Source organism: Terrapene carolina, unplaced genomic scaffold (assembly GCF_002925995.2).
Source record: "Terrapene carolina triunguis isolate 2854851 unplaced genomic scaffold, T_m_triunguis-2.0 Scaffold69, whole genome shotgun sequence".
Classification (NCBI taxonomy): Eukaryota; Metazoa; Chordata; order Testudines; family Emydidae; genus Terrapene; species Terrapene triunguis.
In genome coordinates this window covers 52,865,978-52,983,975 of record NW_020664420.1, presented here as the reverse complement: position 1 = coordinate 52,983,975, position 117,998 = coordinate 52,865,978, and the positions used below count along the sequence as shown (strand labels likewise).

The 117,998-nt window shown below is 40.4% G+C and overlaps 1 protein-coding gene across 1 annotated transcript; it reads left to right on the top strand.

Annotated features, from left to right (window-relative positions):
- The first annotated feature begins 51,007 nt into the window (after window positions 1-51,007).
- On the top strand, window positions 51,008-109,727 carry ELL2 (elongation factor for RNA polymerase II 2). The gene is made up of 12 exons (XM_024206750.3): window positions 51,008-51,178; window positions 64,010-64,057; window positions 75,257-75,378; window positions 78,193-78,356; window positions 85,400-85,659; window positions 89,405-89,529; window positions 89,682-89,775; window positions 92,405-92,975; window positions 97,914-97,980; window positions 104,347-104,518; window positions 105,993-106,037; window positions 106,193-109,727. The coding sequence occupies exons 1-12, from the start codon at window positions 51,047-51,049 to the stop codon at window positions 106,307-106,309; spliced, it is 1,917 nt and encodes a 638-aa protein (XP_024062518.1). The 5' UTR covers window positions 51,008-51,046; the 3' UTR covers window positions 106,310-109,727.
- Window positions 109,728-117,998: the final 8,271 nt, after the last annotated feature.

Here is a 117,998-nt window from a genome sequence, read left to right as displayed (position 1 = left end):
TCTACCTTTTCATGTTCTCTGTATGTATAAATATCTTCTGTCTGTGTGTTCCACTCTATGCATCTGAAGAAGTGAGCTGTAGCCCACGAAACCTTATGCTGAAATAAATTTTAGTCTCTAAGGTGCCACAAGTGCTCCTGTTCTTTTTGCTGATTATAAGAGTTACATCCAGCCAATCAGGCTGTCAACAAATACTGTAAGTAATAAGTGATACAACTGGAATTTTAAGTAGCAAACTATACCATTAATGGCTTTTTTAAAAAGTGTGGTGTTTTGAATACTACATAAATCCAAGAAAATTGCAATCTGTTTGTGGACATTCTACAAATAGAAAGAGGCAGAACTTATCAAGTATGTTAACCATAGATTGTTTGCTCAGCTCTACATCTAGTCCTGCCAGAACTGACCCCACCCTTCATCTTTCATTGGTAGATACAAAGTATTATGCAGTTTTTTTCTAGTGAGGTCATTTGAAATAGATCTTAAAAATTAAGTTGGCACAGCTATTAAAGTCCCATGGCACTTTTCATAGGAATAGGAGTTTGATCTACAGTCCTTGCCCAGATTCTCTTCTCTGGCCCCAACAGTGTTAAATATATCAGTGCCACACTCCACCCCAGCCGTAGGTGAAATTCAGTGATGTCAGGAGTAGTTGATAAAGCACTCTGGGGAAAATTCTCACCTGAGCAGAGCCCAGTACAAAGTTCTGTTTTAAGCACTCTGCAAGGGGAGAAATTCACTTTTGGTTTGAATGGTGCTATTTAAGACCTCAACCTTGCAATTCGCTGTGCCCATGCACACCACTGCACCTACATGGAATCCCTCAGAAGTCAATAAGCTGACACAGAATGAATTGCTGGATCAGGGCCTAAACTATTATGTTGTGTCAATATGACTGCCAGGCTTGATATAGATCATTACTGCAGAAAGGAATCTGGGGGTCATGGTGGATCACAAGCTAACGGAGTCAACAGTTTAACACTGTTGCAAAAAAAGCAAACATCATTCTGGGATGTATTAGCAGCAGTGTTGTAAGCAAGACACAAGAAGTAATTCTTCTGCTCTACTCCACACTGATTAGGCTCAACTGGAGTATTGTATCCAGTTCTGGGTGCCACATTTCAGGCCAGATATGGACAAATTGGGGAAAGTCCAGAGAAGAGCAACAAAAATGATTAAAGGTCTAGAAAACATGACCTATGAGGGAAGATTGAAAAAATTGGGTTTGTTTAGCTTGGAGAAGAGAAGAGTGAGAGAGGGCATGATGACAGTTTTCAAGTACATAAAAGGTTATATACATAAAAGGAGGAGGAGAAAAATTCTTCTCAACCTCTGAGGACAGGACAAGAAGCAATGGGCTTAAATTGCAGCAAGGGAGGTTTAGGTTAGACGTTAGGAAAAACTTCCTAACTGTCAGGGTGGTTAAGCACTGGAATAAATTGTCCACGGAGGTTGTGAAATCTCCATCATTGGAGTTTTTTAAGATCAGGTTAGACAAACACCTGTCAGGGATGGTCAAGATAATACTTAGTCCTGCCATGAGTGCAGGGGACTGGACTAGATGACCTCTCTCAGGAATGGTTAACCGCGGCCACTGGGAGCTGCAGGCAGTCGTGCAAATGTAAACAAACTCTCTGGCGGTCCTCCAGTGGATTACCCTGACTGGCTGCATGCAGCCTATGGGCCACAGGTTGCCCACCACTGCTTTAGAGGTTATTAACATGTCTCTAATAATAATCACCAAAGAAAAGTAACCCTTGTGTCAAAGGCTATATTAATTTTTGATCCAATGTGTTTTCAGCAAAGAACCCATTCATGAGGACACTGGAAATATTATTTTCAGTTAGCTATGGTTGGTTCTGTGCACTTAAACTAAATCTTCCTTGTTTCCTGTTCTTTCTATATTATTGGTGTTTTAGAGCTCTCTGGTCATAATCCAAAACCCAGTCTTCATAGCTTTGAATCAGAAAGCACTGGAATTTCCTGCCTCACTCAAATGTGGGTGATCTTTAGCCAGTACAGCAGCATTTAGTAATAGCAATACATATTAGCTAATACAATAAAGAGGCTACTTATTTGGGCTACAGCTACCATGCAGAAGGAGTAGGTGACAGTGGTGATATCCCTCTCTTAAGGGAATTGCTAGAGGTCTCAGTTGATAGCCCTTGTTATTCTTCTAGTTAGGAAATGGGAACAGCACAAAACTTCAAGGCAGAGCAGGGCCCAAGTGTGAATTTTAGATCCAGATCCAGTTCCAGACCCTGAACACTCCAGAATTTGGGGAGGTTTAGATATGAGCTCTGGTTTGACTCATATAACAGCAAGGGCCCCATCTGTGAAATTATTGTCACAGCTATCACCTTGCAAAGTTCAGTGGTGGTCAGATCAGGAGATTTGATTCCAGTCCAGCTCTTAAAAGAAAAAGAAAAAGAACAAATGAGAAAGCACTTGTATCTCAGAAGACCATGTATATTCAGAAACAACTAAGTGATAAGGAAAAACTGGGACAACAGCCAAGCCAGACAGAACTTCATGCAAGGCTGTAGGAGGGCCACAGCAACTAGCAACGACAAGGCAAGAGCTAGGAGTTAGTCTACTGAAGCCCAGGAAAAGCCATTGTGTCCTAAAGCTGTAGCATAGGTGGGTGTGAGCAGGTCAGTTTACATTGACCCTACATCTTAATGTTTGCACCTCAGTTTTCCCTTTTGGTAGCATAAAGTAAACATAAGTTGTAATTAACGTTTCCCCTTTTTTGTGATGTTTGGAACATAACCTAAAGGTATTCAATTCTACACCTTTGCAACAGGCTCCCCAGTACTCCTCAGTCCTTCCCAATTGCTTTATGTCAGGGTGTCACCAATCCTTTTGGCCCTTACACAGGGCTCCACAGCTACCCCTAATGGCAGGGCATTAGACACTGTCTCTTTCTCAGTTCCACTTGCAGGCTCAATCACCAATTCTCTCAGGCCAGGATACTTTCTGCTTGGAATGTCATGCTCTTCTCATGAGCCTCACTCCAGTTCCTTCTTGGGCTCCTGCTTCAGCTCCATCTGGACAAGGAGCTTTGCTGGTCCCGCTACCAACCTCTGGTCTCCTTTGACTGAGCAACAGTTCCTTTTATAGGAAGCATTAGCCCCATGCTGCTGTCATATGAGCCAGGCACGGAGCACAACTTGGACCCTAGCTCCTTTAGAAGCCCAGTTCACTCTGAGACAGTGGGCTATCTGAAGATCTTTGGGCCATGAGGGGAATTACTGTACCAGAACAGACAAATGACTTACCCGCCCAATATTGTGTCTTTGTGGCCAAAGCTGAATGCTCCAGAGCAAGAACTGAAGCTTCCCACTCATTCACATGAATGTGTGTCAATGTACCATGCGAGAAGCTTCTGCCTGACTCAAGATGTTGATTAGTTTATCTTCTAAAGCACAAAGATCCTGTTCCGTTATTTCTGCCACAACTTTCTAAATGATACATTAGCTAATAAAATCATATGAATTCAGATGAGTCACCTATTTCATGGAAAAGACTAATATGATATAAACACTTTTCTCCAAGGAATTCTATTAACAATGATTATACTTACAAAGCTTCCTCCTAACAGGGCCATAACCAGCTTGGGACAAGTAGGGCAGCTGCTGTGCAAAGCCCCAGGGGTGGAAAAAATGATGAAAAAGAAACAGTAGGGCTCGAAAATATGCTTGCTTGTCCAGGCGCTTTAAATGCCTAGTTACAGCTCTGCCTCCTGGCACTGGACAATTTAAAAAGAAGAGGGGAAACATCAGCTATTATGAAATAGTACATTCTATGGAGCCTTCTTCAAATGAAGAATGGCAGAATACCAAAATCTTTGGACCATGTGCTAATGTTTTTGCACAGAGACTACAGCCAAATACAGAACTCAGGTTATACAGAATTGGGCTACTGTCATGGGGTTCATTCACTGTTGGGTGCCTCCTGGTGGCCACCTCTAGGGATTAGCTCCATTCAGGTCTGACGCTCCCTCTTTCCAATGGATTGCTCACACTGCGTTCCTCCTTATGCCATTTGCTCCCAGACTCTGTTGCTATTTCCCTGGACTCCTTCCTACTTCCTTTCTCTATCTTCTGGTCCCTTCCTCTGGGTTTACCTGCCCGAACTCCTTCCTCACAGGGAATAACTGTAGATTACTAATTTTTTTAGCTTCTTGCCAGACTCTGTAGCCCCCAAACACACATCCCTTTTCCCAGGGAGTGACTGTAGACTGCTTTCCTGCAGCCCTCTTCTTTGGTTTCGTGGTGAAGCAGACTGATTTCCAGAGTGTCTGACCACCATGCACTGTACTTTGTGTTGGCCATTGTTGGCTGTGTATGTGTTCTCTCTGTGATAGCCTGTACAGAAGGGCTCAATTGAACTGCCCAAGAAGACCACAGACTTGGTTCAGTAGCGAAGGCGCTCGGCCAGGTTTAATGTTAACGAAGCACAGTCCTATATGTGCTACAGGTACACTAACACATGCATATCCATTACGATGGACTCGGGTCAGCAGCGTGACTCTCCGCTCCCCCATCGCCCAGACAAAGACTCCCCGTCTGGGACCCCTCTTTCTATACACTGATACAAACAAGTGATATATTGCCCCACTGACGTGGTTAGTTACCCCCCTTTACTTTGTACCCATTCGTTCAATCAAAACATCTCTATCCGTCACCCTGTTATTCTGATCTTATCTTTAGGAAGGGTCAGTGTATCCCTGTATCATATTTGGGGAGTGTGTTTATACCAAAACTTGATATCAAGGTGTTCTGGTACCACACGTCTGCAATGTGTTTATGTGAATATCTAGTGCAAAGGAGTTTGTGTTTTTGCAATGCCACCCTTCTTCTTGCCAAGTTCAGTGAATTTGTAAGTAGGCATGTTTTGTAACTGGGCCTGACTCTTGCTAACTTTGCTTTATATCAGCAGGGTCTGACTTTAGTTTGGGCTTTAGGCCTTACACCAAGTCCCATGTTTCAAGCTCTCTCTTTCTACTACACTTTTGTATTTTTTTTTTTTTTTTTTTACTTTGAGTCTTGTTTTTTTTTTTGTTTTTTTTTTTTTTTTTCCCTTTTTTTTTTTTTTTTTTTTTGTCATGACTTAGAGTCTTGTATCTTTGCTGGTATTCTTAAAGAACTGCAGAAAAGCTTTTTTTTATTGGGCCCCATTTTCCTTGCATTTTTTGGTAGATGTTGCAAGGAAAACTTTGTTACATTAAGGCCTCCAATTTTTCTATATAAACACCTCCTTTCACTTGTGTATGGTCTTTACAATTCCAAAGGATATGATCTGTTGTTTCCTGGACCTTACATGTTATGCATAATCCATCTTTGTGCATGTTAATTAGAAATAAATTATTATTTAATTCACAATGCCCTGTTAGAATTCTAAATAGCACCACTTCACTCTTTCTTGCAGGGTCTTGGATTATGTTTACATCGTCAACTGTTGGTAATACTTCTTGGAATTTTTTCTCCTTTGTTTTGTTTGCCCACAGTTCTTGCTGTTCCTTTCTTAGCTCATTTTTGATTAGGTGTTAAAATTCCAGTTTGCTTAAGGAGAGTCCTATGTCAGCCTCTGCATGATTAATAGCACTTTTTGCCTGTTTGCCAATTTGTTGCCTGCTACCCCTACATGTGCCAGGATCCATGCTATTACTATGGTTATATCCACTTGTATCAGTTCAGTTGCTAGCAGTAATATTTCATTAGGAATATCATTTTTGCTGTCAGACTTACCACTGTAATTTCCTTGCAGCCCTAATAAGGAGTCAGACAGGGAGGCCACGGCAACTGGCCGCACATCTAAAGCCCAATTTAGCACTAGCTTAATCCTTGTTAGCCCATCCATAAATATGGATACAAGTTAGTAGCCTTATGGCTTTCTTGAATCTGAGCCAGGGCACCCAGAAAGCTGTTCTCACTCTTCCTGTTCCTTCCTCTTTGGAGCCATCTGCACATATGTGGCAATTGTCTCCCCACTTCTCACAAATATAATTATTTATGATTTCTTGTAGATTTATCAGTCTTCTCCTTTTTTTCATAACTCCATGTCTATCTCAGGAGGATGGTTTCCAGTGATAGAGTATTTTCCTATAGCTATAGATTTTGGTCTCTTTCAATCCTTTCTTTTCATTAAGATCCTTTACTTCTATACCCTACTTACTTCTATACCCTACTCCAGGGATACAGTCGGAATTCTGATTTTTTTTCTTGTCCTATCTGGCCTCCTCATAATTCCCAACAATCATGATATATTAGCTTTGTGTTGTCCTCTTTGCTATTTCCTAGTACTTCGGCCCAAAAGAACATAAGAAGAGCCATACTAGGTCTTACCAAAGGTCCATCTAGCCCAGTATCCTGTCTTCCGACAGTGGCCAATGCCAGGTGCCCCAAGTAAGGGTAAGTCTAGGAGCTGTATTCTAAAAATGATTGGCCTTTCACTGACTGCTATCTGTAGTACACACAGAGACATAGGAATGAAGGCACCACATGTGATACGCAATGTCTGTGCTTGGATATAGTCTAATTTTCTCAGATTTGTGTTCACTGCTCATCCAAAGGCCTGGCATCCATATTCAATAACTGGTTGAATTAACACTCTGTCTAGCATTGCCATCATTTTCTTATCCATTCCCCAGGATGTTCCAGGGATACTTTTAAGTGCAAAGGTGGAATTAACGTACTTATCTTTAATATTTTCAAGATGGTCCCTCCAAGTGAGCTTGTTATCAAATAGCACATAAGAATTTGTGATTTATTTTCACTATATTTATCAGCCCTTTTCTGTTCTCAGTTTCCTGGCTTTATACAAACTTAGCCTGCCCCTGCCCAGCTGAACTTTATCATCAATTAGCCTTTCAGGCCCTGGCTCTCCCCCAGGTGCAGCCTAAAAACCTGATGTGCCTTATATGGGGTGAACACCCCATCACAGCTACCATTTTCAGGAGCTCAGATTAACTTGCATGGGGGAAAAAGAGAAAATGCTGGTACACGTTATTATGATTACTGCATAGGATAGATGAATGGAATGCTGTTCCACCAGTGTACATAGTTTGCTCTGGAGGAACATTTTCTTGTGATACAGCCAGGGATTAACTTGAGTGAGCATTACTATTGAAATCTAGCTCTGACTAGAAGCATTACTTCCCCATAGTTGTTTGGAAGGTAGTTGATTATCCATGATCATTAGGAAGAGGTGAACCTTGTGGAGTGCTAATAACTTCTAAATGTCCATATTTATTTCAGTGGTGTAGCCAGGTGGGTCCCAGGATATTAGAGAGACAAGGTGAGTGAGGTAATAACTTTTATTGGACCAACTTCTGTTGGTGAGAGACAAGCTTTCGAGCTGCACAGAGCTCTTCTTCAGGTCTGGGAAAGGTGCTCAGAGAAGAAGAGCTCTGTGTGAGCTCAAAAGCTTGTCATCTTCACCAACAGAAGTTGGTTCACTAAAAGATATTACCTCGCCCACCTTGTGTGTCTCATGTTTATTTCACTCAGTAGAAAACAGCCCCAAGTCAAGTGTAGTTTTATCTTGCTGGAGAGGAGTTAAATCAAACTGCCAGTTTCGGCCTTGGCAAACGTGTGGCCAGTTGCAAAATTATCTGAAAATGCATTTGTGACACTTCCCAGGGGTAGCCACGGTTGTGAGGCAACTCACTACTACTTGCCTTTAGCGGGACGGATCCTGGTCTATATCTGCTGGGGGTCAGCTCCCTGATAACCCTGGCCACAGGCAGCACAAGTACTCCCCTCACAGACCCTAGGGGCTCTGCTGTCCCTCTGCAGGCAAGTGATAGGCTCACACCAACTTCCAAGTGTACCTCTGGAGTGTCCAGGCCCCGTTCCACTGAACACTCTCACAGAACTCTGATTCTCTACTCCTCAAGGAATAATACACACCAGCTTACCAGTTTTACGTTAAGGTTACAACTCCGCTTAATACACAGCATTGAGATATAGTGAAAACAGGACCGTGTTTATTATCAAAGAGCAGAGATTCAAATGATAGTAAGAATATTGGAAATAAATGGTTACATGTAAAACAAAATCAGAACGTGCTTGCTAGAGCCTAAACTTAACTCACAGGACTCTCCTGCAGGATATCTTACCCAAGTCCTTTTCCCAGCATTTTCAGCCATGTTGGCTGAGACCATCCCCCTCCCCACTTCTGTAAAATCAAACCCACTGGCAACTTGTCCTCTCAGTTTGAAGGGGTTTGAACCTCAGGGTTCATCTGCACCCCCGATATGCCCAACCACACCTTTGATGTTCACCTGAAAATAGTGTTTCCCCACCTCCACCCCCGCTGTTTACCTCTTCCTGTTAATTTCCTTCTGAAGTCTCTGCAAGCTCTTCATTAGCATTTAACTCAATATGCTAATAGACTTCTAGTGTAAGATACTTCTCTCCCTGGTGGATCATTGTATATCTTCCACCTCCTGTCTGGAGAAGTTTGTCTCAAGATACGCTGCCTTTGAGTGATCTTTAACTACAAAGGCTCGAGAACATAATTTTCAGCATATATACATAACTCCTTCCATATTTTCCATACGTACATCTCTCAATGATTATGACAACCAGAGTGGCACAGGCTTTCAGTAGAGAACATACATAGCCCCTTTTGGTGAACCCAGAGGATCCCAGTACCCATATGTACTCCTATGCTCTCTGACAGTTGGCCTCAAGAAGTCCTTTGTTACATTTTCCATACACACATACTTTCTGTTTGTATTACATCTTTATGGGGGGAATTATTTATTCATTTTTTTACAGTCTTTGGATGGAAAATGGCTAACCATGATCTAGAACAAACACATGACTTGGGGACTCTCATAAAGGAAATGTGTAGTATGTCATTAAAATTGCATTGAAATTAAGGATAATTCATTACACTTTGTGAACAAAATCTAAACTGATAGTTGCATTTCAGGAGGGAAAGAGAAAGAAACAAGCCACTACATTACTTTTATATTAATTTTCATTTAGATGAAAGGAAATATAGAAGATAAACTGCAATCCTTCAGATTATGGCATTATAGAAGAATTCTGAAAATAGCATGGATAGATGGCATATCTAACAAAAAAGTACTGGAGATTATTAGAACTCGGCAATTTTTTTTTTTTTGACAGGAGTGCGGTCAAAGGGTCAAAAGAAGGGACACCGAGCAGAGAACCCCGGACAGCGCCCACTGCTCCTCAAAGGTGTCAAGGGAGCCAGTGGACGCCGCCCAGAGGAATTCTGCCCGGATACGTGAACAGACAGAGGATCGGAAACAGTCCCCACAGTCACAGGAGCCTCCACCGGCCAACCTCCTCTCCCTGGTTTTATAGATTGCTGTTTTAGCCAGGGCCAAGAGGAAGTTGACCAGGAGGTCCCGTGACTTTGTGGGGCCATGGATAGGGAGTGCGTAAATAAGAAAGTGAGGGGAAAAGTGCAGCCAGAAATGCAACATAATATTGGTGAGGAACCAGTATAGGGGCTGCAACCTGGCGCACTCCAAGTAAATGTGAGCCAGGGTCTCCCTCACGCCGCAGAAAGGACAGGTGTCTGGGACAGGGGTAAACCGCTCCAAGTACATGCCCGTGCTCACGGCCCCATGAAGGAGCCACCAGCAAATGCTAGGCAGAAATCTTATTAAAAGAGAGATTTGATTTGCAGGGCACATTTTAAAAGGTTCAGCGGCAGATGCAGGTTTACGGGCACTGGAAGGGAAAATTGATGGCAGAAGAACATGAGGCAGAAAAACAAGATCTTGGATGGATGATGTGGTATCCTGGTTGTTCAAAAGAACTATTCATTCACAAAGAGATTACCAGAGGATTGTACAGAATGGGCTACCCTGGTAGCAAACCTCCAGTAAGGGAGATGCCACATAAGAAGAAAAGGAAACAATGAGACAAAGAACAAAAGCAAAGTTTACATGAGTGCACAGTTATTGTCCCCTGTGATCATGCTGCATCAACGCTGTCTCACAATGGAAGTAGCCTTTGTCAACATAGCACTCTCCTCCCGCAACAGCTGCCAAAGGAATGGAGAAGACTCTTGACTAACTTTCATCACAACAACTGACAGGGAGAAGAGGGGAGAGAGCTAACAACTCTCCAGCAGCCAAGAAAGAAGAGGTGTGGCTCACTGTAAGAGATGTGATTAGATGACCATAGCTAGGACATGGGCTCCATTCTGTTTTTGACAGACTCAAAGGTGGCAGCTCTACTAGAACTAGACCAAGAAGCAGATGCTAATAGTAGGAATGGAAGAGTGTACTTGGCATATGGGGCCAAATTCATCGCTGCATTCTTCCAGTTTTATGACAGAGTAACCCCATCAATTTCAATAGACTGCTGCTCCAGGAGTATAAACAGTTGCATCTATGTAACATGGCAATAGCAGTGGTGAATCAGGCCCATGCTATTTTATTTGGGTGGGGGGAGGTTTTAGATAACTTGAGAACATAATTGAAAACCCCACTATGAAATATTCAACTTTACAAAGGAAGATATTGGGGGTGTAAAAAAATGGCTTGAGCCAAGAGAAGCATGTTATCCCCAAGTAAATCCATACTTCCTTCATCCTCGTGAGCTGCACTCCAGGAGAGACTGAAGCAATAAAAATAAAACGAATTAAACAGCAGCAGGATTGATCTCAACTGGTTTGACAGCTAACAAAATAAGTGCATGGCCAATTTTTTTTTTTTTTTTTGAAATGTGTACAGGAGGTAAGATTCAGCAGACCAAAACAGAATGGACTAGATTATACCCATGGGACTACATTACTTTCCTCCCTACCCACCTTGCTTTTCTTCAGCAGTGTGTTTTAATTTCTTAGAGCACAAAGTCGCTTATGCTCATGTTGGGTGCTCTTTAATGAGGCACAGGAAATGGAGAAAGTTACCCACTTCTTTAACATGTCCCAAGAAGGAGTTCATTCTTCCTCTTTATTCTTGCTCTGTTCCTCCCTTCCACCAGGCAAATGAAGCTGTTCCTTAAATGAGCACCCAAACACACCCTTCATTGATAGCATTCCCCCCTCCCCCCGCGAACCTCTTCTCAAATCCTAGCAACATAGTCAGTTCCGAAAGTGGAATTAGCCAGTATTAAGGGTTAATCTGGATTATCCAATACTCTAAAATCAGCAGTATTCCCAGGTCAACATACTGTTCTTTTGTTAGTGTATTACACTAATGTTGTTCTTGTATATTTCATTATAAAACTGTCACTAAGTGTTACTTATAAAAGATATTTCTTGTAAGCTCTTTGGACCATATTTTCATACGTGTTTGTACAGTATCTACTGCAACCGAGCTCCAATCTTGACTGGGGTCTCTGGATGCTGGTGTGACAGAAACATTAAATAATTTTGTGGGGAGACTCATTGCGACAGGAAAAGAACATTTCGCAACTCTGAGTGTGAAGTATGAATATTTTATTTCTGTTTGAACAGTGAATGACAGTCCCTGGAGTTGGTTCTGGAATCACTTGAATAAGATTTAATTTATTACAGCTGTGTATTTTCTTTTGGATCCTTAAATCTTGCTATATTTGCATGCCAGCTAACAGTCAGACAAAATCCCATTTGTAAATCTCTGCTAGGCATGTGTGATGCTAATAAATTGCAGACTTTTTTTTAATAGCAAAAGTCTGATGCATTTAAGTCACGTCGCACCCAGTTTGGTATTCCAAAATAAATAAATTTGGAAATTCACTGACAAAAATCTTTAAGACACCGATAAGATTGCCTGGTGATATCTCATGCCCTGCCAGAACATCAACTTCAGCAGAAATCAAACTCCTGAAAACCAGAAAATACGGAGTTAAGATGTACACCTACACAACCTTAACTCTGCCCCCCTGGATGTGGTAATAGCCACCTGGGATTTATCCACATGCACTCTAGCTGCATTCCACTGTATTAGGTATCATCATATTGAATGGTGGAAGGATTAGTTGGAACAACTAGGCAGAGCTGTGACTGTGATATGAGGATCCCCTCTCCCTGCTCCCCATGTGTGCTCAAAGGAAAGAGGTGCATCTGTACCCTGAGGGATCCAGTATGCCCCATTTCAGTACTGAGTTATGTAGGTTGTCAGTAGCAGGGCATAGGAGTCTTCTTCCCATGGGTATTGTCAGCTGTGAGGTGGGTTAGGAGAGCAGTCTGTGGGCTTGATGGATATGTGAAAGTATAGTGTTAAATGGTATCCTGTGAGTAAGGGTGAAGGGATTGTAAAAATGAGGTGAATGGGGTTGTAACATTTAGCAGATATGGCCTTGCTGTGGAGTAGGCTGAGTGTTTGAGTGTACATCAGGTGCAGATAGATCCTGTTCATTACAGTACAAAGGCAGAGTGTGATTATGTTTTATGGGCATACTGAGGCATCGCTCACAGAGGGCAAAGTTAAAATTTCATAGGCATATAGTTTTACTCTGTATTTCCTGTGTTTTCAGAAATTAGCAGTACCGTAACTCTTTGTTTCCTCACTTTCAGAAATTTGAGTTCTGCTGAACTTCTTGTTCTGGAAGGGCACAAGATACCTTAAATCCCCCTTTAAAAAAATTTCAGTGAATTTCCTCGATGTTTTCTAAAAAAGAAAGAAGGAGAAATGTTGTTGGTAGGAGTTAATAGGTGTTTAGGCAGTTGTAATTTTCATGTAAGTGTGCAATTGAGACACTACTATGGCTAGTAATGATAACAATACCTATTTCTTAAACAGTGATTATCCCCAATGTACAGATGGAGAAACGGAGGCACACAGAAGTGAAGCAACTTTGCCAGGGCCATCCAGTAGGCCAGTGGAAATCTGGGAACAGAGCCCAAGATTTGAATCCCAGTCCACTGTTTTCTCTGCATACAAATCACATGTGCCCTCTCCCATATTTTGTTCTCATTGAATAGGGATAAGGGTTGTGCTTTGAAATGTTTGCAGTGTGTGGTGAGAGGCCCGGTGAGAGATCTCAGACTACGGTCTATGTCCCAAAAACTTGAAAATTGTATGAGATGCCGGTTACAATAACTTCAAGCACTTGAGAGAACAGTAGTGTGAATCTCTCCTTCTCCACTCCCCTGCAACCTATCGCCCCATCATCACCCCTTCCAGCTCACCTTCCTTTTCCAGTGCCACTACGCCAGTAGCACTTTAGAAGCCAGGTCTGCACAAGAAAATGTTGGTAGAATCTGTGAACTTTAAGAAAAGATGGGGGGGAGGCTTTATCCTGAGAACCTCTTGCTCAAATGACCTCAAGTTTGGATCACTAGCCATCCCCTTTGCCCCATGAGGCATGCCAAATTTCAAGGCAATCTGAATAACTATACAGATTTTATAGCACTTAAAATAATCATCCTTTGAACAGAAAGGCATTCTTAACCTTAACTATAGCAGAGCTGGTGCCCTGCTGTAATATACTAATATGCAGGTCTGGCCACGTAAGAAGTTCTGTTTTGAAATGCTATTTAGTGAATACAATGGACAGTTTAAACATTTTTTTTAAAAGAAAGTATAATCGTGACAGGACTGTAATGCTAACACTAAATGCTAACTGGCATCACAGTCTTACCAGGCATGCTCTAGCCAGCTGGGCTCTGTCAAGGCTGATTCCCCACTCTGGCACTTCGAGTGCAGAAGGTGGGGGCCCGCAAGGATTTTAAAAATTAATACTGGCCACTCCAGGGCTGGCCTTAAACTCCCAAGGTCAGAGCTTCTCTCTGACCTTGGATGGGTAGATGCTGCCACCACCCAAGTGCAAAAAAAACCTCTTTGAACCCAGGAAGGAGCACTTGGGAATTCCTTCCTGTGGGGTACTCTCAAGCTCCTTCACCCCCACTCCGGGGAAGAGCTGAGAAAGAAAACAAAGAAAATCAGCTGTTGCCACCAGCTAATTAAAGAACATTTGCACAAACCTCGTAGGACACACAAACCCAATCCTGTTTTTTAAAAAAGGTAAATTTTATTAAAAACTAAAAGAAAGAAAATACATCTGAAACTTAGGCTATTGCTAGATTTTAAAAGAGCCAATATAATAATTAAGCATCAAGAATGGTTTTCTTGAGGTCTAGCATAATGGTTACAAGCAAAAGCAAAACAAAAGCATTTGGAGGTTAGCACAGAGAAGTCCACAAGCCATAAAGAAATATAAGAGATAAACCTAATCGCATCTTCCTAGACATTTCCTGATCTATTTACATATCTGGGATTTTAAATGAGTAGTTTCTAGGTATGATCTTATGATTTTTCATACCTGGCTTAAAGCTTCTTACAGAATTGCTGCTTTGTGTCTCCTCTCCGGGAGAACAACCACACACAGACAAAAGGGGAGTCTTGTTTCAATTTTAAAAAAGTTCTAGCCTTCCCATTGGCTCTTTTGGCCAGGTGCCCACACACTTCCTTTTACCTATGCATGCACTCAGACTTTTTAAACTTTTACAGGTAAAGCAAGTAGAGAAAGCTACCAAGAGGGATTCTGTAGCTGGCTGTGTCCATAAAAGGGAGCTACCCCCCCCCTTCATTTATCACAGGCTCCAATAGAGGAATAGGTAACAATAACTTCTATGGCACTAGGGAATAGTGACTGGTAGAGATATATTGTGTTGGTGAACGGAATTTGCTTTCTAACGGATATTCAATATAAAAGAAAAACTTACTCTTAACATTATTTTTTCCAAATGTCCAACTGGGGAACAGGAGTTTCTTTGTGGGGCAATGTCCTGAAACTTGATGCCAGTTGAGAGGCAAGGGCTCACATTGACACACTCTATGTGTGACAGCTGCCAAATTGGCCAGCACACCAGGGCCCAGAGCAAGAACTGCTACAGCCTGAGCCAAAGCTCTTGAGCTGGGCCTCTAATGGACTCATATATTCTGCAGATCAGACACAGAGAGAACCTGTCATAAACGTTTGCCTGTCGGTTACATCTGCACAGAGCAAGTCTGGGACTTGAGTGTTGAAACTGGATGAGGAACTTGCATATGAAACTTCTGAGGCCAGGAGACTTAAAAACTGACAATTCTTGCAGTTGCTGTAATGGTCTGGGAGATGGCCGGTAGGGGTTACTGATATTTATTATTTACCTTATTATAAAAAAAAGACTCAAAACCATCTAGATATACACATACTGTTATAGCTTCTTGTTGTGCCTTGTCTTCAATTAGGCCACAATCCTGCAATTGGCTCTTTGTGGGGGTCTGTCCAGGTACAATGAGTTGCAGGATTAAGGCCATAGATTTTAAGCTCTTCAGGGGGAAAAAAATCTTTCTTTATTTTTGCACAGAATTTAGCACAACCATTCCTGATTAGGACTTCTGGGTGCTACTGCAATAATGACTGGTGGATTTAAATACTTTTTTCATGGTTTTTGCTCCCATAAGCAGGATGTTTTTGTATATCCTGTTTCTTGTTGCTCTTCTTGAACAAATGATAACTTTCTTGTTTCCCAAGGCCGTTTGTTTATTGATTGGAAACAAATAAGCATAAAGAGCTCTTAGCATTTCATAATAGCCTCATCTTTCTTCACGTCAGATATGCACCTTTTTGGGGGGATACACCTACTTTTTAAACTGCATGGTTTAGATGTAGTGGGGAAACACATACTGTAGTTCTATTCTTTTAATGGTTAACAACATCATGTTTCCAATCTGTCTGTATGCCACTTGTTGGTATCATATCTGAGTACATTCTTGGCTCCCTAATTCCTACATAAACGCAAAGGACCTAATTCTCTACAGCTTTGTACCTTCTGTGGTCATTTTCACCTCTGCAGAGTGAGTTTAAAACACCCCCATTCTGACTTAGTAGCATTTGCTCTCCCTTTTGCATAGTGTAAATTATGGCAGAGGTGCAATGCAGTAGAGCATCAGGCCTGTAACTAATTATTTTTGAATAAGGAAAGAATAAGGCAGGAGCCCTTGGGATCTGCGGGTCTATAGTGTGTCTGAAAATTTTATTCCAAAGTAACATAGGATGTGAATCTAAAGCAAAAGTAGCTATTCAAGAATAAATCCACATGAGGAGAAAATCATTCCAGAATAAGCATACCTTCTTAAAGTTTCAAAGTGGATTAAGCTAATTTGGGAATAGGCACCCTTATTACAGAATAAAAGTGTCTGGAATAACTCTCATATAGACAAGCCTAAAACGGAGGAAGGATGTGAGATTCACTATGGGCCCATCATGGTGCCTCATACCATTTGATCCCAATGTGACCTGAGGGAAGGTGGAGGACAGGCAGTAGCTGTAAGTCATGTGAATGCTTCCCAGCTGTCCAGGGATGAAGGATATGTGTAGGGAAGGGGAAATGAGTGTGGATCCATTCCAATATAGTCTCAATACACCATGTTTTCATAGCAAATTGAGCACAGACTGAATAGGGTACTGAAAAGTTAATTTTACCACTGACATTTAAGGCAGACATAAACCAGAAAATAATATTTGGATACAGCAGTGGTTAGACAGGAAAATCAAGCCTGCTTTCTCTTTCTGTGTCAAAGTCGAGAGCCCTTATTTCAATTTGACTTGAGCAAACACCTCCTCCTTTTAGCCTATTTAAAATTGATATAGTTTAACTTCTGTTCTTACAGAGCTGCTAATCCCATAGGGAAACAGTACAGCGCTCAGAGCAAGTTGTGTTCATGGGAATTGTTTACATCCCTTCCCAACTAGAGACAAGAGGATCCATTTGTAACACTGACCCCTCTCCCAGCCTGTTTAGCAGCAATTAGGCATCCAGAGATAATTGTTTAAATGGAAGCTTCCCAATGGTAGAATCTTAGACAAAAAGCTCTCGCTCACCAACAGAAGTTGGTCCAGTAAAGATATGACCTCACCCACCTTGTGTCTCTGATATCCTGGGACCCATGTGGCTACTACTACACTGCATAGATAAAAAGCTGTCATTAAAAGAGAGCCCTTTTTTTAGCATAGCTGATCCCAAATAAGACCATCATGTCCCAAGTCTCCACAGTTTCAGTTCAAAAATTGATGGGGGATGGAATTCCCTGAAATTATGTCATGATTACCTTGGGAATAGATTGTTAAACTTTCTTAGCTTGTTGGGTCAAAGAATGGTTCTTTCTGCAGTCTTTTATGGTGACTACATTTAGCAAGAACATTTTAATAGATCCAAACAACACTACATGCAAACAGAACAGCCAGAATTTGTTTTGACTTATGTCAATATATTGTAGTGGGCTAAATTTTTCCCATAGGGCTCATCTTCACTTACAAAATTACAGGTCTGTGGAGTCATGTCAGTTAACACACCGTTGACCACGACTTTGCAAATAATTTTCAACATCATTTCAGCTGGCCTTGGGTAAACCCTGCAGAAGAGAATTTGTTACCTGTTGATCCAATAAAGGCCTGTAATCTATCTTTATAGTTACCAGCAAAGAGAGAGATAATCCAACCCCAAGAGTTGACTGCAGCTTTGTCTTCACTAGAGAGTTAACTTAGTGTGATCCATGAGTTTTTTGTTAACACGCTTCACATTCAGACATCAACTCTCTATAATCATGCCATAGTAGTGCCACACCACAAGGCAGCCACCACATTGTGAAGTACAGGACAAACCACAAGTTAGCTTGCTTCACTTTTTGCTATCTTGAGCTGTTTGCCGTGAAAACATACAGCCACTCACAACAATCAATAGATGATGGTCTGCCAAGTCTTACCCACAAGCACTCATGGCATACAAACCTGTGCTTATCTTGCCATTTGCCTGTGATCTGTCCCCTAACCAGATACCACCTGCCTTCAATATGGCTCTGCTCAGTGTTCTCAGTCCCACACTGCTTGCAGTAGCTACAGAAGGGCGATGAATGCCCATCAAGAAGACCAGGTATCAATATGTAGCCACCTTGCTGGAGGCTGATACCAAAGACTTGGTCAAACTTTGGGCTGAAGTGAGCCTAACCCACAGCTCTGGGACCCAGAAGAGGAATGTCCAGCAGTATGACAGCATAACTTGGAAATTGCAGCCAGCCCAATCATGAGATTAGTTGGACTGGACAACAGTGAGGGGGGGCAATGAAGAGATTCAAGGCAAGCTACCAGAGGACCAAGGACAACAGTTCCAAGTCTGATGCAGCCCCAGTGAGATGAGATGAATCATGTGCTAAGCAGTGCCCCTAGCACACATCCCCATTTCAACCTGGACTCAACTGTGGATCTGGGATGGGTGCAGATTTGGAGTTTGGATGTCTGCAAGGACACAGAACTTGCCACCTCAGCTGTGAGCAGCCAGCCCGGAGAAGACATCAGCCCCAAACTGCAGGATCTCTCCAGTGACCTGAGCCCCAGTGAGCACAGTGGAGTGGCTTCCGTGTACCCGCCGCCGAATTGCCACACGTTAAGATATTACATGTATATAAACATAAATTCACCGGTTTCTTCAATTTAGTTACCACAGAGTCATTATTCTGTTTAGTTTAATTTCAGTGCACCAGGGCCACTGTCTATTCTATGTTTCACCAATGTAACTGAGATCAGAATCTGGACCTTAAAACTGAACCACTATGTTGTTATTATTTTATTTGGTTCACAATATTTTTGCAAGCTCAAGCCACACAGTTACAGGAAATTAAATTTAAATGGCACAACAGAACACCAGCACTGTCTATGAGTCTGTCAAATTAGGAAGGAATCTTAAAATTGCATGAGCTAATTTCCTCCTTAGATTGACACACAGCATTGTTGGCATCAAGCAACCATGTCAAGATGTCTTGCACAGCTTCTGAAACACCAATAGAAAAATTAGTATACGTAGCAAGAGCAGGACGTGGAAGATGATTTTATTTGCTTTGGCTGAACACCCTCTCTGCTCTCTGGGGACATTGACGTGCGCTCATGTAATCGTTTTAGCTGTTTCACATAATAAGGCCTTTCTCTAACAATAGGAATGAGATATTCTGCATGAACAGCTGAACCGCAAAGTATATTGTTGTTGGCTTTTTTTAATGTCGAGGACCGGTAGACAAGCCCATTCTGGATAGTTAGCTGTTTATCGGTGACCTGAAAGGAGAGAAAATTGAGTTTGTGACCTTCCTTGCTTATAACGGGGATCTTTTCAAAATAAAAGTTGGTTGTTTTTTTTCCAGATTATTTAGCTTAGAAATATTGGTTCTTTAGATTAAAAAATTATCACAGCTGCCCCTTCAGATAAGAGCAGAGAAATCTCTCATTCCATGGGTCCTCTAGTAGAGTAAGACTTTGGCGTAAACCAGCGAAGACAACTCAATTCCTGTTCTTCCAACTGTTTCTCGGGTTTCTGCATTAAAAAGACATTTTCAAAGAGAATTTTTTCAGAGCTGAGGGCTGGCTTCCCCTTATGCAGCTGCAGTTTGCATCGTCAAAAACTGCACCCTCATTTGTATCTACAACCAGGTATTTAGAGGTGCAAGTATCCATATTTGTACCCAAAACTGAATTAAAGGTGTTACAATGTGGCTACAAATTTTGCAGGTGCAAAAGAGAAGCTTCCTCATTCTTGAAAAGTTGGACAAAGGGTGGATAAGAATCACTTCCCATCTCAAAGTCAGGTTCCATTCCTTGGTATGTATAATATCATAAACCTACCAGTTCCCTAGTCGTCTACATAGTCTTCCACAAAAAACAGGGCAGACGAGACCTGGATTTCTGTTATAAGAAATCAAGCAAGGAAAGTGCTAAAACTAACAAATACTTTCAGACCTTCTGTGAAATGATGAGTCATCCCTGAACTAGAGCCTGATTAAGCCACATGCAGTGATGAGTCGTTCCTGTGCTAGGTTCCAGACCAGCTCCTGGCTTGTGGATTGATTGGTGACTTTCAGAGCAGGTAGACAGCCTCATAGGAAAAACAGCAGCTCAGTCTGCCCAACATCACTTCATGGCTTGGATCTCTGCCCTGCCTGATAGTGGTGACACTAAGTGGCCTTAGCCTGCTCCAGTTCTTCTCCGGCTCTAGCTGGCCCTCACCCCAACCTAGCTTCTTGCCCTATGCTTGCCTATGCCCCAGCTCTTAACCCCTGATTCCTGTCTCGGTATCCAACAGTTTGGCCAGACTCACCTGTCAGACTCAGTGCCCAAGATGGATCGCCTATGCCCGCAGGTGCCCCCCTACAGTTGAAATGAAATCTATAGGCAGTCCCCCATTTGAGATGGCAGACCTAGTTCAAGGTCTTCAGAACCAAGTGGCCTAGCTACAATGGGAAAATGTCTTCCTGCACTTGCAGGTCCCAGCAGTATAGGGCCTCCCACACCATTAGCCATGATGGCACAAGATCTAGGCCCGAAGATCCCACTACCAGAAAGATTTGATGGGAACCGTCAGAAATTTTGGAAGTTTCTCAGTCAATGGTGCCTGCTATTTCTGTTGCACTGGGCAATGTACCTGAATGAACAAACCAAGGTAGTGGTTATTAACAGCTTATTGATGGGAGAAGCATTGGATTGGGCTCTGCCACTTGTGGTGTGGGCAGACTCAATTCTCCACAGCTCTGATTAATTCATTTATCTCTTTGCTCATGTTTGATGACCCAAACTATTCCTGTTCTGCCGAAGTTGCCCTGCAGTTACTCAATCAAGGCCCCCGACCCAGGCGGCCTACGCCACCCATTTTGAACACCTGCTTGCTGACACAGTTGAAACGATGTGGTGCAGATTTACCATTTCTACCTAGGCCACAGTGAATAAAAATGAACCTGCCTGGGTTAATCCCCCACACACTGCATTTTACCCTTGCATAAAGTGGTGTATTCAAATTTACAGCTGACCATTTGAACATTGTCAGGAAAGCCTAACCCTGCCCTATTCCCATTGCCGCTCTCCGCCCCCAGCAATTGCTGGAGTTGAACCCATGCAGGTAGACATAACACATAGGCACCTCAAATTGAGAGAAGGAATATCATCATCTGAATGGCTTCTGCCTGTACTGTGGGAAACAAGATGGCTTTGCCACCAGGTGCCCTCTCAAGTCCTGTTCTATGGCTAGTCTGGGAAGACAGGCAGGTTCATCCACATTAGGGGATGTGACAGGATAGCAGAATCAGGTTCTCCAGGCAGACCCCCTCTGCTACCCATGTGTATCCTAACCACAGTGGACAAAGGCCAATTCCACCTTCATATCAAACTCTGGCATAGGGCCCTACCTACACCCAAAGCAAGCTGCACCCAGCCTGCAGTGATAGACTCCAGAGCCTCTAGTTATTTCATGAACACTGGATTTGCTAAAGCAGCCACCTGCCGGGACAAAGGAAGCTCACCCCCGAGCTGGTGGAGGCAATTGATGGCAGATTGCTGTCCTCAGGCCCAGTTGTCTGAGACTGCACCCTGCCATGTTGTAATTCAAGACCACCAGGAAACCCTGCAATTTAACCTGATTGACTCACCCCACTTCCATGCTTGGTAACCCTGGCTCTCCTTCCAGGATCCAGGTAGTTCCTGGAGAGCATGAGAAGCGCAGTTCAAGTCTAATTATTGTCAGCACCAGTGTCTATTCCAGGGGCAGGCAAACATTTTGGCCTGAGGGCCACATCAGGTTTCCGAAATTGTATGGAGGGCCGGTTAGGGGAGGCTGTGCCTCCCCAAACAGCCAGGCATGGCCCGGACCCCCACCCCCTATCTGACTCCCCCTGCTTCTCACCCTCTGACGGCCCCCCCCGGGACTCCTGACCCATCCAACCTCCCCCCCATTCCCTGTCCCATGACAGCTCCCCTGGGACCCCTGCCCCATCCACCCCTCCCTGTCCCCTGACTGCCCCCCGCCACCACATCCAGCCCCCCCTCTCTCTGCCCCCCCGGGACCCTTGCCCCCATTCAACCCTCCCCCCATTTCCCATCCTTTGACCACCCCAACCCCTATCCACACCCCTGCCCCCTGACCACCACCCCGAACACCCCTGCCCTCTATCCAATCCCCTCCCCCCCCCCCCGTTCCCTACCCTCTTACTGCGCTGCCTGGAGTACTGTTGGCTGGCGGTGCTACAGCCATGCCACCCAGAACACCAGGACAGGCAGCCATGCTGCCTGGCAGGAGCCAGCCACGTCACGCACAGCACAGAGCACCGGGTCAGGCTGCAGCTCTGCAGCTGCGCTGCCCGGCAAGAGCTCACAGCCCAGTCGCCCAAAGCATTGCACTGGCAGCGCAGTGAGCTGAGGCTGAGGGGGAGGAGGAACAGCAAGGGAGGGGCCAGGGGCTAGCCTCCCAGGCCAGGAGCTCAGCGGCCGGGCAGGAGGGTCCCACAGGCTGGATGTGGCCCACACGCTGTAGTTTGCCCACCTCTGGTCTAGTCCAACCTGGTGTCAAGGACACTAGATGGAATCTGGGCAAGATCACCATTTTCTGCACAGGGCAGGTTCTGCGTGAGCATAATTCACCAATTACCGTGAAATACAAGGACTTTGCAGATGTATTCAGTATAAGAAATACCAATGCCCTGCCCCCACACAGGACTTATGACTGCCTCATAGATCTCCAGTCAGGGACTAAAACCCATTCAGCCAAACTTACCCTTTGTCAGAACCTGAACTTGTGGCCCTAAAGGAATACCTTTATGAAAATCTAGCAAAGAATTGTAACCATCCTTCTTGATCCCCTGCCAGGGCCCCAATCCTGTTTGTCAAGAAAAAGGAAAGTACCCTGAGCCATTGTGTAGATGAACAAGCTTTGAACACTATCACCATCAAGAATAAATATTCCTTGCTATTGCTGAATGAACTACTGGAGAGGATTAGCTCAGCAAAAATTTTCACTATGTGGCACTTATATCCTGGTCTGCATCCAACAGGGCAGTCAATGGAACAAACAACCTTTTGTACTCAGTATGGACATCTCATGCTTTATGGTCTCTGTAATGCCTCCAGTACTTGTATCCCATTTTTGGACAGAATTATTCAAAGTCCTGGAAGTCCCTTCTATCCCAGTTATAGCTTCCACCCCCAATTCCAGCCATCCATATCACCAATCTCCCACGACCCCATGGTCTTTAATTTGTTTCAACACATCTATCACATCCAAGAGGAATTAAAATCACACTTAAACTCAGCCAAGGAGAACTACAAACAATATGCTGACCTCCATCAACAGAAGTCTTCTTCCACATCAGTCAGAGACAAAATGTGGCTCTCAACTCAGCCCTTGGATTCCTTTCAGCCCTTAAGGAAACTAGATCACCATTAGCTTGGCCCATTCTGGATCAGCCAACAGATCAATCTGGTAGCCTTCAAGCTCCAGTTACCCCATACCATGAAAATACATCCAGCATTCCATGTTTCCTTGTTAAAGAAATATGTGGATAATACACAAACATCCCCCCATCATGGTTCAGGGGCAGGAAGAATACCTGGCAATTTCCTGCAGTATCCTTGAAAAACCTTATTTAATTAAGTTTAAGTATATTTGGATTCCACTGTATTAAATGCAAAGGTTGTGAGTCTGGATGATCAAGGGACTATATTGAACAATTTGGCAGATAAGAATGGTCTTTTGTGACCATACATGTGAAGATTTCCTGGGCAATATCTAGGGGAGATGAATGCAAATTCCCTACTCCCAGTTATGCAAAAACCCAACCTTTTGAAGCTACACCCTGAGGAGTGGGCCTTTGTCTGTTGATTACCTATTCCTGGAGTCCAAAGATCACATGATCAAGCTGTATAAAGAAAAGACTACCCCATTCATAGGGGTGTGAGTTCTCAAGTAAGGCTGTTATGAACTTGTAAGCATAGAAACACCCTTTTGTGTGATTGGAAGAACTGACTCCTATCAGAATCCTTGTTGAAGGTGGGGGTGATCTTTGGTAACTTATTAGCATGTGTGTACATTCTTTTATTGTTTTTAATATGTTTTTTTTCTGTAATGCTTTCACCTTAAGAATCAATGTGCTTGCTTAGAAAGTACTTGTGCGGTAACTTATACCTATGGACAATTACTTTGCTCATAGACTTCAAAGAGAAAGCAAAGCACAGATGCTGGCTGATTTAGGCAGTCTGGCTTGCTGGGGATCACACTGTAAGCAGGCTGGAAAAACCCCAATCATGAGGGGGAGAGAGATGCATGTCTACCCAAGAGAGCTGATGGCTGAAAAGCCAGGAGCCTAGCGTGGGTGCCCTTGGTGGACCACAGTGGGAGAATACACGTGCAGTTGCTCTGAACTGTGACACTATGGTCTCCCACCTTGATGAGGGGAAGCAGCAACCAAAACTCGCATGAGGTGCAGCAGCAGCAGCAGCATATCTGAATTGAAATATTTCAGTTTTCAGGTATTCAGATTTTTGATTAAAAATCAAAATTTTCCATGAAAAAAACAGTTTTGACAGAAAAATTTGACCAGCGCTAATCTGAGGGCACAATTTGTCCCAAGACATTTAGTTCTGGATGCAGATCCCCACTAAAGCCTAAGGTAAAGGGGACACATTGCATCACTTTGGAACATACCCTTCAGATGGTGATTAGAGCAGCACCAAGAGTCCTTGATGGATCAATCTGTAGCCTCCCTCAGCCAATGGGAGGGTCACTGTGAAACTTTTGAAGGTTGTGAGGAGCAAGTAGAGAAGGATGCTGACCCCAAGTTAGTAGTGAGTTCATGAATTGCCGCGCTTGTTTGTTTTTTTAAATGTCATAGAAGAAGAAATAGTGCTCGGTGTAGGATTTCCCCCAAACTACTAGAGAGTGGGGATCTCCGCATGATTTTGCTATTTTTATTTTAATGTTTTCTCCCTTTGCCATTTAACCCCATTTAAAATAATGGCAGGGTATATGTTCAAGCCACTTAATAGCGTTCCCCCCCAAAAAACAAACAGCGGTTGCAGATGGTTTTTTTGGATTTTTCTAATGGGGCACTTATAAGGAAGCCAGCTAGACTGAGATTAGAACTAAGGGGAAGGTACATAAGGCATAGCAAACTTCCTTGCTTCTTGGATACTGCTACACCTTCTGGAAGGGAGATTGGGGAGTGGACATGAGATGGGACTGGTGCTAAGCACTTCCAGTTTCAGAAACTGTAGCTTGGCTCAGTTCAAGTTCTAAAAATGGGCAAAGATTCATGAGGATTCTTTTTTTTTCTTAACCAGTTCCCTATTGATGACAACCCAATTAGGCCTGGCATGAAAAGTAAAAAAAAAAAAAAAAAAAAACAGAGAAAAGGGTGGTAAGAGTCTAGTTTTATTACACAATAACCACTATGCAACACATGACAGTGTATGTATGAAAGAGTGTATGGAAAAAGTGTAGTATACCTTTAAGGAACAGGCTGGGCCTAGACCTGGGAATAATTAAGGAGACCCTGCAGCATCCTGGGAGCTGAGCCATAGGAACAGGTAGCAGACTAGCAGAGAGAGGGAATAGAGACTGTAGTGGGTGTGGCAGTTGCTTTTTTAGGCACCAGGTGCCAAGGCCAACCTGACCCAGACATTTGGGTGTGAACAGTACGTTTGGGAGCCCTGAACCTGCAGCCTGATGACTGGGCTGTTTTGTTATAATGATGAGCTGTCCTGAACCCTTAGCATGTCCTCTTTTTAATATCTGGCTAATTATGTGTTGACTTCTCCTTGACTTGGGTTGTTAAAGTTAATCTAGTGCTGCTCCACTTAAGGAAATGAAGGTGGAGTACACCTGCAATACTACACCAGGCTGCAAAGGAGATGTGCAAAGGCTGCCTACACCTTTACAGTAAGCAATTAAACAGTACATGAAAGCTTGATTTTAATTCCAGTAGGATTACTACTGTTACTAGGATGCACTTGTTCCAGTAAATCTGTCTCAGCTGAGCACTTACTGAAGTATTGTTTTAAATCAATCCTGGCTGTAGAATAGTAAGAAGCAAATAATATTGTAAATGATAATTAAATGCCTAATCTTCCCAATTTGTGTATAGTATATAATTTTACCAACAATAGCATTCAAATACCCATAAATGAACCATAATGTGATGATAAATGAACTGAAAGCTTATCCTAATTGCTTGCTCAATGCTAGCTGTATAATCAAAGCACACAAAAACACATAAGTGGACAATAATTACTTTTAACTACTGCAAGTCCAGTTAAAAAGATTTAAAATACCATTAATTCCATCACAGGTCTTGCCACTTTCTGAATAACCCCACTATTCACTGTAACTAACCCCCAAACCCAGCACAGCCTGCTTGCCCAGTGAGGGCAAACATTTTGCCTCTAAAATGTCCTGGGCTGCACTAAATATCAGTGCACCTATGTCAATACGGGTGGTGGCTTGAGCTACCTGCCTGAGTACTATGCAGGCGTTGGGCGACACTATGCTGGCAGCTAGCCCAAGCTGCTGCCTGTGCCACTGTGGCCACACTGCTATTTTTAGTCACTAGCTCGAGCAGAGCTAGTGCATGTATGTCCACCCATACTGGGAATTACACCTCCCAGCTGCTGTGTAGACATACCCTAAAGCTTTAAGCTCCGTGCTATATGGAGCCCTCCCTCCTGTCTTCAGAGTATAGAATGTTATCCTCATAATAGCACTCCAAGTCAATCGTGTCTTGAACCCTGATCCAGCAAAACGTTTAAGCACATACGTGTAGTCAATGACATAGTCACTGAAGTCAACGAGACTGCTGCTCACCTGCTTTAAATGATGTATGTGTTTAAATGCTTAGCTGGATTGGGGCGCTGGTGTGGCTGTTGCCTGGCATCTTAAAAGTAAAGCCAGACGAAATGGAGTGTTTTGATCACCCCTGAGTCTGAAGTGCAATCACAGACCAGTCAGTGGCATCCCCTCCAATCTGCTATCGTTATCATTTATTCGTTTATTTAGATTTATAAGTCAAAACCAAGAAAAGGTGCTTATTCTAGTGTAGGCTCTAAGTACCCTTGACAACTAGTTAAATAAACAAGCTAACAATAAAGCCAGCAGCAGCTTCCAGCATATACAGCAGTAACAGGTTAGTCCTTGTAGAAAAGGAAAGTGAGGAAAATACTCTCTCCTCCCTAAATAACAAAATGGAACTTCAGGCCTTAAAAAAATGACTAGAAAAGCACCACACCACACTGGACAATCCAGGCCTTGAAATGTTATAGAAATTACTAGAATCGGTTAATCACTTCTTTCATGTGTTCTGCTATAATGGGAGAAATGGAACTACAGTGTCCAAATAACCTAAATGCTTTATGACAGCTGCACTAAACTGTTTCCATCAAAGCATACAATCCTCTAAGGCAGTGGTTCCCAAACTTGTTCCGCCGCTTGTGCAGGGAAAGCTCCTGGCAGGCCAGGCCGGTTTGTTTACCTGCCGTGTCCGCAGGTTCGGCCGGTTGCGGCTCCCACTGGCTGCGGTTCGCTGCTCCAGGCCAATGGGAGCTGTTGGAAGCAGCGGCCAGTATGTCCCTCGGCCCGCACTGCTTCCAGCAGCTCCCATTGGCCTGGAGCAGCAAACTGCGGCCACTGGGAGCCGCAACCGGCCGAACCTGCAGACGCGGCAGGTAAATAAACCGCCCAGCCCGCCAGGGGCTTTCCCTGCACAAGCGGCGGAACAAGTTTGGGAACCACTGCTCTAAGGGAATCTTGGAATGCAGAAACTTAGGATCTGATTCTTGGTTACTTTTTTCTTGTACCTGGAGCAGGGATGGGGGCAAAGATGGCTTCAAGCCACATTTGTACTCTCCTGTATTCTGAGGCTGTGTACCCTTGATGGCCCAATGTCAGTTAGAGGAGTCTCTAATTTACAACCTACATCCATGGCTCTCTAAGGACTCTCTGAGGCAATGCATTCCAGCCACATCCCCAACATGTCTCCAATCTCTCCCCTATGCTGGGGGCTCTCCGCATATGGAATATTCCCAGGGGGCTATTTCTGCCCACTGCTACACTGGCTACATAATACAAAAGGTCATTAGTATAGTTGAGAGTTAGGCTTCTTGTCTGGAAACTACTCTTCTGTCTTCCCCCAGGAACAGCACCCTCCTAGAACTACATATAACAGATTATTTTAAAGTAATATCTCCTTCAAGTCTGTCAATTAAAGTAGCTATTGGTAACATGTGACATAAAGGTCCTACCAGAGCACCTTTAGGTTTTTAGGTAGGACCAAAAAACACCATTTTTGAAGTGTTCATTTAGTTGTAGCTATTATTTCAGGCCTACTGCACGCTCAAGCAGACATCAGTTAGCCCTTAGCTAGATGGGAAAGTTTTACTAGTTATACTAGTAAAATTATACCAGCATCTCTCTAGCTCTCTTTCTCACACTTACATAACCCCGCCCGGTGTGAACACTTATTCCATTATGAGGGCTTTGTTGTTGTTTAGATTAAACTCCTCCCCAGGTAACATAAACTAAACTGAAAAAAAGGCAATTTTACACCAGAATACCAATGTCTGCATGGAGAATTATCCCAGTATAACTGTAGCACTTAAACTGACACCTTCGGCTACACTGAAAAAGCATTCCCATGTTGACAAGGTCTTACACTCTGTTCTGATTTTCAAACTTTTCTTCACAACCATGATGTCTAGAAGTTTTTGTTTGTTTGTTTTTATTTGAATTGATTTGGGTTTTTTTTATCATGAAAGCGAAGACTATGATCTCAAATATGATTCTAGGAGCAGGGGCCATAGGCACTGGCCTGTAGTGCCTATGTCAGGGGTCTCAAACACATGGCCTGCTGTTTGGTGGCGTTTAGGACTTTCCAGGAGGGAGGGGGGAGGAATGGGGATGCGGTGTGCTCAGGGGAGGAGGCGGAGAAGAGGCGGGGCTGGGGCGGGGATTTGAGGAAGGGATTGGAATAAGGGCAGGGAGGGGGCGGGGTAGGGGCGGGGCCTCATGGACTAGATGAGCAGTCTGAGGTATGAAGTTCAGCATGTATGATTCTTTGCTGTGAGTAGTTGGGAAGAATGTTTGTTAAAAGTGGCAACGTATTTTGTATGAATAGTTACTTTAAAAAGTTCCTGCCATTACAGCTATGTGGATAGACTGTTAGTGTGGATCATCATCAGTGTTACTGACCACATAAGCAATAGTTACAGGTGTTTATTAAAACCCCTCTTTGCATTACAGTTTTTAAAAAGTTAATACATTGACTTTTAATAGCATACTATATTACTCTTCATTTTTTACTATACTTTTGTATCGTTGTATGAAAAGGTTTCAGTGATGCGACCTCTGGCCAATGTTCTAGTCCTCATGTGGCCCTCGTGGTGATTTGAGTTTGAGATCCCTGGCCTTTGTCTTTATCTGGCTCCAGTCACATACATAAAAATATATGTTAAGCTTTCACTAAATCCATCAAAAATGTTTTGTTAGGGTCAGGTGAATGAACTTTTATTTTAAAGGAAAAATTGTCAAGAGTTAATAATATTGTATATAAAGGTGGTTTGGATTAGTTCACCAAACTGGGCTGCCTAGTTCTGCTTTTTTTCCTTTAACTAACTGTAGTACAGAATATCCTTTGCCAGAATTTTAGTACTAAGACTCTTGGAGAAAAGTGCTTGGAAAAGATAAATTTAATATATGGAATAAGCATAGAGAACTACCTTATGCCTTCTGTAGGTTTATTGTGTGAATCTACATAGTTGTGAAAACAGGAATAACACTGCGCAATAGTCCATATAAACTGGGACTTTCACTTTTGAATCAGTCCAACTCATGTTAAATTACCATATGATGATGGAATAATACCTATATGAATTATAGTTGTCTACTGACTCAGCTCATACAATGATCTTTGCAGTAGCCAATGAGTAAGAGCAGAGCCAGAGCCTAAGCCCTGTAATATCCTCACATTATTTTTCCAAATTAATTTTAGAATTACAGAAAACACCGTACAATTATGCATGTAATCTTTCATACCATATAAAGGTATTTTAATCCACTCACATTTCTGAGAGAGAGAATTTAGCACCTAGATATTTCAGCAATAGGCACTCTAAATACCATAGATACTGTAATAGATAGATAGATCTTAGTTGGATACCAAACTATTGGTCCTCTTTGTTGCAAATTCTTGGACTAGTAATAAAGAGTGGCCAAGTAGCACCAGTGTGTTGTGTTATTTCAGCTGGGAAAGCAGCAGTGTGAACTAATACCGGACACCTAACTCAAAACAAGTTAAATCACTTTATTCTATCAGCAGGGAGCCTGTTTTCTGGTCATTTAGGTATGGTGTGCTGTTACACTGTATAGCAAGCATAACATGCCCAACATGTCTAAAAAAATGAAGACTTGTATTGAATAGTCTATTTTCAGATCAGAAAGCAGTTGTGAACTCATCTAGCAACTCTCTGCAGTTGAAGTAATGTGAGGAAATGATACAAAGTGGGCATGAAGTGAAAGCAAGCACTAAGTGGTTCTATCTCCATAGACTCTGAATCACTGCACACACACAAAAATGGAATGCTTGGTTGTTTATGTTCTTGAGCATACATAATTGTAATACAGTTTTCATTCTGTAACTGTCTCACCTGAGCTGTTCCTGTATTCTGTCAAACAAGTGTTTGTAGGGATGGGGCAGGATGTATTGCTACCAAACAAAACAGAAGTTCCTAAATACCAAAAGCATCTTGAGACTGGAATAAGGAAACAACTAAGATCAAGTTTCTCTGCTGTAGCTGACATCTGCTCAGTACAGCAGGAAGGAATGGCCATAAGGGAGCCAGTTACAGCTCCCCAGTTCTTTGCACTGCTCTGCCCTACTTTGGCTGCACTAATCTAGGGCCTGCTCTAACTTAAGCAAGTTGGCAGCAGTTCCAAGGGACCATTCGCCAGCTGGAGATAGCTAGAGGGCCAAGCACTTTAGTTACACCCCATTTCTGCCTTCAGCACCCTCTGCAGAGAATGATACAAGAGGTGGCTATGCCAATTGCTGGGGGACTTCCCCATAGTAGAAGAGATACAGGTGATTTCCCCAGTGTTAGTGCCACCTGACCACAGGCATTGTGCAAAGGATGCTAGTGAGGAAAGCTGCCCTATGCACTCACAAAGGGGCCATGCACAGTCTAGTCCAAAGTTGGCATTTATATATTTAAAGGTCCCTGCCACAAAAATAAAAAAATTCACTGAGATAAAAATTTCCCTCAGACTCGCCAAATACTATTTTTAAAGATATAAAAATAGAAATAATTTACTTCAGGTTATATTCAGAGATGATTAGTTGCAATAAAATGCGCTCTGGTCTAATCATTCATCAGCCTACAATACAGCTGCTATTTATCCCTTGTGTATACTCTGAGGCAAACTGAAAGAGTACTTTTGAAGTGTTCATTTAGTTGTAGAAGCAGCTACATATACTGTGATCCAATATATCATAAACAGCTGGAATAAATCACAGTATGCTTCAAAAGTATGGTATGCAAAAGTGGTTGAAAGCAATACTAGCCTTTTAAAAAGCCAATAAAAACATTGGTATAGCAAGGAAGCTGTGCAAATTACTATTTTATATACCTTTCTAAGGAAATTAAATCACACTTATCATGAGAGATAAATCAATCAAAATCTTTAAAGTGACTAGCACAATGGAAATATTTACAAAAGTCTTACATTAAGTGCTGACAAGCCCAGAAGTCAGAAAATTCAAACCTGAATCTGAAATTCCATCTTTAGCCTTGCATATAGTTACTGCAGCATGTGGTATGTAAAATTGCCTATTGCTTAGAGACCACTGCAATCTCTAGGCCAAAAAAATGAGTTAATCTTAACTTCTAATTTCCTGGCTTTTGCTGATTTAAATTAATCCAGTATGTTATTTTAACACATTTAGTTTATATAATTTTTCTTTTAATTTTTTCTTTAATTTTGAAGAGCCCTCATCAACAAAGATTGCTAAAGAGTAAGTGCACTCTGCTATGCTGGAGTTAGCCCTGAAAAATCACTCTGATGCTGTACAACTAACTTTTGTATAACCCACTAAAAATTCTCCCTAAATCACTTTTAGTCTTAAAAATCCTTATTATATATTTTCTCCATACACTTTTCTAAATACAATAATGGGCTTTTTAGAAAGACATTTACTAATACAGCACCCAGTGATGCAAACTCTTACTCACAAATTCAATGGAAAACTATTCTTTCAGAATTTTTCACATGATTAAGGATTGTCAAGACTGGGTTTATAGTTCAGATGGGACTAGTCCACATTTTACAGACTAATGGCCTACAAAGTCACTTGTAAATTACAGGAGTGTGTAACTATAGCTGTAATGGTACAAGCCCTAATGTAGTTACAGCTATCCTGGTACAAAGGTGACTATACTACGGACTTATTCATAGATTCATAGATTCTAGGACTGGAAGGGACCTCGAGAGGTCATCGAGTCCAGTCCCCTGCCCACATGGCAGGACCAAATACTGTCTAGACCATCCCTGATAGACATTTATCTAACCTACTCTTAAATATCTCCAGAGATGGAGATTCCACAACCTCCCTAGGCAATTTATTCCAGTGTTTAACCACCCTGACAGTTAGGAACTTTTTCCTAATGTCCAACCTAGACCTCCCTTGCTGCAGTTTAAGCCCATTGCTTCTTGTTCTATCCTTAGAGGCTAAGGTAAACAAGTTTTCTCCCTCCTCCTTATGACACCCTTTTAGATACCTGAAAACTGCTATCATGTCCCCTTTCAGTCTTCTCTTTTCCAAACTAAACAAACCCAATTCTTTCAGCCTTCCTTCATAGGTCATGTTCTCAAGACCTTTAATCATTCTTGTTGCTCTTCTCTGGACCCTTTCCAATTTCTCCACATCTTTCTTGAAATGCGGTGCAAAAAGCCCATAGTGTAGACTTAGTTAAACAGGCAAAACTGGACTTTTACCAATATTGCTTGTTTTGCTTGGAGTGGGTGGAATAAGCTATACTGGCAAAAGCACACTTTTGCAGGTATAAGATGCATCCACATTAGGAGCACTTTGCCAGTATATAATATGCTGGTACAAACAGACAGTGCTCATGGACCTTGTCTTTACTGCAAAAACAAAAACTGGGATAACTAATGTGCATTAGCTACCGTGCTGTAAAATCCTAATGCAGACAAGACATTGTAGTTGTTACCATAAAGTGGCTAGGCAAGATCAACACTATATTCCTTTCTGTGGTTGACCTTGCCTAGTTTACCTCACAGTAAACCCACTCCCCAACCACTCTGAGGCAGGATCAAATATACCTAGACCATCCCTCACAGATGTTTGTCTAACCTGTTCTTAAAAGTCTTCAATGATGAGGATTCCGTAACTTCCTTGGTGTAACCTATTCCAGTACTTAATTATCCTTATAGTTAGAAAGATTTTCCTAATATCCAACCTAACTCTCCCTTTTTGCAAATTAAGCTCAATACTTCTTGTCCTACCTTCAGTGAACATGGAGGACAATTGATCATCCTCCTTTTTATAAAAGCCCTTAACATACTTGAAGGCGATTATCAGGTGCGTTCCCCCCACCGCCTCCCAATCTTCTTTTCACAAGATTAAACATGCCCAATTTTTTTAACTTTTTCTCATTGGTCAGGTTTTCTAAAATTTTAACATTTTTGTTGCTCTCCTCTGGATGCTTTCCAGTTTGTCCACATCTTTCTTAAAGCATGACACCCAAAACTGGACACAGTACTCCAACTGAGGTCCCACCATTGCCGAATAGAGCAGGAAAAATTCCTTCTGGTGCCTTACATACCACACTCCAGTTGCCCTAAACTGGGAGGTAAAAAGTAGGGGTGTGATAGGCAGGGCCTTTGTCAGGGCTCACACTCACGCAGCTTCAGAAACCTCCATCCCCATCTTCTCCTCTGTCACTTTCCCTTCTCTGAGGGGAGGGGCCACCTCCTCTCATTTTCTCACAGGGAGAGGCTACCTCCTCTCCATTGAAAAATTACAGTGCGTTCACCCTGATCACACCCTACATCATATATAACCATACAGAGCTGAGTCCCTTTACCATATTTACATTCTGATTGTATACTCACTAATTCAGCCATTTCAGATCTAATAGAACTGAAATAAACACCATTAAATTCTTGCTCTCTCAAGGTTCTCTCAAAAGCACTATTTTTAGGAGATGTTGAATGATGTCTAGGAAGGAAACCTTTATTGCTGAGGAGATTATTCTGGGGCTGGGAACAATAGGGGAGAGAGAAGAATGCTTCCAGAAAGAAAACCCTTTCCTTATGTAAAAAACAGCCATTCTGTATTGACTCTGAACTTCCTACCTCCTCTTAAGAATGAGCTGGAGAAAGAAGCGGGATGTGTTACCTGTCTGCTTGAACTGACTGGATGGTTGAGCAGCTTGTCCTAATTTATTAAAAGAATGGGAGCGGGGGGGGAACCTGAGTTTTGATGGTCTGTCCCTCACAGGGCACTTTACATTGACAAATTAGGCCACAAGTGCCCAAAGGAGCTACAGCAAGCTAGAGGGGGAATCCGCTAAGAGTATGGCTTTGTTTGCAAGGATTCCTTTAGAACAGAGACTAACAGCATTTATGTCCCCTAAATGTCAGGTGTCCTTGAAAGGTGGAGACATCAATTTTATCTTGTCACTGAAATCTTTGGACGAGGCAGAGCTACGGGGCCCTCCTGGTAACACCAAGGAGCTAATTAGATTTGCTTCCAACTTAATGAAATCCTGAGTAAAGTCATTAAGGGTTTAGATGGCAATAATTGACTTAGAAAGAAGCTAGTGAGATTCCATAGGGAACTACTTTATCTGACTATAGATGTGAGATTCATTCTATGGATGCTCTGGAAATGTAAAATTCATAAATGGTGGCTCCCAACTGAGAATCTGCAATCTTGACATTTCTGTACAAGACCTTTTCTGTATTATGGTCCCACACATCCCTAAGGGATACATTGGAGTCTAATGGGCCCACAGATGATTTGTTGCAGGGTGCTGAAGAAGGGGGAGCTAACAGACAGAACCCCTTGTTTGATTGTATTAACATTCTTAGCTAGTCACTTGGGCTGCCCACCAACTAGCTACTTTTGATGCCCTCTCGTTTGATTGTTGCAGTGACCATGACCAGTACTATAAGGCCTAGAGTCATATAAAGAAACTGTCCACCAATTAGCTACTTTTTCTTAATGAAAACCAACATACACTTTTCTTTCTTGGAATTTTTTGGGAATAAAGGAAACATTTATCATAATTTCTTAAATTTGGCTAAATTTACAAAGACCTAGTGATATAATTAAGTAGATCAGCTCTTGCTGAGAGACTGCAGAGGGCTGTGCCTCTAAGGCTCAGAACCACTTCTCCATACCCTAATTTCAACCATAACAAGGCAATAACCACTTTAAGCTGTGTGAAACCTAAAGTGTCACATGAAAATCTAGGTCCAGTACTGAAGATCCAGCCTCTCCCTGTGTAGTAAATTTCACTCATGAGCCATGTTGCCATAAGCTCCCTCTCCAAAGGCTGCATAGTCCCTCATGCTCACCCTCCCAGGTGGGAAAAGTTAAAGGAGAGGAGTTTTTACATCTAATAAACCCCAGAGTAGATTTCTAAATTCACTGGATTTCTAGCAATGAGACTACTCCCATAAATAAGTATTACTCATGTAAGAAAAGGTTTGCAGGATCAGTTTGAAATTTACTAATGTAATATAGTATAACATAAGTTCCAGACTGTTGTTCTCTTCAAGTTTGTCTCAGTACTATAGCTCTTTACATGGACATTTTTCACAGATAAGTGAATTCCATAATAAATAATATGTTTGTACTTATACAGCTCCTTTCATTACAGGATCTCAAAGCACCTTACAAAGGTGGGTAAGTAAGTCTCATCTCCATTTGTAGATGCAAAAATGAAGTGCAAAGAAGTTATGTCTCTTGCCCATGGTCAGTGGCAGAAGCATAAATAAGATACAGGTCTCTCTACTCAATCACATTATTAATTTATTTATTATTACTGTAGAGACTAGGAGCCCTAGTCATGGGCCAGGAATCCATTGTGCTAGGCACTGTGCAAACTCTGATTCCATATTCTACATTTCTATACCCCCTCCCTCATTCACCACCATACAATAACCTCATCCCTGATCCCAATGTTTTTCTGCATTGTCCTAGGGTAAAATCCTGGCCCCGTTAAAGTCAATGGCAAAATCCCATTGATTTCAATGGAGTCAGAATTTCACCCTTAGTACATTATGATATTACTATTCCTCATAAGACATAATTTTCTTTATAAAGGAATGGGTGGTTTTTTATTTGTTTTCTTTTCTTTTTCTTTGGTTGATAGTTGTTGGGTTATTTTTTAATTACACAGTAAAATATATTTATCTGTCTAACACAATGGCTCTCATTAAGTACCTGATTTTTCCACCAAAACTCACAAGTCTTCATTTCAAATGTATAGCACAAATCTAAAGCCTGGAAACTAATGTGGCAGGCAATCATTCCTAGTCATACTTGACTGTTGTGGATGAATGAATGAGCTTCATAGAGCAAACGTAAACCAAAACCAAATGAACATAAATAAGCTGTTTTCACCAGTTCCAGCCTAAATCTAAATTTAAACGTCCCTTCAACAAAATAAAAAGCTTACAACTGAAGAAAAGAGAGACATTTTATTATATAATATGGGTCAGCAAAATCAGATATCTTTAAAAATGCACGTGGGAAACAAGCTGGCAATTACTTTATCACAGAGTGGGATGCACAGTTCTAGTAGTCAGAAGTTATAACAACAGAGGTGGTATTCTGACAGAGCCATAGGAGTGAGTGGTGACTACAACTATTTATAGCAAATGGGATGAACAAACACTTTTACTATACAGCAAACAGGGCTATTTTGTAAAGAAAACACACTGAGGCATGTTCCTATTTAAGGAACGGTATCTAAACCTGTGGGACAATAAGAATGGTGCAGGAAAAGAGAAGAAACCCAAATGTCTGCTACATGTTAAATTACATATAAATTATAGGCTGGAGACTCAAAGAAATTATAGTGAGGAACAATATATTCTTCTAATTGGTTAAATGATTCTCCAGTATAACATAGGTTTATAAAACATATACTGCAAAAAGACTGAAATTCTATTTATGGGAAAATTATAATGAGAATGCAAAAAATCTGATTGTATTTTAACAAGGAATCGGTTTAACAAATAAACTCTACTACTGGGAAAGTATATCAAGGTTGACATGCTAAAGTGAAGTGGAATACATTATTTTTTTAAATAACCTATATAGTCATAATTTTTAAATATATATGCAAATAACAAATCTAAAACAATGAAATTATATACCAAATAATATGAAACAAGGCCAAGGTCAAGAAAAACATGTAACACAGCAAAGATGCCCTAAATACACAAGATACACAAAATTGCAGATAATCTTCTCCTACTCACACAGTTTAAAAAAAAAAGTCCTTCTATTTCTAGTTAACGTCTTATACTGCATCCTCACTGTCATGTTTTCCCAGAACTGGGAAACACAACAAATATAACCACTTCCTTCCTCCTCATTCAGAACACCATGTAGAAAGTTAAGCAATAATTATCACTATTGTCTTCTAATATGATTCTGACTTGTATAGTACTCTTCATGTAAAGTCAACAGGTTTAATTATATATATTTCAATCATATATAGGATACTGAGAATAATTAAGAATGCATATTCTTATTTTAAAGATGAACTGAAAAGTAAAAGTTTGGCTCTGTGCTCTTGACTGCTTCTTTTTGATGTAGAAAGATTGCGTCCAATTTTTGTATTTCTTTTTATTTGTATTTATTTATTTTAAGTTTCTCTACTAGTTTTTAATATTGGAAATATTGGGTCCTCATATGCCAGATCCAAAGACAACTAAAAAAGAAAATGCTCAATTTCTTCAATTGATCTTAATCATACCAATGAGAGTTTTCCAACATAGACAAAGCCTGAGAGGATAGGAGACGCCGAGTCTTATGCTATCTATGAATTAGCACCTCTACACTTTCATATACGTTGGAGAGGGACAACTACAACTCAGACTGCAGCTTCTTGAGACATCACTGTTCATCACTGCCTCCAAAAATCTTCCTGAGATCCTCCAGCAGAAAGTAGGAAGTGAGAAACTAACATTTCTACTATTTAAAAAGGAAAAGCAGAAATAAAGTTTGACCAGTCTTTATACATCATACAGAAGTATGAAAGGACAAAAACATTCTGCATTGCAGTTCACTTTTAATAACAACACAGACTCATACACCAGAAATCCCCTAGTTAAAAGCTAAAATAACATATAAATTCAGAGCCTCACCTTTAAACCACTTCTGCAATTCCCAGTGCTGGGCCAGCTGTGTGCCAGACAACTCCTTCAATGTAAATTAAAAGTAGTGTGAAGGCCAATGTAATTTATGCTGACTGTAAATCCCCCCAATGGGCCAATATAGCAACTGGGGATCAGCAAGATGTAGGGAAATCTTGGCCATATCTCTATTTCCCAACCACAACCTCTGTATCAGCCATAGGTGTGATGCAGGCACTCTCACACCATCTCTATACTATTAGTGTATATCCCACACGAGGGTTATATTCCCATGAACAACTGTACCAGCTTTAAGGTCACTTTGCATTTGGCGTGTGATGACCCAGGCCATAATCTTCAACCATGAGGAAAATATACCTGAACCAAGATATATAACAGACTTATTTTTAAACATTTCATCTCCTTTTCATTCATCTGCATTGAAGACTGTTTTAACAAGTGAAAAAAATCATTTCACCATCACTGCCAAGGTACATGAAAGACACATTTTGATATATAGGGAGAAATGTTAATGGTTTGCCTGCTCATCTTTATGACTAGATTAATTAAATCTAACTCTGAGGACAAGAAGCAAATATTTATTAATGTTTATGTTTTAGAAATATATGCCTTAAGTTTGCCTTTGTTAAAATAGGGCCCCCAATACTGCAGGCACTTATGCATGTACTTAACTTTTAGCACATAAGTAGTTCTAGTGTTTATAAAATCATGGCCTAAAATGTTAATAGGCAAAAACAAAAAGCTAAATACAAAAACACTATAAAAAAAATCTTTCTTTGAACTAGCCTTCCATTGTGTTCAGAACTTCCAACAGAAGCTTTAAGTGTAGTTATTTCAGTTTATCATTGACTTGATTATATTTTCATTCCACCCTGTTAAATAAATTACCCTCTCTTTTAATCCACTCTCCCTAGTTTAAATCTTTTAAGCAATACTTTAGTCACAGTTTCCTAGCTAATTTAATCCATGAGCTACAAGAATTTATGCCTACTGACAAAAAAATATTGCTAATTGTGATTAGACGTCTTGATTCCTAGAAGTCAAATTGTCATGACATGATTACATTGTATGTACTTGACTCCAAAAGTTGTAATGGTTATTTTCCAGATAAATTATTGATTGGTTTTTCCTACTTCTTAAATCCAAACCTTGGTTACCTTAGCAACTTTCCCATATCCACTGGGATTTAAAATGTTTCTGAGCAATAGGACTTCTGCTGAAAAAAAGAAGACACATCATGCTGTGCAAGGTCGGACTTTTCACATATATCGTGTCCATAGGTAATGTTGCTATTTTAAGACACAGCATTTAATAAATTGATTGTTATCTACAAAGGTCTAATTTCAATGACTACTGTTTTTAAGCAACATAAAGCAAAGGATTGTATTTAATGGTAGAGCAAATTGTATGAATAAAGAACAGTTTCATTTCATTTCATGTGCCATTTACCTTTTCTTCTACAATTTTGTTGAATCTCCTGAAAAAAAAATCCACCTAAGTGATGGCTATTATATTTACATAATCACAAAATAATTTCCAGCTATTGTTCTTTTCATCAATCTTTTTAAAAATAGGATCCCTATCTGTTTTGATATATACCTTCTGGGAATAAGCACTATACTCACAGGCTAAACTACAAATTAAATTTTAGGGGAACAGCCTAACACTGCATAAGATTAAATAAAACAATTCTACATTCTAAATAGTGCACTGTTCTTTTAATATGCCTCCTACTAGACTACATGTTCTTGGAGTTCTTTGCACTATTGTTGTACCCATCTGAGGCTGTTGGTCCCAGGATATGAGAGTGACAAGATGGGCTAGTGATATATTTTATTGGACCAACTGCTGTTGGTGAAAGAGACAAGTGAAGGAGAGCTCTGTGGAGCTCAAAAGCTTGTCTCTTTCACTAACAGAAGTTGGTCCAATAAAAGATATTAGCACACCCACCATCTCTCTCTTGGAGTTCTTGGAATTTAACAATGATATTACCTCTAATTTCACAAAGTCAATGACCAGTAGAGACACTAAATTACAAAATCCTAAATATATGCAAGCCCAAATCCAGCACTCTAGAGGGTATGTTGAGTTGGATACATGAGGGATAGATGACCACTATGCAGGTCTACAAGGAAACTGTATGCAGGTTCTATTGCTTGCTACAGCAATGAACAACTGTACAGGCCTATATGAATGGTGTTTGCAGAGCTGATTGCTTGTAAAACAAATACAAATTACACAGTATCTAATTCTGCATAGCTAGTATTCAAGGTGGTATTTCAATAAATTCATAGAATCATAGAACTGGAAGGGACCTTGAGAGGTCATCTAGTCCAGTCCCCAGCACTCATGGCAGGACTAAGTATCTAGACCATTCCTGACAAGTGTTTGTCTAACCTGCTCTTAAAAATCTCCAGTGATGGTGATTCCACAACCTCCCTGGACAATTTATTCCAGTGCTTAACCACCCTGACAGTTAGAAAATGTTTCCTAATGTCCAACCTAAACCTCCCTTGCTGCAATTTAAGCCCATTGCTTCTTGTCCTATCCTCAGAGGTTAAGAAAAACAATTTTTCTTCCTCCTCCTTGTAACAACCTTTTACATACTTGAAAACTGTTATCATGTCCCCTCTCAGTCTTCTCTTTTCCAGACTAAACAAACCCAATTTTTTCAATCTTCTCTCATAGGTCATGTTTTCTAGACCTTTAATCATTTTTGTTGCTCTTCTCTGGACTCTCTCCAATTTGTCCACATCTTTCCTGAAATGTGGCGCCCAGAACTGACACAATACTCCTGTTGAGGCCTAATCAGCACGGAGTAGAGCGGAAGAATTACTTCTCAGGTCTTGCTTACAACATTCCTGCTAATGCATCCCAGAATTATGTTTGCTTTTTTTGCAACAGCTTTACACTGTTGACTCATATTTAGCTTGCGGTCCACTATGACCCCCACTTCCCTTTCCGCAGTACTCCTTCCTAGGCAGTCATTTCCCATTTTGTATGTGTGCAACTGATTGTTTCTTCCTAAGTGGAGTACTTTGCATTTGTCCTTGTTGAATTTCATCCTATTTACTTCAGACCATTTCTCCGATTTGTCCAGATCATTTTGAATTTTAATCCTATACTCCAAACCACTTGCAAACCCCCTCCCCCCCCTCTTGGTATTGGCCACAAACTTTATAAGTGTACTCTCTATGCCATTATCTAAGTCTCTTATGAAGATATTGAACAGAACCGGATCCAGAACTGATCCCAGCGGGACCCCACTCGTTATGCCCTTCCAGCATAACTGTGAACCACTGATAACTACTCTCTGGGAATGGTTTTCCAACCAGTTTTGCACCCACCTTCTAGTAGCTCCATCTAGGTTGCATTTCCCTAGTTTATTTATGAGAAGGTCATGCGAGACAGTATCAAAAGCTTTACTAAAGTCAAGATATACCATGTCTACTGCTTCCCCCCATCCACAAGGCTTGTTACCCTGTCAAAGAAAGCTATCAGGTTGGTTTGACATGATTTGTTTTTGACAAATCCATGCTGACTGTTACTTATCACCTTATTATCTTCTAGATGTTTCCAAATTGATTGCTTAAATATTTGCTCCATTATCTTTCCAGGTACAGAAGTTAAGCTGACTGGTCTGTAATTCCCTGGGTTGTCCTTATTTCCCTTTTTATAGATGGGCACTATATTTGCCCTTTTCCAGTCTTCTGGAATCTCTTCTGTCTTCCATGACTTCTCAGAGATAATCACTAGTGGCTCAGTATCTCCTCAGTCAGCTCCTTGAGTATTCTAGGATGAATTTCATCAGGCCCTGGTGATTTGAAGAAATATAATTTCTCCAAGTAATTTTTAACTTGTTCTTTCCCTATTTTAGCCAATTGTATTGATACCTTATGAATGCAATACAAAAAGTGTACAAAAAGTTAAATTAATGTTATTACAGTAATCCACGGAAATTCTAAGTAGACATTTCCAAAAGTAGACGCTTTGAATAACTTTTTTTTACAAACTACCTTACTATTGAAAGATTATCAGTAGGATCAAATGTTTCATATGTACATTTAAAATAGTCAGTGATTCAGGCACTCTTATTTCAGAGACCTGTACCTGTGAAGTCATGTTTTTAACATGTTCAGACGAGAAAATGAATAATTTAGTTGACAGACCACAAAATGTGCCCACATCATTCACCACTCCACCAGCATCATGAATTACACCTGAAGCATCTGTTTACACCTAATCTACAAGGTTCTCACAGTGTACTAAACAGTGCACAAATGATAAAAGAACAGGAGTACTTGTGGCACCTTAGAGGAGATCTATATATGTGCCATTCTATGCATCTGAAGAAGTGGGCTGTAGCCCACGAAAGCTTATGCTCAAATAAATTTGTTAGTCTCTAAGGTGCCACAAGTACTCCTGTTCTTTTTGCGGATACAGACTAACACGGCTGCTACTCTGAAACCTGTCAAATGATAAAAGGGGGTGCTTTCTGGTAATACTCAGTTGTTCCTCCCACCCATACACTATTTCATAGCTTTCTCCCAACACAGACTACCTTACATTTAAAACAAACAAACAAAACCTTTACTGGTTAGATTAGGGGACAGCCATCTGGACCTCAGGGATTTTGTTCACCCAAGTGCATCTGAGATTTGGCATTCTATGGATTTTTAACTTGACAATTTAACTTAAATTAAAATATGAATGTAGACAAAACCCATGTGAGAAATGGACTGTGGCAAATCTTGGGGGGACAAAAGGTAGTGCTTAAAATGATTGTGCCCCTATTCCCCCTATCCCAGGTGACTGTGCCTATGATTATGCACAGTAACAAGTACTTGCAAGATTGGGCCCCGCTTCTGATTAAAGTGACAAAATTGTAGAACATTTTTTTTAAATGACCAGAGGTCCAGCTAACTAACCAGGGGCTGATCTGCTAGAATTAAAGTCTGTGGGAGTTTTGCCATTGACCTCAAAGGGAGAAGGATTGGACCAAAGGCTTTTCATTGTAAAAGCTCTTTTGTGGTTAATGTCTCCTATGTTATGGTCCCATCAATCTCTTGGAGCCCCTGATGTTGCACTCTCTTGCACCAATGGGACTTTAGCAATGTTCTCCTGCTGGGAACTCTCCCTCTCAGAACTAAAATACTTTAGGGGACCCCTTGCCACAAACAAAAGGCGTTTCCAAAGCAGGATTCTATCTCCTTTGTGCCATTCTGTACAATAAACAAAGTATCCTGATTTGTAGCCATGTGGCAATGACACTGCAGCAACTATAGCCTATTTCTTACTGACAGTAAAGTAAATCAAATACTGTAGGATAGTGAAAACTAAAAAAACACAAGTGCCTTGTGATTGTTGTTACTGCATGTTCATTATCTTTTTTTAAAATGAACTAAAATGTTTAAAACTTTTTGCTTATGTTAGTTTTGAATAAAATACAAAAATGAAAAAAGTTGGCATGAGAAATTTCCTTTTGTTTTTTTTTAATTTGCAATCTGTATAATCATGCATCTCTGATCACATCTGTTTTTTCCACATTCCCTCCCTCGTCCCTTCTGTATATGCACTAATCTATCATGCAGGCGAAGGCACTGGAGGAATGCCTCAGTAACCAAACTACTGACCGTTTTACTGAAAAGCTCCTTGCCCCACAGCATGCAGCTCTCCCTGGGCAAAACTGGCAACAGATGGGAGAAGGTATAGGAATGTCTCCTAACTTTTTCCCCTCCCTTCAACCATACTTCCCCCGCCCCCCTCCAAAAAAAAGCCTGAAATATCCTAAGAGATTTCCCTCTACTTATAAAAAAGAGCCTTTAGAAAGAAACAATTAAATATAGCTTTTTTTTTTAAACTGGAAGTGGATTTCTTAACTCTGGTGACTATATGATACCATCTCATGACAAAAATAATCAGTTACTAGAAAGGGAATAGAGAATACAAATTTTAGGGCTCATCTACCTATAGAAGTTGCACTTTAAACTTCTATGTGTCCACGCCAATGCTGCACCAATTTAACTAAATCAGTTTAAGATCACACCTTTATTTAAACTGGTACAACTTTGCATCCATCTACAAAGCAGCTGAGAGGTGTAATTCCCAGCTGGGGTAGACGTACGCAGACTAGCTCTGCTCAGGCTAGTGCCTCAAAATGGTGTGGCTGCAGTTGCACAGGAGGCAATTCGGGTAGCTGCCCGAGTGTGTACCCAAGGGGCTGGGTGGGATTGTACATGGGTGACTAGGCCAAACTGCCACCTGTGCTGCCACAGTCACATTGCTATTTTAGGCACTAGCTCAAGCAGAGTTAGTGCGTGTACATCTCCCCTGCTGGGAATTACACCTCCCAGAGGCTGTACAGACATAACCTTTGTGTGCAGACTACGCCTTTAGATTCTTTCTCTTAAAAAAAAAATCTTACTTAAAATAAATAGAACCTAGAAAGAAAAAAGAGAGTGGAAGGGCAGATATCAAATAAAACACATAAAAAACATAGCCCAGGCCATATGGCACTAATCTTGCTGCCTATAAACCATAGGCTCATCCTGCAATCAGATCCACAAACAAGAACCTTGACTCCCTTGCAGTGTCCCATTAGCTCTGTCCACACTAGGGAATTTTTGCAAAAGTTCCCCATCATTCAGTTAAAACAGTGAGAGCATTAGCTATACTGAAAGGGAAAGGCTGCCAATGACATTTTAAGCACTTTGTTTTAATGAAATGAATCGCTCTGAGCAGGGTTAGATGAAACGGTGATTAAAAATCAAGAAGCAGTGATAGCCATAAAATTATGGCTCCCAAACTTAGGAAAGTCTTAGATACATGGGGAAATTGACCAGAATAGCTTGTGGAAACTTATTCTCCAATATAAACAATGAGGAGTACTTGTGCTACCTTATAGACTAACAAATTTATTTGGGCATAAGCTTTCGTGGGCTGATGAAGTGGGTTTTAGCCCACGAAAGCTTATGCCCAAATAAATTTGTTAGTCTATAAGGTGCCACAAGTACTCCTCGTTTTAGCTGATACAGACTAACATGGCTACCACTCTGAAACCTATTCTCCAATAGCTATTCTGGTCTATTTCCTTGTGCAAACAAGCCCTAAGAAGACCTGGATCTGTGGTAGAAAGTAGACAAGACCATTTACTTCAGTGGAACTCTGTGCAGGATCCTCATATGTGGATCCATTTACAGGACCAGGCCCTTAGGTCTCACTTTACAAAACAAAATGCTTTGATACAATCATCAGCTTTCCCAGCTGTCCCCATCACCATTCATGAGACACACTTTGTTTGTGAGCTTTCGGGACCTGATCCAAAGTCCACTGAAATCAATGAGAGCTCATTGACTTTAAATAGGGTTTGGATCAGGCCCTAAGTGAATGAATGAATGACCTGAAACTTTACATTTCTGCTCAGGATTATTTACATCACTGCATCTCCTCAGATGGGGAAATTAACAAACAAACCAAAAACAGATTATATATGGAACATGCTTTCCTTTTGCAATTGCTAAAAATATGTTTGTTTTCATCAAAGATCACTGACTATCTAATCAAATCTCATTTTCTGCTCTATAGCACACACACAAGGCTTTTTTTTGTTGTTGTTGCTTTCCTTGGAGGAGGGGGTTGGACAGAACGTGTCTGTCTTATTGCCAGGGCTCCTGCAGTGAGTTGTTTGAGAGACCTAGAGGGAAAAGCAGCAGAAAAGTCTCGAAGTCATTAACTGAGGTAAATAGTTCCAAAATGTTGAGAAAATGATTATGCAAGCCACAGAAAAATGGAAAGAAGAGGAGGGGGAAAATACACTCAGTGCAAGGCTAAGTAATGTTTAAAGTAAGGGAACAGATGATTTAGAGAGGGGAATTCCCTGGCTTCTCCCAGGTAGGAAAAGCCCCATTGGCAATGTGTTTTTTCCCCTCTATCTCTTCCTCTATCTGTGGTCTGTATTATCATTACATAAATATATTATGACACAGTCCATGACTTCAAGACTTATATATGGAGTTGTTTATAGCAGTGGTTCTCAACCAGGGGTCCAGGGCCCCCTGGGGGGGCACAGGTATGTTTCAGTGGGTCTGCTAAGCATGGTCGGCATTAGACTCATTAGGGCCCTGGGCAGAAAGCCAAAGTCCCACCAAGCAGGACTGCAAGGAATATTGCAGGGCCTCGAGCCCTACCACCCGGGGCTGACATTGAAGCCTCAGCAACTTAGTTTTGTGGTGCCCCCTGTGGTGTGGGGTCCCGGGCAATTGACCTGCTTCTACCCCTTAACGCTGGCCCTGGCTTTTATATGCAGAAAAACAGTTGTTGTGGCACAGGTAGTCGTGGAGTTTTTATAGCATGTTGCGGGGGGGGGGGGCTCAGAAAGAAAAAGGTTGAGAACCCCTGGTTTATAAGACACCACTGGCTGTCTACTACCTATATCCTATTTGTCCCTGCATTTTTACTAAGTGACACAGTCCTGCTAAGATTTACATTCTTTCTAGGGAATCAGTCCTGCAAAGAGATGTGTATTGACAGACTTGATTTCAATGGGGCACTGCATGGAGGCATACCAACAAAAAGGTCTTTGGAGGATTGAGAGGGAGCCTTAATGAGATAAACACTTACACACAGAGAATTACACATTATACATTCAAGAGGTTATTTCTTTTATTTCTTTTCAGATATGTATTGTGTTAGTTCTATTTTTGTGTGTGTGTGTGTGTGTGTGTGTGTGTGTGTGTTATTCTAAAGTTTATTTTTACTAATTTGACCCAGGAGTGGGGTCTATCATTGGCAAGAGAAGCCAAAAGAAGTGTATATTGAGGAAGAATTTTGAGTAGGGAGATTGTATGACATGGAGGATCAGAAAGGACGGTCCAGAGATAGGGAGCAGCTTAGAAGAAAGTGCAGCCACTTCTGGAAGAAATGAACAAAGGGGGTGCAGAAGAAAGCAGAATTAGTAGTGTGCGGTGTCTGATCAGGACAGTGGTGAAAGTCAAGTTATGCAGGACCTTGATGAAGAGGACAAAGAGTTGAATTTGACGCGGAAGGAGATTCAGAGCTAACAAAAGGACACTAAGGGCCATCTACTCTAGGACAAAAGACATTTTAAAAACATGTTAGCTAACACATTTTAACTAACACGTTTTAAAACCCTAGTGCAGACAGGGTAAGTTGTATTTTATCACATCAGTTGGGGAGGGGGGGGTTGAACCTTAGGGCTGGGGTCAGAGTGGAGAAAAAAATAAGGTAGTGGTACTCCTCCAAGTTCTGCCCACAAAATATGCTTCACCAACATAAGCCACCAAAATCATATGCTGCTCAGTAGCCTGTGCATATATTCCAAATACGATTTGTGTTGCCTTTTGTGGGCTCATTAAACTTGGCTCGTTCTCCATGGGGCTTAAATATGCCTAGGTTCCTTGTGCTTGGCTCTTTCTTGATTTGGGTGACTTGGGTCACCTAAACAAGAAGTACAGATCTGTAACTCTCTATCTCCTTTTTTACAGGAGGAATTAAATAGATGACATTTAAATGATCAACTCTGGGCATCTGTGTTAATGGTTTCCAGGTTCACTGCAGACTTATACAGACAGCTGTGCGTCAGGCCAAGTCTACATTAGAAAAGTTATATTGGCATAACTATTTCAGTTAGAGGTGTGATTTTCTTACAAAAAAGTTATACCAGCGTAAACCCTAGTGTAGACATAGTTATCAGTTGCCTTCTATGGAAATAGTTTATTTTGCTTTCACTGGGGGGAGGATGCCATTTCAACTAAAACACTGTAAAGCAGCCTGAGTACTTACCCAGGGGGTCAAGTGGGTTTGTGCTCGGGTGGTTAGCATAGTTAGCAGAGATAGCACTTATCTGTCTACCTGGGCTGGGAAGCACCCTGCCAGCTCCTGTGCAAACATACCCATAGCATAGACAAGCCTCAGTTAGCCTCAAAAATGTGAATCGAGTGTTTCTCCAAAACCATAGCAGCTAGAGACTGACCTCTTTAAAAATACGAAAATTGACACCTGGCCAGTAATGCCACAATCCGCTAGATGCTACCCATGCTACCACCTGGTGAAGTAAAGAAGCAGATTGACAAAGCCAGAAGGGTACCCAGAAGTCACCTACTACAAGACAGGCCCAGCAAAGAAAGTCACAGAACGCCATTAGCCGTCACCTACAGCCCCCAACTAAAACCTCTCCAGCGCATCATCAAGGATCTACACCCTATCCTGAAGGACGATCCCTTGCTCTCACAGACCTTGGGAGACAGCCCAATCCTCGCTTACAGACAGCCCCCCAATCTGAAGCAAATACTCACCAGCAACTACACACCACACAACAAAAACACTAACTCAGGAACCAAACCCTGCAACAAACCCCGATGCCAACTATGTCCACATATCTATTCAAGGGACACCATCATAGGACCTAACCACATCAGCCACACCATCAGGGGTTCGTTCACCTGCACATCTACCAATGTGATATATGCCATCATGTGCCAGCAATGCCCCTCTGCCATGTACAATGGCCAAACCAGACAGTCTCTATGCCAAAGAATAAATTGACACAAATCTGACAGCAGGAATTATAACATTCAAAAACCAGTAGGAGAACACTTCAATCACCTTGGTCACTCAATAACAGACTTAAAAGTATCAGTTCTTCAACAAAAAAACCTTCAAAAACAGACTCCAACAAGAAACTGCAGAACTGGAATTAATTTGTAAACTGTACACCATCAAATTAGGCCTGAATAGAGACTGGGAGTGGATATGTCACTACAGAAACTAAATCAGTTTGTTAGTCTCTAAGGTGCCACAAGTACTCCTTGTTTTTACAAAAACTAATTTCCCCTTGCTAAATACTCACACTTTCTTGTCAACTGTTTCAAATGGGCCACCTTGTTTACATTGGTCTCATTAACACTACAGAAGTGATTTCCACTCCTTTTTGTCAACTGTTGAGAATTGCCTACTTCCAACTTAAATTGAATTGGCTCGTTAGCACTGACCCCCCACTTGGTAAAGCAACACCCATCTTTTCATATGCTGTGTATTTATACCTCCCTACTGTATGTTCCACTCCATGCATCTGATGAAGTGAGTTTTAGCCCACGAAAGCTTATGCCCAAATAAATTTGTTAGTCTCTAAAGTGCCACAAGGACTCCTCGTTGTTTTTTCATGTAAAGAAAGACAGCACCTGCCTCAAAGAACTCACAGTCTAAGGTTATGTCTACACTTAAAACACAACAGCTGCACGTCTGTGCCACTGTAGCACTTCAGCATAGACACATAGACTCCCATTGCTGTTATAAATCCACCTCCCCGAAAGGCAGTAGCTAGGCTTTTGATGGAAGAATTCTCCCATCAACCTAGTGCTGCCTACACCGGGGGTTGGTAGGGTTTAACTGTGTAGCTCGGGGGGTGGATTTTTCACACCCCTGAGCTACATAGTTGTACCAACCTAATTTCCTAATGTAGACCAGGCCTCAATATTTAGGTCAACCTAACTACATTAGTCAGGGGTGTGAAAAATCCACACCTCTGAACGAGATAGCTACATCAACCTAAGCCCTAGTGTAGATGCAGAGTGGTACTCAATTAACTCAAGTTAAATTACACATGTCTAGAGAAACCCAAGAGGATGATAAAAGTGATGGAGGCAGGAGAAGACAAATTAGGTGGTGAAGACTACAAAACCACTGATGTGGGTTGGGGTCTCGGGAGGAAGACATGGATTTTGTGATGTTGTAGATGTAGAGGAAGAAGCAGCAAAGAGTTGCAGCAGCATGGATGTGTGAGGCCAAGGAGGTTTACATTTCTCTATCACCCTTTCAGCCACACATGAAAAAACTACACCACCTTGGTTGGGTGGGAGAAGGTGGTGGGCCAATTGTATTCACAAATATGATTCAACACCGCAGCAGACAGCACAGGAGAGGAGAAGAAGGAGCATGAAAAGAGAGAGGGGCCAGATAATCAGATCGCATGTCACAGGGAGCCGGGGGAGTGCATGAGTTTTGATGGGGAGTCACAACATACACCGATAGTTTGGGCAGCGAAGAACGGCGCTGCTCCCCTATCTGCCTCCTGCTGCTGCAGCTCCCAGGCAGCTTTGCAAACGCTGGAGGAACAAGGGGTTTGTTTGGTCAGTCAGCAGTGGCGGCTGGAGCCCCCCCCCCCCCCGCCTGAGAGCTGGGAGATTCCCGTTTGTCCGCGCAGCCAGGGCAGGCGCGGGGAAGGTGAGTCACAGGAGCGCACTGATGGGGAAGGGCTGCTGTGGGGTGTCTGCGGAACGTGCGACCGGATCTGTGACTAACACCCCCGCACGGACACAGCCCCGGGGACAGCGGGGGAGGCCCAGTTGTGCTCCTCTGTCCCCCGTCCTCCCATGTCCGTGCCCCACCCCGGGGGCTCAGGGAAGGGGGGCAGAGCGCCTGCTGGGGGGGTGGACAGTAACGGGTCACGTGAGAGGCTCAATCCCGGTCGCTGGGAACGTCAATAATGACATCAAAGATGACTAAATAAGTCTCCGCTGACGTCAGCACCTCACACCTCCCCCCGCGCGGAGCTTGGCTCGTGTTGGCCCCCCCGGGCCGCTGGCTTGGCCGGCCGGGGCGGCTCCGCTCGTGCAGTGGGCGTGTCCCCCTGGGGCTCCGTGCGGCGCGATAGGCGGAGTGGGCGGGCCCGTTAGGCGTGTCCCCGCCGGAGAGGGCGGGGCATTGTGCTGAGTGGGCGGGGCGTGGCGGCGGCTGCGCGCTGGCGGGGATGGCTGGTACGTCAGCAGCAGGATGGCTGTAGCTGCGGCGGCGGTGGCAGTGGCGGCAGGCAGCGCAGCCCCGGCGGTGGCAGCAGCGGGGCGGGGGGCAGTGTAAGATGGCGGCGCTGCGGGAGGGGGGCAGGTACGGCGTGTCCTGCGGCAGGGTCACCCAGGACAACATCACGGTGCTGCACGTCAAGCTGACCGAGACCGCCTTCCGGGCTCTGGAGAGCTACCAGGGCAACAAGGTGAGGGGCGCTCCTGGGGCTGGCTCCCATCCCTGGCGGGGATGAACCGGGGGAGGGAGGCGGCGAGGGCTCGCCCTGCCCTTCCGTGCCCGGCGCTCGCCCTGTCCGCTCCCCCGGGAGGCGCTGCGAGAGGTGGCAGCTGGTGAGGAGTAAACGTCTCTCTGCGGGGCTGCCAGGCAGCGAAGGGGTCCGGCTGGGCTCCCCTCTGCCCCCGGGGGTTCCAGTCCCTGAAACCCCCACCGGTGGGGTCTTGCCCCAGTGAGACCGGCCCCTCTTCCCCCGTCGCCTGCTGCCGAGCCAGTGCCCGTGGCACGGGAACAACACAGCCCTTTCCTCCCTGTTGGTGCCAGCTGGTGTCCCTGGAGTCAGCGGTGACCGGAGCCAGCGGCTCCCAGATGGGGCAGATTTCGCTGAGCTGTCATGTCTGTGTTTGGCTCTGCCAGTCTCCTCCTCCTCCTTCCCCCCTTCAGACCTGACTCCTAGGGAAAGCGGGGGGTGGCTGACTGTGGGTCTGAAGTGACAATGCCATCCATGACAGTTTTATTACACATCTTTATAATGCTGCTAAGAAAACTTTCTTTTATGGCAGCTCTCCCCCACCCTCCTTCCCTGGGCCTCCCTGCAGCTAGGCGGCCCTGAGAGATTGATATGCCCCATGTCTCCAGTGGCAATGGCTGCTGCTCCCTCCAGGGGCTATTGTTCAACACAAGAGAGTTAAAGTTGCAATAGATCTGCTGCTAGTTGGGGTGACCTGTCTTTTTGGGGGTGAGGTTCTTGTCGTTTTTGCCTCTTTGTCCTTAAATCTCTTTCTAGAGGGGGAAATTGATCTTAGGTGTGTCTTGGTATAGTTAAACATTAAAAATTCTGGATGGGAAGTTTTGTAAAGTTTCAGGCAGCATTTTACATCTTGTGTTTAAAAAAAAAAACAACCCAAAAAATAAACAAACAAACAAAAAACCCCTTATTTAGAGACTTATGCAGCAGGGCAATGGTGCCCATAATCTTTTTTCCTGACTGTAGTTTTCCAGTTGAAACTTGAGACCTCAAGTTGCATTTAATGGAAGTTAAAAGTGGCTACGTGCTACAGTATGTCCCTGGGAGGAGGAGGAGGAGGATTAAGCTCTAATTAGACTGTCCTTTCATTGGATTTCAAGCTAAATATCTGTCTTTTCCTCTATCCCTTCACTTCATTATGTTTAAAAGAGAATTGGTGGGGCTTCTGTGTAATTTATTTTGTAGTGTGTAATGCAGGACTTGGGGAGGAGAAGGTACTGATTGAACCTTTCTCTTCTGAATATGCTTTCTTAAGTGCCAGCAGGCCTTCATCCAAAAGACCTCTTTCACTCATTGAATCAGCTTCTAGAAACTCTTCTTAAAAATATATATAAAGAGTTAAGTGGTCACACTAAAAGGAGAGATGAAATTGGGTGATGACTTGGCTGTCAGTAACAGGTTCTTGATTGACACCAGATGCTCTCCCAACCTGGGCTACTCTTTTCCTTTACAGCCTCCTTCACAGTAAAGGCTGACTCAGACCTGGATTTCCCAGAACTGACCCCCAAATTGAGCCTTTCCCTATGACTAATAGCTGCTTCTCCTTCCTCCATAATAAACAGCTTACTCTAAAAGGGTGTTCAAGTGTGCTGTGCTCTGTCTCCTCTGATGTGCTGGCATCTTATGTTTGTTTTAACATGTTTGGCAGCTTGCTTTCATGTTGCGCTCTTACCATTTAGCAATGTCTAGCCAGTTTGGGTTCCAGTGCTACATAATTATACCACAGCTTGTCTTTTTTTGCCTGTAAAACTGGCTTACTGTTGCCAAATCCAGAGCAGGAATCAAACTCTGAATTGCCACTTGTCCTATATATGATTGGGGAATTGCAGCTATTACTATGGCATGAATAGTTGGGGTTTCTTTTCGTCTGGTGGGGGACTTAATTACTGCAGCTCTATGTGTAAACCTTGCTTCCTTGGGTTTTAAGCATTATTCACAGCCCCAGAATGAGTTCTGTCTGGGCAGGGTTAAAATGGTCACTCATACTCTGTAAACTTTTAAAGGGATGGCTATCCTTGCGAACCAGTGGCTTAAGGACACTTCCAGATGTTAAATGGAGAACGTTAGAAATACTTATAATGCTCCATCTAGTGCCACTTGGTTAAGTAAGTTACAGCATTCTTCCTTATAACTGCTGACTAAATTGTTTGTTACCTATATAAACTGTTTCTGAGCTTGGAAAGTCACAGCAAGTTAAATAAGTATGTGGGAGGGCTGTAAAATCTATTGGCAATGTTATTAAAGGGTTTAAAGCAAACTTGCACAATGCACATGTGTACTTAAATGACTAAAATTTTTGTTGATATTTGAAGTTGCAACCATATTCCAAGTTGTTAAAATCATAAAGACAATTAAAGTAATTATTCAAGGTGTCTTGCTTGTGGTAGTGAAAGAAGGAAACATTCTTACTGGTCCATATATCAGGTGAAATGTGTACTTCTCAGATCAAGTTTGACTATAAGGAAAATATTTCAAATGTGGTTTTTAAGATCTATAACTTTTAAACAAGTTAATATTTTATATTCAAATTTAATTCTAAAAAGTAATTTTCATGTGTGTAAACTAAATATGTTGTATAATGTTGTAATCTGAAATTGACACTTGCATGTTAGAACAGATGACATTTTGGACACTCTGCTGATGGCAGTAAAACTGCTTTCCTCACTGCAAGTAAATGCTTCTTGAATGAGGTTTAATTGTCTGGGACTTAAAAATAAGGTTATAATTTACTATAATTGTTTTATAAGTGATAATCAGTTTCTCAATTCTTGTGGTCTCTCAAGAAATATACCTAGAAAAATATTTTTATCATTCTTCATTATTCTGCAGTTTAAAGGAAAATTGAAGTATTAACAAAACAATGAAAAATCTGAAGAAAAATTAAATGTCTTCATAAGTACATGTTGCTCTTTTATTATCTTCGTAACTGTGAGTGGGATTCTCTCTATGGAAACTGACTCTCTAGCTACAGTTTAATACAGCAGGAATTGAAAATGAGGGTGGGATCTGTCACCATTTGAACAGATGGCAAGTTAAAGAACTACAAAGCTGTTACATAATACTAATTTTGTTTGAATAAACAAATTTCAAGTTGGTTTAGTCAATTAAATTTGTAGTTTAAAGTTTAAAAAAACTGACCAGTTTAAATGATTAAATCAATTTAAATAATTTTATAACAACTCTTGACATTTTTCTACCCAAGCAGTCATCTACATCAGACTGTCACTGACTGCTTCCTGATCATTGAATTATATTTGACATGCCTTTCAGTGTTTTAGCAATTGATTAGAATATCTTTTTATATCACTACATTTTCTGGGTGGAGAAAAAAGGAGCCACTTTTCATAATCAACATCTAAATGGTCCCAATTATGTCTTGCAATTCACACGTTATTGAGATGGCTGGGGAATGAAGAGTTCTCACTCCAGCAGCTGCTATTTTTTTTAGCTGGTAATACCTGTCTGTTAGCCAAAACACTAGCTTAGTTTAGGAATGCACTTTTTGCAATAGGGAACTTTTTTATTGAAAATTTAGAATTTGTATTGCATAGAATTGAGGAATGCTGTAAAATTCTATTCACCTGTACCTGTAATTTCTCTGCTCTCCCTAATATTACCAATTCTTGTTTTGAAGGGTTTCTGTGTAATACACGAGCAACATTTCAGAGGAGGCAGTAGCCAAACTTGCAGAAGTATGAGGAGAGGTCAGGGTCAAGTCCCAGTGAACCCGTCACTGTAGTGTCTAGATACCATGTTAGTACGCTGCAAAGCTGTATTGCGCTTGTGTTTAATACTCAAATAGTTTACATAAAAAAGTGACTGAAAAGCACCCTACCTTGTCATAGCTATTAAACTAAAAGTTTGCCTCCTTGCACATAAACTGAATTCTTAATGCAAGGATTCTTTATATTTTGGTTTTTAAAAAAAAACAGTCCTATCTGCAACAAAACTGTTAACTGAATCTCTTCAGCATGGTTCATGTTGCAGGAAATCCTGATTCTTTACTTGGGATGAAAATGTAGGAGTTGGGGCCAGCAGTAATCTATGCCGGAAAGGTCCTAGAGCAGTGTTTCCCAAACTTGGGACACCGCTTGTGTAGGGAAAGCCCCTGGCGGGCCGGGCCGGTTTGTTTACCTGCCGCGTCCGCAGGTCCGGCCGATCGCGGCTCCCACTCGGCGCGGGCCGAAGGATGTACTGGCCGCCGCTTCCAGCAGCTCCCATTGGCCTGGAGCAGCGAACCGCGACCAGTGGGAGCCGTGATCGGCTGCAGACGCGGCAGGAAAACAAACCAGCCCAGCCCGCCAGGGGCTTTCCCTAAACAAGCGGCGTCCCAAGTTTAGGAAACCCTATCCTAGAGCATATGAAGTGCCCTTTTTAGCATTTTTATAAGGCCAAGTATATACACACTTTCTGGATAAAATCTTGCACTGTTGTACTACCACGTTTTGTAGCAATGGTGGGAGCACTAGTGTACGCAGGCTCAGGTGACTGCTGGCATTCTTATTGCTGTGTTAGGTAATCCTGCAACGTGATAGTGAAAATGGCTGAGCCCTGTTCACACTAGTATTCCATTCAAAGGTAGAGCTGAATGGAATACTAGTTTGCTTTCCCATGCAAAAATAGAGTGAATGCTGCAGATTATTCTGGGTGCCTTTTAATGGAAAATCCTTCAGTTTTCAAAATCTGAAATGTAGTTATCAAATGACAATGGCAATTGCTACTAGTCTTGACCAATGAGAGAATAGAGAACATGGATTCCAAAAATATACTACCTTAGATTGGTTTTACTCAAAAACTAAGTACATCTCTACCCTGATATAACACGAATTCGGATATAACATGGTAAAGCAGTGCTCCCGGGGGGTGGGGCTGCGCACTCCGGTGGATCAAAGCCAGTTCGATATAACGCGGTTTCACCTATAACGCGGTAAGATTTTTTGGCTCCTGAGGACAGCGTTATATCGGGGTAGAGGTGTATTATTTACACTTTAAGCTTATGGAACTCAAGCGGCTAATCCTTTAAAAAAAAAAATTCTTCTAGGCAGTGTTTTTGCCCACGTGAGGCTTTTGATTTCACTTGATTGGACAAATCTCTTGAAAATGTACATTAAGGAATAATCCTAGTTGGCAGGAACATGGACCAAAATACCTAATAGGTTGGTTGGATTGATGTGGTCCATGCTTCCTCAACTACCTTCATCTGGCTTTCTGCTCTTTAGTCTTCTCCAGTTTGACTATTTTCTTTTTAAAGACCTGTCAAAGTACAGAAGGTTTCATTATGCATCAAAATCTCTAATGTGCTTTTGTTCTATCTGTTGAGCCAACTTGGTAGAAAACTGGTGGTACATAATTAACCTTATTCAGGGAGTGGGAGATACCTGCGCATGAGACATGTGAGCAGACAAGATCTCTGCCCAAAGGATCTCTTGATAAACTAAACAGTAAACCTAGAAGAGGACAAGTTTGGTGGTGGTTTTGTTTTCCTCCCAAAACTAGACCTTGACTAATTGAGTGGAGCAGTTCCACTGCAGTTGTTTCTGTGACATTCTGCTACACAGGCTTGTATTCATTCTTTACCTCAAATGTATGTTTAGCTGGAAACTACTTTTTTTCCCCCCTGGGGTAAAATGTGACTGCAGCAATGTTTGAAAGACAAAAGCTGCATTGTATTGCTATTTGATTTAACTTTTACATTAAGGTGGTGATGCTCTGAATAAAGTACCTCATAGCAGTATGGGCATGAACAGTCCTGCCAGAGGGGTTCTCCCTGTGGTCACAAGCATGTCTGAGTTATACTCAGACTGCACTTAATACCTCAGTATTTTATTTGTGATCTTTCTGTCTTTCTTGTTGCTATTGGTCACTTACGTTTAGTGCAAAGAATGTATTGCTTCTTTGTTTGACCACACAAACTACTGGATCATTTTACTTGGCAAGGGTGCTGCAAAGCAATAAAGCCTGAACCCTACTTAGGCTTCCACTTAGCAGCTGCAAGTCCGCTAATTTAAGATTTGAACTTTGGGTCCTTCATGATCAGAAAGTCCTGGTGTCATATCAGAATTTGAGATTAACACTGGGTAAATTACTGCAGTGCAGAACTCTTTTGAAGGTTGGGATTGAGGGAAGAAAGCTTGCATTCTGAATGGTTATGTCCTTTTATTTAGATAACATGTTATGGTCTCATTTGCTTATTTTGGGTTGCTCTGCGATTAGAAACTTAAAGTTCTTATGTGGCATTTTCTCAGTTGAAATAGATAACCTAGTGTCTCAGACAGCATTCCTTTGCTGAATTGAAAACTGGCTTATATTTCAATCTGTGAGCTCGTCTAAGAGCATATGGCTATTGCGTTAGCCTACACAGTCACTACATTACTATCTGACTCAATGCTTTGTGAGGAACCTTGGTACATAACTTTTTACTTATTTCAGAGTAGCAGCCGTGTTAGTCTGTATCCGCAAAAAGAACAGGAGTACTTGTGGCACCTTAGAGACTAACAAATTTATTAGAGCATAAGTTTTCGTGGGCTACAGCCCACTTCTTCGGATGCATGTAGCCCACGAAAGCTTATGCTCTAATAAAGTTGTTAACTTTTTACTTAGAATATTAAACTAAATTTTACTCCAGAAAATGAAACTATGGATTGTTTCCTCTAAATTTTCTTTGTACTGAGCAGGCTATTAACTCCACTGAGCACTACATTTTTGTCCTTGGGCAAGTGTTAGCTTGTATTTGTCACCCCTCTCTCACACAAGTTGTGTGTGTGGAGGGGGGGATTGTATGAGGATGAGGGGTATGGTGTGGAGGGGGGAAAGATGTGGGTGGGGAGGTTGCTCCAAGGTGACTCCTCTCCAGTATATCACACTAGTCTCTGTCCCATTTGCAGCCTTAGGAATTCGGCCAGGAGTCAGTTTGGGGGGTGGTGTCAGACACACACACCCTCCAGCCAGGTTCTCCACTGCCTCTCAGTGGTAGCAGCAACTGCCACAACCCTGGAAATCAACTGCTGGGCGGGGGCGGGGTGCAGGATTTGGCCCATTCAGACCAGAGCCACTACTGACCTGGATTGGCAGTGGAGAGCCCAGGCAGCCCTCTCCCCTAAACTCCTGTGCATGGGGCATCCCAGAGCTGCTGCCTTCTCCCAGTTGTGCAAGCATGTCTGTGAGACCTCTGTCTTCCTGAAGTGCTTTCACTCCTCTCCTCTGCAGCGAGGAGGCAGGGCCTCATGCACCCTGTGGAGTGGAGGAAGGGGAGAAGCAGGTTCTTAAAGGGCCACACCACATTCCTGCCAGGGCCACCTAGGCATAAGCAACACTGGAAAAGATTGCCACATGGCCATGCAGTTTGCAGGGAGCATTACTACAGACCAACATTAGGAACTTTTACTACGTAGGACGAATTATATGTAAACTGTTCAGAGTACAGTGGATTATTTGAATTGTTGGATTCTTGATATGGACCCATAAATATATGCTGACTAGATATATTCATTCAAAAGTGCACCTGAAGAACACATTCAAATGGGCTGTGTTTTGAGTTCTGCAGGCTTCTGTGAATGGGAAATTTCAACAGAATGCCACTAATTTGAGGTTGATCTTGACTAGCTACATGAGTGTAAAAACTACCTGTGTCTAATCTCTGAGGATTTTATAGCAAGATAGCTAATTTCAGTTAGCTATCCTGTTGTAAAAGGACCTGTTCTTTTGCAGTGAAGCTATGGCCAAAGACAAAACAGTCTAATTTTAACACACACAAGTAGGTTGAGTTAATGACTAGGCTCCCCCAGAGTCTTTAATTTGACCTGTAACTTGTGTGAAAACTACAAATTGCCTTATCTTCACTAGGATTTTAACTGGAATTAAGAATATATCTCTTCCAATAAAACACAAAGTCGCAGACATCTTTGCATCAATTACATTCTGGTCATAGTTTTTGAGGGTTGTTTAAACAAGGTGGCTTGGAGTATCTCAAGTGTTCACAAGACACCCAGCCCCATAACGCTTGACAACAAACTTCGCAAGTTCCTTTGATACTATTTAACTCAGTGTGGAGGCAAGATCCTTGACCTTGGAAGCTTCACATAGTTCTGAATGAAGTCTTAAAATTAACTTTTATGTCAGCAAAACATTGCTTGGTGCATATGTTTAGCTACAAGGATGGAAATACAGCTAAGCAAAACTGGAACATGGTATAAGCAGTATTTCTATTAGCGTCATTCAAATTTTCTCTTGGTTTCATTCAAATTTTTTTTCTTGTTGCTTGTTTCAGAGTGGTCAAAACGAAGTTAGATGAACCAACTAAATTGTCTTCTGTATTAGGAAACTGGTAAATTTTAATTGTTTACCCTTGGTAGCTCTTTCTTGGCTTCCATAGTGAAACGTCAGGCCTATCAGACTAAGGGTATGTCTTCATTGCACAGTTAATCCAGACTCTTACCTGGGTTTTAGCCCAATCCCCTATACAATCCACACACAAAAACCTCTAACAGGTCTGGAGGTGTGTTAAGCTCAGGCTAATTTATGTGGCTGGGGTATAAATAGAACATGAGCTCCAGTCTAACTCAGACTGGAATTTGCCGACTTTGAAGTGAGGATGCAGACAATATCACTGCTGATATTCCTCCAATGCCCTTCCCATAATTCCTCCCAAAAGTCAGACAAGTTTTCCCACAATTAACTTGGAGAAGGAGCCCTATAGTGTCATCACAAAGAACCATGAGATATGCCCCCAGAGTCACAGGTGAGTGCAGAAATAGTAAGGCCATGGTAAAACGTATAGGGCTTAGCCTCGCCAAAGCAACCCCATAGCAAACCTAGATGATCAGATACCGGTGCCAATCACTAGGGTTAACAGTGTTGTGAAGACATACCCTTAATTTGATTACTTTAAAAAGAAATACTGTGTCTGAGAAGTTAGCTTAAACTGCAAATGGTGGACTGTTTCATTTTGTTGGGTAATAGGGAACACACTGTACTATTAGGAGCAGCATAAAAGTTCCATCAACATGAAGGGTTTTTTTTTTGACAGTGCTTTGGCTGTAGCAGTGTTGCTAGCATTCACAAAATCAGAGTGATATGATTTAGTCCTGCTGCAGGAACTCTCACGATAATATGAAGAGCTCCTGCTTTCCCACAATCTTTAGCCCTGTGCTTGTGGAAGCTCTCATCTTCCCTCCCTGCAGCCACTACTATCCAGTCTTTTCCTCTGCTCCTATCCTATCACCCCAAACCCCACTCTGCCACTATTCCTCTGTTTCTACTCTGCCCTTCCCTCCCATCAACTCCTGTCTGACACCTCTCATTCTCTGCACTTCTCAGCCTCTTTCCTCTCTCCTTCCCTCCCCCCCCCCCCCCCCCCCCCCCCCCCCCTGCCAACTTGAGTCAGGAAGCATGGAGGGGAAAGTTGTCTCTAAGTTCTTATGGCTAGCAGCCACTGAGGCAACAGAGAGAAGTTGTGCTCAGTCCCTTGCAGTCTGGGTTGGGGCACATCTCAGTTGTTTTGTAGTGATGACAGATGAGTGGTCTGCCAATATATTGGAGCTGTGTAGGGATGCGGTATGATCCTTGTGGATGGAATTTTCAGAAAATTTAGTTACCAGCCTCTAACAAACTTCTACTGAGCATATGTGAACTGCAGTTTTCAGAGACTTGTAACTTGGCCAAATTTGGACAGATTGTCAGTGATAGCAAAAGGTACATACCTGACACCAATGTGACCTCACCTACCAAATCTCAAATTCCTGCTACAAGACAAGGGGGCCCTAGAGGTTTCCAGTGAAATGGTTAAAAGGGTTTTTTTAATATGGGTAAAGAATCTTTTGTTACCCTAACCCTGTACTTGGAAACATCTGAAATATTTTGCCTGAAATTTCCCAAATTCTGTCTGAAACATACCTGGCATGGAATATTTCAGCCGAATGGCTAAAGTTTGGCAAATTTATAAGCAACTAGAAACAAGGCCTTATAGAAAGTATTGAATAGCCATAACTACAGGCAATGCTACCAGCTCTACCTATAAATATTTACTGACTGTATTATATTATGTATTGTTTGGAAGAAATAAATGTAATTATCATACAATCTGATAACTTTAGATGGAAAATGTATGCAATTTTCAATCTGATAATATCTCCTTGGAGGGAGAAGGGAGTTGAATCAGACCAGGAAATATTATTTTTATTTAAAAAAAAACCCTCATGATTTGCAGGGATCTGATTCAAGCTTTTTGATTTTTTGGTGTTGGCATTATTATGTAGAATGTTGAGCATTAGTTGGTATGCCTTACTGCATTTTTTTAGCACAAAAGCTACACTTTAACATTGTTGTCTAATTTTAAAATTAAAACTTAAATTTCAGTAACTTTAAAAATTACATGGGACTTCTCAACACAGATTTGAGTATATTTTTTGCCACTTAGTGTGTGCAAGACTGGCTACCTTTGTAGTACTTTTACAGTGAAGAGCTTATTTATTCTAGTTTACTGTATTTGGATCAATCCCAGAGTTTCCATTCATGTAGTGTTAGGATGCCTAGTGGTTTTTAGGTTCTCTATTATAGCTTTTTCTGATTAAAATGAACCATGCTGTGTAGGCAGTTAAAACAGGGTGCCATTGAGCATCCTTTAAAAATATTTAAAACGTTCTGAATCAGAGTTAATGATTACATGTATTACCATAACACACGCCTCTTTATTCTTTAACAGGCATCCAGAGCTATTATAAGACAAAATTATATTGCCTTAGTTGTCTTTCTGTGAAATTTTGCTGCTGCCCAACTATATTCAAGCACCTCCTCTCAATTTTTTAAGTTTGTTATATTCTGATCTAAGGAAACCAAGAAACTATAGACTTTTTATGATGCAATATGTAAATATAAACTTATGGAACACTTGAATGGGCCTTAAAATGAGTTTATAAAATGAGTTATTTTTGGCTGTTACTTTTACCTTTCACTTAATTATTGGAACTAAAAAGTCATGGAGAGAAACTTCAAACAAGAACTCTAGTTTTACAAATTAACAGACACTTCACTGCCCCACTCCTGGTCTCACAAAATGCTATCTAAGTTGTCTCTAACTACTCTTTCAGAACAAATCCTGAAACAGACTTTCTGTGTTCAGTACTTTTTTTGGAATTCTTTGTTTATGGTTTCAAGTAATGTGTTCCTAACACATTGTTGTAAACTTCAGTAAGTGTCAATTAAAAGAATGATGAAAGACTCTCCTTCCTTTTATGTTGGGTAACCTGCTTCTCTTTGGTTTTTGACATGCAAGAACAGCATGTTTCTACAGTCATATAGTCCCAGTCAGTTTAGTCCCCTCAGTACTCCATTGTTGAGCATGATTTGCAGTTAGATATTTAGCTAATATACAGTAAGAAGCTAGCAGGGAGTGACAGGCATTTAAAAAAAAACCCTCATTTTTCTTATTCTGGGTGAGGTTGCTATGTTGCTGAGTTGCAGTTAACCCTTTTAGATCATTTAATAATATATTTAGGGCCCTACCAAATTCACAGCCATGAAAAATGCATCACGGACCATAAAATCTGGTCTCCCCCTGTGAAATCTGGTCTTTTGTGTGCTTTTACCCTATACTATGCAGATTTATGGGGGAGACCAGCATTTCTCAAATTGGGGGTCTTGCCCCAAAAGGGAGTTACAGGGGGGTCGCGGTATTGCCACCCTTACTTCTGCGCTGCCTTCAGAGCTGGGCGGCCGGAGCGTGGCAGTTGCTTACTGAAGGCCCAGCTCTGCAGGCAGCAGCACAGAAGTAAGGGTGGCAATACCATATCATGCCATCCTTACTTCTGCGCTGCTGCTGGCGGCGGCTCTGCCTTCAGAGCTGGGCTCCCAGCCAGCTGCTGCTGCTCTCTAGTTGCCCAGCTCTGAAGGCAGTGCTGTCGCCAGCAGCAGCACAGAAGTAAGGGTAGCAGTACCACAACCCCCTCTACAATAACCTTGCGACCTCCCCCCACACACACTCCTTTTTGGACTCCTACAATTACAACACTGTGACATTTCAGATTTAAATAGCTGAAATCATGAAATTTACTATTTTTAAATTCCTATGACCCTGAAATTGACCAAAATGGACCATGAATTTGGTAGGGTCCTAAATATATGTAATCTTAGGAAATCCTCAGTTACAGTTGTACTCTGACTAAAATTAATATAATTTGAAGGATAATTCAATGCAACTATAACTTGGTTTTAAACCATGTAACCTTTGGTATCTGTGCAGTTCAGTGACCAACTCAACATATGGAAGAATGTTAGGTTACATCTGACAAAACAAATAGCTCTTAAGGGAAAAAAGTTGGATCCAGGCTGAAAATCTTGAAAAATTATTTAATGCATATTAAACCTTTTGTTTGGTTTCTAAATGGTATTATGGCATATATAGCTATTTACAGATTATTTACATCTTCATCAAGCTTGTATAAATTTAGAAATACACTAGGTTTGGAGAGCTAAACAAACTTGGTACAATATACAAGTATTTCTTTTACCTAAAGGTTCAGGTTTTCATTTTATTGATAACACTTCTATTTTCATTTAGGGATTGAAGTTCACAGTCAAATGTATTTACATTTCTTCAGATTATAAAACATTTATAAAAATGTAGCTTTTAGTGTATCTTTGTCTCTTGTTACTAAAAGGAATACAGCTTTGTAAATGTCTGTTTATATTATTTTGTAATGGCAAACCCCGTTCTGGGTTGGAATTGTGAAGTTTATTATAAGATTAATGAGTTTTTCACTTCTTTTTTTAATTTTTTTATAGAATCGTATTCCTTCTCGACCCTCAATCCAATTTCAAGGACTCCAAGGGGTAAGTTGTTGTTTTATTTTAATTTTAACTTGGCAGATAATGCAGTAAATAAAGCTTAGTTCTTACTTGCACGTCTGCCTTTTTTCTTCTAGAAGTGTTCATAATTAACAACTAATGCAATAAGTAACAACTAATGTATATCTCACAAATAGTTCAGAAAAGATTCAGTTACCGTCTCATTAAACTCCTTTTCCTTTAAATAGATTTAGATATTTGGCATGTGTTTTCCCTTAAACCCTAAACACGAAGGAGAGGAGTTAACTTGTATTGTAAATCAGCAGTTTAAATAGAATAATAGTGGAATCAGAAGAAATCACAAATGTAGTCTGCTTGAGAACAGTGTAGGCAGGTGAGTTCTTAAACTATTGTGTCTGAGCTATCAGTGATCTGAGCTCTTCTTGGAACTCTGTAAAATGAAATGTTTTTGGATCCAGCTGGTGAAGGGTTGAGCTGAGGATGGGAGTGTAAATGGGGTCTATGAAAGGATCCTTCTCTTATGAAGTGGGCCATTTAAATGAAACCGAGTGAGACTTAATGCAGGAGACAAACTTGAGTACAGGTTATGATTTCCAGAAATACGATCATGCAGTGAAAGCATTTTAGATGATTTTCTTAAGGTGGACAGTAACCAGCCTCTATGGAAATAGATTGTCTGTCTGTTAATAAAACAGACACACAATGGAAAAACATTTCATAAATTTGTAGTTCTACAACAGGCTGAGTTTTTTTTTTTGTTTTTTGTTTTTGTTTTTTTTTTTTTTTTTGGACTTCATGCCAATATAGTTAACGACTTATTAGTGTTTAAATTCTAAACTTAATTGCCTATTCTCTCCCTCAGCCCCCCCTTTCCATTGTCTGTTTTCATTTGTGCAGAAGCTAATGTGACAGATGTTTACTTGTTCTTATGCCCTACTGAGATTGTTCTTAAATAATTGCTGCAAAGAAGCAGTGGGAAGGTTTGAGGTTACTAAATTGGTGATACATTTAACGCTAACACTTAAAATCTGTATGGAGTGTTGTGGCCATGTTGGTCCCAGGATATTATAGAGAGAGAGAGAGAGAGAATCTTTTATTGGACCAACTTCTGTTGGTGGAAGACACATGAGCTTACACCAAGCTCTTCTTAAAATCTGGGTTTTTATCACAGTATGTCAGATACTGAATTTTTTATATAGGTGAAGTTCTTAACATGTGTAATTTGTGACTGATTCTAAGACAATTTTCCTACTTTACTGCCTAAACAGTTTTAATGCCAGAAGACATTAATGTATATTTTAGTTTTATTCATCAAGGACAGTGTTTTGGAGGCCTCTTCCCTTTCCCCTGCAGTACACTGGAGGAAAAATGTGTGTTCTGTATACTGAATGCTACTAAAATTCCAGAGTCATGTTAAATACATGTAGTACTTATTAGTATGACACCATTAATGCATGCTCTTCCACACGCAATAGAACAGTAAAATACACTTAGAGGAAAGGTAAAATGTTTACATAACTGTTCTAGTCCTTCAAGGTATCCTTTTCTTTAAATGAATGTAATTTGTGCTAGTATTTTCTATTCACGAGGATACACTACCTTGTGAGGCATTACTAATAAAGCATCAATTTTGTTTTAAGGATAGTCTGGTAGTTATTTCAAAATGTATCCTTTCAGCAAGTGTTTTTAAAGCTTCCCAATCCTCTACACCTCTTTTTGTTTTTTTAGAAGGGATTTAGCAGTGTTGTTCAGTATCCTGCAGCATTTGTTTTTGTCAAATTTCATTTTAAGTCAGCAAAAGCACTGATTGATTTGCAGTTGCTAGACTTCTAAAGTTGAACTGACACTTAAGTAAATATAAAAAAATATTAAATATTCAAAGATTGCTAATCTGTAATGCAGATGTAAACATTCTTAACAAATATTAACACTGTAGTTCAAAAATGGACTCATCTGTCACTTAATTGTTCTGTGACTGAATTCCATACTTGGGATTTTCTTTCCATTGACGGGGTTGATGCCAGAGCTAACATCTAAAACAGAATAAAGAATGCAGCTGCTAAAATACCTCAGCTGTTTGTTTTGGGAGAAATATGCACAAGACCCTGGGCTTGCTTCTCAAGAAAAAAGCACTTCAGGTGATCGTTATAAATGTATTTGTAATAAGTTCTTAATGTGTATTTTGTTATTGACTTAGGGTCTGGAAGTTTCCTATGTTTGCTTTAGCAAGCATTAAAAAGATGTTGCATGGAGATACTCTTATGAAAGGGGGATGGTATTTTAGTTTAGTATTACCGTTCATACAATAACAGAATAGAAATTGTAAAAATGGTCTTAGTTGTAGGTATCTACCCCTTTCCCCCCAAAACTAAATGCTTTAGACCAGATGGTGGCAAAACCGCAGCTTGTGAACCACGTGCTTCTCTTCTACAGTTAAAGTGCAGCTCGCAGAGCCCCTCATTCCCCACACCTATCAGACTGTTGGGGGTGGGGGAGAGCTCAGGGTTTTAGCCCCACAGGGATGGGGATGCTGGGGCTCAGGGCTTTAGCGCCTCCCGAGCCCTGATGTGCACCCCTCCACCCTCCCCGCCCTCCTATAGGACAGAAGCCTAAAGCCCCTAGCCCTACCAGCCCATCAGGTAGGCGGAGAATGGGGTAGGTGTGGGGGTCTCCAAGAAATACTTCAAGAGAAGTTAAGCCCTGGTGAACCCGATACTGTGAAAATGAGATATAACGAGCACGTGCAAGCTTTTCTTTCTATCAGGAAACTGCATCGTTCTGTATTCAGATGTTGTGCTGTGTGGTCCTCGTGTGCTTGCGATCTCCTTTAATTCCACAGAATACAGACTGCATTTACTGTTCATAAGTCACAGTTGAATAGTTTTAGATTGAAGTGTTAACTCTACGTTAATTTCATGGATGGCAATGACCTCTGCAAATTGTAAGAAGTGCAAGTATGAAGAAGAAAACTGAAGTTTAAACTAGAATGGGAGAAAGATTTTTGCATTCACTGTTAAAGATGGCAAACCCTTGTCTTATCTGCAATGCATCATTCACTCACTACAAAGCAAGCAATTTGAAATGTTACTATGAAATGTATCACAGTAACTTTTTTCATCTAAATACCTTCCTGAATCAGAATTAAGGAAAAACAAGCTAGCTGCATAAAAATTACACCTAAACAGTCAACAGACACTGTTTTGGGCATTCAGTAAGGAAGCTGACACAACGACCTGAGCTAGTTTTGTTATGTCGTTGGATATCACTCGTGCAAAATGTCCATATTGTGATGAAGAATTTGTTAAGAAAAATATTGCAGAAGGGGTTGCAATTTTACATCCAAGTAACACAAAACTTCAATGACTAATAAAGCGAATTCCAATTTCATGCCACACTGTAAAGAGGCATATCTCCCAGATCAGTGCTGATGTTGCAAGCAAGATGCAAAACAATCTAAAGAATTCTCTATCATTCAGCCTGACTGTCGAACAGTCCACAGATATACAAGATAAACCGCAACTAGCGATATTTGTTCACTGTTTCCACGGATGTAATTGTGAAAGGAAAAATGTTGGACTTAGTGGCGCTAAAAGAAACAGCTTATGGTGTTGACATAAAGAACGCTCTTGACAAAGCAGTGACAAATGTCGATGTACCGCAGGATAAACTTGTCCGTTTTGCGATGGATGGAGCACCTGCAATGGCGGGGGGAAAAGTAGGCCTTATCGGATTCTTGAAAAGTGATCCCAAATTTCCGGAGTTTATCCCTGTTAATTGCATCATCCAGTGTGAATATCTCACACAGATATTTCAAGTATGAAAATGTTATGAAAACGGTCCTAACAATTGTCAATTTCATCTGCTCAAATGGGAAAAACATTTCATCAAAGAGCTGGATCTTGAAGACAAACCTAACCATGTCTCTTTCTACTGTACTGTGAGGTGGTTATCAATCAGCAATGTGTTAAATAGGTTTGTAGAACTGTTGGAAGCTATCGGTGCTTTCCTTGAAGAAAAGGAAAAAGGGAAGTCCTATCCACAACTGGGGATGAGCAATGGATGCAGGATCAAATTTAAGGGAGAAAGTCATTGTAACTGATGATTTTCCTCAGATTACTTCCAGTTTAATTATAAACTGACTTGTTCACATTCTGGCCAGTGAAGGGAACCTTTCAGCTTGCTAGAAAGCTTATACATTTCTTTAATTATAAAGTTCATACAGTCACCTAGATGCCATGGCAATGAGTGTCTTCTAAGTACTTGTAATAGTAATAAGTGGGATATTATAAGGACGGTCATTTAGAAAACAGTTTACTTTTGAGGTAACATAGCATGACTGCCATGCTAATATCTTGCCATAATAGGCTGCACAATAACTAGCTAATTTTACATAAATGTAAAATACAGCATACTTTATAGGCACATCACAAATTTAGGAGCAGTCTGGAATATGATAAACATTACATAACCTTTGTCTAGCAGACAGAGGTTTAATCAGATCTAATGGCTGGAAGATGAAGCTAGACAAATTTGGACTAGAAATAAGGTACACATTTTTAACAGTGAGGGTAATTAACCATTGCAATAATTTACCAAGGTCTGTGGTGTATTCTTAATCATTGGCAATTTTTAAACCAAGATGGATGTTAGAAATGATATGCTCTAGTTCGAACAGGAATTCATTAGAGAAGTCCTATGTATTAGGGTCACAATGGTCCCTTCTGGCCTTAATCTAGGAACCAAAAAGAATAAGACCCACTCATTATATCACCTGCTTTCTTTCCTTCTTTCAAAAGGGTGCCCTAACACTAGAATCTGAGGGGATATACTTCTCTCCTTTGTGCAGCCATAGTCCCCTCCAAAATGTCAGCTCAAGAGCAGAACTTGATTGCACCGAGGGAGTCTAGAGCCCACAGTAATTGGAGAAAGTACAGCAACTTCTAGTCATTCTCCTAATACAAAACAACAATCAATGATATTAAAAGATGGCAAATTCAGAGCTGATAATGGGAAATCCTTTTTCATACACAACACAAAATTAGCCTGTAAATCTGATTGCCATAAGATATCATTGATGCTGAGAGTTTAGGAAGATTTGAAAAAGCATTGATCAGTAAATGGATAAGAATTTCTAGAGTTTGTATAGTAAATGTTAACATGTATATGCAAGAGTTTTGTCAGGGATATAAACATTCATGCATCGGGGTATGACCGACTCCTTATTAATAGAGATTAGGAGAAAACTTTCCTTGGAGGCAGGTTGTTTCCGAACTGCCAGATGCATGGTTTCTTGCACCTTCCTCTGGAGCAGCTGGTACTGACCACTGTCAAAGGATACTGGATTAGATGGACCACTGGGCTGATCTAGTACAGCAATTCTTACATACAGAGAAAGCAGCCACAAAGCACAAATGAAACAAAGACTATGTGGAAAGAAGTTGAGTTACTGTCCCAAGTTACAAAGACTAGCTGTACGCTTTTTAATAAGAAATATCAGTAAACTCACATCTCTTATGCCATTGTTGATCTAGACTTCTTAGAAGTTATGCTTCTTTTGATCTCCTATGATAGTGAGTACTCCTAACTATTGTCATTATTCTCCTTGTTACGGTATTGTGCAGTAAGATGACTAAAAGGAGGGTCTGCTCATTATCCACTATACCCTCCAATTTTGTCTACATTTTAAAACACTCCTACCTTTCCAAGATAAATCTCACTCTCACAGCCCTGCACTGCGCTAGGGGATCACACACTTTGTAGTTTCTGTAGGATGATCTTATGGCATACACCAGGGGCTCCTTGCATTCCTCTGTTCCACCACACAATCTCCTTGTGTGCCACCCTCCCATCCCTCTCTATTTCTAAAAGGACTTAAGTCATGCAGAGAAAATAGATTTGCTTCTTTAAACCAAGAAACTCACTCCTCCAATTCAGCACTTCCCGTAGGTGAGAGTAAATAGGGGATTAATTTAATTGGTGTGGTGAATCTCCATACAAACGCAGACTGAATCTTACTTTCCTTTCTCCTCTGCCTTGCCCAAATTGCAAGCTTTAGGAGTGGGTGGTACCAGAAACAGTTTCCTGCCACTGCTACCTAATTAAGTATGGACTTCTCCGTTTTTATGTTCAGTTTCATTTCACTTCCTATATAGATCCCGTCACCTCCAGAAAAATACAAACTTTTTCATATCCGGTAAACTATACAGATCCAAATTCAGCACTAATTAATGTTTAATACCCTGGAGTTGGCCACCTCTGCATACTCTTCTTCTGTTAATCCAAGTAATACAAAATTTTTGGTCTAAAATAGTTGTGATTCTAGTAATCCCTGAATGTTTAGACACACCTTCTTTAATCAGCCCAAGATTCTTTTACCTTCCACAGTTACTCCACTGGTTAACTAGGTGTTCGTTAAGAGGGATTTAGCTAAACAGAAAGACAAGGGGAAGGGAGACTCGGAGCAATGGGGAAAGAACAGGTGAGAAAAGAGAGGGAAGGAAGGCAGAAGAGAGGTGTGGAATGAGGCTAGGGTAAAGAGACTGAGGGCTTGTCCACACTTAAAAAGCTGATGTGGCATGTCAGTGAAGATACTACCTAGATAATCCACCTCCCTAAGAGGCGCTGTCTGCACTTGGAGTTAGGTTGGTATAACTGCATCGCTCAGGAGTGTGGATTTTCCACACACCTGAGCAACATAGGTTATACTAGCATAAGTTGCTAATGTAGACCAAGCCTGAGACAGGGTTAGAGGGGGTTGAAGCAAACAGCCAATCAGCACAGGGCAGAAAAAGTCCCGTCAAAATTTTAGAAAATATGTGTCCATTGGTCCCACCTGAAGGTGCCTCTGCAGCTGCTGTGCTGGCTTCAGTCTCTGGTTGGCTCTTCCATGTAGTCTTTCTGAAACACCATATAGCTAAGGGGAGGGGATGCACTAAATGGGGTCTGAGGTTAAAATGGGTGTCTCCCTTATATAGTTCTCAGTCCCAAAGTAGGGTAGGCCCAATTTTACCTTTTCTCACATACCCCAGTGCAGCAGTACCTGCTTAAGCTGCTTCTGTATTTACGTGCATTGTCTAAGAAAATTTCCTGGCTTTTCAGCATTTGGTGCTGTTGGGCACAGTTTAGCTGACAATGTAGTTACAAGAGATGAACTGAGAGAAGCACTTAGACCAGGTCTTGTCAAGTGGGCTTGGGCTGAATATGGAAGAGAAGCTGAGTTACTTGCCTGGAGGAGGAGGCAGCAGCAGCTGGAAACAAAAAGGCTGAATTTCCTGCTTCAAGTGTTAGAGATTGTACAAGGAGAGCAAAGGGTCATGAGAGCTCTCCTCTCGTACTTTGATGGAGGCACAATCTCTGTGAGGAGTAGCAGTTGCACATTGCATTGTACACTGTACACCATGGTAACTGAAGGAATTTTCCATGCTTTGGAATACATGTTTATTGAAAACAATGGGAAGGAAGATATATCCCACTTACAAGTTTGTGGGAATGAGAGGAAATGATGCGGGAGGAAAAAATAAAGGCTCTGGTCTCCCACACTAGTATTTATTTGCTGGAAAAGTGTCAGATTAAATAATTCTCCCTTGAAGAGACCGACCTGTTGAAGTATGAACTGGAGAGGACAGTAGTAGAGAGGTAGACCGTTAATTTCACTGTGCCCATATCTACACTATGGGGGAAAAGGTGTTAAAACATGTTAGCTAACTTGTATATAAATATTACTTATTTTCCTAGTCTAGACAAGACCTTGGTGATTGTGTGGAGTATACATCCAGAGACTTTGCAGAGCTTTCTAATCTTTTATTGCCTTTTTTGGGGACTGGGAACTAGTCAGGACAAAGTAGGCCTAATGAAGTATTGAGGCAAGGATTTCATTGTTTTCAGAAGGAGGTAAAGAGAATGTATTTTGCTGGTTGTACCACCTTGGATCTATGCTTTCCGACATATGGAGATACAGTACTTGCTGATTTGGAAATCTGTGGGAATGAGATGTAAGGGGAATATGACAACATTCTTTTAAAATGCATTGCATACTATCTACATGGATGCATTTTATTGTAAAAAAGATTAATCAGAGTTGGGTATATACAGTAGCCTTTCAATAGAACTTAAAACCAAAAAAACATATTGCTTCCTGATAGCCAGGAATAGAAAATGCAAGCTGTTCCTGCTAACACAAGTGTTGACTGAAGAATTCTTAAATTATGTCTCTCTGACCTTCTGCTAAGTGTACATCAAATAGGAAAAACAAACATTATAAATGTCCAAAAGTTTATCTTGAGTTGAAACATTGCACTTTCATTCTGATTACCCAGAAGTCCTTGACTTGTGCATGGAAGTTCTCTGAGGATTATTTAATTTTAGTTTAAAGAAAGCACGACTAATAAAAAAAAGTGTAGTAAAGTTTCTGTTTTATCTGAGGGTACAAAGGCAGAGAAGATTTTTGAAGTTGTAAAAAGATAAATATAACATTTGGGGTACCAGATCCCAGATAGGAGAGTCAGAAGGGAATTGGAAGTGAGGAAGGTGAGGTGGTACCCTCTAAAGAGCTTGGAGGTATGACAAAAGAGAGGCAGCTGGGAATGCTGCTTAGAGATATGGAAGTCAACTGCATGTTTAAGGGTGGAGTAGAAGGAACCAGAGTGACATTTCAGAGTCAAGTGGCACCTGAGCTAATCCAAAGGGTTGTCCTGGGCAACTGCTCTGCCTTATGGTGTCCCATTAGGCTTTATTCTCTCTCCCAGCTTTTCAATGGCTACATGAAGCCATTGGGAGAGCTAGTGAGACAACATGGATTGAAGTGTGAGCAGTACATGGATAACACCCAATTTTGTATAGTCTCTACGTCTGAAAATACTACTTCCAAGCTATTCTTGCTAAGATCATCATGTGGATGAAGAGAAGCTGGCTGACAGTTAATGTGGATGAGACTGAAGTAATGCTAGTGAGATGAGGAAAGCAACCTAATGAACAACTCCTGCATAACTGTCCTTTCTAGTAAATGCATCAACCTTCAAACTGTAATAGAAGGAATGGATAGATATGTCATCTTGGTATTGTCCTCTGTACTATCCACAGTAACTATTTTGGAATATTAAGTATGTAAATGCTTCTATGTAATGTGGTGCTTCCACCAGACATTTTTTTTTAAGACTGTCAATTAACATTAAGGTGTATACACTTTCAAAGTAAACTTGAAGCATATGTGGCTGCAATAATCTGCTTCAATCTATTTAATTGGTTTTGGGGAAATACTCTTGAAGTATAATTTTAAATGGAAGGAAGATACCCATCAATGGAGTGTTTAGAGAAAGCCAAAACAGTCTGCAAAGTACATGGAGCTGTGGGGAGGGGGAGGCTTACTCTTTAGTGGGTCAAAATCTCACAGAATTTCATACAGAATTATCTATCATGTAAGGGACACATACATGAAAATTAGTCAGTTGTATTTTTAAATATTTTCAGGTACCATGTCTGCATCTGAACTTTGCCAATTCTTGTGGGTTTACAATCAATCTTTAAAATATGAAAAAGACAATACAAATGGGAAATCATGAAACTGACTCAATACAATGCTGTCAGATACACACAGTAAACTTGGGGAAATATTTTTATTTCAATTATAGTAATTCGTGAACGATAGTAGGCTGAAAAAAATTCTGCATAGTAATATTTTTAGTGTTCTATAATAGCCTTGCAGACTCTTAAGATAAATCTCTGATACAGGATCAAAAATGGCCTCTACAATAGGTCTTTTTATAGCTGATGTTTTATTATTAATCTCCCAGTTGGGAAGATAAACTGTTATAACAGGTTCAGATACATAATCCAAGATTTGTATCTTCTAATTAAACTACTTCACTTAAATCCTTTCTCTTTACTGTATAGCGTTTTATTGAATGGGACAAATACACATGTTTTGAGTTTAAATAGCTGAGTGGTGTGCAGGTTTATTCCCTATCTTTCTCTCTGAAGGCCAGCAGTTGTCCCAAGCTGCTGATGTGCTCTGTCCAACATTGGTGATCAAACCATAAATGGCAGTGACTTTTTTCCTAGGCTTTCATTTCAAGGAAGAAAATCACACATTGTACTCGTTGTTTAAGTTAACACCAATCATGTCTATTTTATAAGCAAAATAAAAGGTGTGTACCAGAGGAGGATTCCAAAAAGGGCACTGTGAATGTTGCTTTTAAATAAACAAATGTTTTCCTTCAAAATAGGTTATTTAATGTGTTGAACCTTCAAATAGATTCCACAAGAATCTCTTAGATAAGAGTTTGTCTAACTGCAAAATAAGTTTAACTTAAAATATATAGTACTCAAAAACATCTGCTTTATTTTTGCTTTTGTAGAACGGCATGTTAGAGCATGCATCACATGGTTTTGCTATTCTATTGAGCATGTGAAACTGATACTTTTTAAATCTACAGAATACAGAACACGTTCTGTACTATGCACAAAGCATAGGATGAGTGTATTGAACCAGGAAAGCAAGTTTTATCATCTGACTTCTGATTTCTTGTACAAAAAGCTATGTGTATTTTGTATTTTTACAAGCAACTTGATTTAAAATAGATAAAAGTATTTGGGAGGCTTTTAGTCCAGGAGAGTTTAAACAAATCCATATAACTAAGCTATTTTAAGTCTTATTTTGGTTAATATTCTTGTTTTCTCTCCTCCCATCCTCCTCAAGGTTTGTGCCTTAATTTTTATTCTAGAAATCTAGTCCTGTCTAAATTCCACTAAGATTAACTGTCATTTAAAAGCCAGGAAACAAGGTACTGTAGGTTCTACTTATGATGTTCTGTGTTTGCTTGGTTGGCCAAACAGTAAGGCTTTTGCTTATTCAGTAATGCACCTAATCAATGCTTAACTTTCAGTACACTAATAGTCCTATTGGAGTCAGTTGGGCTCTACACATGACTAAAGTTAAACAAGTGCTTAAGTGCATGCTGAATTAGGGCTGTTTATTGTAGACCTGAGCAGGGTTCAACTTGTATAACTACAGATATAGTCTTGTATCCTGATAAGATTATTTTTGAGAGGAAAGTGTGCCAGCGTTAACTCATTTTATTATATGCTTCATAATTCGAGTGGCCGTCATATCACAAATATTAAGTACACTTTATCACTGCACTTGGATTTAAAGTAAAAAAAGAAAAAGTACTATACAAATCACATTGATGGGCACATGTAAAACTTCAGTTTATATTTATCTTTTAGCTTGTCAAAATTCCCAAAGCTGATCTCCCAAATGAAGTGCATAACTTTAACTTCTACTTGTCAAATGTTGGCAAAGATAATCCTCAGGGAAGCTTTGATTGTGTCCAGCAAACTGTCTCAAGGTAAGCAATACTTAAATTTGTCCTGAAAGAAAATACTACGTTGGTTGTGTGGTCTAGAACAGAAACAGTGAAAGGTTGTAAAACTTCTCATTTTTTTTTTTTTTAAACTACAGTAAAATATAACCTCTAGTTAAAATAGTATGGTCTCTTAAAAACTATAAATACCTGTTTTTACATATCACTGTTTTTGTTTTGCTTTCCAAAAACTAACCTCTGAATACTTTCTCACTTCACTGGTGCCATACTTGAAAAGTAGGCAGTATTGTCAATGCTTGGATCAGATCTGTGCTACTACTGTTTAAATATGGCTATACCTGGCAGCATTCTAGCATGGTTTCTCTGACCATGATGGATAAGGATTTTAAGAACTACTACACTAGTCAAAAATCTTATCCACAATTGTATGACTACCCTGTTCCAGGATCTGGTTGCAACACAGCAATTCCTTAACACTGTACAGTTGGGTTTGCAACAAGGCTTATACTGTTCACTTGCATCTATGCAGGCAAGATGGCTGTACCATGCTGGTGTAGAAACTTACAAGTGGGCAAAGGAAAATGGTGTTTCTGGTACTGTAGATGAATCATGTTTTATAGACCAACTCCCTGGCTAATTTACAATGTTAGAACATGTATCGCAGACAAACAGCTATGCATACTGATCAGGGAAATTGAGCTAAAACTGCAAATAAACATCCATGCTTATACATGGGCGTAGATGACATAGTTCTACTCTCAGTCTAGGCAGTGCTAAAAGTCTGAAGTTTTTAAACCTGTGTGGAGAAACTACTAGAATCAAAATACCAGTTTTTATGGTTTTAGAACAGTTGTGCAGAAACTTCTTGTTGAAATTTCACACAGTGTTTAATTTGTTCAGTTTTGAGAAGATCCTATGAATTATGATGGAAAATGCAACTGACACTTTTTAAAATAAACATTTCCTGAAGTTTCTTCACTGGAGTTGAGAAACTTAAACTTTAAACTGCAGTGGTTTGGAGTTGCCAACTGGTCAACCCAGGCTGCAGAATTACCCAGCAGTCCCTTTTCTTCTCTGGTCCCTTGTCTCCTTTACTTCTCTCTCCCACTCCAGTAGGCCACCCAAAATTATTAACCATTAGTGGCCATTTTGTAAGTGATAGCATGCCCTACTTATTTTTGTTTAAGACATAACTAACATGTTTATCAAGAGTCTCGAGAAATTCATTAACATGAACATTTTGGTGTTAAAATGCCAAAGGATAAACTGAATCTTACTTGGAAAAAAAAATACCGTGCCCAATTGAAGGCTGGAGACCGCATTCAAGGAGTCAAGCAAGGGGTGCAATTTGCTTTGGGTAATGGAATGGAAGGGATATTACCTTGGCTTTTCAATATCCTAGTGCATTCTTTGAGATGTAACAAACTAAAGAACTTGGAAGTTACACAGTATTATAAAATACAACTTAATTTTGTCCATAGTAGAAATGGCACCCTACTCCAGTGGGGCACTCTTGTAGCTGTGAAATCTTAAATGTATTCTGGGATGTTAAAGCTGAGCTTGACCTAGCTGGCATGACTTCAGGGGAGTTAAAAATAAAATGGTAAGTGAAGGAGAAATGATGTGCTGAATGTTCCTTACCCATTCTATTTGGAACATTAAGCAGAGAATTGTGGGGTTGCTTTCAAAAATGTTGCAGGTCAGCTAGAGTCACTGTCCTTTGTGGGATCAGAGCTACTCAAATACCACTGTAACTAGTATGCTTTTAACTAGGCATTTATGCTGTACTTGTCACAAAGTGTTAAAAACATAGTCATTGTTTTGCATTTGAATAGTCTTCCCTGCCCAGTATAGAACAGGAACTTTTATATTAAAACTCTTTGAGGAACAACTGTCTCTATAAATATTTACAGGTGTAGCACAGTTTTAATCCAGGTATGTAGGCTTCATTGTTGTTATAGTGTGCTTTAAGGCTTGAAGGGACACTGAACTACACATCTAGTCAGTGTTTTAATACACAAGTTACAAGACACTACACCTGCCCTTGAGTTTTTGTGGTTTTATTATCACACTTCACTGTTTTTCAAATGTTTGTCCCCTGTTGTTACATGTAAGACCCACACAAACAAATGTGGAAACTATGAAAATAGACTCTCTAGTGTGCAGTCAAGTGCAGAAAGTAAGCAAGTTGAGAAACAGAATTGTTTAACTGAAGGGTTAGAGAAATCTTAGGCTATGAGTAATGGTAAAATTGACACTGAGAATTAGGTTGATGGTTTTCCTTAAAAGGTTGAAGAGAGTTAATTAGAACTACATCAATGATTAAGGCCCTGTTACAACAGACAAAAAATATCACTTTTTCACTTACGTGAACTCAGTTGAGTGAGTTTAACATAATTTGAAAAGTCGTCTGAATGCTTAAGACACCAGCTAGGCATGCTTTATGTAGCGTTTTGGTACCATATAACTTTTGGTTAGAGGGGTGACTTTTTTTTTATTGAAATAGCTATACTGTTTTACCACCTCTAATAGCAGTATAAGGTTGTCTTAATCCAGCATCACTGTGTCCACTGGGGGAAGGACTGGGGGGGGGGAGGCGGTGTTCTACCATTTAACTGTACTTGTATAGTTAGTGGTATAACGTCTGTGTAGAGATGCCATAAAACACATATGAAGCTGTGTTAGATGACAGCTAGCTGTGGGATTGAAAAATACATCCTTTATGGCAAATCTTAATGGGCAAAAATACCTCTAATTTTTATTCTGTATTGATACATTTAAGTTCAGAATAAAGTACTTATTCTTTTGAAACTGTATTTTCTTTCAATACTTTCATAGTTCTGGAGTCTCGCAGCTCAATTGTCTGGGATTTATACAGGATAAAATTACAGTATGTGCAACAAACGACTCTTATCAGATGACAAGAGAACGTATGACCCAGGCAGAAGAAGAATCTCGCAACCGCAGTACAAAGGTCATAAAACCTGGTGGGCCATTTGTAGGTATGGTTGTATCTAACTTTTTAATCTAATAGACAATTAGAAGGTAGTAATTCTGACCGTCTTCAAGATCATAACTTTTTAGTCTACTGACACTGCTTACATCAGAGCATCTCAATTTTTTTGGTAGTACAGCTTCACATCATCTATTCACACTGCCCCATTCACCTCTTCTCCTTTTTCTCCCTTATTATGCTTCCTCCTTGTTCCCTAGCACATGCTGCCTGGATTTCCATTCTTTCCCAGAACCCTGTACATCCATTTCCGCAGTTCACTATTTCCTGTGCGCCTTGATTATTTCCTTCCCTCCTTAGACACTTAACTTGTAATGGTAGTTACAAACAATGAGAATATTATTTAAATATTACATTTGTTCATGGATTGACCTACAGTGTTTCAATTTATAAAGCTATCAATATTGCCTTAACCTGTAGTCTGGAAAAGTGACACAGTGAAGTTTTGGTATACAAGATCATAAACCTAGGAGCTACAGAAAAGTGAATTCTGTATGCAGTGTGATGAATGTATCTTGATTTTAAAATCCAAATAGTCTGATCTTATTATATAGAGATCCATGACAATAGAAACCATTCCATGCATGGTTGTTAGGCAGAGTCTATAGCCGGTTTGAAATAATACCAAGATCACAGAACCTAGAGATGTATAGCTGGAAGAAACCTCAAAAGGTCATCTTGTCTATCCCCTCCCCCCGTCCTCATGCTGAGGCAGGGTCAAATAAATCTTTCTTAAAAACCTCCAATGATGGGGATTCCACAACCTCCCTTGGTAACCTATTCCAGTACTTGGCTATACTTTATAGTTAGAGAACTTTTCCTAATATCTGACCTAAATCTCCCTTGCTGCAGACTAAGGTATTACTTCTCCCTTTTATCTTCATTGGATAAAGAGAACCATTGATCAGCATCCCCTTTTCAACAGCCTTTCACTATGTGAAGACTGTTATCAGGTCCCTCCCTCAGTCTTTTCTGAAGACTAAACATGTCCAGTTTTTTTTAACCTTTTCTTATGGGTCAGTTTTTCTAAACCTTTCATCACTTTTGTTGCTCTTCTGAGTCTCTCGAGGTTGTCCACATCTTTTCTAAAGTGTGGCACTCAAAACTGGACACAGTACTCCTGGCTAGAGCAGGACAGTTACTTCCTGTCTCTTACATGTGACAATCTTGTTAATGCACCCCGGAATACTAGCCTTTTTGTAACTGAATCACACTGTTTGCTCATATTCAGTCTGTGATCCACTGTAACCTCCAGATCCTTTTCTGCAGTACTAAGGTCTAGCCAACTCTTCCCCTTTTGTATTTGTGCATTTTATTTTTCCTTTGTAAGTGAAGTACTTTGCACTTCTCTTTATTGAATTTCATCTTGTTGATTGCAGACCAATTCTCCAATTGTCAGGGTCCTTTTGAATTCTAATCTTGTCCTCCAAGATGGTTGCAACTCCTCCCAGCTTGGTGACATCGGCAAATTTTATAAGCATACTCTTCATTCCATTATCCAGTTCATTAATTAAAATGTTGAATAGTACTGGAGCTAGGACAGACACCTGCAGGATCCCACTAGAAGATTCATCACCCCAATTTGACAGTAAACCATTTATAATTATTCTTTGAGTGTTTTTTTCCAATCAGTTGTACACCCATCTCATCTAGACCACATTTCCCTAATTTGCTTATGAAAATGTCATGTGGGACTGTGTCAAAAGTCTTGCTAAAATCGGGATCATGTCTACTGCTTCCCCCCATCCACTAGATCAGTAACTCTATCAAAGAAGGAAATTGCATTGTTTGGCATGACTTGCTCTTAACAAATCCATGTTGACCATTACTTACGACTTTATTATCCTTTAGGTGCTTACAAATTGATTGTTTAATAAGGTACGCCTGAAGTCCCTGCTCTCTTATTCGTATTAGTGATCCAGTCAACTGTAGTGACCCTCTGTAATAACAATATCTGGATGTGAATTTTGCCATATGGGAATGTAGAATTCCCTTAACACATATAGCGCAAATGACCTCAGGAAGCACTCACCATGCTGTGCTCCAGCTTACACACACTTCTTCCTCCTCCTTCATCCAGCAGTGACCTCTGAAAATCTGGAAAGAAAGAGCAAGATATTTAAATCTTACAACAGTACTTCTCTGCCTGCATTTAACATTCAAGTCCAGTTATACTGCAGTGCTGAGTTGGCCTACAGCAAGCCATCTTAAATAGGTACCTACCTGGCCTGTTGAAATGCAAAACTGAATATATGCTGTCTGTGAACTGTAGACTCCAGGAAGGCATATTTGCTTATACTGGAACTATATCTGCTGCTCCTCTGTACAGTGAGGATCAAAATTCCTTCTTCCTGTAGACTGCCTTCAAAGAACAGCCTTTTGTTGCTTTACTGACTGAGATGCCGGTGGGTTTTTTACTATTTTATTCCATTTTCAACATTCTGATGGGATATTCACTTTGGCTACATAAGCCTTCTAATTCATAGCAACAAGCTTTAAGATGAGAATGTGCTTACCACAAAGAAATAAAAAAGTAGGTTCTATAGCCCTATGTCAGTCTCTCAGGATGTATATCCCCAACTCCACTGAATTTTCAACCTCACATAGCTATTCCCTTCTTGAAGAAGCTGAGACAGGGATGGTTCTAATTCCTGTTAAGACAGGCCAAAAGTTTAGTATGGGTATGGAAGGATCTTAATACACTACAAATTTAAAACTAGGTTGCAATGAGGAATTTAACTGACTACAATTGTGTGAAACTAATCCAACTAAAATGACTCACTATTTAACACTGTTGTGCTAAAAATGCAAAGATTTATCTGTTCACATAGTTATGGTTATTTTTGAAACCAAAAGTGCAAGATCTAAGGCATTAATGTGATTCTAGGAATAGGTAAAAATGGTTGTTAGTCTACACTGCAAAATGGAAATTTTTTTACTATTCCAGGAGATGACAGCCAACATAGCTGATTTCATACCATAAATGGAGTGGTTTTATATGAAGTTTTGATGTCAAAGAAAGTATTTAAGAACCTGTTTTCTGGATTCCAGAGTGTCTAGCCTGTATTAAGGAAGAGGCCAGAGCCTCAGGAGTCTTAACACTCTCAGGTTTCTATTTTCCTACATAAGAATAGCCATACTAGGTCAAACCATTGGTCCCTCTAGCCCAGTATCCTGTCTTCTAACAGTGGCTGGTGCCTTATGTTTCAGAGGGAAGGGAAAGAACAGGACAGTTATCGAGTGATTCATCCCGTCATCTACTCACAGTTTCTGGCAGTCAAGGTTTGGGGATATCCAGAGCATGGGGTTGCGTCTCTGACCATCTTGGCTGATAGCCATTGATGTTTATAGCCATGAACAGTTCTAATTCTTTTTTAATCTAGGTTGTTTTTTATTTTGTTTTTTTGTTTTGCTTCACAACGTCCCTTGGTAATGAGTTCCACAGGTTGACTGAGTGTTGTGTGAAGAAATACTTCATTATGTTTGTTCGAATCTGCTGCTTATTAATGGCATTGGGTGATCCCTCTTTCATGTGTTGTCTGATAATTCTGTTCTTTGCTATAGTTTCAACCAGATTTCTGGTACTGAAGTTAAGCTTACCGGCCTGTACTTGCCAGAATCGCCTCTCTAGTCTTTTTTAAAAATCAGCTTTACGTTAGCCATCCTCCAGTCATTTGGTACAGAGGCTTATTTAAGCGATAGGTTACAGATCACAGTTAGTAGTGCTGCAGTTTCATACGAGTTCCTTCAGAACTCTTGGGTGAATACCATCAGAGCCTGGTGACTTATTACTGTAAAATTTATCAATTTACTCTATTGACACCTCATTCTTGGACAGTTCCTTAGATTTGTCACCATAAAAATAATGGGTCCCCTCACATCCTCTGCAGTGGAGACTGATGCAGAGAATTCATTTAGATTCTCCACAATGGTCTTGTCTTCCTTGAGTGCTCCTTTAGCACTTTGATCGTCCAGTGGCCCCACTGATTGTTTGGCAGGCTTCCTGCTTCTGAAGTACTTACAAAAACTAACAACAAATTTTTATCATCTTTTGCTAGTTACTCTTCAAATTCTTTTTTGGCCTGCCTAATTATTACTTGACTTCCCAGAGTTTATGCGCCTTTCTGCTTTCCTTAGTAGAATTTGATTTCCGCCCCCCAACCACTTCCTTTACTCTGTTTAGCCAAGGTGGCCTTTTTTGGTCCTCTTACTTTTTTTGTTTTGTTTTTGTTTGTTTGTTTTGTTTTAATTTGGGTATACATTTACTTTGAGCCTCTGGTCTGATGTGTTTAAATAGTTTCCATGCAGCTTGCAGGCATTTCACTCTTGTGACTGTTCCTTCTAATTTCTATTCAACTAGCTTTCTCATTATTATTCCCCTTTTGGAAGATAAAAGCTACTGGGTGTGTTTCTTTGGTTTCTTCCTCTCTACAAGGATGTTACATTTAATTACATTATGGTTGATAATTATTGATCAGTTCAGGTATGTTCACCTCTTGGACCTAGTCCTATGCTCTGCTTGGAACTAACTCAATAATTGCCTCTCCCCTCTTGGGTTCCAAGATTAACTGCTCCAAGAAGCAGTCATTAATGGTGTCTAGAAATTTTATCTCTGCATCCCATCCTGAGGTGATGTACTCCCAGTTAATATGGTGATAGTTGAAATGCCCCATTATTATTGGGGTTTCTGGTTTTGTAGACTGTCTAATTTCCCTGAGCATTGCACAATTACAGTCAGTCACCATCCTGGTCAGATGGTTGATAGTACATTCCTACTGATATACTCTTATTAGTCAAGCATGGAATTTCTATCCATAGAGATTCTATGGAAGTTTTGCTTCATTTAAGATTTTCAGTATATTCGACTCTATGCTTTCTTTCATATATAGTGTCACTCCCCCACCAGGGCAACCTGCTCTCATTCCTATATATTTGTACTCTGGTATTACTGTGTCCCATTGATTATCATCATTCCACCAAGTTTCTATGATGCCTATTGTTAGGATCAAGATCCTAATTTAATAACAGGCACTCAAGTTCACCCCCTTTGATATTTAGACTTACATTTTTATATAAGCACTTATAATATTTGTCAATATTTAGTTGTCTGCCTGTGTGATGTAATTGAACGAGACTTTTTTTTGTTTGTTTGTTTGTACCTTATCAACTTCTATACTCTCCTCTTTCCTAGGATATATAGTATCCCCTTTAATAAATCCTCCCCTAAGGGATGTCCATCTGAATCACATGCACCTTATGCCTGTCGGCTTTCCGCCAGCCCTTAGTTTAGAAACTCCTCTACAATCCTTTTAATTTTACATGCCAGAAATCTGGTTCCATTTTGGTTTAGATGGAGCACATCCTTCCTGAATAGGCTCCTCCTTTCCCAGAAGGTTCCCCAGTTCTTAATAAATTTAAAACCCTCCTCCCAATACCATTATCTCATCCACACATTGAGACCCTGCAGTTCTGTATGTCTAACTGGCCCTGCGTGTGGAACTGAAACCATTTCAGAGAACGCTATCAAGGAGGTCCTGGACTTTACTCTCTCACACAGCAGCCTAAATTTGGCTTTCAGGACCTCTTTTACCTTTCCTTATGTCATTGGCACCTATGTGTATCATGATCACTTGCTCCTCCCCAGCACTGCACATACATCCATCTAGATATGTCTAAAGGTTTGCAACCCAGCAGGCAATTCACCACGCGGTTTTCCCGATCATCATAAACCCAACTGTCTATATTTGTGATAATCGTATCCACCTTTACTATTGCCTGTCTCATTCTAATAGCCTTCTGGGGGAGGGGACTCCAGTTATCTTCAGTGTGAGAGGATACCATGACATCATCTGGAAGGAGGGTTCCAACTACGGGAGAGTTTCCCTCCGCTCCAGCTTGATGTTCTTTTCCCCCGAGATTTTCATTTTTCTCAACAGCACAGAAGCTGTCAGACTGGGGGTGGGACCACTCTATTGTGTCCCTGAAAGTCTCTATGTACCAAACTTATAAGGAATTGGGTTTGGAGGAAGTCTCAACTTTACTCCTTGATGGGAGCCAAAATAGTAAACCTATTACAGTAAAGTTCTTAGCATCAATAAATCTGAGTCCTGACTATAGTGGTAAATATTTAAGTGCTAAAAAAAGAATGCCTGGCCACTTTGCTTTGATTTTGGTGGGGAAGAGCTATTGCTACTAACCATTTATCTTTATGGAAAAATAGCCTGTTTGATTAAATAAGCTGTTGAACATGTTTACTTCATTATCTTTGGAGGGTGCCTTTACCAACATGCAGTATCACTTGAATTTATTGGGGAACAGTGTTTTCTAGGCATGTAAAACTTTTCATTAGAAAGAGCATTTTTGAAACTTCTATGGATTTGATCCTTGGAACAAAGGTGTTGCATTTGACAGGTTCTTTCTAGTGAGAAATGTCAGGTCAGTTACATGGATTGTTTGGGTAATGGAGGTAAAATAGTTTCATTTTTGAAATTGTGTGGCACCAATGATTGGCTCTGACACTCCATTAATCAATTCAGTACTTGGTGTTGAATGTAAGTTTTTTGTTTTTTTTCCCCCAATAAATTTCACAACCATATGGCTTGTACATTCACTTCCAAGTTATGGTGCTGTTAATATGTAGATTTGGGTTCCTTAGGCACCAATGGAGAACATGTTACTCACAGGAAGTACTTATTTTCATACGAGTTTTGTCCTCATTTAAAACATTAAAATATCCCATTAGTTTGATGTTTAACTTTTCTCAGCCTGTAAATTACTTAAGAAAATATTGAAGGCATGCATCTGTATAAACAGAGCAACATATCTTGTCCTCCTAGCAATATCATTTACATTTGGGTAACTTCATATCAAACTTTTTAAGTTCTTAAAATGATGCATTTTATGATACCCTCTTTGGACTAAACAGTACTTGTTCATATAACTCTCTGAATTAAACTTTGGGAAAAATCAGATGTTAATAAATCATACAAAAGCTATTAATTCCCCCCCCCCTTTTTTAAATTCTGGACTTAGGTAAAAGAGTACAGATTCGGAAAGCACCACAAAGTATTCCAGATGCAGTGCCTGAGAGGAAAAGGTCAACACCCATCAATCCTGCAAATACAATACGAAAGACCCACGTAAACAACAGTGTTTCTCAGCGACCATATAGAGACAGGGTGATTCACTTACTGGCACTGAAGACCTACAAGAAACCAGAGCTACTTGCTCGCTTGCAGAGAGATGGCGTTAATCAAAAAGACAAGAACTCCCTTGCAGCTATCCTTCAGCAGGTGAGAACATCTGGACAGGATGTCTTTCCTGCTCTTTCTGCTCCTTCTCCTGGTTGTTTCTTAATATAGTTCAGGACATTACTGCCATATTTCATCTAGAAAAGTGAGGGTTCACTTTGGTGAATGACGGACACATTCATTGATACTGGCTCTTTGACAGACTTCTTGAAAAGCTGCCCTGTTTTATGAGTACTTAAAACAAAACAAACTGGAAGTTTAATGAGTTATAGGGGAGGTTTGTACTATTGAAGACTTCTAAAGCTCTTCATGAGTGTTAGGGAACAATTGCTGGGTATATTTTTAGCTATCTTGTTCCTACTGCAGTTTTTTTCCCCAGGAGGCTTACTCTTGTTACTCCAAGCTGCTTAATTTGTGAACATAGTTTCTCTTAACTGTTCAGACTAATTCATTAAGGAACTTATTATGTTTCCATTGACAAGTTTACTAGCCCTTTTTATAAAGAGGAAAGCTGTTTTGGGGGTAATGATTATGCAGATTTTTTTCTCATTTAAACAAGTGTAGTGGCCTATAAGTTGGTGCCTAACCACATTGAGTTCTATTTCAATCCCAGGATAGCTAGTTAAATATTTTGTAACTCTTATTTAAATGTTACAGTAAACAAAAATATTGGTGTTCTGTCACAGAAAATTTCTTTAAATAGTTCGTTCTTCCCTAAGAAGATGAATGATATTTTAGAAGGAACTTCATATCTCTTTGCAAAAGAAAATATGGGGGGACCTGCTATTTATCTCTCTCCACTGTGAAAACTGACCATCTATTCTTTTGTTTCCTATCTTTCAACCAGTTACTGATCCTCTTATCCCATGGCTGCTTACTTTGCTAAAGAGCCTTTGGTATGGGACCTTGTCAAAGGCTTTCTGAAAGTCCAGATACACTATATCTGCTGGGTAATCCATGTCCATATATTGGTTGACGCCCTCCAAGAATTCTAATAGATTGGAGAGGCATGATTTCTCTTTACAAAAGCCATGTTGACTCTTCCCCAACATATTATGTTCATCTTTTGTTCTCTCCATGAACGTAACTTTTTTTGTAGTGGAGTTATAATTCTTTTGGAGAGGGTAGTGGATTTTTATCCTTCACCAAAATTATCCTTAAGTTTGCGATCTGTAATTTTAGGCATGCTCTTGGACTCCTGGACTCAGAGTTGAGTTCTCATTTCATGTCCCATTATAAACAGTTGTGAAAAAAAATGCTTTCTAGGATACCTTTTTAACACTCTGCTTTGCCTATCCCCATATTGGCTACCAGGAGGCTGTAAATTTAGTCTCACTTCATTTTTTTTATATCTAAAAAAAAAAAAAATTTGGTATGGCTTAAGCCACCACTTACAGTAAATATGTATGAAAAGAATTCTGTAACTTCCCTCTCCATAATGGTTAATTCATTGACTTTTAAACCAGGAATAAGTGTCTTGTGTCCATTTGTGAATTGAACAATAATAAATATGCTTAAATCAGTTTTTCAGACAGTAAGATTAAATTGATGTAAATTTTAAGTGTATGTAGACTGAAGTATTTTTATGCAACTGTTAGTGTGTTAGCAATTGTCATTTTCTGTAGCTTACTGTAATAGTTCTAAAAGATTAGGATGACAGATTCTGAAACTTCAGCCACGGTGTAGCTGCGTAGCAAAGGAATTGGACCTAGATGAAACATTGACACCTTTTTAACCTGGATCAAAGAAAGGGATCGCTAACAAACTTTGTACATCTGCCAGAACAATAAATTGAAAGTTTGAATAGTGCTTTTGTTAAAATGTTCGAGGTCAGATGTCAGTTAATTGCATAGTTTAGTCAGAAGCTGTACTTGTATCTTTTTTACTTAGGGTGACCAGACGTCCCGATATTTCAGGATATTTTCGAAGATTGGTTGGGACGCATTTTGTTCCGATATCCGCCGGCAGCACTGTTTTTGTTTGTTTGTTTTTGGTTTTTTTTTTTTGCTCAGCCGGCAGGACTTGGCCACCCCCCAACCCCATGTGTCCCGATATTTTCTTCCCCTCATCTGGTCACCCTATTTTTACTATGACACTGCAGTTCCCTTGTACAACCTACTGATGCTAATATAAAATTCTAAAGGCCAGGCCTGCATAAGTGCACAGTGGGGGGAGGGGGAGAAGGGTTCAATGATTTTTCTCCAATCCATCCGCCTCCATGACTGCGGTATGGAATATCTGTCTCAATGCCTGCTACCTCCCCAGCGCATGCACCTTTCAGAAAAGTATGCCATGCAAAGTGCTTGAATTACTATTTGGCCTTCAGAAGCCAGCAAGGATGGTTGCTGGTTCAGTATAATGCTAACTCATCTTATTTCTACACTACAAAGTTTTTATTTTTAGTTCAGTTCGCTATCATTTCATCAGCAAAGTTCTAATAGACCTTTTATTAGAAAGTGTTATACCATTTGGAGTGTTATACCTGATCCTCTCCCCATGTCCCAACCCTGTACCCAGCCCTGATCCCCCTCCTGCTCTCCAAACCCCTCGATCCCAGCCCGGCTCTTTAATATCTTGACTAGGAGTAACAGGCAAAGGGCCGGTTTCTGAACTTCAGAGGTCTGTTACAGATAGTACAGTTTGAAGGTCTAAAATGGGATTTGAAGAGGAAAAGTTGCCAAATTAATGCTTTGATGTGGCAGGCATCAGTGAGCACGGCCTTTTACCAACATGACTTTTTTCAGATACACAAGGAAAGGAAGGGGGACCTATCAGAAGCTGTCTTAGTGCTCTGCTTTAATAGGATGTATATGCTAATAAACAACAAGGCATTAACTAGTATGGAATTATGAGTACAACATTTTTTCCTGGCATTCATGGATATCTGTTTTGCATGTACGCTTGGGGCTTATCATAGATTTAGGTGTGGAACAGGGCATGTACATCTTTTCTCAGTTACATTTGTGCAAAATTTTACTTGTACCCTTATTGCATGACTAAAATGTATTGATGTACATGGCTGAAATTGTTTTACATCTTCATTAAACCAAAACTTTTTAGGTATACTTAAAAAATAAAAGTCAACTCATTAAACTTCCAACAGTTTTTGTCCCTTTTTCATTAAAGGGAAAATTTAGTGCCGGGTCAAGTGTTGTACTATTTTGACAATCTCCGGTGGAATGCTACAACTTCATGTGGTTTCTAGTGTGCATGTACTAAACTCCATGACCCAGTCTCTGGGAAACAAGAATGGCTACCTATTTTTGTCATAATCATTTGGCTAGATAAAACTGCGATTACTGGCACTGCAGCATGAGTTACCACTATTCTTAGTGCTGTGCCAATTTTCTTTTTTTTTGTGATCTAGCATCATTGATGTCAGCAGAACTGTGTTGGCTGCTATTCCATTAGAAATACAGGAAAAATAAACACTGGAATTATAATGTTCGAACTTGAATGCCTAAAGTTAGAATTCTGCATTTGTATTTAGTCACGTAAATATGAATAAGCCTGACTAATGCACATTGACCTTCAGATCTTTTGAAAAATCAGGCCATTCTTTTATAAGTACCTAAATTCACACACCCAAGATTGAAAATTTTGGCATACAAAAATTTTCACTATATGAAAGGTCTGTCCTTTATTGCCTTTAAAGCCGAAGGCTAGTAAATACAGAATACATTTTTCATAGTTATATTTTCAACCTATATTTAAACTGTCCAATCTACTCTAGTATTATAACTTGTAGATAGCGTTAATATTTGTATTTTTAAATATATGTTTGTAGGTAGCCAACTTGAATCCCAAGGACAACTCTTACACTCTGAAGGATTATGTATTTAAAGAGATCCAAAAAGATTGGCCTGGATACAATGAGATAGACAAACAGTCACTGGAGTTAGTACTTTCTAGGTAAGTTCAATCTTTTTCTTTAAAGGTAGCAATAAAAGAATACATTGTTTGAGAAGTAACAGGCTTCTTTCTTCCCAAATAATGGAAGATCTATTAGAGCATCTTTTTCTTGATTTTTTCCTTGTAACCTGGAATATGGGTGATCTTTACAGAAAACTAAATTCATCTCAGAATGCCACCAGCACCAGTCATTTGGAATCTCCTCTAAGTTCTTCTAAAGATGCTGCATCTGCTTCTCCTTCCCAGGTATTTAATTTGTGATTTTCTTTACATTGCAATATGATGCAGTCAGACTTAATACATACGAGTTTTATATTGGTGTGAAAGCTTTAATAATGTAATGAGAAGGCACCAATACCCCTTCTAATGTATGAAGAAGGTGAAGAAACTATTGCTATATAATTGGATGGTGGCATAGAATATAACTTAAAAAAAATAGTTGCACCATGGAAGACTGTGGAACTGATGTGTGGGGTTTTTGAAAAAAATTCTTGTCATGTAGTTCCTAAGAACCTCTAAACTTAATAACCCTTTGCAGTAACTCCTCACTTAACGTTGTAGTTATGTTCCTGAAAAATGCAACTTTAAGCAAAACGATGTTAAGCGAATCCAATTTCCCCATAAGAATTAATGTAAATAGTGGGGGTTAGGTTCCAGGGAAATTATTTTCACCAGACAAAAACTCTCTTGCTCTCTCAAGTTTTAAACAATTTAATACTGTACACAGCAATGATGATTGTGCAGGTTGGTTGAGGTGATGGAGTCAGAGAATGGAAGAGGGTGGGATATTTCCCAGGGAATGCCTTACTGCTAAATGATGAACTAGCACTCGCCTGAGCCCTCAAGGGTTAACACGTTGTTAATGTAGCCTCACACTCTACAAGGCAGCACAAATGGAGGGAGGGGAGACAGCATGGCAGACAGACAGAGACACACACCCTGTGTGTGTGTGTGAGAGAGAGAGAGAGAGAGAGATGTGCATTGCTCCTTTAAGCTGAACTGCCGGCTGTTGCACAGGGAACTTAGGGGAGCTGCCGGTCCACCCTGGTTCCAAGCCTCCACCTAGCTCCAACAGGCTGCTCTTTCTGCAAGCAGTGGACAAAGCAGGCGGCTGCCAAACAACATTATAAGGGAGCATTGCGCAACTTTAAACGAGCATGTTCTCTAATTGATCAGCAACATAACAACATTAACCGGGACAACTTTAAGTGAGGAGTTACTGTATTTGGAGAGCAGATAGCGTTGTAGTAAACCAGACTTCTACATAGATGGCTCATAAAATGTTTCTCAAACTGTGCCTATTGCTATGGTATCTGAACTCGTAAGTGACCATACAAAATGTAACTATTAATAGCATGCTGGCAAAAGCTGTGTCCTTACTCAGGGTTGAACTTGTCCTCAGAGGCTTAACTTTTTAGGTGTCAGTCACTTTCTGGTTGTTAAATACTTAGACAAAAAATATACCTCATATATTGCCAAACAATTTATCTTGGTGTGTCTTGGTATTTCAAATGAAGGCAAGGTATTTGTATTACTTAACTCTCGTACCCCATTGCATGCTGTGGGTGTTTGGTCCTTCTGTACTGTCATATTGTTTTGATATTTCTGGCATGCAGGCATTTTTATGCTGCAGCCTTTTAACCCTTAATTTAAATGCAGTATCTACCCTGGACAGGACAGAACTAAGATGTTTTAGGGCAGCAATATTCTGTTTCTGCAAAATATACTTGAATTTATTTTTGCTGTGGGTGTTATTGAGATATCAGTTATGATTAAGTGTAGTCCACTGGTTAAAGCATGGAACGGAGTTAGAAGATCTGGGTTCTAGATTCAGCCTGACTGCAGGTGTCAGAGACCTTGGATAAATCACTTATTTTTCTGTGCTTCCCTTGTTCATCTATAAAACTGAGATAATACCCACTTTAATAAAGCACTGGGAGACTTGTAGATGAAAACCACTATTTAAGATAAAGTATCAGTGATTGCAGTAAAAATATAAAATAGCACTATAAGATAGGCAGTAGAAGAGCATTCTAAAAATGATTGGGTGGTGCTTTCATTTGCTGTTTCAGGACAGGTGAAACTAAGTACTGAACATCCTGTACTGAGGCCATTAACATATTCAGGACGGGGAAATAAAAATACATACCTGTTTCTTGCCAACTTTGGCTACTATTTCTCATGGTAACAGTGAAATAGTATAAATTGTGTGGTTCTGTCTTCTCATCTGCTCCAACACACACATTGAATCTGGAAGTAATTCAGCTGTGTGGTACAGAGCTGTGCCTGGCACTTCTGGTCAGAGGCACTGCTTTGTACTGAAACGTAAGCAATATATGCTTGTTAAGCAAACTGACGTGAGTCAGATAGTATTTCAAAAGAACTCCAGTATTCTCTGAGGATAATTTAGACCCCAGGCTCCCTGTAGCAGAAACTAGATTTTTCCTTGCCACTTTTTGAGGTTTAGGATTTCTGATAAGCACACTGTTCCACGTTGGTTGGAACTGCTTGAATAAAACAGACTATATGGAGGCAGCAACTGTTTACTTACTGAATGTATCTGCACTGCACAAATATCTAGAGTACTGACTAACCTGCCATGTTCCAGCATGGACTGTGATACTTCCCCAGACAATATCTTATGTGGTTCCAAAGTCTTGGTCACAGATCTGAAGGGGATCGTCTCAGGATGACAATTTTTTTAAAGCTATCTAGATTTATTTTTTAAGCATGGAACAATGCACATGTAGCTGTCATGATCTTCATCTTATCTAAAATAAACTAGCAAGCATAAGAGACTAGGTTTTAATCAGTTTATTTTAGACATACCTTAGAATTGGACTAAATGGAAACTAATGGTCTTTTTTTATTGCAGAAACGGCTGTTGGATTCAGATTTTATTGATCCTTTAATGAATAAAAAACCAAGAATATCTCACCTTACCAATAGAGTTCAACCAACATTAAATGGTCACTTGACTGCTTCCAACGAGAGAACTGCTGCTGCACCACCACTTCCCCCTGCAGTCGCTGCCACCCCAGCTCCTCCAACGCTTCCTTCAACTCGCCTTCCTGTTTCAAATCCTCTTCAGCCTGTAAACTCTAACTCCAATTCCCCTAGCACTCCTGAAGGCCGGGGGACTCAAGACCTGCCTGTTGATAGTTTTAGTCAGAATGGCAGCAGCATCTTTGAGGACCAGCAAGAAAAATATACCTCTAGGACTCCTTTGGAAATGCCAGCACCCACTGTAGTTGAGTTAGCGTGTCCAAAGTCAACAGATGAGATACATTCAGTGTTGCACAAAAAATCCAAAAAGAAGTCAAAAAAACATAAGGAGAAGGACCAAAGCAAAAAACATAACATGGAGAGTATTGAAGAAAAGGAGAAAGACCTTAAGAAAGAAGAAATTGTCAAGCTGAAAAATTCCAGTTTGGATTCAAGTGAAGGTATTTAAAGTGCTGCTTTTTAAAATTACTTTATGGATAAGTGAGACTAATCTGGTGGGTAAAACAATGGACCAGAAATAAGACCTCAGTTCCACTCCTATCTGCTACTGACTTACTAAACTTTGAACAAGTTACTTAACCTCTCTCTGCTGCCTCCTTCCATAGCTTTAAAATGGGAATAATGATAGTTATCTGCCTTTACATATAACAATTTTCACCTGAACCAAAGTGCAAATTATTACCTTACCAAGGTTTAAGGCTATATAAAAACAAAGAGGAGGAATGACACATGTACACAAGTACAGCTATATTGGCACTCCAGACAAAATGTTCTTCAATTTTATTTTTGGCCAGATTGACTTCAGCTTTTGAATAACAGGAATAAGTCATATTTTTAAAAAATTATAAACAATTCATTGTTGGAAGGGATTGTTGGATAATCAAAAGGACAGAACAAAAAAGAATACTACTTTGGTTTTGTTTTATAAACTACAAGGTGTTCACATACCACTTTGAGTGCAGGGCAGTTCAATTATTAACTGTGTTGGGGCAAATCAATTTATCAATGGGCATCAGTACTGTTGATGTTTACCGCATTCTTCAGAGAACTGACTGTGACTTCATGGCTGTGAAATAACTTCTAAAGAAAAAGCAAACTAACTGAAATTTGACTGACCATACAGTAAACATTGTTATTGAGAACATTGTACTGTGTGATTCATTTCACAGTGGCTGGGAGACCAACCCACAGAAAATTAATGAATTTTGAAAATTAACAAGTAAAAGTACACACTAAAGGCTAGAGATAATGTTGCATAACATACACTTAACTACAATTTATTTTTAATTATTGTACAGTAGCAATTGTAATTTTGTGTGTTTTAAAAAAAAAAAAAAAATCCAGCATTGTGAATCTTTACTCCAGAGTATTCCAGATCTCTGAGAGTTGGGAAGAGACTATCAGTTTTCTCTTTACAAAAAACCTTGCAGTTTACTCAGATGGTACTAAAGTCTCGATTTGGAAACTTCTCTCCTTCCTCTTTCCTGCTCCAGAAATTATTCTTACAACTACTTTAAGCAGTAGTGGAGAAGAAATAAAAATCTTAAAATCCTGCTTGCAAAACCAAATAAAAGCTTACCTAATACATTTGCTTTCCTAATGCTTTTTTTTTTTTTTAAAAAAAAGGTTGTGGAATGTAGTTGTTAATTCAAAATCCATAAGATATCAGTTGGAGCTACAACGTTTTTTAATATTGACATTTAATAAACAAATATCAAGTGTGAGTAAGAGCAATTCCTTTAATCTTGCATTTCACGTTTTAAATAGGTTTTGTTAAATCAGAAGTCAGATTCAGCCCTCACATAGTCTAAAACTGTTGTTTCATCTCTGGAAACAGAGCTGATTGTATAGATTGGACTCTCTTTGAAGGCATCCCTGCTCTTGTAGACTGAAAATCTTTGTGCTCCGTACACCAGTATATGATAGCATTCAGGATACTGTCGGTCAGTTACGGAATTCTAAATGTCTAGTAAAATTCTATATTGTGCTTTAAATTGATATTTATATTGCTAGAGCACCCACAACCTGCTGGGCACATTCAGAGGAAGACCTGATTATAAAATATTTTTATTTAAAAAAAAATACTCCTTTTTAAAATTGAATTTTTGTTCAGAGTACTGAAATTTGGATAACATAGGTTTTATTTGTATAATAAAATTAATTTATTTTGTATATCTCACTGAATTGATAGTTACTATTAAACTTTACACTTCTCCTTTTATCATCTGTAGAAACTCCGCGCTGATTAGGCTTCAACTGGACTATTGTGTCCAGTTCTGGGGGCAACATTTCAGGAAAGATGTGAATAAATTGGAGAAAGTCCAGAGAAGAGCAACAAAAATGATTTAAAGGTCTAGAAAACATGACCTATGAGGGAAGATTGGAAAAAATGGGTTTGTTTAGTCTGGAAAAGAGAACTGAGAGGGGACATACCTTTTCAAGTACATAAAAGGTTGTTACAAGGAGGAGGGAGAAAAATTGTTGTTCTTAACCGCTGAGGATAGGACAAGAAGCCATGGGCTTAAATTGCAGTAACGGAATGGTTTAGGTTGGACATTAGGGAAAAACTTCCTAATTGTCCAGGTGGTTAAGTATTGGAATAAATTGCCTAGGGAGGTTATGGAATCTCCATCATTGAAGATTAAGAGCAGGTTAGACAAACAACTCTCGGGGTTGATCTACATAATGAGTGCAGGGACTGGACTAGATGACCTTTCGAGGTCTCTTCCAGTCCTATGATTCTATAGTACAAAGAATGCCACTTATAGGAAGAGTAATCACTTGGTATAAATATAATTGCTTTACTCAGATACTTCTGGTCTGAATCATATGTATATTCTTACAGATCTCTAACTGTTGGAGCCTGAGTGAGTGCTTTGGCCAGAATATTCTGTTGTTCAAAATAACTCAATGTTCTGCAGTACAAGGGTAACACTAACTTATCGTATGTGGGTTGGGATGTTCAAAAACTTGTTAACAAAACTAAATTTATAACTTTGTGTTTTGCCAGTAAGTTTTAAATACCCATCCCACATATGAAAATATACTTATTGAATAACATAAAAATGGCCATACTGGGTCAGACCAATGGTCAGTCTAGCCCAGTGTCCTGTCTTCTGACAGTGGCAAGTGCTAGGTGCTTCAGAGGGAATAAACAGAACAGGGCAATTTATCGAGTGGCCCATCCCATGTCATTTTTACTCCCAGCTTCTGATGGTCAGAAGTTTAGGGATATCCAGAGCATGGTGTTGCTTGCGTCCCTTACCATCGTGGCTAACAGCCATTGATGGGCCCATCTTCTGTGAACTTATCTAATTCTTTTTTGAACCCAGTTTATATTTTTGGCCTTCACAAAATCCCTTGGCAACAAATTCCACAGGTTGACTGTGTTGTGTGAAGAAGTACCGTATATACTCGTTCATTAGCCCGTTCGTTTATAAGCCGACCCCCCAAAATGGATAGGTAAAAATAGCAAAAACTGTAAGATCCTTTCATAAGCCAACCCTATATTTCAGGGGTTGGAAAACTTTGGCTCCCGACCTGTCAGAGTAAGCCACTGGCAGGTCGGGACGTTTTGTTTACCTGGAGCGTCTGCAGGCATGGAGCCCCTAAGCTCCCAGTGGCTGTGGTTTCCCGTTCCCAGCCAATGGGAACTGCGGGAAGTGGTGCGCCACTTCCCGCAGCTCCCATTGGTTGGGAACGGCGAACCGTGGCCACAGGGAGCTGAGGGGCTCCATGCCTGCAGATGCTCCAGGTAAACAAAACTACAATGTATTAGATCAGGGATCGGCAACCTTTGGCACACAGCCCGCCAGGGTAAGCACCCTGGCGGGCCGGGCCGGTTTGTTTACCTGCTGTGTCCCCAGGTTCGGCCGATCACGGCTCCCACTGGCTGCGGTTCGCTGCTCCAGGACAATGGGGGTGGCAGGAAGTGGTGGCCAGCACATCCCTCGGCCCGTGCCGCTTCCCACCGCCCCCGTTGGTCTGGAGCGGTGAACCGCGGCCAGTGGGAGCCGCGATCAGCCGAACCTGCGGACACGGCCGGTAAACAAACCGGCCCGGCCCCTGGCGGACCGCGTGCCAAAGGTTTTTGATCCCTGTATTAGATATTCAATTCAATGATTCCATAGAGTTTAAAATCATCAAATTTTGGTGTAGACCCGTTTATAAGCTGACCCCCGCTCTTTGTGTCATTTTTTTTACCAAAAATATTCGGCTTATGAACGAGTATATACGGTACTTGCTTTTGTTTGTGTTAAACCTGCTGCCTGCTAATTTCATCTGGTGACCCCTGGTTCTTGTGTTATGTGAAGGGGTAAATAACACTTCCTTATTCACTCTCTCCACACCATTCATGCTTTTATAGACCTCTCTTTTATCTTTTAATTGTTTCTTTTCTAAGCTGAACAGTCCGCGTCTTTTTAATCTCTTCTCGTATGGAAGCTGTTCCATCCTCCTAATTTTTGTTGCCCTTCCCTGTGCCTTTTCCAATTCTAATATATCATTTTTTACATGGGGCGAGCAGAACTGCATGCAGAATGCATGGGGTGGGTCTACTATGATTCTATATAGTGGCATTATGATATTTACTGTAGTCTTATCTATCCCTTTCCTAATGGTTCCTAACATTCTGTTAGGAATATGAGAAGAATTTAAAACATAGGCTCTTCCTAAAGTAGAGGAAATAGTCCCATTTTTATTGCTTGCAAACAGATGGATTATTTAGGGATTATATTACTTTCATAACACCTTCCTGAAGAGCAACATATTGTCTTGCTTTTTTTACTTGTAAAAACCAATGTCACCATATTAATGAGGAAATCTTCTTCTGTTCAAAATTAAAGCCTGAATGCTAATTAGATTTGCATAAAATGCTATAAGGACTTCTTTTGTATAGAAAGTGTTAAAATTAAATTATAAACTTGGCTTACCCATAGTTGGGGGAGGGTTGGGTAGGGAAACTTGCCCCGAGAAAAGCACTTTGGCTTTCCACCCTATTGTCCTTTAGTTTGGTCCTGTGAGAGTTGCATATTGATGTAAAACTTGTAGCTCCTATTGTGTGGCTACATCTGCCCCCTCAGATTTTGAATTGTTGTGCAAATGCCACAATTTATCTTGATAATACAAGGTTGACCTTGGGTTAAGATTGCATTATTTTGTTGTACAGATTCTACAGTAGCTAGTGCGCTTTAAACTCCTGGTATTGCCTATTGTAGAGTTGGTCATATGGCCCCTATTGTAAATATTCAGTTGTGCGCATGATTACATGGTGAGACAAAAATAGAATTCCTGGGAAGAAGCGTTCCAGACAGTTCAGATTTGGATCACATTCGGTATATTAGAATCTTGTTATATGTCAACCTTTTATTTCCATATAGGTGTTAAAGAAACTTGCACTGACTCTACAGATCCTTCATCAACAAGTGAACTACCAGACTACTTTGTGTAAGTAAAATTATGCCTAAGATTGACATAATCCATGCAGTGCACTAACAGGCAGTTCAAAAATCAACTGTGAAAGGTCTTATGTAATTAGAAAATGGAGTTACCAAAATGTAACTTTTTAAAGGGCCCTGTCAATGCTACTGGTTCTAAAAGTAGTGCCACACTATTAATCAGTAATCTGTTTAGGGCTCCGTCCTGCAAACACTTGTGCACATGAGTAACTTTACTCATTGAAAGTTGCCTCACTGACTTCAATGATACTGCCCAAGGGAAAAGGGTTACCCATGTGCATGAGCATTCATAGGACTGAGTTCTTTGGCTTTATGCAGGGTGCATAAAGCTATATTATTTAACTGAAATGCAGCATAGTTACAGTTTTTTTTATATAACTGTATACACACACTATATATAATGTTATAGTGACAAAGACCATTAAAGAGACAAAACGGTTGACAAGTTCAACTTTAACATACCGTACACCTGTCACGGACTCTGAAATCTGGTCTCCCGCTGTGAAATCTGGTCTCTTGTGTCCTTTTACCCTATACTATACAGATCTCACGTGGGGGGGAGAAACCAGTGTTTCTCAAATTGGCGGTCCTGGCCCAAAAGGGAGTTGCAGGAGGGTCACAAGGTTATTTTAGATGGCGGTTGTGGTATTGCCACCCTTACTTCAGCGCTGCTGTCAGAGTTGGGCAGCCGGAGAGCGGCGGCTGTTGGCTTGGTGCCCAGCTTTGAAGACAGCATCCCACCAACAGCAGCACAAAAATAAGGATGGCAATACTATACAATGCCACCCTTACTTCTGCATTGCTGTCTGCAGAGCTGGACGGCCAGAGAGTGGCGGCTGCTGACCTAGGGCCCAGCTCTGCAGGCAGCAACACAGAAGTAAGAGTGGCAATACCATACCATGCCACCCTTACTTCTGCGCTGCTGTTGGCAGCCGCTCTCCAGCTGCCAGTAAGGGTAGCAGTACCACAACCCCCCCCCCCCCACACACACAATAACCTTGCACCCCCCCACACACACACCTCCTTTTTGGCTCAGGACCCCTACAATTACTATACTGTAATATTTCAGATTTCAATGTCTGAAATCATGAAATATATGACTTTTAAAATCCTATGACCGTGAAATTGACCAAAATGGACCATGAATTTGGTAGGGCCCTACTGATGAAGCACTGATAGAAAAGATGAAAATATTTTTTTACTTAAACTTTTTCCCCTATAACATTTACTTTATTTGTACCCAGCTGTTAGCCCTTGCCTTTAACAGTTTAATTGTAATACGTATAAAATTGTCTATTAACTTTTTAACGCTACCTGCAATGAAATTATGGCTAAGCCTCACTTTGTGACATCTAAACTGATTCCATTTATTCCTAAAGACTTCCACAAGACAAAATGTTCCTCCTCGCTCAGCATAGATGAAAATGTTGAAAGAACAATGGCAGGTGCTTGAGGACCGCTGCTCCACTAGGCTAACGTGCACCTTGGGAGTTGTACTGTCTTTCACGTAGCTGGGGGCCTTGTGTTGTACAGTGGCTCAAGTTTGTCTGGTGTTGGGGCCAAGCAAGGAACTGGCCAGTCATGCCATACTGCTTCCTGCTGAGTTTCCTCCTAATCTGAGGCCTAGGATTTCATGTTTTTTCTGTGATAAAGAACAATTTGTCACTCTGTAAGTGGAATGGATGGGGTTTTCTGCCCTGCTTTCAGTATATCAGAGATTTGTTCTGAGCAAGATGTCTTCCTTACCACCCGTGTTCATATTCTGATATTCCAGTGAAGTCATAACACAGTTTAGGACTTCACAATTTCCACAACAGGTTGTGATGTAATAAATGCAGGACTGACATCCTTGCAAGATTAAGTAACAGGAGAAGGTGGGCTGGGACAAAACAAATGGTGGCTTAAATATAGTTTTTGTATTGCTACAAATATGTAAGAAACTAAAACGTAACTGAGGGATTTCAGTGAATGTTTGAATACTTTCACCAACATAAAAGTTCCTTTATACAGTATATTAAAGTTGAACTTGTCAACCGTTTTGTCTCTTTAATGGTCTTTGTCACTATAACATTATATATAGTGTGTGTATACAGTTATATAAAAAAACTGTAACCTTGCTGCATTTCAGTTAAATAATATAGCTTTGGCTAACGTGTGTACAAAATATCTATACAAAACACACATTAGCAATGATCATGAAATATGTGCTCAGCTATGTTTCTTTATGAGCTACATATATCGAACTACAACTTTACATTCCCTGCTCCCTGTATGAACATTCTGGGCTTATCTGACATGAAAAGAACACCAATATCAGTTAAATCATAGGAACACTTCTCTGTTTCTGTGATATACAGTTTTAGCCCTGTAGGAGCCTGAAGCCCTTGTTGTTATTTCTAAACTAAACTAAAGCAGCACCACCTTTAATAAGCAAGTAGTTGGAAGTCAGCACTTTTTTAGTGAAACACAGTACTCGATGTATTTCTAAAGGGGGAGATTTGTGACCTAGTGCATAGTTTATAGTTTCCAAACTTGCCTTGGGTTTAAAATAAATAAATAAAAAGACTCTTCAGAGAATATTGTAATGCTACGTCACAGATGTCATCCACTCAGAAACTTTGTTAAGCTACTAAAGCTTTGATGCAGCCTGACCACAGGCTGAACTTGAAACTGCTGCAGAAAATATCCATTTTACCATAAAACTGCTCACCGGAGAGCTGCAAAAATCAGGGGACCTTGATTCAAAATTAAGGTTGAGCTTGGAAGAGTACACAGAGCCTTGGTTATGACTACATAGTGAGAAGTAAAAATGTATCAGCAAACACATTTTTCCACTTGCATATGGCACCTAGAAACTAGAATGGTGAGCATATTAAAATGAATAAATAGGTGTGAAAAACTGCTAATAAAGCTTAATTTTAGCTCCTTAACTCATTCTTTAGAAGATTATGTGAAACTTTTCAATATGCCTAAAATGTAAGATTTAGCTGTGTAACTCTTGTCTTGGCACAGCTGAATGTTGAACATTTTCTAGTATTTAAGAACTTGTCTCAGACTGAAACAACTATTGTAGCAGAGCCAATCTGTTGGCTAAATACGTATTCCTAGAACATTTAAAAACCAATATTTACCAGAATTCCTTGGAACAGTTCTAAAAATCCTACATATAGCTTCTGCATTTGCTCAGTAGCTGTTTTTTACTGTTTTATTGGTGGCTTTACATTTTTCTTCAAAATGTAAAAATCAAATAATATCTTGCCCAGTTCCAGTTGTGCTACTAACAAAGCACTCTTTTGCTATTCTGTGAAGTTTTTTCTTTTATACCAAAAACTACAAAAAAGCCAACATGGATTTTCTTAAACTCATTCCTCAACTTAAAGAATGAAAATAAATTTGGCCCAGCTTTCAAACTCTTTTGTCTCTTAATTCCTTTCCCCCTGGAGCAATTGATAATCCTGCCCCTCCTACAGAGCTAATATGGCAGAGCAAGACAAGTACCATAATACCAATAGATGCACGTATGGGGCTAGGGTGAAGCCACAAAGCCGCCACCTAAGCGTGGTGATGACAAAGCTAACTTACAACTTGACACGTTGGGTGCAAATAACATGGTTACAGCTGGGAAGAGAAAGATATTCCACTTCATGTAGGAATTTTGCTTTTTTTTTCATATTTGTTTCTGTTCTGATTCAAAATGTAAATTAGAAATTTCCTGCAAAAGGGGATGGAGCAGTCCACTTGGCAGACCCTGGAAGCCCTGCGGTCAAGGAACCAGAGCAGCAAGCTGGCAGGAAACCAGGCAGTGTCATCAGAAACCAGCCTGGTTTCCAAAATTGAACGATATACACAAAGCAATTTGATTTTGACAAATTGGCAAATTCTATTAAAAACCTGTGTGGCTGGCATTTTTCTGACCAGCTGTAATTATTACATTAAGGCATATAATGTAATAACACATGCATGGAGTTAGCATAGAAATATTGTCCAGCTTAATGACACTCCTACACTGATCAGAGTTGATAAGACCTACGTGACTTCATTTTGCTTTTGCATAGATCTAGGAGCAATAAAATAAAACAGGTCTATATTCCACTCTAGTGTATTCTCCTTTTCATGTGGGCTCCTTCTGCTGTACAATAATGGTAGTACTTTGCTTGAGCACTCGATTCAGTGATTACTGCAAAATAAGAATTTGCTTCTATCTTATTTACCCATATGAAATACCTGCTTGTAAATCACCATAGTTGCAGTGGATCAGTCTATTGTGCCAATTAAATTCAATAGAACCTAACAATAAATGTTTATCTTTAAATGGACTATACTAACTCCAGCTATGTGTAGTATAACATACTGCTTCTAGCAAAACAACCTAGGATTATACAAAAATAGGTCACAAAGGGAGATGAATAAACATGGATTGAGGTGTATTACTAAACAGAGCAAGCCTATTGAATTTAAAGAAAGAGTAGTCTGTGGAGGATGTCTTATGTGGAATACCAGCTGTTGTAGATAGGCAAAAGTATAGACAAAGTTCAAAACTCTTGCCTTATTCTTTGTTGGATTACAGTTGGTCTTGATTTTGTGTATTGCCTATATTTCCTACAATATGAATTTTAATGTAGAAAGACACTATTGTTCTCATCTTATTCAAAATTACCATGTCATCAGCATTTCCTGAAAAGTTGAAGGGTACAAATTGTGTTTATTGGTCATCTTCTATAAGAATATTAAGCAGCAGCTTTTAGAACAACATTGTTAGTTGCATTTGAAAACTACTCCCTAAATCGCTTTTAATTTGGACCAGATTGTATCTGTAGTGGTTGAGAAAACAAATATTCATCTTTTCTGATTCAGTCTTGAACAGTGCTCATAGAGTCTGGAAGTACTATTGGAGTTTTTGGGCTATGACCAGTTGTGTGATTCATGTTCTCCTAGCCTTTTGATATCTACCAGAGACAAATCTGTCAATCCCCTTCAGGAGAAACTTGCAGATAAATTGCTTAAAAAGAGGAATGAGTGAGATAAGCTGGTGGCAAAGCAGTTCTGCTGATACTTTGGAGTCAAACTTCCTTGATCCCTGTCAGCCTGCTCGTTCTTTTTAGAGCCTGGGTGTAGAACAGACAGCTGTCAGATTTTTAAGTAGTCTCTAATGACATTGATCACAAGATAAACATACCTCTGGGTCATGAAAGGAATAGATGGAGGTGCTCCTGCTCCATTATTTTATCTGAGAGCATCTAGAGAGTGTACTACTGGGCAGTGTCTCATCTGCCCTAAATGCTGCTGTTGTACCCTTCTGCTCAATGTATGTAGGGCACTTGGGATTGTAGTGCCTCTGGCAACACGGACATAGTAGTTGATGGGCTTTCCGAGTGTCTGGTCAGAATAAAGGTTTGGATGAGGACCAGTTGGCTGAGGCTAAAGTCAGACATGACCACAGGTAACGGTGTATTTGGGAAACCTGGAAAAAAGACAAAGATTATATCTACTCTTTTGATTGTTTGCCTACTTTTAATCACCCACACAGGTTGGCAACTTGGCCTTGCTAGGTCCTCAGCTGCTTTTGGGGATCTGGTAGCATCAGTGGCCAGAAGCATTTTTTTGTCCCTGGCAAAGTTGTGATAGTCCCTTTCAGCTGCAGACCTCATCACAGCTTGTTTTATGTTGCCTATCATGTACCGCAGATTCTTTAGATGAGTTTGACCCTCACTTAATACAGCACAATCATTAGGATAAAATGTTAATTTAACTTCCTATTCAAGAGCGACACATCTGCCAAATCTTGAAATAAATTCTTGTATCGATTCAAACCCTCCCAAATGCCAGCAAAAAAACTGGTCTGCTTAAGCAGCGTTCCCAGAAGGTAAGTGCACTTTGCTCTAGCAGGTCAATACAGGAAACAAATTCTGAAATTAAGGGGCCATCATAGGAAATGAGTTGCTAGCAGCTCCACTCTTATTTAAACAGAGGTATTGGTTCTGTTTAATTTGAATGCATGTTAACTATTCTGCGTATGCACCTACAGTTGTAGATAGTTTAATGACTTCTGAATAAATACCATATAGAGCAAAATACTTATACATGTATAGACTGCAACTTGCCACTGAAATATTGTAGGTTCTGTTAAAGACCGTTTGTAATACACTGACTCTAAAAACCATCTCAACCAAAGTGTACAGTTTAATATTTGTCTATCACAACAGGACAGAAGTATATTTTAAATTAGTCAAATCTTTGACTTACTGAGACGTGAACTGCCTACTAATGTATGTTCCAGCTACTTGCAATGAACTGTAACAATTTTATACCAAGGGCATTTCATGGAAGATAAGTGTAACTTTGCTCTTTCCATTAGAAAATATATAGCTATTGTCTCATATGAGCAACGCCAGAGTTACAAGGATGACTTCAATGCAGAGTATGATGAATATAGAAACTTACATGCCAGGATGGAAAATGTCACTAGAAGATTTATGAAACTTGATGCTCAACGTAAGCTCCTTTCTCCAGGATCTAAGGAGTATCAGGTAAAGAGGAATAGAAGGCATTTTGTTAGCCAGTTCTACCTTTTGCTTTGTTTTTACATCACTCTCTTCTTCCTCTCCCCAAACGTTTAAGCACATAGCCAAATACTCCAAACTTTCTAAAAACTAATATACAAGATAAAAATCAGACTTCACAGAAAATCCTTAGATGAATGTATAATTTGGTAGAGGAAAACACTTAATTTGGCAGAAGCATCTTTTGTCTCAGGTACTTACTTGGATCCCATCACCAAATTATCTGAGAGCCCCACAATCTAATGTATTTATCCCCCTCAGCACCCCTGCAAGGTAGGGAGGTACTATTATCCTCATTTTACAAATGAGGAGCTGAGGCATGGGAAGGCTCTGACTTGCCCCATTTCACAGGAAGTCTGTTGCAGAGCAGAGAAATGAACCCGGATCTCCCAAGGTCAAGGCTAATCACTGAAACAAATTGCAGGGTGCCAGATCATCTAACAAACTATTGACCTGAAGTATATTCTTCTAGGATTGTGTAGTATGTGGCAGTGTAGGTTTCTGCAAGATGAGAAGTTTAGTGCTGTTTGTAGCTCACACTGTTGTGCAGGATTAGAATATACGAGTGGGAGGAAATAAATAAATTAATGAATAGTCTCTGGAGCAGCTACTCTAATTTTTTTCCCATAACCTGCGTCCCCAAGGGGGCATGTTATGGGCAGCAGATGGGCCAGGAAACTGTATTCCTAAACTGTAGATATAGTCCTGCTGTGCAGAGGAATTTGTTCCTCTATAATCTTTACTCCAACCATAGCAGCCCCATAGGACCAATAACCTATGCTGCTATTGGTTACTGGCCTCAGTTTCTCTGACCTCTGTTGCCCGCTGTTCTTTCAGGAAGGTTAATACTGTCTCAGGCAATATTAACTCCACAACTTTTCTTACAGATTTGCCAGGCTTTGGGAGGGTGGGAGAAGATCCCTCCCCTTAGAAGTAGGCAAGGCCTTACGTTAAGTAGCACATGGCTGCACAATATTTTACAGGGGGCATTGAGAAAGTGTCTTTACAAGAGGATCTTCAACATAGCCACTTCCCCTCCATGGCCTTATCGCAGCTTTGTCTGCAAACTTGCTCTTCTCCACAGCAGGAGGGTGACCAGAGAATAAAGGTTTGTCTTTGCAAACATTTATTTCTTGACAAGCTGGGATGTGAATCTATTTGCTGCAGACTAACTATCCATGTGGACTAAAATGCATTAATGGACTGTTAATGGACATCAGCAGGACCTACACGGGCAGTTAATCCATGGCAGGCTAGTACGGGGTAGATTCGTACTCCAGCTTGCCATGAACTAAATGTTTGTGTAGACAAGGTTTAAATGTCTGTGTGGTAAAACTGAAAATCTTCATCCCACTCTTCTAGCCCTTTTTAATATTCAGTTGCACTTTGCAACAGTGAAATGGTCTTCAGGTGGTCTTTATTTCAATTTTCTTACTTGCAGGTAGTTCATGAGGAAGTCCTACAGGAATATCGGAAGATCAAACAGGTGTGTACAACTGGGAGGTGGGAAGTATGGATATGTTAAACACTTTCATAATCATTCTATGTGCAGGGTCTGGATGCCCTTTTTAGTGACAGGCATTCAGATTAAAATATTGCAAAGATGTTTCTGCACCCTGACTCGTTTCTCTTTCTTTGCAGTCTAGTCCCAACTATCAAGAGGAAAAGTACAGATGTGAATATCTTCATAACAAACTGGCTCATATTAAAAGACTAATAGGTGAATTTGACCAACGACAAGCAGAGTCATGGCACTAGAGCTCTGCTTGGACCAGATGATGTGAATAAACTTAAGCTTATTTATTTAAAATTCCAAATGAGTTGCTCTAAGATTCTAAAAAAATTAAACTTTTGCATTACAAAAGTTTCAGTATTAGCAGACTTGAGTTACTACTTTTGTTGTTGAGGTTGCTTCTCTGCATATTTGAAGCTGCTTTTTTTTCTGGTCCCTTCTTTTCTTTAAGACTTATGTTTGTCCATGGAAATCATTTTACCAGTAGATACTGGGGACTCAGTGTCTCTACTTTAAAGTTCTGCACACTTAAAAAAAAATAATGTAGCAAGTTGAAATGCTTTTGGATAAATATAAGCCTGTTTTCTGACCTTTCTTGTTAATGCAAACTGTTTGCCTTAAATGGTAGAAGGTTTAAAATTTGCACAAAATTTTTAAAGAAAGTGAAAACATTGTTTTGGAGGGTTAAAAAGAGGTGTTTGTATATATGAAAGCTATATACAGCCTCTTTATCGACAACAGTAACTTACGCCTGCAACTTAAACCCCCATTGCAATGGTTGCCTTAAGGTGTTTGCTTGTGTGTGCTTAGTGTAGTTAAATTATTAGCTACACTGCTTCCCATTTTATTAAAACAACGGGAAGCATTCTGTGGCCTACCAGCGTCTGAAAGCGTGTGCTTGTACTGTATGTGTGCAAGGTTGTGTGGGTGTGAGCATGATGGGGGGGAGAAAAAAAGCTGCTACTCGAAGTAGGCCAAACGCTCAGGTTAAAACAACAGACGAGTGTTGCTGTAGGTTTTTTCCTATAAAATTGCTACTTCTATTGTGGAAGATGAAAGCATTTCCATTTCAACAGTTTGTCAGCTTTATTAATGTTGGGGAAAATTGATACTTTACAAAAATTAAACAGATCTATAGTTTTGGGGCAAAATTATAAAATTAAACATGTAGGTGACCTATTTATATACTGCTATAAAGTATTTTTTTGAAGAGAGATATGCCAAGAAGCTATTGCCTACATGAAATGTATATTTAAAGAGTTTTCTCCTGGGTGCCAGGAATATAACACAGAACAGATATATTTAACTATAAAATACTGTGATCATCAAACAGCACAAACTTTCATTTCATGCAGTTTATTGGTTTAATTTGATTTAAACCATCACTTTATCATGTGGGAACATAAATTATTTGGTCAAAAAATTTAGCATTTTGAATTAATTTTTGTTTACTTGTTGTCTTACTGTATTTGTCTTTTCAAAGTGCTGCCAATTGAAAAGGGAAGCATTATGTTTACAAATCTGGTTTTGGAATGTTTGCCAAAATTTTGGTAGTATCTTTAATAAACTTTATCTCCAGCATCAAAACAATTGTTGTGTATCACTGTAAACCAGAAAATGTTTTATAGAATTGCCAGAAAGTATACAGTAAAATAACTGGAACAGTGGAGTTCACCTTTAGTGTCCGTTCTTCTGATACATTAACTAGAAAGATTCAATAGCTTGGAAGACAAGTCCCTCTTAATCAGACCTTTGTTACAGTTACACTACAGATATGTACAGATTTCACTACTTTAGTATAGAGTTGAAGTCTCTAACACAATATGTTGAGATTTCAGGTGCTTTTACCTGATTAATTGTAATTGGTACAATCACCATGTTAAGTTTTGAATCACTTGAATGTTTATTAAAAGTGTAAGAGGATGCAAAGGAAATTGCATGCCTCCCATTGAAATAAATGTGTCTTTTAGGCTGAATTAGATCCCAGAAATGTTATGAAAGTAATGTGTAAACACAATGCCTTGTCACTTGACTTCAGCTTTGGTATAACAACTTTAGATGTTGGTCCATCAGCAAAAATGAAATCACAATGGCTGTATTGTTCAAGCTGAACAAATAATGTATGGTTCTAAAAACGGGCTATTTTAGGTAATAAATGTTCTTGTATCTGAAATGTAACTGCAGGGCAAAGCTGCTACTACTACTCTGTTGTTACTCTAGAGCAGTGATAGTATGTGTAGTAATTATTTCAGTGCCTACTTTGTTTGTAATACCATCACTTTATAAATTAGCCTACTGCAATTGAAGCATTCATATTGTCTTTTTGTGCAAAAGGAGTCCCCTGTGCTGGCACACATCTTCTGGTTTACAGGTATCTATTGCAGCTGGAGGTTAATCTTTCATAAAGGTCCAGCATTGCTTATCATTAGACCTGACAAACTACTGTAAAACCCTTAATTTAAATTTTGTTCTTTGCAGTGAGCGTTTCTCAAGCCTTGCAAAATATACCCAATAGCCTATGTATGGCAAAATTCAACATATCTGCTGTTTCCCTGGAGTCTACATTCCTGTTGAACAAATGTCAGAGTCTATTGAAGTAAGGCCTCTATTAGTATTGCCCTTCCTGCAAAATTTGCCCACTCACTCAAACAGATTCAACTTTTTGCAAATGGTGGCAAAACTTGGCTTGAGTTACGCTACTGTTAAGTCTGTTAAAACCCTATGTAGGTTTTAGAGAAACGGTGAAGGGGAGCCAGTGTGTCTGGTTTTAGGGAACCCAGTGAGTCTTGCATTTAAATAAACTGTGATGAAACATTTGAAACACCAGTTTGATAATTTCTGTCAAAGAGAATGAATAGCTGCCCCCTGTTGGCAAAAAATTCATACACGAAGGGGATCGTTTTTCAGTGTTACTAGTTTGTTAGTCTGATGGGACGAATTGAGGGGAGGAGAGTTAGTGCATTTTTAAAATTGTAGAGGTTAAGTGGTTGTTCTGAGAACATAACAGTTGAAATAAGTTTTCTCTCTTTGCTGGCTACTTTTAATTTTTTTAAATTTGGTGTTAATTTTTCTAAGTATCCAGTTGATTTTGCAAGTTTTACAATAATTTTCCCCTAAAAGTATTTAACTAAGATGTTATTGTAAAGCATATGCAGACAAGTGTTGGAGGCACGTTACTTAATGGGCCTTAAACAAAAATTGGATTGATTAAGCAGTTCAGATACTGTAACTTTTACTTTGCAATAATAGTAATACCACAGCCAGTCTCTTTCTGGCAATGTAAATGTGCATTCATTCCATATAGGCTTGCTGTTTGCCTTTGCTACTTGGAAGTCTCCTTACAGCTAATTGTTTTCATAAGTGTTACTAAATAATTTCTTCATGTGTACCTGATGGGAAGAGATATGGGTAGCGCTTTGGTAGCCTTTTCAGTTTTGGGGAAGTATATCATTGACATTACTAAAGGAAGATAGGGAATGTCAGACAGCACTGTGGTAATGTGAAGAAAAACAGGGCTGGAATCCCCCTTTCTGCCTTTTTTGAAGCAGAAAACAACTATTTTTCAATAATTCCATACAGACTATGTTAAGAGTCATAAAGTGAAATGCCCTGGGGCATTTTGTTAACTAATGAACACTTGAGCCATTGTTGCCCCTCTGTTCTACACCATTTAAGTTCAATAAAATGTAAACTTTGCAATTCTGACACTTGTTTTTTCTTTGATTATTTACGTCTTTACAATGAAACAATCAAACATGCTCAGTTCTATTGCCAGAATGATTTGCTCACTTTTATGGTGTAACCACATAGGCAGGCAGGCAGGAACGTTGGTGGTGTCTTACAGTTAATGAGTATGCTTCAGAGGGCAATGCAGGAGATGGTATTCTGATGGCTCACTATATTAGTGGCTGCACTGGGGGCACACTCTAGCTGTGGAAGTACTTCAAATGCAGCTGTCAAGTCCCCTGCTCTCATTCTCTACTTTAGAGGAATTTTCCATTCCTCCGACTCCGGCACTTCATCCCCTCTCCTTCTTTACATCCTTGGGAATTTCTCCTCTCCTCCCCCACTCTTTCCCACATTAAAATCTCCCCCCTCCCTTTTCCCCCCTCTTCATTTCTGGTGGTGGTAGAAATTGGGGAGCAGGGGTGTGGTGTTTGAAACTGAGCCTCTCTCTGTGGGGCTTGATAGTGCTGTTGTGTTGAAAAGGGATTGGGGAGTGGGGGCTGGCCCAGGCCTAAAAAGAAATTAAAATATTGTTAAACCCTTGTTTTATTGTTACGACATTAAACAGTTAACTTGACACAAAACCACAGACTAAACTGTCTCTCACTCCCAAGGTCAGCACTAAAATCTTTTTTTAACAACACACAACAATTAAAGCATTTGATATGTAAAGAATGAAGGCTTTCATTTGAATATTGCCTGTATTCCTTTTCACATTAGCAGTAGAGCCTCTATAGGAGGCGCCCCCTGCTTAATAGTCCTTCTAGATGACACTAGATGGTACTTAACTGTTCTTTTTCATAGCTTCCGGGGCCAGAAAGGACCATTCTGATCATCTTTAGTCTGACCTGTATAGCACAGGCCACAGAACTTCCCCAAAATAATTCCTGGAGCAGATCTTTTAGAAAAACAGCTAATCTTGATTTTAAAATGGTCAGTGATAGAAAATCCACCACAACTCTTGTTAAACTGTTTCAAAGTTTAATTACTCTTACCGTTAAAAATGCACACCTTGTTTCCAGTCTGAATTTGTCTAGCTTCACCTTCTTGCCATTGGCTCTTGTTATACCTTTCCCTGCTAGACTGAAGAGCCTGTTATCAAATATTTCTTCTAGGGCTGTCGATTAATTGCAGTTAACTCATGTGATTAACGCAAAAAAATTAATTGCAATTAAAAAAATTAATCGTGATTAATTGCACTATTAAACAGAATACCAATTGAAATTTATTAAATATTTTGAATGTTTTTCTACATTTTCCAATATATTGATTTCTATTACAACACAGAATACGAAGTGTACAGTGCTCGCTTTATATTTTTTATTGCAAATATTTGCACTGTAAAAATGATAAACAAAATAAATAGTATTTTTCAGTTCACCTCATACAAGTACTGTAGTGCAATCTCTGTATCATGAAAGTGTAACTTACAGATGTAGATTTTTTTTGTTACATAACTGCACTCAAAAACAAAACAATGTAAAACTTTAGCGTCTTCAAGTCCACTCAGTCCTATTTCATGTTCAGCCAATAGCTAAGAGAAACAAGTTTGTTTACATTTACGAGAGATACTGCTGCCTGCTTCTTATTTACAATGTTACCTGAAAGTGAGAACAGGTGTTCGCATGGCACTTTTGTAGCTGGCATTGCAAGGTATTTACATGCCAGATATGCTAAACATTCGTATGCCCTTTCATGCGTCGGCCACCATTCCAGAGGACATGCTTTCATGCTGATAATGCTGTGACTGGTTGGATCACAGAAACCCCCTTGGGAACTGCCAAGTGATGAGCCAAGACTACTTCTGCCCCTGCTTTCCCTGTCTTGCTGAGCCAGACGCCCATCTGCTCCAACATAGACCCAGGGTCTGAATTACTTGACCCAAAGCTGCAGACTTATCTGAAAGCAGCTTACAGAAGTGTTCTTGTCTTTAACACTCAGATGCCCAACTCCCAATGGGGTCTAAACCCAAATAAATCCATTTTACCCTGTTTAAAGCTTATATAAGGTAAACTCATAAATTGTTCGCCCTCTATAATACTGATATGCACAGCTGTTTGCCCCCCCCCCAGGTATTAACACATACTCTGGGTTAATTAATAAGTAAAAAGTGATTTTATTAAACACAGAAAGTAGGATTTAAGTGGTTTCAAGCAGTAACCGAGAGAACAAAGTGAATTACCAAGTAAAATAAAATGGAACACGCAAGTCTATATCTAAGAAACAATACAAATAACACCTCACCAGTTCCAGTAAGCTTCCTTTTGCAGACTAGTCTCCTGCTAGTCTGGGTCCAGCAATCACTCACACCCCCGGTAGTCAGTAGCATAGCTGGGGGGGAGTGGGGCAGCGGCCGCTCTCCCGCCGAGCACAAGTGGCACCTTTTCAATTTCTTGGCACCTTTTTAATTTTTACTCATCCGGCAGCGCTTTTACTGATGGGGCGGCACTCCGGGTCTTCGGCAGCATTTCAGCAGCTGGTCCTTTGGTGCTGCCGAACACACCTGGAGCGAGTGAAGGACCCACCGCTGAACTGCCGCTGAAGACCCAGAGCGCCGCCCCGTCAATAAACGTGCTGCTGGGTGAGTAAAAGCGCCGCAGCAGGTGGCGCCTTTTTTGGTGATTGCTCCCCCTGTTCGCTACACCTGGCTATGCCACTGCCTGTAGTTACTGTCGTTTGTTCCAGTGTCTTTCAGGTATCTTTGGGGGTGGAGGGGCTATCTCTTTAGCCAGCGGAAGACCAAAATGGAAGGGTTTCCTGGCATTTAAATAGACTTTCTCTTGTGGGTAGAGACCCCCTCCTCTCTCCTATGCAAAGTCCAGCTCCAAGATGGAGTTTTGGAGTCACATGGGCAGGTCACATGTCCATGCATGACTCAGAATTACAGGTAGCAGCCATGGTTCACATGCTACCTTGAATGTCCTCAAGTAGACTTCTTATGTGGATTGGAGCATTCCAAGATCCATTGTGCCTCCATTGTTCCTTAAGTGCTTCTTGATTGGGCACTTAACTTTGCAAATTCCTTTCTAAAGAAGCTGACCAAATGCCTTACAAAGCTTACTTAGAAATCAAGCAAGTATGCAGCCAATATTCTTAACTTCAAGTACAAAAATATGTGCACAAATAGGATGAATTGTCATATTTCCATAAAGCATTATGGGGTACAGCGTCACAGATGCTCGTTAAACAAAATAGCTAATTAAATGCGACTGAACTCCTTGGGGGAGAACTGTATGTCTCCTGTCCTGTTTTACCTGAATTCTGCCATATATTTCATGTTATAGCAGTCTCGGATGATGACCCAGCACATGTTCGTTTTAAAAACACTTTCACAGCAGTTTGGACATGCAAAGAAGGTACCAATGTGAGATTTCTAAAAATAGCTACAGCACTCGACCTAAGGTTTAAGAATCTGAAGGGCCGTCCAAAATCTGAGAGAGATGAGGGTGTAGAGCATGCTTTCAGAAGTCTTAAAAGAGCAACACTCAGATGCGGAAACTACAGAACCCGAACCACTAGAAACAAAAAAATCAATCTTCTGCTGGTGGCATCTGACTCAGATGATGAAAATGAACATGTGTCAATGGTCCGTTCTGCTTTAGATCGTTATCCAGCAGAACCCATCATCAGCATGGACATGTTCTCTGGAATAGTGATTAAAGCATGACGGGACATATGAACCTTTAGCGCATCTAGCACGTAAATATCTTGCAATGCTGACTACAACAGTGCCGTGAGAGAACACCTGTTCTCACTTTCAGGTGACATTGTAAACAAGAAGCCAGCAGCATTAGCTCCTGCAAATGTAAACAAACTTGTTTGTCTGAGCGATTGGCTGAAATAGAACTGAGTGGACTTTGTTTTGTTTTTGAATGGAGTTATTTTTTGTACATACTGGTAATTCTACCTTTGTAAGTTCAACTTTCATGATAAAGAGATTGCACTACAGTACTTGTATTAAGTGAATTGAAACTTGCTATTTGTTTTTTACAGTGCAAACATTTATCAAAAATAAATATAAAGTGAGCACTGTACACTTCATATTCTGTGTTGTAATTGAATCAATGTATTTGAAAATGTGGAAAACATCCAAAAATATTTAAATAAATGGTATTCTATTATTATTTAACAGCACGATTAATTGTGCGATTAATTTTTTTAATCGCTTGACAGCCCTAATTTCTTCCCCATGTAGATACTTATAGATCAGGGGTCGGCAACCTTTCAGAAGTGGTGTGCCGAGACTTCATTTATTCACTCTAATTTAAGGTTTCGCGTGCCAGTAATATATTTTAACCTTTTTAGAAGGTCTCTTTCTATAAGTCTAAAATATATAACTAAACTATTGTTGTATGTAAAGTAAATAAGGTTTCAAAATATTTAAGAAGCTTCATTTAAAATTAAATTAAAATGCAGAGCCCTCCAGACCGGTGGCCAGGATCCAGGCAGTGTGAGTGCCACTGAAAATCAGCTCACGTGCCGCCTTCGGCACGCGTGCCATAGGTTGCCTACCCCTGTTATAGATTGTCACCCCTTAACCTTTTAACTACATTTAACTCTCCTTTTTGGGAGAAAAGAGTTAACTTGGGGAAACTGCTCTATTCACCATCACCTTTCTGTGAATTTTTGTAATTTCAAAGACCTTCCAGTTCTGGATCGGGGCAACCTGAGACCTTTCAAAGTTTGTGAAGAACTAGAGCGACCACTGCAGAATAGCCCACTGGTTAGGACACTCACCTGGAGTGTGGAAGACACAGCTTCATGTCTCTGCTCTGAATCAAGACATGGCAGGGATTTGAGACCTATGTTCAGTTGCTCCTAGGACCCCCTGTGTTTTGTCCAGTAATTCCGTCCTGGACCTGAGAAATCTTCCTGACAAAAGTTAAATCAGAACTGATACATTTTTGTGAAAAAAATTGTTCCTCTGTGAACTGGCCTTTTCTGACAAAAGTTTGGTTGAAAAATTCCTGACTAGCTCAAGTTCTGAGCTGCTGCTATTGTTAAGTGTAATTCTGTTCTTTGTAAGGTATAATAAAACACACACAAGGGGGAGAGAAAAGAATAGCAGCAACAATAGGAAATACAACTTCTGCCTCTGAAGCATGCTCATTGCTGGCAAGTTACAGGCACAACACACACTTGTCAACCGTTCTGAGGCCTGGCAAACTTTTATTGTCGGGCTGTTTAAGGTTTTGCTTTTAGCTTGCTTTCCTGATTATAAACTCAGCTGTGTTGCAAAAGGAGTTGTCTTGGCCAGCTAGGCCAGATTCCTGCAAGGGCTGGTCTACATACAGCTGTTGTACAGATTTAAATTCATCTCTTTAGAGAAAGCTGTTTATATTGATACTTATTTCCAGTACAGGAGTAAATTTTACATGTGTGTATACCTTATGCCGGTATAACTGCATCTACACTAGAGCGTAAACCAATATAGATAATCAGTATAAAAAACAGTTTGTAGATGAGAAGGCAAAAAAAGAGAAGAGGAGAAAAAGGTGGGGAAGGAAAAAGATACACGAGGTACGGAAGCCGGAGGAATGTCAGTCACATTTTAATGTTCAGAATTTAACAGTGGAGGTGATGTCACTTGATGCCCTCTCTCTGGCTTGGTCTGATTAATATACCTTTCAGGATCAGGACACTGAAAGCTGAATACTAGCATAGCAAATGCTCAGGTCCCAGGAGAGGCAGACAGGCAGGCATGATGGTAAACCTTGCTCCTTCTAGTCTGCCCATCCCACTGGCTCTGTCAGTAACGCCTACATAGGGAATGCCCCAAAAAGGGTGGAAAACCTCAACTTCAATCCAAACACATTTTGGGATGTCAACTATAAACACTTCTCCCATTTCTAGAATCATTCAATTCAACATTATGCCAACTCATGACTTTACCAGAGCCTTGAAGATTCCCGTCGCAGTTCTTTTCACTAAAACAAGCTTGTTTGTACCAATATTTCCTTTCATAAACTTTAGATAGCTGGCTAAGCTGGACTTCTGTCAGCTGGACAACTTAAGACAGGCCTCTGTCCAACAGGGGTGGGAGGTGAGGCAGCCACTCTCCTCAGCACAATCCAGTGGGCTTGGCAGGGATGTGGGAAGGCATGGGAGACTGGGGAGGAGCCACTTCCAGTCTGCACCCAGGCTGAAGGTCCCCACCACTACAAGGGAATGCAGAGGAGGAAGGGCTCAGGTGCCTGGGCCCAAGTAGGCAAGAGCTCCTGATTTCTACCAACTCTAACTCTGATCCTTCCTGGTCCCTTTGGACAAGCTGCAGAGGAGCAGCTGTGGCCTGGGTATCTTTGAGCAAAGGCAGCTGTGGGCTAAATGAAAACGCCTAGTAGGCTGGATCCAGCCCATATGCTTGACATCCCACCCTGGTTTAGAGAATAAAACGAGAACTTGAGATGAAGTGTGTCAATAAAACACCTTTTGTGGGCTGGCTTCAGTTGGAGAAGGCAGGGCTTTAGAGTTGTGTGCTCTGAATCCAGGCAGTATTGTATAGTGCTATCAGTTACTAACCAGTTCAGATTAGGTGGCAGGTTAGTCAGGATACTCAGAAGAAAATAAACCTAATTAGCAAAGGGCCTAGCACTAGTAATCCCTTGTCTAGATAAGGAAAAAGGCAATTTAAAAAATATTAGCTAACCAATTAAGTAAGCACTGTTTAAAACTATCTACACTAAGTGCTAGCACCTTTAAAAATGTTAGCTGGTCATAATCAACTCTAAGTTTTTTAAAGGTTTTAAAACACCATTTTTTTTAAATCTATACAAGGTCTGAAAGCAAAGTGTCAAAGGCTGGGAAATGAACTTTCACAGCAGGGACTTTCCGGTGTTTCCAACATATGTTCCCCAAAAGCCCCTGCCCAGGTCCCGAGCTCTCTGGGCAGCCGGCTCTCCGTGAGCTGGGCAGCCCAGGCTACTTGATTCTGGGGAGCATATTTTGTTTCAGAAACTCCAGACCATTTCTGTTGCAGAATTTAGTTTCCTGGACAGCTCTAATAATTAGCCGTATAAAAATGTCTAAACTGATTAAGTTAAGTTCTTGCCCGCAGTAATAACTTGTGGCAATGAGCTTGACAGAGTACTTTTACATGGTGGAAAAAAGTATTGCCTTTTATTGATTTTTAAAATGGAATTATTCAATGGATGAGCTTTAATAATAGCTCAAAAGATGTGTGTATGTGCCTTGAGAATGATCCTCAGTTTCATGCTTTTACTATTGAAGAACAAATACGGTGATAACATTTTGCTGTAGGACTCTGGCCAAGTAGAAATGCTTGATAAATGCATTTAATAAGTCTTGAGTGCAGCTATGTAGTTGAAGTGCTACTATCATTTTTAAAGCATGTGAGGTGCACACCAGGGCTATACAGACAGTCATTTTTCATAAGGCTACTAGAAAATTTAATTTGATATACCAGAAAAGGAAGTTGTTTCCCTGTACAATAGCTGGAGTTCTTTCTGATGTGTTGTCTTTATGGAGTTAAAATCTGAGGCGTGTGTGCTTGAGATTGGAATTTTTTGGGCAGCAGCACCCATTGGGCCACACCTGTGCCTTTCAAACTCACCTACCTAAGGGCATAAAGGGGACAGAGACCAACCAACCCTCAGTTTCTTTGCTAATACAGACTCTAAATGGTGTTAGTCTGTAGTTGTGGGGAAAGCAGGGTAGGTTGTGGAATACACAGAACACATGTGGAAGAGCTCCAGTTATTGTACAGATAAGTAACTTCCCTTTCTTCTTTGAGTGCTTCTCAGTGTATTCCACCTCTGGTGACTTGCAAGCAGCATGCAAAAAACAGAGGTGGAGACTGACTGCAGTATAGTTTTGCCAAGTTGAGCATCGGATCAAGATGCTTCTGTGATGGAATAATGCTTATTAAACGTATGTATGGTCCTCTACGTAGCTTCCTTGCATATGTCAGCTGTGGAGATGCTTCTAAAAGAAGCCACAGAAACTGGTTGTGCTCTCATGGAGTGTGCTTTAATCTGCCCTTTGGGTTCTAAACTAGCACAGGTTAAAACACCGAGACCCGCTTAGATAACCTTTAAATTAAAATTGCCTGACCCTTAGATATTTCAGTAAAAGCAACAAAAAGCCTAGGAGAAACTCTAAAGGACTTTGGTTTTTATTGACAGGTTTCAGAGTATCAGCCGTGTTAGTCTGTATCTGCAAAAAGAACAGGAGTACGTGTGGCACCTTAGA

Excerpts from the sequence above, each read along its gene's own strand:
- ELL2 (XM_024206750.3), top strand. The coding sequence starts at position 51,047 with ATGGCGGCGCTGCGGGAGGGGGGCAGGTACGGCGTGTCCTGCGGCAGG. Across the intron at positions 75,379-78,192 it reads GTCCAGCAAACTGTCTCAAG|TTCTGGAGTCTCGCAGCTCA; the intron begins GTAAGCAATACT and ends ATACTTTCATAG. Across the intron at positions 97,981-104,346 it reads GAACTACCAGACTACTTTGT|AAAATATATAGCTATTGTCT; the intron begins GTAAGTAAAATT and ends TCTTTCCATTAG.